Here is a 144,179-nt window from a genome sequence, read left to right on the forward strand (position 1 = left end):
AGAGTTGGGTTTCCTTGTCAAGTCACTATGAATCTCTTTCAAATTCTAGTTTAGTTCTTTGAGAAAGATAGACATCTCTACTATTTTGTCACAGCCAGGTGTGTAAGATGGAAACTAGCAATATACTGAAGTGAGAGTCCAGTCAATGTTACCACGTGACATTGTGAGGTTCTGGGGTCTGAGACTCAAGATCTGGATGTAGCTGGTAAAATCTGGAGAAAGATATTTCAGTTAAGAGCAGTAGTATGGTTCAAGGTTTAAAATGTGGTCTTTCAAGTCCAAAAGGACTCCAGCTCTACTTCTGCCACCTACAAATAGCGTGATCATGGGTGTGCAAGTTACAGTTTATCCTGAATTAATTTTTTTCATCTGTAATCAGAAACGATAAAGCTACCTCTCAAAGTCATTATGCTTTCACTGTGTGTTGAAATCAATTTTACCCCTCCTGAAATTCCCACTCATCTTGACATAACCCTCAAACATTTGTGTGACTTTCCCAGATACATCCCCCAAAACCCCAAAAGAAGCCATGCTGGCCTCTGACCTGCCTTCCTTTCAGAATCCTTTACCAAATAGGGAAAGTACCTGGTTCCTTTTGTCTCTGTATGATGGCGGCATTGTGGCCAAACCAGGCTCATTTTGCCCGGCACAGCAAGCTGAGATATCACGATGCTGATATTTGTGCAAAAAAGAGGGTTTACCTGCAAGGTGTGGTGTATTTATATGATAAAGAATATAGCATCAGGGCAGTCTGGGTGTAGGGAGCATGGGGAGCATGCAGGAAAGTGAAGAAATGCTCAGTAATCATCGTTCTGCACAGGTGCAGCTAAGCTACAGGCCTCTGCACGCTCAAAATGGAGGCGCTTAACACAATCTGAGGGTGGAGTTTTCGGTCCTCTGACATCAAAAGGTCACTGAGCTGACACACAAGCCACTCACACAGTTGGAGAGTCAGCAGTCTTAACCCGCTCAGCTCAAACTAGACACAGCTGACTTCAAGTTCTTAGAAAACAGCTCTGGTAAACATCTTATTAGACTACATGCCACTTCGAGGATACACAGGTCTTTTGTAGCAACAATTAAAACAACCTTGATTAGTGAAGGCAGGTCACAGGTGAAATGAATTTGATTAGTGATGACACAGGATTTCAGTATTTTCTCTCTCTCCATCCATCCCTAACCAACTAAAGATAATTTTGTCTTTACCTACTCAGATTTTCCTTTTTCCTTACTCCCTGAAAAAGAATTTAGTCTTTAGAAACCAAGTTACAAAATGCTTGGATGACCCTGGAAACATGGGGTGGAGAGAAACAGGCCCTGAGCTGTAGGCATCAAAAGGAGTTCAAAGGCAATTTGACAAGTAAGATGTTCTGGAGCATCTATCGTATGCTGGGAGAGGAGACAAAAGAGATTTAGAAGGCTTTAAGGAGTTATAATTTTTTCCCTATTAATATTTCTTAATTCTTTTGGAAAACAAAAAGTATAATTTGGCTTGACTTAAGTGTAATTAATTTTGGACTTTGTGGCTTTAAATGTGTTTCAGTACATAAACTGAGTCATACTGAGCCTCAATATGTATCTGGTTTACACTCCTATCTTCAGAGCCTAGGATAGTATATGACATATACTAGGTATTTCAACTTGTGGTTGAATCAACTAGAACCCTGGTGGGTAGGGAAAATACCTGAATACCATTTCTTGTTGTCTGAGCCATTCCATCATCACAGCCACAGTGATGTCACCATGGAGGGAGCCAAAATTTGCAGGGACAAGCTCAATAATAGATAACCTTAAGGGTATATTTTCAGCCCTCAGTTTTAGCCATCTTTCTAATACATGACAATGACTCCCTCACCCCCACTCCACTCCCACAGTTCATTTAAATGAAGACAATCCAATTCTCTCCTTGGACCCTGCTGCTGCTAAGCTGCTGCTAAGTCGCTTCAGTCGTGTCCGACTCTGCACGACCCCATAGACGGCAGCCCACCAGGCTCCCCCATCCCTGAGATTCTCCAGGCAAGAACGCTGGAGTGGGTTGCCATTTCCTTCTCCAATGCATGAAAGTGAAAAGTGAAAGTGAAGTCGCTTAGTTGCATTCGACTCCTCGAGACCCCATGGACTGCAGCCTACCAGGCTTTGGAGCCTGGAGCTGGGAAAAACACATGGGTCTCAGCCTGGGCTGGTTAGCTTGAATGAGTCAGTGGAAACCTGTCTGAGAGAGAGAAGGAAAGATTGGAGAAAGAGGGAGCAATAAAGAGGCCTGCAGTAAAGAGTATCCAGTGTGGTCTGACATCTCTTTCTTTAATAATAAAGGTCCACCTTGGCCGAAGCTGTTTTGAGATGACTTTCTCTTAGCTACAACCAAAGTAACCTTGATCTAGGCAATGACATCAGTGTCTTGAACCCAGTGCTTCAGTGCTGCTGGTTGTCCTTCTGTCAGTCTCATCCCCACAGCTCCGGGAAGCCTGGGGGATGCAGTGTCATGGGGGTCTTACAGGCCATCTGAATATCTTCTGCTGTAACTCGGTCCCTCTTGCCTGGTAGAGGAGAGAGGAGCGGAGAGCCGTTACTGCTTTAACCTCCCTTTGACACCAGTGAAAATAAAAACACCTTCTCAAAGAGCAAGCCAGCAGAAACAGGAGAAGCAGCAGAGTAATTCATTTTTCTAGGCAGCTAGCAGACACTTTTGGGGCCTGTTAAAGATAACCAGACACAAAAACAAGACAATTCTGCACTAGCTTTGTCCACAGGTAAACTGAACCCCAAAACAAAAAATACATGAAAAGAAAGCTTTCTGGGAAATCAATAAAAGAAGTCAGTGTTACCTGACTGCCATTTTTCTTTAAGTCAAGTGTACAGTCTGTATTTTTCTATCATGCTTTTATTCTTCAGTTCAATTCAGTCACTCAGTTGTGTCCGACTCTTTGCGACCCCATGAACGCAGCACACCAGGCTTCCCTGTCCATCACCAACTCCTGGAGCTTGCTCAAACATGTCCATCAAGTCAGTGATGCCATCCAACCATCTCATCTGCTGTCATCCCCTTCTCCTCCCACCTTCAATCTTTCCCAGCATCAGGGTCTTTTCCAATGAGTCAATTCTTCGCATCAGGTGGCGAAAGTATTGGAGCTTCAGCTTCAATCCTTCCAATGAACATTCAGGACTGATTTCCTTTAGAATTGACAGGTTTGATCTCCTTGCAGTCCAAGGGACTCTCAAGAGTCTTCTCCAACACCATGGTTCAAAAGCATCAATTCTTCAGCACTCAGCCTTCCTTATGTCCAACTCTCAAATCCATGCATGACTACTTACTTGAGATCAAAAGAAAACCACTCACTCACAACTCTCTAAACCCATGGTCAAGGTGATCCACCTTGAAGGTCTAAGGAGATGGTAACCCTTGGATAGACCCATAGTGAATGCTGTAGAGATCTCCTTATGGGAAAGCAAGTCTGAGATCAACAGCAGAGTCCTTCTCAGAAAGAAGAACCAGAGTGGGACTGTCAGTTGTAAAATCTTGATGTGACTGAATGCAAAGTTCTTACAAGATTTTTTAAATTGTAATGCAAGGTATTTAAAAAAAATTATTATTCTATAAAAATGTTGGGGAAAGAAAAAGATGAGGTTCTACTTAGTTATTTATGATCTTCTCTTGCATGGCCCTGGAGTTTCATAAACCAAAGGATCCAGGGCCACCCAGGGATGCCCCCACTCGCACCCCACCCCCCACCCCCGCCGTCCAAAGTTCTCTCGGCCCCTCCAGTCCCCTCAGAGACTCATGGCTTGAGTCATGTTCCCACCACAGGCTCTAGAAGATGATATCACACCCCTTCCTCTCTCCTCTGGGTATTTTGAAGCTTCTGCCAGCCAGTGTGTGTGTGTGGCCAAAGATGGTAACTGCTGAGTAGGTCTTCTCTGTTTAAAAAGAAATATTGACTGTCCTTTTGGTTGTGAAAGTTGAAACCAAGAAGAGTTTGAGTGAGAAGTTGGGAACAAAAGGAGGAGATTCCCAATTTCTCTCAGAATTTGTGGGAAGGAGGTAGGCTGGGGATGGTAGAAGGGGAAGAGGGGACTCAGGAGTGGAGACCAGTACCCTGGCAGGGGGCCTGGACTGAAAAGGCAAGTCAGCTAGTCTGAGACTCTCCTCTGTGGGACAGGAGGTGAGCTTGGGGAACAGAGATACATGGCCTGTGCCTGAATCACCTACCATTGTCTCCAAACCTTCAGTAAAACCAGTGACATGAAAAGGAAGGCCGTGTGAATGTTCTAGAACAAGCCAGGGGGCTACAATGGCAGACAGGGAGCAAGAAGGTGCCCAAAGGTGGTCAGGCAGAGGCCTGGACAGGGTTCTCTGTAAGAGTCAGCCTCCTCCCCGTCTCCTACCCTAGAGCTCCTGCCTTCTCCATGAGGGTCCTGGGTATCTGGGGATAACTGGGACACACAACTGTCTCCAGCACTCTGTGCTCTAATATCTTTCTTCCCTCAATATCTTCTCTGTTCTGGTGTCCATTTGCACATCTATGTCTTTATTTTCAAGGAAATGATACATTTCTTCTAAACACAAACTGGTCTCTGCTTTTTTTTTTTTAATTGAAGGATAATTGCTTTACAGAATTTCGTTGTTTTCTGTCAAACAACAAGAATCAGCCATAGGTATACAAATGTTCCCTCCCTCTTGAACCTCCCTCCCATCTCCCTCCCCATCCCACCCTCCTAGATTGTCACAGAGCCCCTGGTGGAGTTCCCTGAGTCACACATTTGCATTGGCTATCTGTTTTACATATGGTAATGTAAGCTCAACATTCAGAAAACGAAGATCATGGCATCTGGTCCCATCACTTCATGGGAAATAGATGGGGAAACAGTGGAAACAGCGTCAGACTTTATTTTCTGGGGCTCCAAAATCACTGCAGATGGTGACTGCAGCCATGAAATTAAAAGACGCTTACTCCTTGGAAGAAAAGTTATGACCGACCTAGAGAGCATATTCAAAAGCAGAGACATTACTTTGCCGACTAAGGTCCGTCTAGTCAAGGCTATGGTTTCTCCTGTGGTCATGTATGGATGTGAGAGTTGGACTGTGAAGAAGGCTGAGCACCAAAGAATTGATGCGTTTGAAGTGTGGTGTTGGAGGAGACTCTTGAGAGTCCCTTGGACTGCAAGGAGATCCAACCAGTCCATCCTAAAGGAGATCAGCCCTGAGATTTCTTTGGAAGGAATGATGCTAAAGCTGAAACTCCAATACTTTGGCCACCTCATGTGAAGAGTTGACTCATTGGAAAAGACTTTGATGCTGGGAGGGATTGGGGGCAGGAGGAGAAGGGGATGACAGAGGATGAGATGGCTGGATGGCATCATGGACTCGATGGATGTGAGTTTGAGTGAACTCTGGGAGATGGTGATGGACAGGGAGGCCTGGCGTGCTGTGATTCATGGGGTCGCAAAGAGTCGGACATGACTGAGCAACTGAACTGAACTGAATGTAAGTTTCCATATTACTCTTTCCATACATCTCACTCTTCTATCCTCCCCTCCCCCTGCCCTGTGTCCATAAGTCTTTTCTCTATATCTGTTCCTCCATTGCTGCCCTGAAGATAAATTCATCAATATCATCTTTCTAGATTCCATATATATGCATTAGTATATGATATTTATCTTTCTCTTTCTGACTTACTTCACTTTGTATAATAGGTTCTAGGTTTGTCCACCGCATTAGAACTGACTCAAATGCATTCCTTTTTATGATTGAATAATATTCCGCCACATATATATACCACAGCTTCCTTATCCATTCATCTGTCAAGGGACATTTAGGTTGCTTCTATGTTCTAGCTATTGTAAATAGTTCTGCTTTTAATTGTGATCTTTCTTTCTCTATTATCTCTCAAGATAAACAAAGCAGCTACCACCCAGTCCATCATTTCCCCAGAGGGAAGTGTCCTGGCCTGGACCCTAATAACAACCGTGAAACAAACACCAAGGAAGCACCTACTTGGGGCAGCCCCAAGCCAGGCTCTGGGCATGAAGTAGTTGAAGATACACTTCATGAGGCTGCCTGATAAATCACAGTTTTAACTTCCTCTTTGATCCAGAAGCTCTAGGCGAGGTGTACATAAGTGAGTACATGCACGCTCAGTCATGTCCAACTCTTTGTGACCCCATGGACTACAGCCCGCCAAGCTCCTCTGTCTATGCTATTTCTCAGGCAAGAACACTGGAGCAAGTTGCCATTTCCTTCTCCAGGGGATATTCCCAACCCAGGGATTGAACTCTCATCTCTTGTGTCTAGTGAATTGGCAGACTGTTCCCTACCAGCTGTGCCACCTTGAGAGTGTGTATTTATTTATTTATTTTTTTTAATTAAATTTTTTAAATTTAATTTTAAATTCTTTAATTCTTACATGTGTTCCCAAACATGAACCCCCCTCCCACCTCCCTCCCCATGTGTATTTAATAGGACAACATAAGGAAGTGAATTGATGCTTTTGAACTGTGGTGTTGGAGAAGACTCTTGAGAGTCCCTTGGACAGCTAGGATATCAAACCAGTTAATCTTAAAGGAAATCAGTCCTGAATACTCACTGGAAGGATTGATGCTGAAGCTCCAACACTTTGGCCACCTGATGCAAAGAATTGATTCATTGGAAAAGACACTGATGCTGGGAAAGGTTGAAGGTGGGAGGAGAAGGGGAAGACAGAGGATGAGATGGTTGGATGGCATCACCGACTTGATGGACATGAGTTTTAGCAAGCTCCAGAAGTTGGTGTGTGGACAGGGAAGGCTGGCATGCCGCAGTTCATAGGGTCGCAGAGTCGGACGTGACTGAGCAACTGAACTGAGCTGAAGGAAGTGAAAAGACACCTCTGTGGTTTCCTTTCCCAAAGTCCATAACCCAAATCTAATCATGAGAAAAACATTAGACAAACTGAGGGATATCCTACAAAATACCTGACCAGTTCCCTTCAAAAGTACCAAGGTCATGAAAAGCAAGGAAAGACTGGTAAAATCCTTAAAAAAAAAAAATCTGTAGTTAATAATATCAGATCAGTGTGACTTTCTTATTTTTGACAAATAACCATGGTTATATAAGATTTTAACATGATGGGAAGTTGGATTAAGGGTATGTGGGAACTCTCTGTACTATCTTTGCCACTTTTCTGTAACCTAAAATTATCACAAGAATTTTTAAAAATCAATAAGGCGAATGCATAAAAATGCATCAATAGTTAAGCAAATATTCAAGCTGGCATAATTCTATTTGTTTTTCCCCCTAATAATCAAGAAAACAGACTGAAATTAAAAAGACTACACACATAATCGCAAAATGTTAATAGATGCTAGCACAAGATAATAATAGGTAATTTTACTTTTGTTTCCTGCATTTCTCAATTTCCTTCCATGAATATATTTACTAACTTTGTAATAATTGTTCTAAAAGTTATTTGGAGAAAAAATGACCTACACTCTATGGACTCGAGAGGGCCCAGAGGCCAGAAGATACACCCATGGTAATTCTGTCTGGTGCTGAAAAGAAATGAGATGAAGCCCTGGAGAAAAGACAGAGAGCTTTCCAGGAAAGCACAGCATTGGAATGCAAAGCTTGTTCGGGCTCTGAAAGCACTGGGGGACACAAAAGCCTTCAGTACTTTTGGCAGTGAGTGTACTCCCTGCTTGAACAAGACAAGCATCGGCTGGGTCAGTTGCCTCTCTGGGTCCTCCCCGCTGACAGTCAGGCGGCAGGAAAGGTTTTCCAGGCTCAGGTGGCCTATTGCCAATCACTGAAAAGGAAACAACAGGAATGTGGTCTGGCTGCCTGGTGGGAAAGGAGAAATGCATAGGTGGGTGGCAGGCGGGATAAGAGGGCTCTGTTCACTGGGGACAGTGACATGTCAGGTCCCAAAGTAAAGCTTAGGCACTGTGGGAGGCATAAGAAGCATGACTGCCCTCACACAGCATTGAAAGGCTCACTGGTGAGTTTAGAAGAGACCATACTGAAGGGCATGTTCAGTCAACAAGGCACAGACAGGTTATCTTTCTCTTCCTCACTTTCCAAAGGTTTTGATGAAGCCATAGGATCAAGGGGAAACATTTACAACACTAGTCAATCTCTTACATTTAATTAACCAGGAAATGCAGAGATTTAATTTCCTGGCAGTCATCCAGAGACTTAAGAAAGGGGATTTGGCAAAATGCAGCAGTTTCTGCAGGATTCCATCTCATAATCTTTGTGAAAGTGATGTTGAGTCATTGCTTCGTTCACTTAAAATGCATTCATTCTTAAAACTAATGTTTACAGAGCATCTATTTTGTACTAGATTACAATACCAGCGTGCCCTCCTTGTGAAATGAAAAGTGTGGAAGTGTTAGTTGCTGTCGTGTCTGACTCTGTGCAACCCCATGGACTGTAGCCCGCCAAACTCCTCTGTCCGTGGAATTCTCCAGGCAAGAATACTGGAGTGGGTAGCCATTCCCTTCTTCAAAGAATCTTCCCAAACCAGGGATCAAACCCAGGTCTTCTGCATTGCAGGCAGATTCTTTACCATCTCAGCCACCATGGGGGAATAATGGAAAGAGGTAGACCAGAGGTGGGGGCCTGGAAGTAATAGAGCATTACAGCAAAAAGTGCTGAGCAAAACCAGCAGCATCGTATTTAATATGACACGGCCTCAGTTTTTCCAGATTTATTGCTCTTCTCTTAAAAGGAAAAAGAAAAAAAACCTATAGCAAATGAAGAGGTTTTTCAGGGTCAAAAGGAAAATTCAGATCTCACTGTAGCTTCAGGAAATTTCTCTAATTGCTATGGAATCATGGCCTAAGGGCAAAAATCAACTGACAGATGCTTTTTTTTAGCATAATGACTAGCTAGGAAGTTTCAAAGTGCATTTCAAAAGAGTTTAGGTGACAGAGCACCTGGAAGTTGTGAGACCTGGCATCTCTTCCCAGTTTCCTCTTTTACAATACATGGGTGACCACAGTACCTACCTCATGGGGTCGCTGCAAGGATGAAATAGGTTATATATGTGACTCATTCAGCACTTGTCTGGCACATAGTAAAACCACAAATGTTAGATATGAATTTAATACTGATGTACTATAACTTGTTGATATATTAAATTCCACTGCATAAATGAATTTTACCTAGTGAAAATATGACCATGTTCCAGGTATTCTTATCTCATTAAAAATATGTTATTAAATACTTTCTGAACATTTGAAAGTTCATACTCAGCACTTGTGCATTTGTTTATCTGCCAGCTGACAAATAGGATCATCTACCAAAGGTGTATAAAAACTTGGAAAAAACTTGAACCTGAATCCATTCTATCCGCTGACTTACAGTGTCATTGTGGGACACAGCTGTTGTCATTCAATGCAAATTTCAAGACTTTAGCAGTGTTCTTTGGATGTATTATGAGAGCCACTAGCGCCACTCTAGAGCCAATATATTGAGGGCCAAATATATTGGACAGAATATTTATAACTACTTTGAGTTTAAGAGAGAACGAGTTAGGATTCATAACGAGGCCATGAAAATTGCCCTGCTTTCCACCAACCTCTCTAAGAACTCAGTAAATTTGAAAAATCCTAGAACTAAAGGAAAACAGTGCAAATGCTTGGGCTGTCAGCGGTGAGACACAAGATTCTGCCAATACAGTAATGTAAAGTAAAATAAAGTAAAAAAAAGATTCTGTTGCGTAAAGGATCTTATCACCTATCTTATCAAGTGACTGGACACTTCTCAGAGTGAAAGGGGCCTTTTAAAATCATTCTAAGACAGCAGATATACACACAGGGCTTGTCCCTGGCAAACGGGGACGCGTGGCCGCCTTCTCCACAGGCAGCTGAGTCCTGGGATACGTCTCAGCAGCAGCAGTTCAGAGATCCAAGTGCATACACGTGCTGTCCATCCTCCTTCACATGGCCGGTGAGGGAAGGTGGGAGGCCGGCATATTTGCACCGATGGGACAGCTCAGAGGTGGGAAATGGGTGAGCAGATCCACACCCTCACAGCAACTGAAGAAACTGACTCTTTGGAACAAGCATTGAATTTTCCAAAAGAAACCAGAGTTTGGGAGTAAATATCAGAGGAGGCCTCCAAAGCCTTCTTCCCACAATAAACAAAATGATTTCATTCAGCCCATGAGCAGGTCTTTAAATGACTTTTTGTGCCAGGTGGCTCCTGAGAGCAACCTGAGGAAAATGGCTCCAGTTTTTGAGCTGGGTTTCTGTCAGCAAGTCGGAAACTCTGAAGGTAGCTCCTTACTTCTGGGCATGAGGTTGAGGTGATGAATCTCTGCCTGTTCTCTGAGCTCAGAACAGCACTGACTGGTGCTTAAGAAGGGCTGGGAGGGAGAAGCATTAAGACAAGTCCAGGGGTCACATTAAAAAGAGGCCCAAAAGCACTCAAGTGAAAGATCAGGGGACTTCCATGTGATGCTACAGTCATTGCAAGTGGGACAGCGCCTGCCAACTGCCCACACCCACTCACTTTCGTCTGGTCCTGCTCCATTTGTAAGTGGAGGGTAAATGGTTCTTACAATGTGCTTGGAAGGAAGAGGCTCCCTTGAGGCACCTACATTTTTTTTAGCTCCATCCTTGAAGAGACTCTCCCCCAGAGGGATTCCTGTGGGGGCTTCTGGGACTGGTTCTGTCAGCACTGAGCCTGCATCTCCTGGATGACTGGTGAATCCTGCATCCTCTGAGGTAGCCGATTCCCAGCTGTCACCTTAAGAGTCTCCTTCTCTTGAATGCTTTTTTCCTGAAAACCAGTTTTAAGTGATAGAAATTTGTGAGTTTGGTTTGGCCAGAAATTTCCACGTACAGTCAAAGAGCAGAGCACAGGCCACTTAGTTCTTAGAACCAGAAATTAGTTGGGATCCCCCTTAGCCAGGCCCACAGCTTCACCGGCTCTCTTCCGTCCCTGGTAGACATATGCTGCAAAGGAATGTGTTTGGAGGCAGAAGTTGCCTGGTCACCATGGTGATGAAGATGTGTCACTTGCATCATACAGGGTGTCCTATATATTTAGTAACAGCAATTAGAAAGGCTGCCGTTGCAGTCAGCTGGGGCACATAACTGGCTGGTCTGAGCGTCCTGAACAAGATGCAGTCCTTACAGAAGGGCCTCAGTGAGATTTTGGTGAGGTCTGAACACCTTCCGTGGCATAATCCAGTCTTTGTAACAAGCCTGATTTGGGAGAGGCAGCATGGCAGAGCAAGCCTGTGTGGCTAAGACACTAATGAAGATGGAAGGAAAATTGTAGATGCCAGAAATATTTAAACAATAGAATATTTTTCCGAATTCCAATTCCTGGAACCACATTAATGAGACAAAAGACTCCAATAACTACTGACTTTACAACCCAGGTTCCCATTTGTTCTTATAATAAGATGAAATATTATCTTAGCAGGGTGGGCATGCCTCAGGAAAATTCTCTCCCTGGGGCCTGAGACTCCCTTATACTGCTTGTTATTTAATGATTTTCTCCTTATTTTGAAAATAGCTGAGATTAATAATTATCTATGCTGGCTGGAGGGGGTGATGGGTAGTAATAATATTTTGATTATTTACTGTATGCCAGGAAATACATCAAATGTTCTACATTTATTTATTTTAAAAGTTGAGATCAATCAGCTTTTAAAGCATATCATTGCTATCAACCATTTTTATATTTAATGCATTCGCAAACGTTATACAACTACCACTTCTTTCTAGTTTCAAAACTTTTTAATCACCCTGGAAGAACCCTCTATACCATTAAGCAGTCATTCTTCTCTGTTGCCTCCTCCCCACCCTTACTGTCTCCTGGTAACCATCAATCTGTTTTACGTCTCTATGAATTTACCTATTCTGGATACATCTTTAAAAAGAAATCATATGATATGTAACATTTTTGTCTGGCTTCTTTCATTTAGTATAATGGTTTTGAGAGTTATTCAGTCATAGCAGATATCAGTACTGCCATCCTTTTTCAGACTAAATAGTATTCCACTGTGTGACTATACCACAATTTGTTTATCTACTTCTCCACGGGTGGCACATTAACTTATTTGATCTTCTCTACAACCACATGAGGGCTTTCTGTTCACTCTTTACAGAACAGGAAGCTGAGGCACAGAGAACTGGAATGACTTGCCCACAGTAATATCCAGAGAAAGAGGCAGCACAGGGATCGGAACCCAAGCGGCTGGCTCCCTTCAGTGCTCTGCTTCCCCGCAGAAAAGCTGCCTTGGGGGGCAGAAAATGAGACTATAAAGATACACGTAGAAAGCAAACAAACAAAAAGTGAGTGATGTTATAAATGTTATTTTTGTTCCTGAGTAGGAGGGGGAAAGCGAAAAAGAGAGGAAAGAAAAGAGAAGAGCGAGATGAGTCAGAAAGAGACAAGAAGCAGGAGTGCTATGGGTGCTGCAGCCAGTGAGAATTTCTTAGGACAAACATGGATTTCAAATGGTTGCAGCCAAAGTTCTCCTACATGCAATGATTCGCTTTCACCATTGTGTTCGTGGAACTAAGGAAATAGAAGAAAGAGTTGTGCCTCTAGTTTGGGTCAAAGGAGTGACACAAATGAACAGCCAGCTCCAAGATGCAGAGAGGAGAACAAAACTGGGCAAAGAAATTCAGTGGGAAGTTGATCATGAAAAAAATGTCAAGAATTCAGAAGCATCTTGCGAGGCTTTAGAATTCTATACTCAATGGGAAAAGGTTTGAATTAAGCTTTATAGATCCCGAGACTATAGTTGATATCAGGGTTATACTATATGAATTAAAAAGCTTCCCAGGTGGTGCAGTGGTAAAGAATCTGCCTGCCAATGCAGGAGATGCAAGAGAGGTGAGTTTGATCCGTGGGTAGGGAAGATCCCTTGAAGGAGGAAATGGTAACCCACTCCAGTATTCCTGCCTGGAAAATTCCATGGACAGAGGAGCCTGGTGGGCTACAATCCATGGGGTCACAAACAGCTGGACATGACTGAGCAGATACATAGATGAAGACCATATGAATTAAATATCCTATATCTTTCCAATGAGGTGTTTCCTGGCATAGCTTTTTGTGAAGTACTAATGAGATGACATCATGAGAAACACTGGGCTGGAAGAAGCACAAGCTGGAATCAAGATTGCCCGGAGAAATAGCAATAACCTCAGATATGCAGATGACACCACCCTTATGGCAGAAAGGGAAGAGGAACTAAAAAGCCTCTTGATGAAAGTGAAAGAGGAGAGTGAAAAGGTTGGCTTAAAGCTCAACATTCAGAAAACAAAGATCATGGCATCTGGTCCCATCACTTCATGGGAAATAGATGGGGAAACAGTGGAAACAGTGTCAGACTATTTTGGGGGGCTCCAAAATCACTGCAGATGGTGATTGAGGCCATGAAATTAAAAGACGCTTACTCCTTGGAAGGAAAGTTATGACCAACCTAGATAGCATATTGAAAAGCAGAGACATTACTTTGCCAACAAAGGTCCGTCTAGTCAAGGCTATGGTTTTTCTAGTGGTCATGTATGGATGTGAGAATTGGACTGTGAAGAAAGCTGAGCACCAAAGAATTGATGCTTTTGAACTGTGGTGTTGGAGAAGACTCTTGAGAGTCCCTTGGACTGCAAGGAGATCCAACCAGTCCATTCTGAAGGAGATCAGCCCTGAGTGATCTTTGGAAGGAATGATGCTAAAGCTGAAACTCCAGTACTTTGGCCACCTCATGCGAAGAGTTGACTCATTGGAAAAGACTCTGATGCTGGGAGGGATTGGGGGAAGGAGGAGAAGGGGATGTCAGAGGATGAGATGGCTGGATGGCATCATGGACTCGATGGATGTGAGTTTGAGTGAACTCCAGGAGATGGTGATGGACAGGGAGGCCCGGCGTGCTGTGATTCATGCGATCGCAAAGAGTCAGACACGACTGAGCGACTGAAATGAACTGAACTGAACTGAATGAGATGACACCTACTTTCTCATAAATACATCATATGCTGGGTAAAATGGAGGTGGTAGAAACTTAGCTGAGTCTGGAAGGAAGCTGTGGAACCAGAGTTGACAGAGAAAATCTCACAACTCGTATTGGAGAGGTCACCAAAATCCACAGAACTCAAAGAACCAAAGATTCAATCCATCAGTCACCAAAAGTCCAAACCAGTCACCAAAATGAGGTCCCAACTCAGCTCTCGGAAGGCAGAGTGTGAATCAGGGGTCTCTGAGTCCCCTGGAAAGCTCAACAGTGCAGGAGCAGGCCCTGGAACTCCCTGCAACAGACACTTGTATGCAAGCCAAGCCTTGGAGGACTGGCTATGTTCAAACAGTCAAGCAATAGTGAACGAATTATTCATCTGAGCCAAAACTAAGTCATAATCATTAATATTGCAATAGACTAACTCCTGGCTTGTTCACATGGACCATTAGCCATCCCTGTGTATGCTGTAAGAAACATCATCCTTCCAGATTGCCAAGGTCAAGACCAAAGCTACCTCAGCATTTTCTGCCTGAATGGGGGCTCTGAACAATACAAACCATTGACATTTATAGATAGTATCATATAACCCTCACTGGAGACAATGTTTGTAACATGACAGGATTTTTCATCTCTGCTCCTTCCTGTACTTTGATGGATATGTTAACTGAAAGAACTGGCTGAGAAAAGGAGATAGAAGGAGGACAGAAAAACAATCACCCATAAACGGGCTGACCAGCTACCAAGTAACCGAGAACCATCCGTCCTGTGTCAAGAATCCCTTATGCTTATTTCTAAACCACATGCCATGAATTAAGCAGAGCATTATTGATATCAACCCAGCAGTAACAGAACTCATGTTCTTAAACTTAACTTCCAAAAGAGGCACACACTATTCTTTTTTGTATATATACTTCCATATATTACATTTACTTAATATTTCCATTATAAAACTCTTAAAAGACATGGAAAACCATTAAATGTCAATTTATCAGCTGCTGCGTGGAACAACCACTTCTGACATGACCTGCTATAATAAAACAAGACCGTGTGGCCTTTTGGGAAAGATTCCTTTACTGACTACCTGGAAGTTGGCGGGGAAAAGGGAATGTGCAGACAGATGCTGTTTCCTTCCATGTCTGCATCTCCTCCCACCACGATTTGATATAAAATGTCCCAAGCCCTGAGATGAAATCCCATGATAGGATCCCATGGTAGGATCCAAGCTGGGACTTGTTTTCAAGTTCATGGTAGGAGCTTAATTTAGCAGCATCTTGAATCTGCTTGGGGTGTAGAACTGAAAGTTTACAAAATGGAGAAAACTCAGAGCTTATTACTTATTTGATTTCACTGTCTGGTTTGATCTTTGCTTCATTCCGTAAACAAGGAGATCTGGTACTGTCATCTCCCTTCTACAGAGAAAGTTACTGAAGCTTATAATGGTTATAGTGATTAGTTCAAGTTCACAGGCTAAATTCAGAACCATGATTTAAATCCAAGACTTGTGATTATAAGGCTACTGTTAATGTCCATGGCCCTTCTTCCTCATCATTTGCTATTGTCCCAAGTGAAAGTGTTAGTCACTCAGTCTTGCCTGATTCTTTGTGACTCCATGGATTGTAGCCTGCCAGGCTCCTCTGTCCATGGAATTCTCCAGGCAAGAATACTGGAGTGGGTAGCTATTTCCTTCTTCAGGGGATCTTCTTGAGCTAGGGATCAAACCCAGGGCTCCTGCACTGCAGGCAGACCCTTTGAAAGAGGGCTAAATGTGCCCTCCCCAGCATCAGATAGTGTCCATATTTTTTTTTTCCTGCTGCCCTGACCCTTTTTCTAATTGTGAATCCCTCTGAGTCTTTTTAAACTTATTTTTTAAATTATTTAAAATTGTAGTAAAATGCACATAACATGAAGTTTAACATCTTAACCATTTTAAGTGTACTTTCAGTGGTCTTAGGACTTCCCTTGTGGCTCAGCTGGTAAAGAATTTGCTTGCAATGCTGGAGACCTGGGTTCGATCTCTGGGTTGGGAAGATCCCCTGGAGAAGGGAAAGGTTTACCCACTGCAGTATTTTGGCCTGGAGAATCCAGGGACTGTATAGTCCATGGGTTTGCTAAGAATCAGACACCGCTGAGCGACTTTCACACTCACTCAGGAGTATTAAGTACATTCCCATGTTGGGCAAGAGCATACACTATTCTTAAGTGACCGATGGATTTTAAATAAAAACAACACAGAAATGCTGGGCTTTAGAGCTTGTCATCTCTCCTGTTCATAAAACAAATGTTGGAAATAATTGTTTTCAATATTCATAAGGCAAAACTCTCTGATGTGACCTGCCACTTCTGGTCAGTTCCAGTGACCTCTGGACTGGCCTCTGCCTCCAGGCGCCACTGCTCCAGTCCACCCCTCAACCTACTGGGTCCAGTCTCCACAGCCCTGTTGTGGGCATATTGGTCCCTGGACCAAAAACTTCAATGGATCCTCATGTTCTGTGGAATAATGTCTATGCTCATTAGTTCAGCATTCATAAATCTTTACAGTGCCTCCAACGTTTCTGCAGTGGCACTACTAATGGTATTGCTTCTATATCTTCTAGTGACCGTTGCCATGTATGAGTCCTTCATGTATGTGCTCAACACTAGTTAGAGACAGCCATTTCATTTACTCTTGTCATAAATTTTAAGAGTTGCAGGTGATGCTGAAGCCATTTTACAGGTCAAGAAATTGAGATGCAGCCAAGTCAGGCACTTTACTCATGACTTCATTTCTGGTTACATTCACTCTTGTTTAGCCTCTGGGATCATACCTTCCAACTCCTGTCATAAAATGGGGGTGGTCGTGTTTTTATCCACCATAGCACCCCCTCACTCTCAGAGGAGGCTCTAGCTCCCAGACTCACTGGGAGAGAAAAAAAAATTTAGCAGCCTGGAGCATATGTAAATTGGTAAAGGAATCTGTGTTGATAAATGGAAAGAAGTTACATATTCTGTGACTCAGCCATTCTACAACTAAGAATACCTCCTGAGGAAATCATCAGAGCCATGAGCGCACGTTTGTCCACAAGAATGCACACTGGAGCATTATTTGTATCAGTGAAAACAAACTTCAAGTCCAATAAGAAAGGGATGGTTAAGTTATATATAGTTTGTACACATATCCAGATTATAATAATTGTTAAGCTCTATTGAATGCTTACCAAATGCCACTCATCGCTTCAAGGGCTTTACTGGTGTTAACTCATTTAATCCATGTGATGGATTACAGAGCGATCCTTAAAATAAGACTGCACAGGAATACTTATGGATAAGGAATACTTATCTTTCTTGTTTCTGCTGTGCAGCTGCAGGATCTGACCAGAGATCGAACACACGCCCCCTGCAGTGGAAGCATAGAGTCTTAACCGCTGGACCACCAGGAAAGTCCCATTCATGATCTGCTGTTGAATGAAAGAAGCATATTACAAAATTATATTTTAAAAACTATAAGTTTATAGCAGTTTGGTTCATAATTGCCAAAATGTGGAAATAACCAAGATGCCCTACTGTAGATGAATGAGTAAATAAAGTATGGTACATCAAATAATGACATATTACTCAGTACTAAGAAGTAATGAGCTATGTATGCAGCCATGAAATGACATAGACGAAACTTCAGTGAATATTTCTAAGTGAAAGAAGCCCATCCGAAAAGGCTACATACTATATCATTCCAACTATATGACATTCTAAAAAAGGCAAAACTATAAAAATGGTAAAAAACATCAGTGATTGATTGCCAGAGGATATGGGGTTGGTGGGAAGGGATGCCAGGTGGAACGCAGAGGCTTTTAGGGCAATGAAAATACTATAAATGATACCATAATGATGGACACAGGTCACCATAGATTTGTCCAAACTTATTAAGTATTAAGACACCAAGAGTGAGCCATAATGTGAACAAACTATGGACTTCGGGGAATAACAGTACGTCAAAGTAAGCTCATCCATTATAACAAATGTCCCATTCTGGTGTGGGATGTTGATAACATGGGAAGCTATGCTTATGTTGGGGGCAGGGAGTATTTGGGTAATCTGCACCTTCCCCTCGTTTTTTCCATGACCCTTAAACAACTCTTTTAAATAGTCTTAAAAAAAAAAAAAAAGATACAGCTACATAGTGAAAGTAAAATGACACTAATGGGTCTAAAAATGGAATTACTGTTTTTATTGTCTTCTTTGCAATTTGGAGAATATCCCCCAAAATAATCATTTATTTCTTTTTTAAAAACTGGCTTTAAAATAAACACATTAAAACAAATACATAGTTAAGGTATTAGATGACATCTGAAGGCCTGATGGCCAGAGCATCAGGTGAGGTCACTGATAAACAAATGGGAGAGTGAGCCCAGCTGGCACCATGGCCAGGGAGCCAATGACCCTGGGGCTGACCACAGGGGCCCTCAGCAAAGTGACCCGGCCAGGGCCCCTCTCTGCTGTGGGCCCCTCCTACTGCCCTATTTGCTCAGAAGTTCTGCTGCTGTGAGGTGCTGGCGCTGGGTCAGGAGGGAAGAATCCAGTCACTCTGGCCAGCACTAAGCACAGAGTTCAGGGCCTGACATTCTCGGGACCAAGATCAAAGGTCTTATTCTAGCTGGGAGAGGGCTTCACTGACTTCTGCTGGTTTCGTGGACTCGGTTTCTCATGGTTCTCTGTCACAGAACTTCACTCCAGAAAGACCATTTTCTCCTAACTTTCCCCTGGACCCATCACACACTTTCCTTCTCCTGCACATTTTCCAAACTTTCCTGTCCTCAGCTCCAAAAATATCCTTCTTTGTTTCATGTCTATGGATGATACTGATGAAACATGGTAATACTGATGCAACTGCTCTAAACTTAGGTGTAATCACAGTAATAATAGCTACCATTTATTTAGCAGTTAGCATGCATTCTTTAAATACATTGAATCCCACTTAATCTTTGCAGCTCATCTATGGGCAGGTACCAGTGTCCTTCCTTACAGATATTGAAGACTCAGTGAGGTGAAGTAACATTTCAAAGGTCCCATCATCAAAAAATGATAGAAATAAACCTCAATTCCAGGTCTGTCTGTGTGACTCACAAAGTGTTTCCACACTTGTGACATTATTTGATCCTACCATAATCTTTGAGGGTAGCTGGGCAGGTACAGTCATCCCCATTTTACAGATGAGGAAACTGCCAGCAAATGGTCACGGGGGGTTGGGTCTATGAATTCAGGTTTCCTAAATAAACTGTGGAAAATTCTGAAAGAGATGGGAATACCAGACCACCTGACCTGCCTCTTGAGAAACCTATATGCTGGTCAGGAAGCAACAGTTAGAACTGGTCATGGAACAACAGACTGGTTCCAAATAGGAAAAGGAGTACGTCAAGGCTGTATATTGTCACCCTGCTTATTTAACTTCTATGCAGAGTACAACATGAGAAACGCTGGGCTGGAAGTAGCACAAGCTGGAATCAAGATTGCCGGGGAAAATAGCAATAGCCTCAGATATGCAGATGACATCACCCTTATGGCAGAAAGGGAAGAGGAACTAAAAAGCCTCTTGATGAAAGTGAAAGAGGAGAGTGAAAAAGTTGGCGTAAAGCTCAACATTCAGAAAACGAAGATCATGGTATCTGGTCCCTTCACTTCATGGCAAATAGATGGGGAAACAGAGGAAACAGTGTCAAACTTTATTTTGGGGGGCTCCAAAATCACTGCAGATGGTGATTGCAGCCATAAAATTAAAAGATGCTTACTCCTTGGAAGGAAAGTTATGACCAACCTAGACAGCATATTCAAAAGCAGAGACATTCCTTTCCCAACAAAGGTCTGTCTAGTCAAGGCTATGGTTTTTCCAGTGGTCATGTATGGATGTGAGAGTTGGACTGTGAAGAAAGCTGAGTGCTGTAGAATTGACGCTTTTGAAGTGTGGTGTTGGAGGAGACTCTTGAGAGTCCCTTGGACTGCAAGAAGACCCAACCAGTCCATTCTAAAGGAGATCAGTCCTGGGTGTTCATTGGAGGGACTGATGCTGAAGCTGAAACTCCAATGCTTTGGCCACCTCATGCGAAGATTTGACTCATTGGAAAAGACTCTGATGATGGGAGGGATTGGGGGCAGGAGGAGAAGGGGACGACCGAGGATGAGATGGCTGGATGGCATCACCGACTTGATGGACGTGAGTTTGGGTGAACTCTGGGAGTTGGTGATGGACACGGAGGCCTGGCATGCTGCGATTCATGGGGTCGCAAAGAGTCGGACACAACTGAGAGACTGAACTGACTGACTGACTGAAACTCTCTCAGGTGAAGAAAACATTGATTATGCTGATGGACTAGTCATGCTGCCTTATTCTGAACTCAGTTCAATCTAGGATTTAGATTTTCATTTATTCTCTGAAGTACAATTCTGAAATCATCAATCCTCAGGAGAGGCACCAGTGGAAAAGTCACCCTCTGGATGGAGTATCAGATATGTGTGCTTGATATGAATAAAAACAGTCTTTTGAAAAAGCACTGCCAACAAACCAGCATTAAGGAAGAGATGTGAAGTTAAATTTAAGGAGAAATGAACAATTATGCTAGAAGATGGGACAAACTGAGAAAGCAGCACTGGAACATATATATTACCATATGTAAACGTGTGTGTGTGTTAGTCACTCAGTTCAATCCAACTCTTTGTGAACCCATGGACTGTAGCCCACTAGGCTCCTCTGTCCATGGAATACTCTAGGCAAGAATACTGGAGTGGTCACCATTCTCTTCTCCAGGGTATCTTCCCAACCCACCATACGTAAAATAGATAGCTAATGGGAAGTTGCTGTATACCACAGGGAGCTCAACCTGGTGCTCTGCGACAACCTAGAGGGGTGGGATGGGGTGGGAGGTTGGAGGGAGGTTCAAGAGGGAAGGAACATATGTATACCTATGGCTGATTCAGTTGATATACGGCAGAAACCAATATAACATCGTAAACCAATTATCCTCCAATTCAAAATAAATCTTTGAAAAATAAACAAACAATTTAAATAAGTAAAACCCACTCAAGTCCTAAGAATGGGGAACAGAAATTTACCTATAGTACAGGTGTGCCTTTTGACCCCTATTATTTGGAACTAAAACCACACTTGTGAGGAGCCCTGCATTCCAGAGCAGATATGCTAATAAGCCAGGGGACTGTGATTATTTTGGGGTCTCAATAGTTTGTCCCCTACCCTGCCACTCGGGATCATCATACAAAATATTTGACCTATTTCTTCCTTACAAAACACTTCTTGGCCATGAATTTGTTGGCTGAACCCAGCGGTTCTCCTCTTCCCTACATCTCTGTACAAACATGTTTGGTTGTTTATTTGATCAGGGCGACTTATAGTCAATGTCCCAGAGGAAGCAATGGGTGGCCCAGGAGTGGGATGAACATTTAGGAAGCCCTCAACGCATGACTTCCATCTGATTTCACTTGTCCTCAGGACTGCAGTCTGAGTACACTCTGAGTGGCCCTGGGCTCAGCCAGGCCCCCATGACCTTTTTAAGGCTTGGCAGAGAGGAAGACTGATTGAAGAGTGTGGACCCAACTTGAGGAGCCGCATTGAAAAGATCACCAGAAATAGTTTCTTTACATACACGCTAATTTCTGCAATCCTTTCCTTAGCACAGGACAGGAGCTGAGCACAGCACATGTGTGCTTAGTCATGTCCCACTCTTTGCAACTCCATTGACTGTAGCCCACCAGACACCTCTGTCCGTGGAATTTTCCAGGCAAGAATACTGGAGTGGGTTGCCATTTCCTACTCTAGAGGATGTGGCATTTTTCTTGGGGATAGCATTTATGAGAGAGTGTATGAGTTGCCAGGGCCACTTGGATTTCTTTGGCTTTTTCATCTATCCAAATGTCTAGTTTTCCCGATTCTCTTTACCACAGGCGAGGGTCCTGAGACTGCACCTGGGCATTAGGGCCACAGCAGGAGGAGGCAGGAAGGTACAGTCCTCAGGCACACCCTGCTGGGGAAACACCTGTGGTCCCCAGAGCAGGACACGACTGGGTCTCCAGATCATTCAGTGGTTTGCAGGGCTGAAGCTCTTCTTCTGTGCCTGCGATCTGCAACAGTGAAGTTTATGACCCTGGGGTGATCTCTTCTGGCTCAAGAGGTCTGAAAAGCAAGTCAATTAGCTATGCGATGGAAAACAGCATTTTTTTTTTTCTGCCAAAGAGAGCTATTTCCAGTAGATTTCTATCTGGCCTATTCCCGCTTCTGCTGCTCTCTAATCAGATGACATTTTGCCACAGAGGTGTCGTTGTTGTGGTTTGCTGCTGCTGCTGCTAAGTCGCTTCAGTCGTGTCCGACTCTGTGCGACCCCATAGACGGCAGCCCACCAAGCTCCCCTGTCCCTGGGATTCTCCAGGCAAAAACACATTGCCTTCTCCAATGCATGAAAGTGAAAAGTGAAAGTGAAGTCACTCAGTCATATCCGACTCTTAGCGACTCCATGGACTGCAGCCTATCAGGCTCCTCCATCCATGGGATTTTCCAGGCAAGAGGACTGGAGTGGGGTGCCACTGCCTTCTCCGTCTGTTGTGGTTTAGTCACCTATTATTTGAATGGATGTGGCATTAATATTTTCCCATGTCAATAACAATGGTTCAAAAGTAGCATTTGTATCCAAGCAAAATATTACAATGTCTGGGGCTTCCCTGGTGGCCCAGTGGTGAAGATCCTTCACACGCGTAATGCAGGGGGCCCAGGTTCCTTCCCTGGCCAAGGAACTAGATCCCACCTGCCACAACTAAGACCTGGAGCAGGCAAAGGAATAAATAAATATTTTTTAAAAAATTATATTGTTTGATTGTATCATGATTGAAGTTTAATCATTTATTCCAGGAAGAGGCTGGGACTTCTGTGAGGGCACAGGCACTCGGTTCCTAACAGACCTCCCTGGATGAAGCCGTGTATCATTAGCATTGGTCTATGTCACCAGCGCTATAGGCAAATCCCGTCTCCCCAACTAAGACAATCCAGAGACAACTCCCATCACTTCAGGGTCAGCAGACAGGTGTTGCCTGGCTCTCAGTTTGGGTTCTTCTATAAAATACAAAGAGGCTGATAGGCTTTGGTCTACAGAAGGAGAGTTTTCCCAGTGGGGTGTGTTAAGAGTCTATGCTTTAAGTAGACCAGTTCACTTTTAATGTCAATCCTGAAAGAAATTAAATGGGAAGGTCCTGTTAGACATAGTGTTTATGGAAACCCAAGAAACTGATGGGTGAGCCCGCATGAATTCACCCAGGTGTCAGGGTCTGAGTGAGTCAACGCTGGACACTTAACATGAACAGAAGGGCAGACACAGGTCTAGAAAGCTCCCTGTGTGCCGAGCAGATGCCCTGAAGCCTCATGGCATTGTCTGTAGGTTGATGGCATCTGTGGCAGGACCCCCAAGGTTCAAGCCCATCGTTTTTGCCTGTCTCTCACCCTGTCGGATGGCCCCTGCAGAGTTGTCCCAGTCACCCTCCCAGCCTCGCGACCCAGGCATCGCTCCCAGTGCAGGTAGCCCTCTATTCATGTGTTTTCTTTACCTGTGGATTCCCTCTGTCCCCACATGCACCTCCCTTATCACTGTGAGACAGACCCTTGAATGAATGACACGTGCGGTGCCATTGTGTGGTCACACGTATTTTAGTTAATAGGAATAGTAGTGGGCTTGAGACCGTACTCTATTTCTTACGTTTCTCCCTCTGCCTTGTATTGTTGCTGTGTCTGTATGGTTTGTTGTTCCTCAGGCCTCTATCAGTTTGATGTCAAGAAAACCAAAACCACCAGATGAAAAATACACTTTTCATCAGTTCTGTCTGGTGCTGACTTGCTGAGATTCCAAGACCCTAGCAAATGTTATCCATTTTAGCTTTGGATTTCACTCACAAGGAATTAATCTCAAGAAGTAAATAATATCAGATTTCTCCTCACCTAATTTACTGTAAACCACCCTCTAAGACTGGAAGACATTTAAAGTCAGGTTTCTCCTTTAGGTCCCACAAAGACTCTGAGTGGAGCTGGGGGCATTACATAGCCCCAGAGGTCCGCTAGGGGTCCAGGTCAGGGCGGCTCCCACCTCTGGGCAGTGCTGTTGTCTCACCCCACAGCACATCCACTGGCCTTCTGTCTTCCTCTGGTAGGACCCTGAAAGGAAGGAGTCCCCAGGGCAACCCCATGATCTCTCTGCTGGGCCTGCTCAGGGCTTCCCACAAGGGCCCACCATGCCCTGCACCCAGCTCCCCCTCACAGGTGAGCACAAGGTGCTTCTTCCCAGACCCCGAGAGATAGAAGGCAGACTCAAGCCACTGTTGCCTTTTCAAATCTCCAAATTACTTGCATTCTACCCCTTTGCACTATGACAGGACATCAGCCTTAAAACCACAAATGTTTTCTGGATGTACGGAGAGATCAAGATCTTAAGAACAGCAAAGTCTGGTTCTCTTCCTGGAAAGAGAAACATAGCTTTCATTTCTTCCTAATTAGTCATAAGCCCACCCTGTCCCTACCCGACAAAGATGAACAGAAATACTTAAACAAAATATCCATGAAACTAAACAACCAAATTTCTCAACCTCTCACTCCGAATCCTGCTACACTGATATTTACTGAACACTTACTGCACTCTGGATGCTCTTCTGAGAGAAGCAAGCTCATTTAATCTGCTCAGCAACGCAGCAAGGAAGAAATAACAGTCTCTGTTCTCCAAATGATGAATAAGACTTAAAAAAAAATGTCAGGGAACTTGCTCAGGGTAAGGTAACAGAGTCAGGACTGGCACCGACCTGATGCTCACAGTTGAGATTTGTGTACATGCTTTGGGCTGAATGGACTTTTAAACTCTCTGCCTCTTAGAAAACTGCATACCAGCTGCTAAGCCTTCCTTTGTCTAATGGCAAGGATGACTTGCTGGACTGCTGTGCATTCTGCCAGCCCCGGCCCGGGCTCTGCCAGCTACAGAAATTCACCCCGTCGTGTCTTGTGCTGCCCTAGCTTCACCGCCTTCCTGGGACGAGCTGGGCCAGGCTCTTTCACAAAAAGTTGATAAGAAGTTCAGCCACAAGGAAACTGACCTCTAACTCATTCTCCCTCTTCTCACTTTCAGGAGGATTGTTTACATCTGGGAAAAACAAGACAGCAAAAGGAAGATCTTGTAGTTGGATGTCCAATAGTGGGTACCACAAACCCTCAAACACACATCCCAAAGAGAGGCTTCCACTTGCTGTGAGGTCTCCACTGGCCAAGTCTGACCTTCACTTTGTGGATTCTCCCTTCTTTTGAGGCCAAACAAGTCTGTTGCTCTGCCAGCCCACCCATGGCCCCTTAGTTATGTCAACTTGCAGAAGCAGGAAGCATCATTCATCTGCCGCATGTTTCCAGCTATGGAAAATTAATTCCAAAGGACAGACTCATGAATCTACTTGTAAAGGAGGGACACTGGCACATTTCTTCACTGTAGGAACACCCATGACTGTGTGCCAGCTACCTCGAACATGAGGAAATCGTTTCTCATCAATTGCACCTTTTAGCACAACAGTTTCTTAAGCTGTGGGTGCAAAAGAGATTGTCCCAGTCTGACAGATGGAGAAACTGAGGCAAAGAGAGGACGAAGGGCTTGTTTCTCATCAGAGCTAGAGAGCAGAACCTGTTTCATTTTTTTCCCCTCAGATTAAGTTTTTCCACCTGCTACTATAAGGACCCTCACCAAGTTTATGACTCTTAAAAAGCCTTTTATTTCTTAAAATCCAAAAATAATAATTAATAGCCCCAAGAACTTAGTGCCACTGCAGCTGCTGAGGCCAGGAACGGTTACTCGGTAGAAGGAGCCTGATGCTGGAGCAGTGCTGCCCCCTGGTGCCTACTGGGAGTATTCCCAGGTTTCCCTAGGTGGGGATCCTGGCGCCTACTTGCTCCCCACTTCATCTTCTCCAGAGAAGTGCGCAGGGCACTGGATGAGGGCAGATCATCCCCCATCCACACATCCATTCCTATAAATTCACCACTTGCTAGCCAATGTCAGCAGGCTTTTCAAGTGGCCAAAATAACCCTGTGAGGGCCCACTATGCGCTGCCACAACCCCTGAAGGAGCACATGAGTGTATGTCTAACTCCTTTTTCAGAGAGGTCCCCCATCCACCAAGAACATGGTAATGCCACTGGGGATGCCTAGTCCTGTGTCCACTCCGACCTGGCCAAGCTGATACTCCAAGTAGAGGTCAGTGTCTCCCCTTCCCCAGCCACCAGAAAGCTGATGTCCTGCTGTCCTGGACCACTACCAAAAACGGGCACCCCTAGGGTGATCACCCTACCCTGAGCCTAGCTTCTCCCTGGCCCAGTCCCATTCCTCCTAAGCATTTCCACTGGGCACTCGAGTTGCTCCACACCACATCACAAAGATAGCAAACTCCTCTGGTACAGGCTGAAGATTCCTTCCACCTCCTGCTCTCCCAGCTCTTCTCAGATCTGGCCTCTTTGTGATGCTCAGGTCCCCATGAGAATAAGCAAGAGAAAGAAGACCCACCATCAGGCAGACTGGGCAGGGCCAAATCAAGATACGTAGAGGTTGTAAACCCTTAAAGCCTAATGCTCCCCCCTTCCCACTCATCTATCCAATTCAAAAAAATAAATAAATAAAACTGTAAACATGCAACAAAATTTAGGATTCTGAAAAAAATCTTGGTTTCCCATGAAAAGTAATTTGATGGCTTTTTAAAAAATATCACTTCAAAATTTTCCCCTCCCCAACTTTTATAAGCAGAAGTTTGCCATACCTGTTGGGCAGAGCACACAGGGTTGGGGAGGGAGGGAAGTGAGGCAGAGTGTGGAGTCTCTGAAGTAAGAACGGGAGTGGGTGGAGACAGTGCTGGGATGGGGAGAGGGAACTTGAAATTTCAGAGGGACAGGGCATGAGGAGGGAGCTGCAGGAGAGGGGAAGGGCCCTAGAGATGAGGCGGCTATGGTAGCCCCAGTCATGGGGCCTAAGGAGGACAGAGGGGTCTCTGGGAGGCCACCAAGATCTCCTGCCCATTGTGCTAATCTGGGCTTTGAATGGGTTACACTGTGTTCAAGAACAGTCTTAGTCATTTTATGTCTTGGGGTAACTTGGAGCCAGTATGCTAAAGGTCCAGGTCGAGGTCAGTCCCCCTGGAAATCAAAGGGAGAAGAATGAAGTGGTGATGACTCACCAACTGGTGCTCCCAGGGAGATGAGATGCAAGGCTGCGGAAGGCACCTGATCATGGCTGCTGGCTGCTTAGAGACAGGCAGTCTGTCGTAATCTTGCGTGCTTTGCAATCTGTTCAAACCCTAGCCCTTCCATTTACATGACTCCAGACTCCAGTTAAGTTAACTTGAATGCTCCTGCTTCAGGGTGGTAGAATAGTAGAGAGGTAAATCCAATGTTTTTTTTCTCTTACCTAGCTTTTAAATTATAAAATACATATTTGTATATAATTAAAACTTCCATTGAAACCATTTTTAAGTGTACAGTTCAGTAACATGAATTACACTGACAATGTGCAGCCACCACTACCATTTTCAAAAAATTTCCATACTCCAAACCAAAACTCTGCACTCATTAAACAGTAACTCCCATATCCCCTCCCCCAAGGGCCCAATAACATCTGGCCTTCCTATCCTTATACTTTGCCTATTCTAGATATTTCATATAAATGGAATTACATTTGTCTTATTGTGTTTGGTGTCTTTTTTTTTTCATATAGCATGTTCATCCATATTGTAGCCTGTGTCAGAATTTCCTTCCTTTTCATGGTCGATGAATATAGTCCACTGTATGTGTTGATATACACCATGTTCTGTTTATCCTTACATCCATCCATGGACACTCAGGTTGCTTCCTTGTGGCTATCTGTGAATAATGCTGCTGTGAACACAAATGTTCACAGCCCTGCTTTTACCTCTTCTGGATATATACCCAGAAGTGGAATTTCTGGGTCAAGTGGTAATTCTATATTTAACATCTTAAGGAACCTTTTAAACCATTCATGCTTTGTTTGGTTGTAATATTTTGTTCGAGTCTGAGTTACTTTTGTAACATTCTTAAAACTCTTCCCATTAAATGAAAATAATAAAAGGTCTTGAAGTATTTCTGAAAACAATAGAAAATCCAACAATTGAGTGGTGTGGAATTCAGGGGTGCCGGGCGCTCTGGAAAGCCACCTCCTGGCACAGGTCTCAGCGTGCATGGGCATACTGCCACGTTCTGTCCCAACAGCCCCTATCCGCCACTGATGCTTGAATGGGAGAAAGAAGGCAGGGTCTGTGCCCACAGACCCTAGCCCCCAAGAGGGAAGAAGCTGCATCCACTCGGTGCTGCCTTGAGGAGCCAGGCCCTGTGCAGGTGTCTGCAGCTGCCAGGGGGCAGCAGGGAGCCTGCCTTCCACAGCACCGGCAAACCGTGCAGGGGCTACCACCTTCCACTGCTTTAATCTTCCAGGTGGCGGCGGGATTCCTGTGTTGGAAATCTTGCTGCAGGGTGGGAAAAATCGTGGCTGGCCGGGGCTCAGAGATCGGATGGAGAGAATGAGAATGAATGAATGAGTCCATCCCACGTGGCAGAGATAAGTGACACCTAGACTTAGGTGTCAACCTGGCCACTTGATCGCATCCAAGCAGTGTACATAATATGAACACAAAAAAATATATATTTGAAGATAAGGACACTCAAGCAGGTCCATGTAGCAAGGAACTGAGGCCTCCTGACATCAACTTGTCATTAACTTGACAAAGAGGATTTATGTTTTTAAGTTTGATTAAAAGCTCATTAAATTGTTTTAATTATTATTATGAGGATTTGTTTCTAGGAAATACACACTGAACAACTTAATACAAAGGGCACAGGGCTGCAAATGATTCAAAAATGGTTCAGAAAAAAGTATTTTTTGCCAAAAATGAAAATCAGCAGGAAAAAATTCCTTGAAAATCTAGAAATGGGGAAGAATTATTTGAGGCTCTGCTGGAGGTACCAATAGGGAGCCAACCCTGTAAGCGGGGAGCGCTGAGATGTGGGCTTTGGGTGCATTTATGACGCAAGGAGGAGGGACCATTGTAAACCCTGGCCCAGGGTGGGCAGCAAGGAAGGAGGGAGAGAGTTGAAGCCTCATGAGGGTCAAGGTTCAGGGGCTGCTTGGGTGTGGGTCAGGAGATTGTGGGCCAGGTGGAGCTCCCACAACAGCCAACACAGGCAAAGACGCAGAACTGGAGTGTGGGATATGCACGGGCTGACCACAAATGCCCAGGTTGGCTGAAGAATCTGTGACTCATTTACCCGCAATCCCTAGGAGAAGTCTGTGGGGGAGCAGCAGTGCTGTGTGGCTCACAGTTATCTCTGTGACCACAGCTCCGCCACCCAGCCTACTGGGTCTGCTGGAGATCTTCCCTTTTTCACACTTTGAGGCAGGGGGAGAACTCCTCCTCTCTTTTCTGATTCAAACTGTAAAGATGGAGTTAACTAAGGCCCTAGGTTGGGTCTACGGGGACATCTGATCTGAGCGGGGATGGGGCCAGTGGATAGAACATTTTACATGACGAATTACAGAAAATTTGACAGAGGCTTGTAAACCTAAAGGGACAGATTTGCTAGCTTTGTTCATGACACGTAAGCCTACAGAAACTCCCATATTTGGGCAAGATGTGTACAGAAATGTTCACAGCATTATTTGCAGAAGTGTTTATTAAAATATTTAAATAATTTTATTAAACTAAAATTTGAAAAAATATTTATTAAACAAAAGAAGATATAATGTAGCAGCGCCCTCCTGGCATTCAGCTTTTGTACAGCTGCCTCCCACACTGAACAGGGCTGAGCTGCATCAGCAATGGCATATTGCAGAAAGGGCATTATGGGACCTTCAAAGCTAGATCATAAAAGGCATCATGGCTTACACCTTGCTCTCTCTTGGATCATTTTTTCTGGGAAAAAAACCAGTCACCATGTCACAAGGATATGCAAGGAGCCCTATGGAGAAGTCCATGTGGTAAAGGACTGAGGCCTCCTGAAAATCCACTTACTAGTGATCCAACTAAGCCATCTTGAATGCCAGCCCTCCGGACATCTAAATGACAGTCTCCAGCCAGAACTACCCAACTAAACTAATCTCTGACCTGCAGAAACTAAGAAATGTTATTATTAAACTGTAGTAAACTATAAATGTTATCATTACTAAGGTTAGCAGGTAGTTATTGCTTTGTATACAGCAATGGATAACTAATAACATTAAATTTTACAATGAAATTTTTTTTTTGCTTTCCCTTCTTTTACTGAAGCACAGATTCACAATGTTGTGCTTGAAGTGATTAAATTTTATATATATTTCTGACTCTTTTCCCTTATAGCTTATCATAAGATATTCAATATAGTTCAATATAGCTATACAGTAGGTCCTTGTTATTTTATATATAGTGTGTATCCGTGAATCACAAACTCCTATTTCTCCCCATTCTTTCCCCCTTGGTAACCATAAATTTGCTATGAATCTGTTTTGTAAATATGTTCATTTGTATCATTTTTTTAAGATTCCACACAGAAATTATATATTTATCTTTCCCTGTATTGACTATGCCAAAGCCTTTGACTGTGTGGATCACAATAAACTGTGGAAAATTCTGAGAGATGAGAATACCAGACCACCTGACTTGCCTCTTGAGAAATCTGTATGCAGGTCAGGAAGCAACAGTTAGAACTGGACATGGAACAACAGACTGGTTCCAAATAGGAAAAGGAGTACATCAAAGCTGTATATTGTCACCCTGCTTATTTAACTTATATGCAGAGTACATCATGAGAAACGCTGGACTGGAAGAAACACAGCTGGAATCAAGATTGCCGGGAGAACTCTCAATAACCTCAGATATGCAGATGACACCACCCTTATGGCAGAAAGGGAAGAGGAACTCAAAAGCCTCTTGATGAAAGTGAAAGTAGAGAGTGAAAAAGTTGGCGTAAAGCTCAACATTCAGAAAGCGAAGATCATGGCATCCAGTCCCATCACTTCATGGCAAATAGATGGGGAAACAGTAGAAACAGTGTCAGACTCTATTTTGGGGGGCTCCAAAATAACTGCAGATGGTGATTGTAGCCATGAAATTAAAAGACGCTTACTCCTTGGAAGAAAAGTTATGATCAACCTAGACAGTATATTCAAAAGCAGAGACATTACTTTGCCAACTAAGGTTCGTCTAGTCAAGGCTATGGTTTTTCCTGTGGTCATGTATGGATGTGAGAGTTGGACTGTGAAGAAGGCTGAGCGCCGAAGAATTGATGCTTTTGAACTGTGGTGTTGGAGGAGACTATTGAGAGTCCCTTGGACTGCAAGGAGATCCAACCAATCCATTCTGAAGATCAGCCCTGGGATTTCTTTGGAAGGAATGATGCTAAAGCTGAAACTCCAGTACTTTGGCCACCTCATGTGAAGAGTTGACTCATTGGAAAAGACTCTGATGGGGAGGGATTGGGGGAGGAGGAGAAGGGGACGACAGAGGATGAGATGGCTGGATGGCATCACCGACTCAATGGACGTGAGTCTGAGTGAACTCTGGGAGTTGGTGATGGACAGGGAGGCCTGGCGTGCTGCGACTCATGGGGTCACAGAGTCAGACACGACTGAGCAACTGAACTAACTATGACTTACTTCACTTAGTATTGATTGTCTTCAGGTCCATCCACGTTGCTACAAAATGACATTATTTCATTCTTTTATGGCTAAGTAATATTCCATTGAATAAACATACACCACACTTCTTAATCCATTCTAGTATGCTTGTTTTTAATGGGGGGTTAAAATGGCCATGTCATAGAATTCTACTGATCTTTGAAATTTATGTGAAGTTCGTATCTGGCACATAGTTGGTGCTCAACAAACATTTGTTGCTTCACCTTTTGCTGATTTTTGTTCCCTTGCTTCAATTTCCAAGTGAGTTTTTTCTCCTTTGGTAAGTAGGAATTCTCCCCATTTGGAATAATGTCGAAATGCTCCCACTTGGTCGGAGAAGGCAATGGCACCCCACTCCAGTACTCTTGCCTGGAAAATCCCACAGATGGAGGAGCCTGGTAGGCTACAGTCCAAGGGATCGTGAAGAGTCAGACATGACTGAGCGACTTTGCTTTCACTTTTCACTTTCATGCATTGGAGAAGGTAATGGCAACCCACTCCAGTGTTCTTGCCTGGAGAATTCCAGGGATGGGGGAGCCTGGCAGGCTGCCGTCTGTGGGGTCGCACAGAGTCGGAGACAACTGAAGCGACTTAGCAGCAGCAGCTCCCACTTTGTAGGGCGAGTTCACTAGTCCTCATAGCACAAGTTAGAGAGAAAGCCCGTCTCCTCTTCTGGACATGGATTATACCTGGGCCAATCCCATCTGAATGAAGACACCACAGAAATGAGCTTGCCTCAGTGGCCTCTACCCCTCTTCCAAGTACGACTACAAGGGATGAGGCCTAATTAAGAACTAATGAAGTAGCAGTTTGGGAAAGAAAGTGAAAATTTGAGTTTCTTCTACCTGTACCCAGCAAACTAAAGGTCTAAGGAGAATTTTATTTTGGTATCTGAGAGAAAGAACTGTGTCCCATTAATTATTTTTTTGGTCTGAAAAGCAAACCACGTTAAGCTATAGATTTGTATAATCACAAGATTTATTCCTAGCAAAAAAAAAAAAAGAGAGCTCCCCCACTCCCAATCAGACAAAATATATGTTCTTCACTTCTAAATACCAAGGGGAGAAAACACATTAATTCCAGGGTGTGTGTCATGGCACCCATCACTTCACCTGCCATTTGCCAAGTTGCTTAAATAACCAGCTTACACAAAACAGAACTTTTCCGGGCCTGGAGCATACATTTAAATATGAAAGACTCCACCGTGAAATTCAAAAACAATGGAGCTAAATGAAGGGAAAAAAGTTGTAAGCCCCTGCTAGACCTAGTTCAGTACTCCACACTTGGATGAGCCAACTCATGGGGCCTCTGTGGTCTGCTGTTTCCTTGTAAACATACAGGGTGAGCCATTATTCCCTGCAACACACCTGTAAGCTAAGAAGGCCTCACTTTGAAGAGGAAGAGAAAAAAAACTAGACACTCGTTGGCAGAGTCTTACCATTTCCCCTAATTAGCCTCTCCCCTTCTGCCAAGTTCTCACGGATCCCTATTCTCAGAGGTGTCAACTACTACTCCCTGTCTCCATCCCAAAGGATTTCAGAAAGCCTGAATGGCATGAGGTTTCAGCAGGTCCACAAACACTGCATCTAAAACTGGGTCTGGGTGGCCAGTGTGGTTTCAGGCTGCCCTTTGAGAGCCTGGCACAGAACAAGGTCTCCTTTCACTTGACCCCCCTTTGCTAATACAATGCTGTTTGGCTGGGCCCAGCACCCCATGGGGTAAATGGTTCAGTCCAAGAATAGTCTTCATTCTTCCTGTGAAGCTTTGAAAGTCTTCTAAAGAACACAGGAAATTGTCAGTCCCTATTTTTTGTTGAAAATGGCTGACACTAAACCCTGAACATTCTATGGGTTAACCCCAAATCATGGGAACCAAGTTTGCTTGAAAACAGCAATATTTTCATCAGAGACGAGATACTGATAAACCAGCTCAGCATTACTTATTGAGGACGTATTTTTTAACTCTTGTTGCTAGTACTGTAGAAAACCTGCTGTTAACCAAAATCAGCCTATTTCTATGGTGTAACCTATTATTGAAACATACCTCATTTAGTAATTCCAAAAAGGCTGTGTGTGCAAAGAAGCATGTCTGGAGGCTTACCATGGCACCATGCAAACTTACCTAAAAGTAGGAAAAAACAAAATTCTTGGTTTGTCATGGCCCTGGCATCACCACATCCTTCAACATTCTGGGAGGGGAGGAAGGTGTTGAACAGTTTTTCAGTTCAATTGAATTTCTTAAAATTCAAGAAAAATCTCTCAAGGTTTAGGCACCTTTACTTGTGCAGTCACGATGTAATCTGCACTCAGATCTAGCAAGGGAGGTATGGGCCTTATTTTAGGGCTGAAGAAACAAATATTCAGAAACAAAAAGTAACATACCTAATTTATACAGATGGGATTTGAACCGAGGTGATTAGTCAGTGGGTTTAGTGTTTTCTGGCACACATCAGGTGGTCTTATGGCATAAGATTGAAGCACACAGGTCCTGCTGTTGCCAAGACCAGTTCACACTCCAACTTCACCAGTTACCACCTCTCCAATGGATAAGTCACTAACCACCTCCAAAGCTGTTTCCACATCTATGAAAAGGATGACACTGGTATCTATTAAGGATTAAATGAAGAGAATGTACACAAACTAGTTGACTGTCTGGGGTAGGGTAAATACCCTGAATGAAGCACACCAACTTTTGTTTTTATTTGCAAACTATTTATTAGAAAGGATTTCAATTTACCAGACAATAATTCTTCCTTTTACATCAAGTAGGATACCATGGCAGGACTTCCTTAGGGATTCAACAGTATAAGGATCTACATACTACTGACTACCATGTTAAACCAAGGGCTTCCAAAGTAGAATATATTAGATAATTTATTGGGGCTTGGGAAGCGCTAAACTTTTTTTTGAGTTTTAAAAATTGTTTCATAATGTTCATATTAACATACCGCTTGCTTGCTTTGCTTCAGTTGTGTTCAACCCTTTGTAACCTCATGGACTAAAGGCTGCCAGGCTCCTCTGTCTATGGGATTTCCCAGGCAAGAATACTAGAGTGGGTCGCTATTTCCTTCTCCAGGGGATCTTCCCTACCCAGGGATTAAATTCATGTCTCTTGTGTCTCCCGCATTGCCAGGTGGGTTCTTCACCACTAGCATCACCTGGGAAGCCCTAACATAGTGCTACCTATATATAATTTACTATATAGGTATAATCACACATACATGCTCAAAAATATTTTCACAAAGAAACAGTATCAGGTTTGGAGACAGTGATCTAAATGACTTGCTAACTCAACACTTTGCTACTGTTGCAGTCTTACATTCTTTCCACCTTTTTGCTCACCTACTACCCTGACCTCCACATTCCTAGGTCTTTTTCCAAGAGAATAAAAGGCATGAAAGGTGCAGAATATGTCAGAATATGTGGGTGGTGGTGTGACACTAAGCTAATGAGTCTGAGAAGCAGAAGTCTATATCTGCTTGGCTTTCAAAATTAGAACCTGAGCTCCACACACAGAAATAAGCCTCAGCTCCAATGTGAACTTGATAAAAACAATTAGCTCTCACTTCCACTAGGTGGCAGCACAACTCTGCCATGCGATGTGCACTTGGATTAGGGCGTCTCTGGTCTCACTTAAAGAGCGCAGTGGTTAGAGTTACTCCAATTTATAATGTCTCTCACAATGGAGACTAGGTATTGTCCATTTTGCTATTTACAAGCTAGCCTTTCCTTATGCTTCCTGAATGTTATATGTATTGTGAATAATCACATAGCAGTTCTCAAAACTCTACAGGCCATATAACAAAAAAGCCCTTGATAAGCTTGAAAAACGAAGCCAACCATCAAACGACCTGGTTGGTCAAGTTCTGTACAGGTCCTACATCAGATTCAGATAAACCTTCGCCATGATACAGACAAAAACTTCTGAAAGTTTTCACTAGGGTAATAGAATAAAGGTGACTTTACAAACTTATCACAATGCATATTGAATTTTTAAATAGCACCTATGAGAACTTGTTTCTAGAAGCAGTAGTACTTACCAGTTAGACAAGTGGTCAATATAAACTTTCTGATTTTGCAGTCATCAAATTCATTAAGTTATTTTTCCTAAAACCAAACTTTTCTGGTTGGGGCGTTAACCAAATCTCTATTAGAAGAACCAAACCAAACAAAAAAATATCTCTGTGTATTTACTTACAATTATTCCTGAATGTCTGATTCTGGTCTTGGAGTAACAGCCAATTAAAAAAAGAAAACCACACACAGCAGAAAGCACTGTATTTTCAAAGACAATCTTTAGTGATGGCCAACAAATAAATTGTTACTGCAGTAATCTTAAATCATGTTTTTAATGCCTCATAAGATCTGCTTTAAAAATAGTATCCCAGAATGAACTTACATGTGAAGTCAAGATTTTCTGTAAAGTGAATGATCTTCCTAACATGCTCTACATACACTTTATATATCTTTGAAAAGCAACAAGGCTCTTTTAAGCATCCTGTTTTATTTAAACCCTTCAGCTTCTAGTGTCAACAAAAATATTGGGTAATCATAATAATCAGTTACTTCCTTTTGACAGGATCATCAAAAGATACGGTGAAACTTTTTAAAGTAATAAACTGCATTGCATTAATCATTAAAATGTCACAAAGCATTTTGTTAAAATCTCTTATCATTTGACTTTAGTGAAAAGAAATTATACTACTCTCTTTTTCAGTTAAAAAATTTCAGTCCAAGGACTTGAGAGTTCACCTGGTAAGCTGAAATTTGTTCTCAGAGAAATGTGTTAATAGGAGACAGTAGTAAGTAGATAAGATACTATATTCTGTAAATTAGAAAATCAGCACAAGTGCATTCTAAATGAAACAAATAAGAGTTACAATCATGGAGAAGGCAAATTCAAATTGAAAAGTTTCTTCTCAAACACACTCCTATCAACTGCAGAATATTTAACACGCCACACTCAATTACATCACAACATTGTTTATTATGTGAATTTTTTACAATACAAACAAAAAAATACAGAAATGCAATAAATGAATACAGCTAAATGCAGAATGGTGACTTTTTTTTCTTTTCAAGAGGCCATGATTCCCATTTCTAGTAAAATAAAAGAGACTGCACATAGGTAGAAATAGGTTGGTTGTTAGCTTCACAATTTTGCCTAGAAATGATCTATAAATGCATTTTCCCCCCTGCTACTTACCATAAAGTGTAAAAAGGGAATTAAAGGAAAGTTTCTTTGTTGGTTCCTATCATATGAAAGATGCTATATTCTATTTTTTAGCAGGGCCAATATATGGAAAATACCTAAATTAAATGTTATTACAAAAATGAAGCAGTAATGAGATTCTGGCTAAAGAGGGTACTAAATGAAAATAATATATATTTAAAGAATTCAAAACAAACAAACAAAAAAAAAGGTTGTTATAAAAAAGCTCTAGGTGCATTGTAAGCATATAGGTTTTTTTTTTCCATGTGTATTTTTAAACAATGGAAGTGTCAAAAAATAGGGTCAACTGTGTTAGACTAAATTACATTATTGTATACGCTGCATTGAATGGAACCTCTGTATTATAATTATCATAAAGAAGCATAGTTTGCATCATATTATGGCAATTTATCCTCAATGAAACCTTTCAGAGTCCTTTTATTTTGGAATATCCTGTAAACAATCAAACCACCAGAACATGATTGTACAACAGTAAAATGTTTTCTTGCATTAAATTGAAGACATCTGTTTAATAAAAAAGGAAAAGAAAAATGTAGGAAAGGTACTTAGAGCTGTTAGTTTCTAAGTACACAACAACCCTAGACAATTCAAGGCATCTTAATCTCCATCAAGAACAAAAAAATAATAATAATTTTTGTCATGCTGTTAAATCCATCATTAAGGATAAAACCGGTGCAAATTGGTCAAACGGATCCAACAAACACTGATGTCCAAGCTGGCATATTGGCAACTAATACGTAACTGGTGGTCAACAGAGGGTTTAAAAGATCTTCCCTTTCTTCTTGTTCTTTTCCAAGGTTCTAAATGAGTAAACAAAAACAATTAAAATGAGTAACTATAAACCTAGAAAACATATGGTAGCAATAGCTAAACCAACTACAACTGTGTTGGATTTTCAACTGTGTTACATTTTTATTTTAAAATCAGAAGATTTAGAAGTTAACAATAAGGACAATGTTAATCTATAATATTTTCTTGGACAAATATTTGACAAAATTCCAAGACAAACAGTAAGAAATATGACAAAATCCCATTTTTTTATACAAAAACAACTGTTCCTAAATGAAATAGTACAAATCGAAAAAGGTCAACTGACATCAAGTAAGGTATCCTTTTCTCCTACAGCCATCTGCATTCTGAAATGCTTTTTTTCTCACAAATAAATCTTCGTCTTTCTTAAGGGAAAAGTTAATAGATGCATAGTGTTACTGAACAAATGTCTAAACTTGAAAATGTTTAGCAGTGAGGTTAAATTACAGAATCCTTACAGGGATGCAACTTTTCAGTTTTAAATGGGACTAATGAGGAAAAGAACACAAAAGTACAAAGACTACCCAATTTTTGAGTAAATTATGAGTAACTAATTAGCTGCATTAGAAACTAGGTATCTAAAACTTTATCTTAATGAAATAATCCAACACAATAAAAATATACCTCTAAATGTATAAAAGAGAACACTGTGGCAATGCTCTCTCTGTCTGTCAAGAATTACACACAACCATTATGTTTAATATTTGACAGGAAGCAGTAAACAACTAATTATGGTGAGTCAACTGAAGAGAATGTTATGAAGGTACTAAATTATAATTATGAAGATTATTAAGTCATAAAAATGTTTGCAGTGGAAAAAATACTATTATAATAGAGTGCATCAATCTATGTAAAATATTCATCCATGAAAATAATTTGTGCTTGGGATGTATGGTAATGGACAATGTCTTAAAATATTAATGTTTTTAAAATAAACAGGAAAATAATTCTTTAAAACTAATACACATATTTCTTGGGAATCTGATATTAGATACCTTGAAGAGTTCTGTTGTTCTAAAATACGTTGTTGGGCTTCCCAGTTTGCTTTCTCATCTTCAAACTGACGACGTTTTTCCTCTAATTCTTTGTGCTGTGCTTCCAAATTCTTTTTCATTTGCTCATGGCGCCGTTGGAGCTAGTTCAAAGCACAATACATAAAATAAAACTGAGAAATCAGAAATACATTTCATCCAGGCAGTCTAATGTTAAAAGCTGAGCATTCAGTTCTTATGCTATAAATTCAGAGTACCATGTGGAAAGCACTGTCTAAAAATCCTCTTTCTATAGGACTTACCACCCAAAATGCCAGGGACCAAAGAGAATAATCTTGGGAAACAAGGGGTTTAAAAAAAAAAAGTACAATAAGCTACAGTTGTGTAGCACTTTATAAGGGGCATACTCATATTTTCATCATCTCATTTTTCCTTACTCACAAACATGTAGGAAGTTGGGCAGAGAAGACACCACTGTTCCCACTCCTAGATGAGCAAACAGTTGTAGCTGCAGAGTTTATGTCACTTGTACAAAGTCATTAGCCAAAAGTGGCAGCACCAGGTCTGAACCTGTCTCATAATTTCAAGTTTAAGAAAGCGAGACAAGTGAAAAGAAAGCAAATAGGTAAGAATATAAGAGTTACAAGATGAGGAGATAAGGTCCCTGGATTCTTATAAAGCAGCAGTTCTCAAATGTCAGTCTTTGTATGAACCACCTAAACGCTTGTTAAAAATAAAGAATCCTGGACCTAACCAGACATACTGAATTAGAATTTCTGGGTTTTTAAGTCTAGAAATCCACATTTTCAATAAGCCCCCATCCCATGATTCTGAAACAGATGGTTCTTTCTATATTGAGAATTAATGCTGCAAAGAATGCTGGCTGAAAGATAAAAAACACACATGCAAAGTAACTGCAGAAACAAAGAGCTTATCTAGTCCATTTAGGCACTAGTCAATCCATTTCTGTGGAAAACAATCACAGCAAAATATTAATAAATAAATCTAACTATCTAACTACATCAAATAACTAACAACTATTTATTAAAAACTTTCAGATGTCCAGGAATTATGTTCCGTTAAAGACTGTATTACATCAATTAGTCAACATCTTGAATCTGGATTATAATTTTGCATACAATCTGTTTTCTTTGTTACTTCATAAACCCAAAAAAGTGACTTCATATTCATTTCTATTCCAAATATCTCATGCAGTTTCTACAAAATGAAACCATCTAAGATATATTAAAGCAAATATGAATCAAATTTGAAGTAACATCTTCCTGATGATAGCAAACACATTACTAAGAACATATCAGAAAATAGGAACACAGGGAAATGCCTTTAATTATTAAAGAGAAAATGCAAGGGAATTATATACACACAATCCAGCATAGTTACTTCTGAGAAAGAGAGGGATACAATAGGGGAGAGAAACAGAGCTGCCTCAAATGAACTGATGATGCCTTATTTTTTAAACTGGGCCATAGGGTTACAAGTGTTCATCATTCTTTCTCTGTACCTCTATCACATATACATTTTCTTTTGTGTTAACTGCCATGTAGGTTAAAAGTGCAGGTCACAATCCTTCCCTTTGTAGAAATTCTTAGGGTTAGATGTATTACACAGTTCAGAATTTTTCATATTTCTGAAAGCCAATTCTACTTAGAAAGGTCTATTTACTGTATTTACAAAACAACACCTGGGCTAAGGTAGCATCTATCACATTTTTTATTTTTGCAGCAAAGTATATAACTATTCACATCAAGTGGGGATAAAACTGTTCTGTTTCTGGCTTTGCAGTTTTCAGAGCTTTTAAAGATTCGAAATTATGGATACATGATTGTAGACTTGTCTAGGATTTAGAGCACAGTTAAGTGCATTCAAATAATGACTTACAGATATGCAGCACTGACCAAGTTAATTTATCGTTCATCTCATGTAAAAAATGGAAATGAGACAATAATATCCACCTTGTAGGGCTGTGGTATGGACTAAATAACATAATCTATGAAAGATGCTTAGTACTGTGTCTAATACACTGTGCTGCAGGATATTAGCAGCTATGCCCCACACAAATATATCTAGCACTTGAGAAAACATATTATACAAGGTTAAATAGACTTCATATTTATATCCTTATATCGCTTACAGAATTAGGGGAAACTTGGCCCACATCGCTTTACAGTTTCTTTCAATGCTAATAAAAGACTATTCTTCAAAGAGTAGCTAAGTATTACGAAACTCTGTTTTCACCATTCACAGTAATCATTAAAACTCTCAAAAGTTCTATAATTGCTTATGGAAATAAATGCTTAACATAATTGCTTATGACATTTACTCTTAGGAGGAGACCCTAAAATATGTCTTTTCAAATGTAAATTCAACTCCTTTTAGATTTTCATCGAAACCTAAGTGTGGAGATAATGCAGACTCTTGATTATTCCTATTTTTATTTACCTTCTGATAGGGATTCATGGCACCCCACTCCAGTACTCTTGCCTGGAAAATCCCATGGATGGAGGAGCCTGGTAGGCTGCAGTCCATGGGGTCACTAAGAGTCGGACACGACTGAGAGACTTCACTTTCACTTTTCACTTTCATGCATTGGAGAAGGAAATGGCAACCCACTCCAGTGTTCTTGCCTGGAGAATCCCAGGGACGGGAGAGCCTGGTGGGCTGCCGTCTATGGGGTCGCACAGAGTCAGACATGACTGAAGTGACTTAGCAGCAGTAGCAGGGATTCTCCAGATTACTTATTAATTGGTGAAGGGGTAGAGACTCAAATGGATAGATTAAATAAAAACCTAATTAATAAAAAAACTTAATCTCCTAAATGTCATCTTAATAACAAGTGCTCAGGATATTAGTTTTGCAGAGTTGGCAATCTTAAACCTGGAGAAGCTATTCTGTATCTGCACTGAATTAAACACATATTATAAATGTAACAGTAGTGGAAGTAAGTTTTTTTGTGATAAGAGATTACATGAAAAGCTCAGTAATTTAAGAGAAGTCTAATGTGGAATAGAAACACTTCCTCAAAACTATTGAATGCTCTGCATTCTGTCTACTCAATGGATTAGAGTACTTTTGTCGTAATATTAGAGTAGGACTTCCCTGGTGGCTCAGACAGTAAAGCGTCTGTCTACAATGTGGGAGACCTGGGTTCGATCCCTGAGTTGGGAAGATTCCCTGCAGAAGGAAATGGCAATCCACTCCAGTACCATTGCCTGGAAAATCCCATGGACAGAGGACCCTGGTAGGCTACAGTCCATGGGTAGCAAACATATATTTAGTCAAAGAAAGCTTATGTATTTTATGCAGTAATTAATTACAAAAGCAAAGAGACCAACTGTAATGATGTAACAAACTAAATCTGAGTCTTTTCTTAATATGTTTAAATACAAATATTATTATATTAGTAGATCCACATTTAACCACTGAATTTTATCATTAAAAGTAATTTTTAAAATATTTCATATTGTATGACTGATTCATGTTGATGAATGCCAGAAACACAACACTGTAAAGCAATTATCCTCCAATTAAAAAATTGTTTAAGTATTTCATATTAATGTCATCCTACATATTTAAAAGTAATTTTCAGCACAATGATAATAAATCTATGCTGAGAAAACATCATACTGAAATTGCTGATTTGTGTTTACCTATAGTTTCTTCTACTGTTCTTGGACATAAAGCCAAATTTACTCTATAGATTATTGTGTTAAGTGTGTTTTTTCCTCCATCTTTTATCACTTACAGGTGGATATGTCTTCATGATCTTTTTGATTAACAGAAACTAAATATATGCTTCAACATGTAGAGTGATTCTAAGGTTACAGCAGAACAGCTTGATGGAATGCTTTGTCACTACCCTACCTGATTTTTGCAACTGAATTACACTGACACTAGGGTCACATAAGGCCCAACTCATCTACAAAATCACATTCCTTCATTTCTTTTTGTCTGTAATTTATCACAGCATGCCCATAGTTTAATTAAGGTTCTTTCTTTCTCCATTCATATGCAAGTAAGTCTGGTCAATTATTACTATCCTAAAACTAGTTTTTATTCTTATATCTGCCCAAAACTCTTACTTTCTTATACCGACTATATGGAAAGGCTTAAAATTTCATTTCTCATAATTTGTTAACTATAGCTAATAAAATTTACTTTAGGTATTCTACTATGTCTTCCTACCAAGTATACTTGTATCTAAACAGATTATTAAAATATGTATTATTGTAAATCACACACCAGTAAGGTGATGCTTAAAATTCTCCAAGCCAGGCTTCAGCAATATGTGAACCGTGAACTTCCAGATTTCAAGCTGGTTTTAGAAAAGGCAGACAAACCAGAGATCAAATTGCCAACATCCACTGGATCATCGAAAAAGCAAGAGTTCCAGAAAAACATCTATTTCTGCTTTATTGACTATGCCAAAGCCTTTGACTATGTGGATCACAATAAACTGTGGAAAATTCTGAAAGAGATAGGAATACCAGACCACCTGACTTGCCTCTTGAGAAACCTGTATGCAGGTCAGGAAGCAACAGTTAGAACTGGACATGGAACAACAGACTGGTTCCAAATAGGAAAAGGAGTAGGTCAAGGCTGTATACTGTCACCCTGCTTATTTAACTTACATGCAGAGTACATCATGAGAAATGCTGAGCTGGAGGAAGCATAAGCTGGAATCAAGACTGCCGGGAAAAATATCAATAACCTTAGATATACAGATGACCCCACCCTTATGGCAGAAAGTGAAGAACTAAACAGCCTCTTGATGAGAGTGAAAAGAGGAGAGTGAAAAAGTTGGCTTAAAGCTCAACATTCAGAAAACGAAGATCATGACATCTGGTCCCATCTTCGTGGGAAATAGATGGGGAACAGTGGAAACAGTGGCTGACTTTATTTTCCTGTGCTCCAAAATCACTGCAGATGGTGACCATAGCAATGAAATTAAAAGACACTTACTCCTTGGAAGGAAAGTTGTGATCAACCGAGACAGCATATTAAAACGCAGAGACATTACTTTGCCAACAAAGGTCCGTCTCAAGGCTATGGTTTTTCCACTGGTCATGTATGGATGTGAGAGTTGGACCATAAAGAAAGCTAAGTGCCAAAGAATTGATGCTTTTGAACTGTGGTGTTGCAGAAGACTCTTGAGAGTCCCTTGGACTGCAAGGAGATCCAACCAGTCCATCCTAAAGGAGATCAGTCCTGGGTGTTCATTGGAAGGACTGATGCTAAAGCTGAAACTCCAATACTTTGGCCACCTGATGCGAAGAGCTGACTCATTTGAAAAGACCCTGATGCTGGGAAAGATTGAGGGCAGGAGGAGAAGGGGACGACAGAAGATGAGATGGTTGGACGGCATCACTGACTCAATGGACATGAGTTTGGGTAAACTCCAGGAGTTGGTGATGGACAGGGAGGCCTGGCATGCTGCGGTTCATGAGGTCGCAAACAGTCGGACACGACTGAGCGACTAAACTGATTGACTTCCCAGGTGGCTCAGAGGTAAGACTCTGCCTGCCAATGCAGGAGACAAGGAGACGTGGGTTCAATCCCTGGGTTGGGAAAGCTCCCTTGGAGGAGGAAATGGCAACTCAGTCCAACATTCTCGTCTGGGAAACTCCACAGACAGAGGAGCCTGGCAGGTTACAATCCTTAGGGTTGCAAAGAGTTCGACTGAACACACACAGACACATTAAATTTGCATATTACATGTGAAAAAATCGATAGAGCAGTTACATTATCTATCAATTTCATTTAAGACATTATTTTGAAAAGGAGTATTTTGTCAAAGGTGAAAATATATGGTTAATTACCTCAGCTTCAGAGTCCTTCAGTTTTTGAACTTTTTCTTTGACCTTCATCTCAAACACCTGTTCCATCTCCATCTCCATCTTCTTCATTTTAGCTACATGTTCCCTTCTTTCTTCTTCCATTTGTGCAAGAGGGCTCCTATTATGAACATTAAAGATAATCATTATATGTCTAAAAATGAAAAGTGTAATACAAAACTGAAAGTGATGAAAACAATGCTGTATGCCATTACTAAATTCTCTGCTTTCTGTTTTTTGAAAACAAGCTTCAAAAGAAGCTTTTAATTATTCTGACACCATCTTAAATAACACAGAACACAGGTTTGAAGTTTTATGTATGAACATATGAAAAAATTCTTCAGAAACTTTAAAAATGTATAAATATTTACAATCTAGAACTTCCTTCCATGAAGTTTCATCACTTGAAGTCTCCCTAAACCTAATGCATATCAAATCTAAAAAAAACACATGAAACAGACTGTATAAGGAAAATGGAAAAGACACATTCCCTAAATACATTCTCAAAAAGAAAAACTAGAAGAAAATTAATTTTTAAACAAAATTTTAATATGAAAAAATGGTATTGAGTTAATGGAGGAGGAGGATGGAGGGAGGCAGAAAAAGACAGTATCAGAAGCAAATGAATATCCTGACGTTTCTGAAATGCCAGAAAACATACATTAAAAAGTAGTTCACTCTATTAAAGTCCACAGACTCAAATCTCTGCACAATGTTTTCCAAGATTTTATGTTGAAAAATACTACAAATACGCTTTATGTGAAGGCTAGTATACTTATGGAGAAAAGAGTACGCAAAGTATCAGCAACCTACTACAGTCCCAGAGAAGAAAGAAAAGTGGGCTCTGTGGCCTTCGGAATCTCTAAAAACCTATTCCAATACACTGGGACAGCTTAAAAGAGGCAGGCTCTTTTCCGACTTTGTTGATTAAACACGTATATTGTGCTTCCACAAAAACAAGCTTTGACCATTTAATTACAACCCTAAATGAATAAAGTGGTTAAAAAAGTTAAATTATGGCTTAAAAACAAAATCAGGCTTTGTATTTCATCTATAACTTCAAGGCTAGTCACTTTAATCTTGATTTGACACACTCTGATTATAGTGACTTCTCTCCTTATGAGGCTGAATATTTCTGACCATTGTAGCACTATTCTTTCCTATCAAGGAAAACAAGAGACCGAGATGGAATGTATTAAATGAACAACAGGACAGAAAGAACACTGCCTACTGATTTTTCTTAGCAAAAAGGAAAAGACAAAATGTGATGTAGCATTGTGACCAAGAGGATTTGTTTTTGCAATTAGAGCAAGTTAGAACAAAATGTTACTTAACTAAAGGATATTTCATCAAAAGAATAAACCTGCAGTATGTTTTAATAATTAAACAATTAATCAGAAGTTCTGAAAATGAAAATAAACCAAACATTAACTTAGGAGAATCAACATTCAAAAAGCCAGGTAAACTGGAATAAATTTTAAAGTGTAAATATCATTATTTCACTAAAAGCTGATATATTTATGGCAGGTATTTTTAAGAGGAGCCTCAGATCTCTTGGGTCCTGAAATCACACAACAAACGTGTGTGTGTTTGTGTTGTGTGTTCATACAAGTGTTTTTTCTAGTAAGGGTTCAAAGCTTTTGTTTGATTTCTATAAAACTCACTTCTGCCATACTCCAAAACACTTTTAGGCTCTAGGAAAAAAATACTCATAAAAATGATTTTTGAATTGGCCATCTTAAATAACTGAATATGTTAAGCAACTTAAGATTATCCAACAACACTGCTGCAACTTGAAAATATATTGTAAACATTAAATAAATTAAGTAAACACCAGAATTTAAAAAAATAAATTAAAATTCAGATGGAATTGTGATTTTAAAGTTAAATACATATTCTTACTAATAATAACCTATCTATAAAATACTCTTTAATTTCATCCTTGGGAGGAACAAGCCAATCCATATAAATGTAAAGAATTTGTAGTATACTTTGTACATGAAAAGGCTACCTACCACCTTACCAAGAGTGGAACACTGTCACCTAAATTATTTAAATAACTCTTGGAGGAAAACAGAAGATTGTAGAGCTTTGATGTTTTAAAATTTGTTTTTAAATATTAAAAATCTTTACATACTAAAACTGCTTATGTCTTTGGAAAAACAAATGAAATGTCTTCAAGTGTGCCATATCTAAAAGAACAAAAAATACAGAGACTTATCAGCACACATAAATGGAGAAGAAAAAGGTAACCCTCTCCAGTATTCTTGCCTGGGAAATCTCATGGACAGAAGAGCCTGGAGGACTACAGTCCATGTGGTCACAGAAGTGGGACATAAGTGACTAAACAACAACAAAACACACTTAGAGTAAACCACAATAAAAACAGCAATTAAAAGCAAATCCACAGATTTTACAGTAAAGGGGCTCAGCTGGTAAAGAATCCACCTGCAATGCGGGAGACCTGAGTTCAATCCCTGGGTTGGGATGATCCCCTGGAGAAAGGAAAAAGGAAAGGATCCTACCCACTCCAGGATTGTGGCCTGGAGAATTCCACGGACTGTATAGTCTGTGGGGTCACAAAGAGTCAGACACAACTGAGCGACTTTCACTTCACGTTCCTAAAACAAAAGTTTATGGCCAAATTTGTTGAAGATAGTTAATTTCTTTTCCAAATTCTGTTAATAATCCCTATACCAAATCATTATGAAAGTAAATATGCTATGCAACTATCTTCTGACAGTCTGCTCAAGTTTCTAAACCTATTTACATATGCATACTTTCAAAGAGATGTTCAATATTTCACACTTGAGGTACTTTGTCTTTCAACCTTGTAAAAATACTTGCCTCCTAACCAAGAGTGATATTTCAGTATTATAAGAAAATGGTCACACATATAAAAAATTAATTTTTTGAAGACTCTTACCAGTCAAAATGATTTTGTAAACCTCTCTAATTGTTAAATTAATTAGCATCTCAATTCTAGTCATCTTTATTAAAGTGCTATTTAGAAAACAGTAATACAAAAATGTGTTTATAGTGCAGAAAACAGGAAAAAGGATAACTTTTTGTTATCAGTTTTTCAAATGAAACTTTATTAGATAGCTAGAAAAACCATTTAAATTATTTCATTGTCTGCCCACTTTTTAATGAAAATGCTTGTTGATACACATCAACAAGCTAAAGCTTATAAACTTAAACTTGTCAGAGAAATTCAACGTAACTCAATCAAAAAAATAAAAAGACCCGGTAAAAGACTTTTTAAAAAACAGGCCAACATAACCTGAACATCATATTAAATCCTCAAAGATGCAACTTAGCTTCTTTTGGGGATCTTTTCAAGGAGATCCTGAAAAATGACTTACCCTTTCCATGTGACCAATAGCAGAATCACAGCAAGGACCACATTTAAGGCTGACCTAAGACCCTACTGTGGTTATGTCATACAACCTACATTTTGGTTGTATAAATGTATAAATGCTGAAATGTATTACATTTTGAGCATAACGAAAAGAACCAAATTTCATTTAAATTATATGTGGTCTTTCCTGAAGAATTCATTAAGCAAGTACATTTACATACTTTTGCTTCTTAGTTTGGTGGTTTGGCAGGTCACTATGTATACAGACATGTAGCAATTTTCATACAGCATTATCCAAAAGAATTTCAGTTAAATTAAGGATTTCAAAGAGCAACAAAATTTTCCAAACATTTTGGGAAACAATAGTTACTAACATTTTGCCAAGTGAGAGTGTTAAAACTAAACATAAATAAAACAATACCATCATCATATTTTCACAAAAGGACACATGAATAAAAGATGTAACTGAAAAAAAGAGGGGGGGAATTTCAGAAAACTGTCTTTATGTATCTTTAGATCAATGAAAATTTTGTCATGTACCAAAAGTTATGAGGATTATCCTTTGAAAACCTGTATTTTCAGCCATTTCTATGAATTCAGTTACTGATAAAGATGGAGAAGGCTATAGAAAACAAAAATAAAATTAACATATGGGAAAAAGGTAACCACAACTTAACCATCTCAATAAAGCGAAACAAATACAGAAATAGAGTGAATCACAGAAGTTTTTTGGCTTCCCAGGGCATGTAAGTTATATTTATACTATACTTTATTAGATGTGCAATTGCATTATGTCTAAAACAATCAACGTATGAAAAAGTAAAAGTGTTAGTCACTCAGTTTTATCTGACTCCCTGTGACCCATGGACTGTAGCCCACCAGGCTCCTCTGTGGAATTCTCCAGACAAGAATACTGGAGTGGGTAGCCATTCCCTTCTCCAGGGGACCTTCCCAACACAGGGATCAAACCTAGGACTCCTGCACTGCACGCAGATTCTTTACCATCTGAACCACTAAGAAAGCCCATAAAGAACACTATTCCAATTTTCTATTGAGTAGCCAAGAGGAATTTGATGGCGAAGAAGTAATATGATTTTTTACTAAATAAATAATGCCATTCCTGGGAGGAATCGATGTATACTTACTTAGTAAGTTGCCCTTTATTCTTGTTGTTATCAACTCCATTATAAGTCACAGCTGCCAGTTTTCTGCTCCGGTAGTTCTCATAGTGTACATTATTAGTGACATCTTTCAAGTCCTGCATATGTGTTCTGTCATAAATAAAAGACACATAAGGAATGTGCTTCTATTAAAAAAGCTTTGGTGTAAATTCAAAATTTTAGCAAACAAAAAATTCAGACGAAACTTTTCAAGGAAGACAGCATTTATCTGTCTTCACTTACATGTAAGGGGGAGCAAGATACAATGAGCTAACTTGACATTAATGGAAATTTAAGTCCCAAATTAAAGTTTAGAAACCATAAATTCTCTCAAAACATTTACTAAACAATGACATTGCTAGAGAAGAGTATTTACCTTTATAGCATATATTTTATTTTACTAGAGAAGGAAAGGTAGATTAGTTCCTACTGAAGTTCACAAACCTAAAAGAAATTGCTTTCCTTAATATTTCCTTAATATTACTAATATTTGAGTTTTTATTCAGGTTAATATATAGGAATACATAGATTACACATCAAGTTGGATTCAAACTGGGAAATTTTAATTTGGAATAAATTCCTATTTATTCCAACTATCTGGTAAATGTGGTATTTTGGTTAATGAATGTCTGCTCATAGCAGACATTATCTATGATACATAAAATTAATATATAGGAGATACCTACACATGAGACAATTTTACCATTCCCTAGTGTTTCAAGATGCTAAGACTCCTGTGAGCTGCTCTACTGTATCCTTTACCAATGCAATGTTCTTGGATATACATGGTGTGGGAGTACTCTGTATCATTTTATCTTCCTTTTTCTCATCACTCGTTCCTGCACTTCTAATCCCCTATCTTTCATCTCCACCACTTTACCAAAACTCCCTTATGAGAGACAAACGTAAAGGTGTTATTCTGTTTTTATTCTGCCTGATAGCCAAGAAACATTTACTATTACTTTTCCCTTTTGTGATGGCCAATTACTATGATTCATCCTCGATTGGACATTTTTGTGCAGTTCTCTGATAGTTTACTCCTGTTTCTAACTAAGACTGGGTTTTCCACAAGCCTCATTGTCCTTTATACTCTGCCCCTTGATGAATATACACTTTCTATGGCCACTGGAATTATCTAAAGCTCTATCCCTCTCTACTTCTGTCAAGTCAGACAGTTTCTTACTCTGAGCATATCCAATGATTGGGACTGAATTTGTCACTGACTCTCAAACTTACTTCAGAGTTCTTCCAGTCTGCTTTGGGAGCTCTCCTGGCACTCTTGAAGTCAAGTCACTCTAACCCAAGACAACCTTCTCCTTGGCTGCCAGTCTTTCCTATGGTACCAGTAAATGTGACAGGTGACAGCATATAAACTCTTCAACTATACTATAAACATCCCCTTTTACAAAAAATGTGCCCATCACCTTTTGCACTCTTGCCACAGAGCATATAATGGGCCCTGCAAAAAACTGATTTGGGAGCTGAGATGTGATAAACATTGTTGATTTTCTAGGACACATTACTGTTTTCAATTTCTCTAAGTAGAGAATAATAAAAACAAATAACCGTGCCAGTATAAAACAATCTTTTTGTAATTTTAAATATATTACCTCATCAATGCATCATTAAAAAATCATTAAAGGACCTGAGGTAAAGTACTTAGTAGCTGAAATACAAGATATATAAGGTGGACTTATTAACTAGCTATTAAATTATTTTTGTTAATGTCATTAAACACTTTAGTTAATGAAAGATTTTTCCCTTTCACTAAAATAACCTTTTTTTAATGATTACTTGGTTCTGGTATTTTTCAGGTTATAAAAGTCTCTATTTCCACTTAAATACGTTTTATTTTACCCTTAAAAATCAACTCATTCTTCCACACTTAAAATAATTAGTATTTTCTCCACAGTTTCTTGAATTTATTTATCTTTTCCATTTCTGATTGCTGATACTATACCATTCTCTTCTCTCCTTTTGTTTTCCTTCTCTATTTGATTTTGGCACTCTCTACTGCCACATCCTGAAATTATTTTTATCAAATTTTCCTCTTTTCCATTGTCTTCCTTGCTTTGCCTGCAACAGTCAGTTTTCTAAATTAGCAAAATGACATATCTTTGAACTTGGGTCTTTCTTAGGAGCAACCACTACTCCTGACTTTAACCTGCAGGATTTCACTTACTTGGAAGTCACAGACATATGGAATATTGGTATTGATATTTCCTTCAAGTATTTACTAAATATCTACTAGGTGCCTTTATCATAAAGACATGAGCTACATAACATATACCTTACCTCTCCTCTGAACTTAGAAGGAAAAGCAGTAAAATATTCCTAAACTTATTTTCAAAGTATATTTATCAAGGATGTTTTACATGTTTCAAAGACTATAAATGAAAAATTATGTTAAGAGGCAAAGTAAACATCTAGCAAAAGTGTAAGTGAACATTTATGCCTTAGGAAAGAAAAAAAACAAGTGCGCTAAAACAAATTCAACAAATAAATGAAGTTTTTATTAAGCAAAACTGCATAACCATCTACCTCAAGAAGTTGAAGACAATATCTTCATTCTACTTGATAAAAATGTTAAGTAGGATCACTCCCAACCCCACAAATAAACATCTAATGACTCTATTTATCTTAATTCATCTTAAGGCAACTATTTTCATAAATCCTTCTCTATCTGGTTCTGCTCCAAGAAAATATACCACTTAATACTTACTTTGAATTTAATACATGTAAATGTTCTCATCATAGCATATATCTACTTATATATATTACATAAAAATTATGTAATATTACATAATTTTAGAATTTTTAATATTTCCACACATGTATGATTGTCTTATTGCTTTCCTGTAGGAATGGTCCATTTGCTTGTAATGCTTGTATACTACTGAGTCCCACTCATCAGAGGGGAGGCTGCATACCTTCAAATGTTCAAAGTCTGGCTAGTAACTAGCCTTCCTTTCTATAGTATTTTAGGTACATAGGGAATTATTGATTGCATATATAAATAAAACACGTAAGACAAAGTTAAAGATTATTATTGCTTCAAGCACTAGGTAAGTAGCATAGATTTAAAATTGAGGAAAATAATAAAATGATAGGGAATGCACTGGCAGTTAATATTTATGAAACATTCTTTACATATATAAAATCATCAGAGATTATTAGTTCTTCTGAAGTCACATTTTCAAAATGGAAGAGAAAGCAAAGAAATGGTAATAGAACCTGAAGCATTGTTTTCTCAAAACCAAGGGAGATGAACATCCTTTCATGTGCATTTGCTCTTCTCCCACTGTGTGAGGCCTGGCAACCGCTGTGGCTGAATTAACACCATCATCTACTTTCTATCATAGCATCTAGTCATGAGTTCTTTTGAGAAAAATCAATTACATGGCGATCTCAATTTCAAAATTCACTCTCATCTCATATTTCTTGAGGTAGCTGCTGCTGCTGCTGCTAAGTCACTTCAGTCGTGTCTGACTCTGTGTGACCCCACAGACGGCAGCCCACCAGGCTCCCCCGTCCCTGGGATTCTCCAGGCAAGAACACTGGAGTGGGTTGCCATTTCCTTCTCCAATGCATGAAAAGTAAAAAGTGAAAGGGAAGTCACTCAGTCGTATCCAACTCTTCGAGACCCCATGGACTGCTGCCTACCAGGCTCCTCCGTCCATGGGATTTTCCAGGCAAGAGTACTGGAGTGGGGTACCACTGCCTTCTCCTCTTGAGGTTATCAGTTTGACTCAAATTGTCCCCCTCACTTTTAACAATGATCTTGTTGCTGTTCCATGATTTCCAATTATCATCAATATTCCTATTACTTCTACATAGCTAAAGAAATTCTTGTATACTGGGAAAGTGCAGAGTAGTGTGAAACTGAAGAGACATCAACTTAAGATGGACATGTAAAACTGGAGGCTGAAAAGAATAGTATGTATTGAGGGTCTGGAGAAGCAAGCATGATGAGAGGAAAAAAAGAGCAAAAGGGTATGGAATAGCATAAAGAAGGAATTTATCTCTCCATGAAAACAATGAGGTTCATTTTGATCCTCTTTTTGTTCCCTATCTCTGGGTCTTTTCAACTTTTTTTCAGAATTTCCTCTCTGCTGTTAGTTTTCTAATTAAGGTCCTGGTTCCTCTAACCAGAATTAATCCTGTTTTCACATGATTTCCTTCTCCTTCATCAGATGTACAAGGTACAATTCAGGACTGATGTTTTTCCATCCTGGGAGGAAGATCAGTTTTTCAGTGTTTCAGTAACAAAAGTGCTCCACTCACCAGCTACTAAGCTGTGTATCTTTTAAATATTTGAAGTTCAGTTTCTGACCTAAAACTTAAGCCTTCTCTTCCAGTTTCCACAAGCTTTTCACATTAAAGAGAAGCAAAAGCCTGTTCCTTTCTACTTTCATACTTCTTTCAGTATTAAACCACAACACAAAGTACAATGATTGAAAGATCCACTTTCCTATGTATCCCTAGCCACACAGCCTATTTTGTATTTTTCCTCTAGAGTTCAAAACCTTGGCAAAATAATCCAAATTTGTCTCTAGGCAGTGCTTGCTTCAGTGCTAGAATGAAGATACCAGTTTAAATTAGCTAAATTTACAGAAGACAAAAAACTAAATCTGAGACTTATTTTATTTAGGGAAAGTAAAATCTGTGTTATTTTCATCACTTCTTACACTTACCTTATCAACATATTTCTTAGAATTGTAAAATCACAATGTTCACCGTTTTCAACTACAAAAAAAAAAAATCAGACCATATGTATTACTTCCACTAAACTCATTCTTTTCAAAGGAAATTGGGTGTTAACAATGAGAGAATATACAAAGTATTAAATACCTTAGGTCAATGTTTCATTCAGACTTTAACCCTATAAAATAGTACTTAATGTTGCGGGTCAAGGGTGGGTGAGGAATTAACTTTAGAAAAACTACAAGTTAACCAAAATGAAAACCTAAGCCAAGAAACTTTAATGTTCTTCTTTTTTTTAATGTATCACTAAAAGAATACTCTTGAAGGGGGATAACCTAAAACTAAAGATACAAAGCAATTTCCTCTGTGCAGATTTCTAAGGTCTATACCAGTTTTAAAGTCTCAGCTCAAAAACTGAAGGTTACACGGTGATGAAAAGAGCTGAGAGTGACCACAGTATCTCTAGTTGGGAAAGTCACTCGTAAGAACATTAACTTGGAAAATATCCTAAAAATTATGTATATTTTCAAAGTAGTATCAACAAATTATAATCATGACTCAATCTTCATTCCAAGTTACTATAACACTGAAGATTAAGTATTAGTATAAACCAGTATAATGAACACAAATTTCAGGAAATGTATCTAATGCCAAGAAGGCTTCAAAGAATTGACTCTATAACTAAGATTATATTGCTGTTTAAAACTCCTTTAAAAAATTAGTATAGAGGATCTCTTAATAACAAAATTTTTTGCTCTAAAGATATGATGCCAAGAAGTTGACTTCTGCCCTGAAGAAAGCAAAATGCAAATCTTTTAATTGGGCTTCTGACAGTTCTCATTCTTTAGGGTCCCAGACCCAACTGAGACTCAGATAGAAATGACAGGCCTTTTCTCCAAAATTGTTTTCAATTTCAGAAGGTTTATTAGATCCCTTGGGAGCAATCTGTGGGCCCCAGGTAAAGAACCCCTGCATTGTAAGTGTGTTTTCAAACAAGAAAACAGGAATAGGCTTAATGGTGGGGCAGAGGTGGGAGGATGAATACTGACAAGTGGCTTCTAAAGTACTATAATGTTAAGATTTAACACATACTTGCCTGACACAGCAGGACATAAGGTCTGAGAAATGTGAATGTATTTAATGAGATAAGATGAGACTCAATGAAACTGAATTCAGATCTTTGAAAATCTAGACTATATCAATGCAGCATGCATATTATACTACTTACTAAATACAAATTTTTTATAACATTTGTGAGATCTTATAGAAAGCCATTCACTGAAGAAAACCTTACCTTCTGCAACACCCCAAGGATACTGCCTTCCTCTGACCCTTTTTCCATTAACTTCAATGATAGTATTACTACCTACCACAGCAAGAGGTAAACGGTCCTATAAAACAAAGTATTCTTGTTCAAATACATCTCTGTAGTCCTCACAAATTCAAGAATAAAGAAGTTAACCTTACTCAACAGGTAAGCAAAAAACATTATTACCCCAATAGTTTTTGCATTCACTTTCATAGGTCATTCAATTAATATTTAGTAAATTGCCATTGTATGGCATTATTACCAATGTAAACAATAAACAAAATTATACGTTCACTAAAATTTAAGAATACTAAGGCATATACTGATCAGATTATTTGTCAAAGCATCATTCCAAAAAGAAGTGTTCCATACTGGAAAAATTTAAAAGGCTAAAAAATACATTGGCAGCTACAAGGAAAAAAATGAGACTTGTGGCTAGTTTGCCTACTTGATAATAAATCAACCTTAATAGCTCTAGAAGCAGACAATGTTATTAATATATCGTTTTTAAATCCAGGGTACTTAGGAAACCACTATAAGTTAAAAATACAGAAAATTATGTCCGAATAGATTTTTGATTGATTTTTATAAAAGAACAAAATAAAACATATGTTTGGCTCTTGAAGAATAAGCATAATAGTGCTTAAGAGCAAATCCTTTGTCTTCTCATTATGCTTCCCCTTTCATTCCCATTACCTGTTTGTTTCTAAGGGGGAAAATTATAAAATATGAAATCAGTTAATTGAAAACCATCTGAAAACAAGAACTGTTACTTATCTTTCTATTCCATATAATGCTTTATTATACTAACAGTCAAACAACAAAGTTAATCATAAAGGTGAACTAAACAATCAATAATCTCATTTATTTTGTCAAGTCAATTGTTTAAAAACATTTATATATGTATATGCCACATGGAAAGTGGGATTCTTAGTTCCCTGACCAAGGATTGAACTTGGGCCCCCTGCAGTGGAAGTACAGTCTTAACTGCTGGACCATCAGGAAGTCCCTATAAACACTGCTATTTCTAGTCTTTACAGCAGCTATTATAGTACTGCTAAGGCCCTAAAACATGTTAGTATATGTATGGGAATGAACCTACCTTTATCTTTTTAACAAGCTTATTTTCTTCTTCATCATCTGTCTCTGGGAATTCATATATTTTAATTTTATGTTCTTGGATTTCTTTCATTATCTAAGATGAAAGAGGAAGTTAGTAAAAGAGCACCACATATAATTTTAGACATTAGCTTTATTTTTATTATACTCTTCTTAAATTTCCTGAGTCTTTAGCTCCAGTTCCTTTACTGTTTTTCAACAATGCAAAATATAATTTAAAACCAAAATAGTATGCTGGTGTTTTTTTTTTTCAATAAAGTTTATATATAAGTACCATTCTCTAAATCCAATTGCTTCAGAAATGTTAACCTTATAAGGTTATAATACCCAAAGAGTTCTAAAAATGAAGTAAGAGTCCAGAAATGGCTTCACTAGTTGATTTCTATTCTAGTGGTTTTGGGTTATTTATTTATAATGACTGAGATACCTTTAGACAAATTCTTACCAACTATTTTATTCAGCTGAATCAACAGAGCTTAAACTCACCTAAAGTTTTTAGTAGAACTGAGCAAAGGTAAATAAAATTAAGTATAGCACTGGCTCTGGGAAAAAAAAATGTGTACTTATCAGGAAGTATCCTTGCATGTACATGTGCATACACATACATCAAGGAGCAACAGATAAAAGATCAGGCAAGCACACAGGGAGAAAACATGCCCTAGAAATTAAGAAGCTAATGAGTTTATAATAATAATCAATGAGAATACAGAAAAAAAGAAAGACAACTTACTAGTAACATCAGAAATGACCTCAAATTAATTTATTTTGTCCAAAATCACTCTAAATTCAAATAAGAATACAGACATCCAAATAGTGTTGAATACCTACCCTATTCAAACTTATAACAAACAAACTGATGGCTAATAAACCTAAACCTAGCTCCCTGCCTGTACTGGTAGCTTAATGCTACACTCACTACCAGGGTCCCCAGCAGCAGTAAAGGGACCTGAAATAAAATGTGCCACACGGCTACCAAAGCAGACAGAACCACCATGGAAATAAACAAGACCACATATCTTTTATAACTCGGTTATGCATCTATTTAGAAAAAAAAAAAAACCCAAGAATAAATGATGAGGTGTCAGATCATGCGTCAACCCAATGTTGGCCAAAAAGTTTATTCAGGTTTTTTTGTAAGCTTTCTGAACATACTTTTTGGCCAACCTGATACATGACTAGAAGAAAAAAGAAAGACTAGTAGCTAGCTCTAAGAGCAATGGCTTTTAGTCAGAGGTTGTATATTAAAATAGCCTGAGTAAGCATCTTCACAATAACAAATACAAAGCTGTATCTTAACCTACAAAACCAACTAGTAGAGCTATGGTCCAATAATTCATTTTGAAAAAGTTCTCTACATGATTCTGATAAACATCTCTGGTTAAACACTACCTGCCCCTGGCCCCCTGCTTTTTTTTAAAGAATAAATAAAGAAAAAGTAAACTGACAACCACTGCAAGTGACCAATTTAGTAGAGATCACTGCTTATTCATCTTTTTTATTTCTTCATTTTTAGTACAATTCCAAATTAAGATAAAATAGATATATTACTAATACTATATGACTAGTATCTGAACTTAGGAACAGCAAATTACAAAATAAAAATGGAGCTAATAAATGTAAAATAAAAAATTTCCTGGTAGAAATATCAGATACAGTAAAAATTATGTAGTAAAACATTCTAAAAATTTCTACAGATTTAACACAATTTCAAAGCAAATTTCCACAGGTTTTTGTTTTTCTAATAGTTTTCAAGTTATTCTAAAAGTCATACTGAAAAAGATGAAGAACCAAAGTACTTTGTTACAAACGACTAGAAGGACAGTGAGAGATAATAAACTCTAAAATCTACTTTAAAATATTATACAACTTAGCCTCAATTTAAAAGACATACAGTGCTAGATGCTCAGTTGTGTCCAACTCCTTGCAACCCCATGGACTGTAGCCTGCCAGGCTCCTCTGTCCATGGAATTCTCAAGAATACTGGAGTGGATAGTCATTCCCTTCTCGAGGGGATCTTCGTGACCCAGGGATCAAACCCACGTCTCCTGCACTGCAGGCAGATTCTTTACTATCTGAGCCACCAGGGAAGCTCTAAAAAGACATAACACTGCCCTAAAATTTAAAAATAGGCTACTAGAATAGGAAAGTAGTTCCAGAAACTGATCCTACATTTCATAAAATACAATATATAATAGAACAAACACACAACACTGAGGGAAAACTAAACCCTTGCTTTAAAATGTTCAGCTTTTCTGGAAAATTGAAAGTTAAAGAAATTATTAGACATCACCTTAATCCAAAAAAGTATAAAAAAAAATTATGACAACGTTAGCAAGGCATTGGATCAAACATACCTGTCATAAAAGGAATTTTGACTGTTTTATTGAGAAAGCACCATGACAAAATGGAGAGGGGGTAATACAATAATTATACCCTTTAAAAAGTAATCCTCTCCCCAGGAATTCAGTCTAGGAAAGTAATTTTATAAAGGGTATGGGGAGGGGCAGTGGCACAAGCTATACAGACAATCTAAAATGGGGCTTCCCTTGTGGCTCAGCTGGGAAAGAATCCGCCTGCAATGTGGGAGACTGCCTGTGGGGACGGGTGGTGGTGGAATCTAAACAGAAACATCTAAAATAGCCTTATTTAAATTGACGAAGGATACGGGGCATTATGGTTTCCCAGATGGTTCAGTGGCAGAGAATCCACCTGTCAACAGAGGAGGTAAAAGAGACAGAGATTCGATCCCTGGGTCAGAAGATCGCCTGAAGCAGGAAATGGCAACCCACTCCAGTATTCTTGCCTGGAAAATTTCACGGACCGAGGAGCCTGGTGGGCTACAGTCCACGGGATCACAAACAGTTGGACTGAAGGGCACTATGATAATACTTATGGGCTCCTAGGAGAAATAGTAAGGTAAGAGAAACCCAAGTAAGATGGTAGGTGTTGCAAGAAGGCATCAGAGGGCAGACACACTGAAACCATACTCACAGAAAACTAGTCAATCTAATCACACTAGGACCACAGCCTTGTCTAACTCAATGAAACCAAGCCATGCCCGGGGGGCAACCCAAGACGGGTCATGGTGGAGAGGTCTGACAGAATGTGGTCCACTGGAGAAGGGAATGGCAAACCACTTCAGGATTCTTGCCTTGAGAACCCCATGAACAGTATGAAAAGGCAAAATGATAGGATACTGAAAGAGGAACTCCCCAGGTCAGTAGGTGCCCAACACGCTACTGGAGATCAGTGGAGAAATAACTCCAGAAAGAATGAAGGGATGGAGCCAAAGGAAAAACAATAACCAACTGTGGATGTGACTGATGATAGAACAAGGTGCAATGCTGTAGAGCAATACTGCATAGGACCCTGGAATGTCAGGTCCATGAATCAAGGCAAATTGGAAGTGGTCAAACAAGAGATGGCAAGAGTGAACGTTGACATTCTAGGAATCAGTGAACTAAAATGGACTGGAATGGGTGAATTTAACTCAGATGATCATTATATCTACTACTGTGGGTAGGAATCCCTTAGAAGAAATGGAGTAGCCATCATGGTCAACAGAAGAGTCCGAAATGCAGTACTTGGATGCAATCTCAAAAATGACAGAATGATCTCTGTTCGTTTCCAAAGCAAACCATTCAATATCACAGTAATCCAAGTCTATGCCCCAGCCAGTTATGCTGAACAAGCTGAAATTGCATGGTTCTATGAAGACCTACAAGACCTTTTAGAACTAACACCCAAAAAAGATGTCTTTTTCATTATAAAGGACTGGAATGCAAAAGTAGGAAGTCAAGAAACACCTGGAGTAACAGGCAAATTTGGCCTTGGAATGTGGAATGAAGCAGGGCAAAGACTAATAGAGTTTTGCCAAGAAAATGCACTGGTCATAGCAAACACCCTCTTCCAACAACACAAGAGAAGACTCTACACATGGACATCACCAGATGGTCAAAACCGAAATCAGATTGATTATATTCTTTGCAGCCAAAGGTGGAGAAGCTCTACACAGTCAACAAAAACAAGACCAGGAGCTGACTATGGCTCAGATCATGAACTCCTTATTGCCAAATTCAGACTTAAATTGAAAAAAGTAGGGAAAACCACTAGATCATTCAGGTATGACCTAAATCAAATCCCTTATGATTATACAGTGGAAGTGAGAAATAGATTTAAGGGTCTAGATCTGATAGATAGAATGCCTGATGAACTATGGACAGAAGTTTGTGACACTGTACAGGAGACAGGGATCAAGACCATCCCCATGGAAAAGAAATGCAAAAAAGCAAAATGGCTGTCTGGGGAGGCCTTACAAATAGTTGTGAAAAGAAGAGAGGCGAAAAGCAAAGGAGAAAAGAAAAGATATAAGCATCTGAATGCAGAGTTCCAAAGAATAGCAAGAAGAGATAAGAAAGCTTTCTTCAGCAATCAGTGCAAAGAAATAGAGGAAAACAACAGAATGGGAAAGACTGGAGATCTCTTCAAGAAAATTAGAGATAGCAAGGGAACATTTCATGCAAAGATGGGCTCGATAAAGGACAGAAATAGTATAGACCTAACAGAAGCAGAAGATATTAAGAAGAGGTGGCAAGAATACACAGAAGAACTGTACAAAAACGATCTTCACAACCCAGATAATCACGGTGGTGTGATCACTCATCTACAGCCAGACATCCTGGAATGTGAAGTCAAGTGGGCCTTAGAAAGCATCACTACGAACAAAGTCTAGTGGAGGTGATGGAATTCCAGTTGAGCTGTTTCAAATCCTGAAAGATGATGCTGTGAAAGTGCTGCACTCAATATGTCAGCAAATTTGGAAAACTCAGCAGTGGCCACAGGACTGGAAAAGGTCAGTTTTCATTCCAATCCCAGAGAAAGGCAATGCCAAAGAATGCTCAAACTACCGCACAATTGCACTCATCTCACATGCTAGTAAAGTAATGCTCAAAATTCTCCAAGCTAGGCTTCAGCAATACGTGAACTGTGAACTCCCTGATGTTCAAGCTGGTTTTAGAAAAGGCAGAGGAACCAGAGATCAAATTGCCAACATCTGCTGGATCATGGAAAAAGCAAGAGAGTTCCAGAAAAACATCTATTTCTGCTTTATTGACTATGCCAAAGCCTTTGACTGTGTGGATCACAATAAACTTGGAAAATTCTGAAAGAGATGGGAATACCAGACCACCTGACCTGCCTCTTGAGAAATCTGTATGCAGGTCAGGAAGCAACAGTTAGAACTGGACATGGAACAACAGACTGGTTCCAAATAGGAAAAGGAGTGCGTCAAGGCTGTATATTGTCACCCTGCTTATTTAACTTCTATGCAGAGTACATCATGAGAAACGCTGGGCTGGAAGAAGCACAAGCTGGAATCAAGATTGCCGGGAGAATATCAGTAACCTCAGATACGCAGATGACACCACCCTTATGGCAGAAAGGGAAGAGGAACTAAAAAGCCTCTTGATGAAAGGGAAAGAGGAGAGTGAAAAAGTTGGCTTCAAGCTCAACATTCAGAAAATGAAGATCATGGCATCTGGTCCCATCACTTCATGGCAAATAGATGGGGAAACAGTGGAAACAGTGTTAGACTTTATTTTTGGGGGGCTCCAAAATCACTGCAGATGGTGACTGCAGCCATAAAAATAAAAGACGCTTACTCCTTGGAAGAAAAGTTATGACCAACCTAGATAGCATATTCAAAAGCAGAGACATTACTTTGCCAACAAAGGTCCATCTAGTCAAGGCTATGGTTTTTCCAGTAGTCATGTATGGATGTGAGAGTTGGACTGTGAAGAAGGCTGAGCGCTTTTGATGCTTTTGAACTGTGGTGTTGGAGAAGACTCTTGAGAGTCTCTTGGACTGCATGGAGATCCAACCAGTCCATTCTGAAGGAGATCAGCCCTGGGATTTCTTTGGAAGGAACGATGCTAAAGCTGAAACTCCAGTACTTTGGCCACCTCATGCAAAGAGTTGACTCATTGGAAAAGACTCTGATGCTGGGAGGGACTGGGGCAGGAGGAGAAGAGGACATCAGAGGATGAGGTGGCTGGACGGCATCACTGACTTGATGGACCTGAGTCTGAGTGAACTCCGGGAGCTGGTGATGGACAGGGAGGCCTGGCGTGCTGCGATTCATGGGGTCACAAAGTGTCGGACACGACTGAGCGACTGAACTGAACTGAGAAGAAAACTAAAGCAGGAGACTATTTTCAACAGTTATTTTTAATATAGTGTAAACAACCACACATACACAATAAAGTAGCAGGAGGAACACATTATAATGAAATTATGAAAAACTACAAATTACATGAATAATATTAGAATCCTAAGAATTCCCAAAGTCATTTTACTTACCTGTTTCTTAAACTGTTGGCATTCTTCTGGTGTGAGTGTGTCTGCTTTGGCAATAAGTGGAATGATATTCACTTTTTCATGCAAACGCTTCATAAACTCAATATCCAATGGTTTAAGTCTGAAATACACAATATTTAATATGACTGGATTGACCAATTTGGGAGAACAGACTTTTTACATTCCAATGCTAAAATTACATACATTGGAACTACTTCATTTCCTCATGAGAAACACTCTCTAAACATGTATATTGGGCCAGCAACAGTGAGGAAGAACAGGATTTGAAGAAGCACTGGAATGCCTAAGAAAGCTTTGACTCCTGCATTTTAACACCCTGGTCACAGCATGTGGGCCCGAAAGTAGAATCGGAAAATCCAGAAAGGCTCCTAATAAGCTTTCTTACAAGAGACTCTACTTATCACTCAAATTGGGAAATCTGTCTTGTTTGTAAATGAAAAATTATAGTCCTCTTTTACTTCTTGTTACCCAGTATATTTCTCAGAGAAGGGGCTCAGAAGAACATCTTCTTCATCATTCCTTTTATTCATTACACTCTAACTATTGCCTCCACTTGGCCACTATACTTTTAAGGTCACCAAATACTTTCAGGCTGCTAATATAATTAGTCAGCAGCAGCCAACTCAAACACTGTGTTTAATGGTATTTTTAATTTGCCCATTATGCAGCACTGACATTACTCTCTCACAAGCTGTTCACTTAATTTCCAGGAACCTCTTTGTAAGCTAGTCCCTTAAAAGGTACATGCCTCAGAATTCTCTATTAGGTCTTTTCTTCTCTACATTCTATGAGCTTAGCATTAACTACAACAACTTCTAATATCTTTTATGGCTTAATAACTCCCAAGTCTTTATACCTAGCCCAGATCTCATTGTTACGTTCCAGGCTTGTGTTCACCTGATGGAAATACTACTCAGACAATCCATTCTGGCACCTCAAAATCAAAAGTTCATCTGAACCCCCAAATACCCGCTCCCCTTCTATGCTTTCTATTTCAGTAAGTAACACTTCAATCCACCCAGTTACTCAAAGCTGAAACCCAGGACTCAGATTGGATAAACTTCCTCTATTTATCCATTCCAAAGATTCACCAGAACCTGCTGAACAAATAAAAATATTTATATATTTATCTCCTTTCCATTACTTTGGTTCAGGCCACCAAACTTCGATAATGACAAGAATCTGTCTGGTTTCCCTCAAAACCATGCACACTGCAGTCAGTATGATGTTTCTAAAATCCAATTCTGATCAAGTCATTCCCAGACTGAAAACCTTACTAAGCCAGATTCCTTGAGTGAGTGTGGCCTAAGAAGCCTGTGAAAACATAACCTCTTCAGCTGACCTCATTTCTCACCATCCCTTAGCATTTTTTGCTACTTCCGACTTCCGATATGCCAGCCTTTTTGAACTTCTCACAGTATCTTGAAATCACCATACTTTGGTCATATTGCCTTGGCCTGGAACAACTCCATTCCCATCCCCATTCTAGCTGGCTTGCCTAATTCCTATTTGTCCTTTAGGACCCAGCTTACTATTCTCATTTCCTCTGAGAATTCTTCTCCAACCTAAAACTAGAAGCCTAAAGGATCACAACACTGAATCTGTCATATAGTAACCACCTACTTGTGTATTTGTTCTTCCCATCTTCTCACTAGAAGATCCTTAACAGCAAAGGCCTTTGTCTCATTCATCTCTTCTGTAATATCTAGTACAGTTCCAACACTTGAGAAGGTGTTCAAATATGTGCTGACTAAAAAACTAAGCTGCTGTACTTTTCCTTACATCTTTGAATAACTATAAATGAAAATCAGCTATTCCTCACATGCAGAATACACTAGACTAAAAATTAATCTTTAACAAAATAAATGAAGGTAACAGCAGTATTTTGCATAGAAATACAGTATTCGTTCACTTTGATAAAACATGAGGAAAATGAATAAAGATCTAATTTTATTATAAATTTTACAGACTAATATTTTAAAATAAACAGAAAGCCCTTGTTTGAGTTCTCTTAGCATACTATAGTTTAATATATATACTGTTGGGTGTATTGGGGAATTGTCCAGATACTAATGGGAGAAGGCAATGGCAACCCACTCCAGTACTCTCTTGCCTGGGGGGTCCCATGGACAGAGGAGCCTGGTAGGGTGCAGTCCATGGGGTCGCTAGGAGTTGGACATGACTGAGCAACTTCACTTTCACTCTTCACTTTCATACATTGGAGAAGGAAATGGCAACCCACTCCAGTGTTCTTGCCTGGAGAATCCCAGGGACAGGAGAGCCTGGTGGGCTGCCGTCTATGGGTTTGCACAGAGTCGGACACGACTGAAGCGACTTAGCAGCAGCAGCAGAGACTAATGAGATACTCCTTTTTTACTGATGAATACTACTATACTTCTTTGTGGTAGTGACATGGTGACTGGCAGAAAGACAGGGTAAGAAGGCAGGAAGGCAGATATGGAGAAATGAGACAGCTTCAATTCTAATTCTCACCTTAAATCCTTTGAATTTTGATATTAGCATTCAGAGAACACTACAGAAAGAGTGTGTGGCTGGAATAACACCATATTTATCTATAATGAGCATCCTTATCTCACTAATGGTAACTGAAAAACCTTTTGATTTTGAGAAAATATTTAAGTTTTTGCCTGTTTTTCATCAATCATTACATAACAACACTAAATATAAAAGTCATGGCTCAATCAATCTCGGATTTGGGACTGCCCTGGTGTTTCAGTGGTTAAGAATCTGCCTGCCAATGCAGGGGACACATGTTTGATCCTTAGTTTGGGAAGACTCCACATGCTGTAGAACTAAGCCCCTGCGCCACAACTACTTAGCCCATGTACAGCAACTACTGAAGCCTGCACACCCTAGAGCCCATGCTCTGCAGGAGTAGGCACTGCAATAAGAAGGCCAAGCACCTCAACTAGAGTAGCCACTGCTCACCACAACTAGAGAAAGCCCACACGCAGCACTGAAGACCCAGCAGAGCCAAAAAATAAACAAATTTTAAGAGAGAAATATGGAGCACATAAAATAAACTTAACTATTCCACTATATATTTTTTAAAAAATCTCACATCTGTAAATTTTTAGAGTTTACCTTCCAGATTATATGGAGGACAAAGTTAAATTACTACGACTACCACCTCATTAAATTGGTGACAGAAAAGAATTCAGTCAATCTATAATTTTAATGAATCTTGCAAGGAGATCCAACCAGTCCATTCTGAAGGAGATTTCTTTGGAAGGAATGATGCTAAAGCTGAAACTCCAGTACTTTGGCCACCTCATGCGAAGAGTTGACTCATTGGAAAAGACTCTGATGCTGGGAGGGATTGGGAGCAGGGGGAGAAGGGGACAACAGAGGATGAGATGGCTGGATGGCATCACCGACTCAATGCACATGAGTTTGGGTGAACTCCGGGAGCTGGTGATGGACAGGGAGGCGTGGCATGATGCGATTCATGGGGTCAAAAAGAGTTGGACACGACTGAGTGACTGAACTGAACTGAATATAAAATACTAAATTGTCATCCAAGTTAACAAGATTTTATGCTTAAAGTAAAACAACATTTACCGAACGTTTATTATTTCAACTTTCCAAGAGAAAGATACTTGAAAATAGCCATGACAAGGAAATCAGGGAAGTCAACTTCTCAAACATAAAATGACAGGGCTGAAGAATATTAAACCAGTTTTTACAAAATTAAACTTCAGATATAACCTTTATAAAAGCCCTGATAAAACCCTCTGTCCTTTTAAACTAGAATACAAATTTTAAAAGCTTACAAAATGCCAACAGAAAACACTTTTATTTCACAACAGATTACATACTGGTTGATATTTTTCCTCTATCCATTTAATTTTATTTCAGATCATCTTTTCCAACAAATCTAATTTTTAAGTTTTTTTTTTTTTTTAAACACAAAGGAAACTCCTTTATAGAATTTCTAAAAGATAAACCCTTCCCTGGTGACTCAGACACTGAACAATCCACTTGCAATGCAGGAGACCCAGGTTTGATCCCTGGGTCAGGAAGATACCCTGGAGAAGGAAATGGAAATCCACTCCGTATTCTTGCCTGGGAAATCCCAGGGAGAGAGGAGCTATAGTTCATGGGGTCACAGAGTCGGACACAACTGAGAGATGAAACACCCACAAAGAGAAAAAACCATTTAATACCTCAAAGCCTACAGCAAAATAAGTAAAATGAATAGAGGGCAAATATTTATTAAACATATATAAAAATACATAAAAATATTTATTAAACATACATACGTATATACATTTCTAAAGGAAAAACAAAATCTCTATAAAACTGACATTTTTTTCAAAGTGGCAATCAAAATTCAAAAGGTTTGTAAAAACACTATTTAAAAATTCAAGTTCCAAGTCAGTTACCAACCACTGAACAAAGGAAATGAAGCAACAACAGCTGAAATCACAAATTAACCCTTTGTTCAGTGATGACACCTGGTGGGGTAAGGGACACAGAAAATACACTGGTGGACCAATCTACAATTACTCCAAAAACAGAACCTCTAAAAAGGGAATCCAGGCACTACCCAGGTAGAAAGGTCATAATTCCTCTACTATGCTGCCTGGAATTTCACTCTTTAGTGAGCATGGAATTTGGAACTCTCTACAGAAAATTCAATGTCATATTATGTCACTTAATCCACAGCAGCATATACCAGTGGCAAAACTTTGTTCCATTTCTAAAAATAGTTAAGCTGACAAACTACTCAAATGCACATTGTTATACTAAGAAATTAAAATCTGGAACTCTCATCCCTTGTGACAAACAAGAAATGGTCCCAAGCCACTACACATAATATCAAAATTTTTTCTTTAAAAAAAATTTTATTTCCCACGCAATTTTAAGGAATATATTTTCCCTCAGGGGATAAGAGAAATGTGATTCCATGAGAATTACTAAGTGTTGGAAAGAGTCCAAAAGATCTGAAATAATAAAAAGTGGATATAAACTGACAAATTTCTATTGACTTAACTATAGGTTGAGATTTTACTTTGCTGGCTTTCAGGAAAAAGTCCTAACAAGTTATATTAGAATGATAAATATATATATATATACACACACACACACATAAAAATTCAAGAAGAAACTAACAAGTTATCAGAAGAAAACTATACAGTATGGTATTGAGGTTTTGTTTTTTTTTTTAGCCTTTTAAGTCGCTAAGTCAATTTTGGGCTTTAGGCTTTAAATATATAATTTTCTGAGAATACTATAGAAGAATATTAGAAATGAAAAAGAAACAGCTGCACCACTACAATCAGACAGTGCAAAAATGGTAAACTATAAAATTAAGGCTTTCTGCTCAACCAAGATGGTGATAATGGGCACTAGCCTATCTAGGCAAAAGATGAAGAAGAAAGCAGAAAACAAAAGAGAAAGGTATGCTTTTTAAAGTGGGCTTCCCTGATAGCTCAGTTGGTAAAGAATCTGCCTGCAATGCAAGAGAATCCGGTTCAAATCCTGGGTCGGGATGATCTGCTGGAGAAGGAATAAGCTATCCACTTCAGTATTCCTGGGCTTCCCTTATGGCTCAGCTGGTAAGGAATCTGCCCACAATGCAGGAGACCTGGGTTTGATTCCTGGGTTGGGAAGATCCCCTGGAGAAGGGAAAAGGTACCCACTCCAGTATTGTGGCCTGGAAAATTCCATGGACTCTATAGTCCATAGGGTCAGGAAGAGTTGGACACGACTGAGCGACTTTCACTTTCTCTTGAAGGAACTGGTTTACACTACTGTAATTTTGGTGTTAGATGACAATGCTATTTAGTCTAATGCTATGAAACTGTCCAGTCCCTTTTGGTGGAGAGATGGTGGAATTACAATCATCAGGGGGCGGAGTTATGCTGAGTCATTTAACCAAAGACTAAAGAAGAGGGCTTCCCTGGTGGCTTGGATGGTAAAGCGTCTGCCTGAAATGTGGGAGACTCGGGTTCGATCCCTAGGTCAGGAATATCCCCTGGAGAAGGAAATGGCAGCCCATTCCAGTACTCTTGCCTGGAAAATCCCATGGACGGAGGAGCCTAGTAGGCTACAGTTCATGGGGTCGCAGTCAGTCAGTCCCGACTGAGCGACTTCACTTTCACTTTAAAGAAGAATAAGTACAAACATCTGCAGTTGACGATGACACGCATATCTCCTCAAAATGACAAAGAAACACAAACGACCAAAACAGGAGTACAGGCTGGCCATACAAACAAACAATCCGATCAGATACATGTCTAAATACTCAGATCTTAATTTTAACTCCTATTAAGTAGAAGGTTAGTACTGATGATAGGATACTTAAATAATTTGACTGTGACAGCTAAGGTCAAATAGAAGATTAGTGAAATAGATTTACTTAAGAAAGAAACAGCACATTAGAACCTTGGTATTTAAGTTTTTTGGCAATATTCTCTACCAGATGTATAATAAATAATATCTTTGGAGTTTCTTAGAATATGTCTAAGCTAATTGTTATGGCTGTTTCTCCTTATTTGATTGTTCAATCTGTGGCAGACTGGTCAACAAGAAAGCTAAATTAGCCACATTGAGACGCGAAACCATGATGAAAACAATATTCCTCTCCATGAAGCACAGTCTTACACATGAGAAACTAAGAAGTAAAATCATTTTCAGCGTGGCTAGGACTTACGTTTTTTATAAATCATTTTTATATGGAATTTGGAACTTCACAAGTTGTATAGTTAAACGTACTCCACAGAGATAAGGATTACTAACACATGCACCCAAAGATAAGTAAAAATAAAACAACGAAAAGGTTATCAGAAGTATTCAGGTACTTACCCATGTCCTGAAGGAGCAATGAAGTATAAACAACACTGCACTCTGTTATCAGGCATCTGACGTCTGTTCACTCTAGATTCTGCATTTAGGTAGTCCTCGAACTTACTATCAATGTAGTCAATAACAGGCTGCCAGCTGTAGAATGCAAATAAATAAAATAATTAAGTTGAGATTCCACTTATGAACGGTGCTTCCCAGATGCCTCAGTGGTGAAGAATCCACCAAGATCCCTGGGTCAGGAAGACCTTCTGGAGTAGAAAATGGCAGCCCACTCCAGTATTCCTGCCTGGGAAATCCTATGGACAGAGGAGCCTGGCAGACTGTCCATGGGGTCAACTAAAGAGTCAGACATAACTAAGTGATTAAATAACAAAAAACACACTTTATAACATGAAAAATTACATCCAAAGAGTTTTAGATTTCAAATGAAAAGATTAAACAACACAGAAGCCTCATGATGAATTTATTTAGGTATTTCAAAAGTTTAAGAAATTTACTTTAAAAATAATGCAGAACTCAAAGAAAAATAAAAATATTTTTATAAGCTCCTAATATCTTATTTCCAAAAAGAAAGTCATGGATGTTTTCTTCACTTACAACTTACAGAAAAACTGAAGGTCTAAAATCATATTTAAATTAGGGTGTGACAGAAAACAGATAAAATTAATAGCAGAGAATGAAAAGTTTCAAATTTCTTATAATAATGAGAATTCTTTTATCTCTGTTTTAGAGTCTATCTTCAAAATAATTCTATGAAAAGTGTTATCATCATTTTATAGAAAAGGAAATCAGTTCAAAGAAGTTAAGCAACAATGACAAGTGGCAAAGTTGATATATGAACCCAAGCCATATTACTTAAATTTTAGTAACCATAGGTGAGAAGATTTAAAATGTTAAAAAAGTCTAACCAGCCCTATTCCCAAATGCAATGGAAAGCAGTAGGGACAAACCCTTCTTACCAATTACTATTATCCACTGCATCTCCAAATCCTGGGGTATCGACTATTGTGAGCAGCAACTGAACACCACCTTCTTTGATTAAAACTTTGGATTGTTCCACCTGTAAGAGTCATTGTGTACAGATATTAATAACATACATTATATCTGTGGTTTCCTACAAGGTAAGATATAGGGAGACAAGTGTTAATCAAAACTAAATAGGAAGCTTTTTGTAAAGTAAATCTACCCACCCAGCCACTTTCTTTAGAATCAATTACTGTAGATGTTGAGTGTCCAGGTTACTTAAAAGTACATATATATAAATAATGGGTTTATGGCTCATAGTTGGTATAGAGAAGGAAAACAGGAACTGATAAAATATTATTAATTATTAAAGCCATTTAAAATTTAATAAATGCACATCTAATAATACAAATAAACAATGTGCTTGAATGATCAAGTAATTCACAGAGATCAAATACAATTTATCAGAAAGTACATTTAATCTACCATTTGCAGTAAATGTTTTCTGGATTATCTCCATCTACTTTGGTCCCAACCAATTACTCAAGTGAACTTATTTCCATTCCCAAATCTTTCTCAGCATGCCTATAATTATTTACACTTGTGTTTACGTCATGACTAAGAGCCAACTTTCTTCTCAAATGTGTTACTGTCCATTCAGGTCAAAGCGATCAGCAAAATCCAGGCATCAAAAAAAAATGCATCTGGTAGGGTAAAACCCTACTAACTGAGTAAAATCTTCAGTTCTCTTTAGAGTTTGTAAAAATGTTCTATTTAAGAAAAGGAATTGGACTTAATAACAGCAGTTCTTCCTACAATCTAAGATACTCTGTAACCCCAAATTCTGTTTTAGAATGTAAAAATCATTCATCTTGGGACATATGCTGCTCCTACTTAAAGCAAACATTCATTCAAACAGAAAAGCAGAATCATTCTCCCAGAAAAAGATAGGCTTTCATTTAATTTATATATAGTGTTTAGTAAGACTAGAGGTTCCAAGTATGCTGATAGGCTAACTTAAGAGGCACGAATTAAACTTTGAATGTTACATGCCATAGGATGGCACCAATTAAGTACTACTAGACTTAGAGAGGGAAATGTAATCACATGAAAAACAATTTCAACTATCTATGTTGATTAACAGAGTTGGGAAAGGAAAAGCAATTAATTTCTGGGTAGGAAAAGTTTGGTTTACCTTTACACGTTAAAAAATGGATAATGTCTTTCCATTACCCTCACATTTTCTTACAGATGCTAGCTGATGGATGAAGAGACTGAAGAGTTGAAACTAAGACTGCAGAGCTAAAAGTGTATAGCAGCGCTGCTCAACAGAACTTTCTGAGATGATGGAAATGGTTCTATATCTAAACTATCCAATACATACCAGCTGCTTGTCCATGAGGTTAACAAGTTCTTGAAATCTGACTAGAGCAACTGAGGAACTGAATGTTCAATTTTATTTAACTTAAACTGAAACCGCTACACTTGGCTTTGTTGCTGTTGTTGTTTAGTCACTAAGTCATGTCTGACTCTTTGCTGACCCCATGGACTATATATAGCCTGCCAGGCTCCTCTGTCCATGGGATTTTCCAAGCAAGAATATTGGAGTGGATTGCCATTTCCATCTCCAGGGGATCCTCCCAATCCACATGTGGCTTAGTGACTACTGAATTCGACAGTGAAGATTGATAGCAATCAGAAATTATTTTGTTAAAAGAGCATTATCAAAAAAGAAAGTTGCTGAAACTGAAATTTGGACATGCATATTCACAGAAATGCTTCCAATCTTTTAGACAAATAAGAGACAAAGTTCTTATCTTTTAGACCAATGGTTTTTAAACTGCTTTGACCCTAATGTAAACTGTCAGTGAAAATTTTAGATATCCCAAATGTAAGTACATTTATTTATCTACCAAACATATAAAATTGGTTATCTGAACATTAAATAGCAGGAAGTGTCAATTTCTCTGTAAATTAAAAAAAGCTAAACATCAATAGATACGGGCTCTAATATTTTCTGGTCACCTTCAGTAACAACGATGGTTGCACACAGCTTCGGAGAATACTGTTTCATACCACATAGCTAAGATAATACAGTCTGTCTGATATTGAGTTACTCTAATAATATAAGCGAGGCAAAATAACTGTGGAAATAATCAGACTCATCAGTGTAGATTACCAAAACTAAAAAAAATTGAGTGATATTACTTCATGTGGCTTAGAAATTCACATTCTATATATCTAGTAGTTGTCTATAGCTAAAAAAGGACAATCTGGTTATATGTCAATTATATTTCAATTTTTAAAAAAAGAACAATCTATTCAAATCTAACAGATCTCAATATATATCTCATTTGCCTCCATCTCCCTCATAAAAATAAGTTATCCATTTATGGTAACTGTCACTGAAGCAGAAATATCCAAAGTAACCATCCCTTCACCTAAAAATTCTCAAAAATTATTTTAAATGACACAGTATCATGTATTAGAACTGATGTAAAAATCTAACTGTTCTACATGAATCATCTCCTGATTTTACTCCAAACCATTTCTGGTTCTCTTATTACCAAACAAAGAACATTTCTACCTCCAGTACTGGGCTGTATACTAATCACACACCACAACAGCTTAAATTTTAAGATTTTTGCTCCTTTGTTTTTAAAAAAATTAGTTCAACAACTTGTTTATTGGAGCGATAATACAAATGAAGATCTGCTTTTCATATGAAAGTTTCTTTTCTTTTGGCCTATGAAATTCTGTGTATCCATACATGGCCAAATACAAAGAAGATGGGAACATATGGAAGAAATCCAGAAAACATAACTGTAAACTAGTGCCATTCACAGGATCCAACTGTATCCTATCATCTGGCTTTGCAAGTATCCTCATGGGATCCATGGTAAACAAATTAGTTCAAGTCCAGGAATTTCAAACTTTTCTTAAGAAATCTATTCCAAATGGCCACTTTCCCATGCACTTTACTTAAGCAGGTCACACCAGCATATTTTACAGCATCACTCAGAGTTCTCAAAGATTAAACACATAATTTAATACAAAAGGAATGAATGAATCAAGGGCACTTTCAAATGAGCTTTTCTCTGAAAAATAGAATTAAAGCCTATTATATTGTTTATGTATAATAATGAAGGGCTATTCTGGATTCCTAGATTCCAGAAACTCACACTTTTTCTAATATTTACAGTTTTTCAGCCTGAGAAAAAGTCAAACTTTCACTGTTCATAAAGCTTCACGTCTTCCATTTCTGAAAGACTATTAAACACATTACACTTTTCTAACTTAATGTTTGAGTCATTTTTTAAGATAAAGTATTATAACTATATTACCATTTGAGGAGAAGGCTAAAATTTTCTGTTAAGAGCATACCTCCACCTATACTTGCTCAGGAGATGGCATTACAGCCAAAGCTCTGCAGACTCAGCTAGTAGAAACTTGAACAGTCTGCAATACTCCACTTGGCTCAAACACAAAATCTATTCTAGATTATTTAATAACTCAAAAGACAAGCATCATCATATGTACTTCATTATGTTCAACAAGATACTTAGAGAGGCAAAGACCAACAGAATAGTTATGCTTAAAAACTACTTCCTTCTCACCAAGACTGAGAACGAACTGAGAAGAAACTTGATCCAAGCACTAATTCTGCCTTCTATTCTCCGAACCACTATATACCTCATTCCCCTCTCTCTTTACACTGAAATCTTAATTCCTATGTCCCTTTCATTTTCTATTAACAAACCCCTCCCAAAGCCTTTCTTTTCCTTTCTGGTGAAGATACTTTTCCATAAATTTCATAAACTTTAACTATGACAGGAATTTCCAGGTCATCTGATAGTCTTTTTATTTGCTCCTTCACCTCATGTCTCTTCTAGTATGACTCTTCCCAAGTTCTATCTTGGGGCTTCCCAGGTGGCTCAGCAGATAAAGAACTTGCCTGCAATGCAGGAGACTTTTGTGGGTTTAGTCCCTGGGTCAGGAAGATCCCCCGGAGGAAGGGAATGGCAACCCACTCCAGTCTTCCTGCCTGGAGAATCCCGTGAACAGAGAAGCCTGGTAGGCTACAGTCCACAGGGTCACAAAGAGCTGGACACGACTTAACTGTCTGAGCACACACATGCACACAAGCTCTACCTTACAATCTCTGCCACCATGCTCAGCAAAGTACTTGATCTTCACTGGAAGACAAAAACATTCCCAATTTGTTGTTGCTGTTTATTTTTAAATTTTTTTAAACTCAAGTACAGTTGACTTACAATGTTTCAGGTGCATGGCAAAGTATATAAATATACAATCCTTTTTATTTACATTCAAATGGATATATACATTCTTTTTCAGTTCTTTTTCCACTGTAAGTTATTACAAGATATTGAATATAGCTCCCTGTGCTATATAGTAGGTCCTTGTTGCTTATCTATTTTATATAATGTGGTTCAGTTAAGTTCAGTTGCTCAGTCGTGTCCAACTCTTTGCGACCCCATGAACTGCAGCACGCCAGGCCTCCCTGTCCATCACCAACTCCCGGAGTTCACTCAAACTTATGTCTATCTAGTCGGTGATGCTATCCAGCCATCTCATTCTCGGTCGTCCCCTTCTTCTCCTGCCCCCAAACCCTCCCAGCATCAGGGTCTTTTCCAGTAAGTCAACTCTTCGCATGAGGAGGCCAAAGTATTGGAGTTTCAGCTTCAGCATCAGTCCTTCCAAAGAAATCCCAGGGCTGATCTCCTTTAGGATGGACTGGTTGGATCTCCTTGCAATCCAAGGGACTCTCAAGAGTCTTTTCCAACACTACAGTTCAAAAGCATCAATTCTTTGGCGCTCAGCTTTCTTCACAGTCCAACTCTCACATCCATACATATAACATGGTATGTATCTATTAATCCCAAATTCCTAATTAATCCCTCCTCCTTTCCCCTTTGGTAACCATAAGTTTGTTTTCTCTGAGTCTGTTTCTGTTTTATAAATAAAATTCATTTGTATCTTTTTTTTTTTTTTTACATCTTTTTAAGAATTTTTATTTATTTGGTTATGTTAGGTCTTAGTTGCAGCACTCAGGATCTTTAGTTATAGTATGAGGGATCCAGTTTCCTGAAGTGAAGTCGCTCAGTCGTGTCTGACTCTTTGTGATCCCATGGACTGTAGCCTACCAGGCTCCTCTGTCTGTGAGATTCTCCAGGCAAGAGTACTGGAGTGGGTTGCCATTTCCTTCTCCATGTATCATGTTTTTAGATTTCACATATTAAGTGATATCATATGGTATTTGTCATTCTCCTGACTTACTTCACTTAGTGTAATATCTGCTGCTGAAAATGGCGGTTTCATTCTTTTTTGTGGCTGAGTAATATTCTACTATGCGCACACACACACACACCCCTTCTTTATCCATCTGTCAGTGGACATTTAAGTTACTTTCATGTCTTGATAATTGTACACAGTGCTGCCATGAACACTGGGGTGCATCTGTCCTTTTGAATTTGAGTTTTCTCCAGATATATGCTAAGGAATAGGACTGCTGGATGATATGATACCTGTTTTTAAAGGAAGCTCCATAGTGTTCTCCATAGTAGCTGCACCAATTCACATTCCCACCAACAGTGTAGGAGGGTTCTCAAGAGCATCCCCAATTTTTCTGAAGCTTTTTTGAATGTTCTCTCCTGTTTAGTGGAATAGATTTCTTTTTTCCCTGAGGCTAATTTCTCAATCTATGGTGGGGATTTGATCAATTTCCATTTCAAAGTCATCTCAACAACTATTTAGACTAGTTCCCCTGTATCTTCAATCTCTCATCTCTTAGGAACTGATTCTCCATAGGATATAAACATTTTCAGGTCTTTTTTAGAAATAAAAACCAAACCATTGTCTCTGTCCCCTACACTGGACCTCTAGGTATTCCCTCTCATCCCTTCCTTCATAGCTATTTCCATCTTCACTGACTCACAAAGTCACTTCCCAACTCACTGTCATCCTGCCCTCTATTCCTATGATTTCACTAAAATATACCTTGCCAAAGTCACCTCTATACCACCCTAGAGCAGCATCTTTCTCACTATATCATGACTTTTTGCTATATCCTTCACGTGACTGTGACAACCTTGAGAACTCTGTCCATCATCCTTGTAGCCCCCAAACCTGGTAAAAGACAAGTATTTAAATACCTGCTCTGTGTAAAACTGCCTCAAAAAAAATTATCAAAACTGGACCAACATTAACAGCGGAGTTTCCTAACTGGACTCTATAAAAGATGTTTCAAGGAGTCATAAGAAGTTATCTTAGGGATAGGATTCATTGCTTTCACTTCTCACCTCCAAAACTTTTGTTTCCATCTAATCTAAAATAGAAATTTACTGAACTTCATAAACCAAGAAAAAAGTTTTAAAGATGACCAACATAAGGCAGCCAACTAAAAATCTGGGAAAAATAAAAATAATAAGGACTTCCCTGGAGGTCCAGTGGCTAAGACTCCACACTCCTAATGTAAAAGGCCTGGGTTCAATCCCTGGCTAAGGAACTAGATCCCACATGCTCCAACTAAGACCTGGCAAAGCCAAATAAAAAAAAATAAAATTTTCAAAAAAAAAAAAAAAAATCTGAAAGAAAAAACAAATCTAGCACTGTCATTTCACAAAAGAAACTGAAATGGATTTAGTCTCAGAATAAAGGATGGTCTTTCCCTATGAAGGTTGCCAACTATCACCTTTCCCTAGGAGATAGCTGGCAAACTTTTGCTGAAATGAGATATGATATAAAAAATTTCAAATATAAGATCATAGAACTTGCTACCATGTATATAACATTGTATTAATAATATTTTTCTTGAAAATTGTTAATCTAATCATCTATGTTTGAGATGAGACTATGAAATAGCGCTTAAGTGTTCAAATTTTTTCTATAACTTTAATCAGTCTATTGGGAAAATATATATATGAATGAAAGTAAAAGTAACATGGTGCCATTTCATTCAATTAGAAATATTCTGGAAGAACTCAGGAAAAACAGTTCACTCTCTTACTTTCTTTCACAGAGATAGGATGAAATCAGTCCACAGCAGGCCAGAAACACAAGGAGTGGTCCACAAAGTATAGTACCCAGACTGGTAGTTGAATAGGTTGGAAACTTAAAAGAAATGCCAAATTCTTTGGTCTCTGCCTCAAATATGGGGAGGGGGACTTGACAGACTGAGCAAGGCTTCCAAGTGATTGTGAAGCACAGTGTACTCTGAAAAGACTAGTATAAAGAACTACAGGACCAGAATGTCAGCTTACATTCGGAAGTGCACAGCTTAGGTTTCTAAGGCCAAAGATAGGATGTTGGGAATTAATCTCAGAAGACTTCTATCTATTACTGAAAAGTTCACTCAGATCAGAACCACTGATACACTGGAAACTCCGAATCATTTGCCTGCTCAGAGTAGATAGTTTCTCCTTTCTCCCAAGACTGTGAATGTGAAGGAATTTCTTCTTTAAGATACAAACAAGCCTCTTGTAAATAAATAATGCTAGAAGAGATTATGAGATTGTGGTCTTTATAGAAGTTTCACTCCCTATTTGGCCACATCACAGGATGTTACTTCTCTTCTCTTTGACAGTTGGAAGTGTTCCAGAAAGCCTTCAGGTCAGGGAAATTGCAGACATTTGCTTTTTGAAACTCAGGATTGTATATTTTTCCTAGTCTAATATGTCTGGGCTAAGATGTAATACTTCTGATCACTCTTCACTGAGAGAATTTAAGAGCTCCCAAGAGCAGATCATCTGCTAGATTATTGAGCTTGGTGAAAAACCACTCAAATGTAAAAGAAAATTACACTCTATTCTCTAACAACTGAATGACTAGGAATAGGCCATGTTCTCTCCTAGGTAAGTGGAGAAAAGAGTTCAGACAACCTTCATCTTGTTTCCAGTGTATCAAGGAATACCTCCATGGTACACCAGGAAAGAGGACTTCTCTGGGATTTTAATAAGGATCAATCTAGCTCTCAAATGTTAAAGGTCTTACTTTTGGTAAAAGGAGGAGATTTAATAGTGGTACACAGGCCTTTGTCTTAAAAATGTTACTAGAGATAGCCTTAGTCTAATTATGCCTTTGTTTTCAAAAAAAGGGAGAGCTGGGAGAACATTTACAACAGAAGAGGACAGCTTTGAAGTGTTACCTTAAAAGAAGGTAAAGTGAATTTAAGACAGCATTATTCTGGAGACAGACCAATATAAATAGAATTCTGACAAATTGAGAGCTTCTCCCATCTTTTACCAGACACCAGCCTAGGAGAAACTACCTGCAATAACTGAATGTAAGGGACCGTTATCTCGGTAAGAAACGTCTGCAAATCTCAAGAAGTTAAAAATAGGACATATTGAGATGGTCAAAACACTTCATGAAATCTGAACAATTAAGGAGTATAAAAGACGTTCAATCTTATAAGAAATCAAAGGGAAAAAAATGAAATGTCTTTATGTATACACACAGGTGCATGTACACACACATACACAACAGAAATGAGTACTAATGTCCACCAAAAGATATATACAAGAACATTTATGTCAGTCAAAAACTGAAAACCCATATGCTTATCTACAATGAAGAGGACAGGCTGCGATATAGTCATATAGTAGAATATTATAAAACAATGAAAACAACTACAGCTATACAACATGAATAAATACCACACACATAATCCTCAGTGAAAGAAACCAGACTTAAGATATAATTAAATGAAATTCAAGAACAGACAAAATTAATCTATGGAGATGTCAGAAAGGTGTTTATTAAGTGGGAGTAGGTATAATATTGAGTGAGAGGAGACACAAGGAAGCCTTCCAGGTTCCTAGAAAAATACTGTATCTTAATCTGCGAAGTGGTTACTTGGATATATGAATTGCTGCTGCTGTTTAGTCACTAAGTTGTATCCAACTTTTTGCGACTCCATGGACTGTAGCCCGCCAGGCTCCTCTGTCCATGGGATTCCCCGGTAAGAATGCTGGAGTGGGTCATCATTTCCTTCTGCAGGGATCACACCCACATCTCCTACTTCAGCAGGCAGATTCTTTACCACTGGCCACCAGGGAAACCCAGATATATGAATACATATGTAACACCAAGTTCTATGCTTAAATTCGTGCCCTTTTAGTACAAACTACACACCAACTTAAAAATTAAATGCAAAAAAATTCTGCTTAAGACAAAAATAATCAACAAAATTTCAAAAAAGATCAAATTTAAAATTTCAAAGATTCTCAAATTTGAAATCATTCCACTTAATCTACGATAGTGTTTTATAAAATTTCACAGACCAAAAAAAAAAATAGAAACAAAACTTCAAAGATCCTCAAACAAATTTTAAAAAATTGTTTGTTCAGTCAGTCAACAAATAATGGATGCTAACATGTAACAGATGCCGTGCTAGAAACTTAGCTTGTAAGGGTGAATAAAAAGGAGTCCCTACCCTTACAGAGTTTATAGAGTGGTCAAGAAAGGCTTCATTAAGAAAGTAACTTTTAAGCAGAAAACTGATGAAAATTAGGTAGGAAGCAAGCCATGAGGATATTCCAAGGAAAACCACTGCAAGCAGAGAAACAAAGTGGAAGGCCCCTGGAGTGGAAGCGATCGGCCTGCTCAAAGGACAGCAAAGTGGTTGGTTTGGCCAAAGCAGGATAAGCCAGAAGTATAAGAACTAGGTTGAGGAGTGCGGGTCGGGGTGGGGAGGGGGAGAAGGGATGGGGGTAAAGCAAACTCTCCTTGTTTGAGCAAATACTTAGTTGCAAAGTATGTTAAACTAGATTTCCATGTGTTGAATTCCTTAGACTGCAAGTGCCAATACACTTCATCTGTTCAGACACTAGCAAAAATCACTGCACTGGGTGAATCAAAAGAGCTAAAAATACTGTCCACTTGCTTATTTTGTTTAAATAAAATAAAATAAAACATGGTAAGGTATGAAACTTTTATGATTATTTGGCTTCCATCATCCACCAAGAAGTTTACTGGAATTTCAAACCTAGTACATAATGGTCGGTCAATACCCTCCAGAGTCCAGCTTGAAAATTCAAATATAATAAGCAATAATGAACATCATGTGTATACCATTTAAAAGTAAAAACAAAACAACACTAACTATTCCTTACTAGCTAGCATCAGATAGGAGAAGGCAATGGCACCCCACTCCAGTACTCTTGCCTGGAAAATCCCATGGATGGAGGAGCCTGGTAGGCTGCAGTCCATGGGGTCACGAAGAGTCGGATACGACTGAGCAACTTCACTTTCATGCACTGGAGAAGGAAATGGCAACCCACTCCAGTGTTCTTGCCTAGAGAATCCCAGGGACGGGAGAGCCTGGTGGGCTGCCATCTATGGGGTCGCACAGATCATATGACTAACGTGACTTAGCAGCAGCATCAGATAGATCAGCCTTAAGATCAGCCTTTTTTACCTTATGACTTAAATTTCCATTTTTTAAAACTAAACTCATATATTACATAACTATGAAGAAATAACCTCACTGATCAATTCAGTTTGTCTAAACTGCCTAACTGGAAAATCTATCTCCATACATAAGATTTTTCAAGGAAAAGGCAATATAAATAAAAGAAAAATGACAATTTTTTGGACCAAAGATCATTAAAAAGTAGAGCTAATCCATTTATTAAGAACTCGCTAATCTACTAAGCTAACACTTACTAAGTTTCTAAACTATAGAGATAGCATAGTTTTATACAATGCAGACTAAACCATAGTGCTCAGATTTGTGTCCTAGTTCTGGTACGCTAACTACATGATATCAGGTATGTCATCATCTCTTCCAACATCTGTAAAATAGGGATGATAACACCATTTACCTGAAAAAGTTACTGCAATAATTAAATATATGTATCTAAGGTGTTTGGAATAGTACCTGGAAGATGTTAATGATTCACTAAGTGTCGTTTTATTATTATTGTCAACCTTGCGTTATGCCAAGTGCTAAAAACTACGAAAAGGACTCAGAAAATTCCCTCACCAGCACTAACAGCCAAGAACACCACCGGTAGATATATGACTATTAATATTTAACAGACATTTTACAATAAATATTCCTGAACTTAGGAATCTACACTGTGGGGTTTCCTTAACATTTCTATACAACTAGTTACTAATTCTGGATTTAAATACTTAAATTAAGAAAATTTAAAGTTGATCTTGTTGCTTAGGGTTAAATATCCAATATATCACAAAATAAATAAGCAATGTAGTATAGTATCAAGTTTTTAGAACACATTTTTTAACAGGTAATTTGAAATCTCAAACTCCATAAAGGATATTTTAAAAATTCCTGAAACAGAGAAAACTTTAAAGAAGAAACAAAAAATCCAGCTCTAGCATCACTGCCTCAATAAGACATGCTTCTGCTACAACTGTTCACTCCACTACTTTTCTGCTTATGTGCTGTGTATTACTGCATCAATCTACCAACAAATCTTTCAATCAATAGTTTAGAGCAGTGCTGCCTAACAAAAATGTATTGTGAACTACATAAATAATTTTTAAAATTTCAGTAGCCACTTTAGAAAGTAGCAACAGATGAAATTATTGAATTTTACTTAACCCAATATAACCAATTAATCATTATTACAAAATGTAATCAATAGAGAACTTTTAATAAAATAATGTTTTTTTTAAAAAAACAAACTAAGACTTCAAAATCTGGGGTATATTTTATACTTGCATCTTAACATAGACATCTCATATTTTAAGACCTCAACAGCCACGTGTGGCTACCAGCTATTGGCCTGGACAACATATCACTAGAACTATAGAGAGTCTAGCACTTTGCTAGCAGCATTAGCATCACCTTAGATTTGGTTAGAAATATTGAATCTCAGCTCACTTCAGACTTCCTAGAACAGGAACTAAGTGTAACAAGCTCCTCAGATGATCTGAATGCACATTAAAGATTGAGAAGTACTAAATTAGACCACACACAGCTAAAAGTATTAACAAACTGTTACTGTCATTTAACTATCACATGGTATCATGCCGTTCACTAAAAGAAATACTAATGGCTTTGACATAAGTCATGTTTTCTGTACCCTGTCCAACAGAATTTTCTGCAATGGTGGAAATAATCTGCACTGCTCCAAATGGTAGCTACTTGCCACATATTACTACGTGAAATATACCCAGTACAATTGAAAAACAGAATTTTTTGCTTCAATGACTTGTAACTCTTTAAACTTAAATAGCTACATATGGCAAGTAGTTACCATACTGCAGCATAATTCTGAAAGTTATCATTTACTATATCACAGCATAATCTCTAGGAGGATCCTTAAGACAAATTCATAAGGTTCTAAATCAAGAAAGTCCCTCTAATTACATGCACTTCTCAATCACTCACACTCTCTTTTTCAACAACAACCATGTTTACTAACACTTTACACTGGCTAAGGTCAAATTTGAAATCTACCTATATATAAATATAAGTCACAGAATATGTTTTGAGGGGAAGTACAGGTGGCTCAGTAATAAAGAATCCACCTGCCAATGCAGGAGACACAGGTTGGATCTCCAGGTCAGGAAGATCCCTTGGCATAAGAAATGGCAACCCGCTCCAGTATTATTGCCTGGGAAATCCCATGGATAGAGGAGCCTGGCAGGCTACCATCTATGGGGTTTCCAGAGCTGGACATGACTTAAGAGACTTAAAAAACAATAACACAGAGAACATATTAAGAGATCTTAACCAAGTTTGTAACAAAGCAGATGGACTGTATAACAAAGTATCTTTAAAAAATAATTTATAGAATGTGTTTTGTATCTGTTAATATTACCCCATCTTATCATCAATTAACAATACACATACCTGTACAGTCTTTTTTATTCTATGGGAAGGACCTGGATACTCTGGAGAATACAAATCTGTGAGGAATAATGAGTTGATTAATGTTGACTTTCCCAGTCCAGATTCACCTAAAAGAAACAGAGGGGGAAATCTGTTAAAATTCAGTCAACTTATCAAGCTTAAATATTCAACCAGTGTTATAATCAAACTTGCTTTCATCCAATTACTTCTTGGAGGACAAGGAAGTGACATTACAAAATATACTATAAAGACTCCCTATTACAATAAGTTCTTAGCCCTAATTTTCTTACCTATCAAGTCAGACCTGTATTTAAAAAGGATTTTTGGCTTCATAATTCTACAATCTCTGTTTTTTAAAAGTAATGTAAAAAAACAGAAGTAATGTATCTGATACAGTAGTCACCAGTTTTTTTAAAAAACAGTGATATATTCCTAGAGATCAAAGTCATGAAGGAAACATCCCACTTGGATTATATATTGCTGCTTCAGTGCAATAAAGCATAAAAGAAGTATAAATGCTTTTTACAATTAATGAATGACCAAGGCAAGAAATCAGGTAAGTACAAAAAAGTAGTACTTTTGTACTTTTACTTTTACTTTTTTGTCTGCTGACAAAAAAAGAAGAAAAATTAATCACAATGTATTTTAAAAGCAAACCACAAAAAAACAAACCCACTTCTAATTTACCCATATACCAATCAATTTAAGTATACTCTATAAATTAGATTCCAAAAAGTCATACTTTTCATACTTCTATATACTTTTTATAAAAATGCTTCTGTTTAAACTGAGAAAGGAGGGAGGTAAGACAATTTCCACTAAGATTCACATACTCTTCTCTATCCCTTCATGTCAAGTCTAAGAGACCATACCAAATGTACAGCTAATTTTTACTAAAACATCAACAACTTTAGAATACATGTAATACAAAGTCAAAATAAATTAACAATCATTTAATAATTATCAATTAACATGGCACCAGTTGTTAGTAGTTCAGTTAGTTTAATAGGCATCTTTATCCAATATAACTGATATGACAAGTTTTTTATGAATACTATCACTCTTTCATATGGTAGGGGAAGGATTAAACTTTCCCTCTAATTTTCAACTGTGGCTAGCATTCACTAACAAAAATAAAGTTTTCACCTGGAGGGAAACAGCTAGTTTTAAAATATGTGAATCATAAAAAGTAAAGATTTTGTCAAAATATCAGAGTGGATACCAAGGAATCAAAAGTGTAACGTGATTGGTGGTTCATTCTTAACTAACTAAAATTTTTATGATAGAAGACTAGGAATTGTTAATTTTGTTACAGATGGTAACATTTACAGTGATAACATAATATGAGATTTCCACAGTATTTCTGTCATATTCCTGAGAACAGATTTTAATTGAATGATCAGTAATTTAGCTGACATACACTGACCTGCCTCTTTAGAAATCTGTATGCAGGTCAGGAAGCAACAGTTAGAACTGGACATGGAACAACAGACTGGTTCCAAATAGGAAAAGGAGTACCTCAAGGCTGTATATTGTCACCCTGCTTATTTAACTTATATGCAGAGTACATCATGAGAAACGCTGGACTGGAAGAAACACAAGCTGGAATCAAGATTGCCGGGAGAAATATCAATAACCTCAGATATGCAGATGACACCACCCTTATGGCAGAAAGGGAAGAGGAACTAAAAAGCCTCTTGATGAAAGTGAAAGAGGAGACTGAAAAAGTTGGCTTAAAGCTCAACATTCAGAAAATGAAGGTCATGGCATCCGGTCTCATCACTTCATGGCAAATAGATGGGGAAACAGTGGAAACAGACTTTATTTTTTGGGGCTCCAAAATCACTACAGATGGTGACTGCAGCCATGAAATTAAAAGATGATTACTCCTTGGAAGGAAAGTTATGACCAACCTAGATAGCACATTCAAAAGCAGAGACATTACTTTGCCAACTAAGGTCCGTCTAGTCAAGGCTATGGTTTTTCCAGTGGTCATGTAGGGATGTGAGAGTTGGACTGTGAAGAAGGCTGAGAGCCAAAGAATTGATGCTTTCGAACTGTGGTGTTGGAGAAGACTCTTGAGAGTCCCTTGGACTGCAAGGAGATCCAACCAGTCCATTGTGAAGGAGATCAGCCCTGGGATTTCTTTGGAAGGAATGATGCTAAAGCTGAAACTCCAGTACTTTGGCCACCTGATGCGAAGAGTTGACTCACTCGAAAAGACTCTGATGCTGAGAGGGATTGGGGGCAGGAGAAGGGGATGACAGAGGATGAGATGGCTGGATGGCATCACGGACTTGATGGACGTGAGTCTGAGTGAACTCCGGGAAATGGTGATGGACAGGGAGGCCTGGCGTGCTGCAATTCACGGGGTCGCAAAGAGTCGGACACGACTGAGCGACTGAACTGAACTGAACTGAACTGACTAGGAGTTATGGACTAAGCTAATGATATGAAAATGAAAATGACTACTTCAATTCTCAAAGGCATTTCTAGGGTAATACACACTACTAATTACAATTTAATTTAGTAAGTGTTTCAGTAGTACACATTTAGTGCGCCATGTAAAGAGTCAAGGAAGTTATTATTTGGGCTTAATGAAGAAAACCTCTTCATATCATCCACTTACTTGAGAGTTCTGGGCAGAGTAAGAACAGAGCCCCAAAATCTAAAGCTTTCTCCCTTTTAAATATTAATCTATTAGTTTCAACCATTAATAAATTTGGAGGCTATTCAAAGTTTTTACAAACACTGTTTATCAAAATACATGTAAATGTAACCACTGAAACGCTATACACCTCTGCAAGTACGTTTCGTTTCCAAACTAATTTTTTCCCACACTTTTATCTCCTTTTAGTCACTTTTTTCCTATGGCAGCCCCAAACTACAATTTTATTAATTTTTTTTAACCTGTGTTAATAAAAAGATAATTTCTCCTATTCATATGCCACTTAACTCTGTAACAGTTAAATATTAGTTTTTAAACCCTTCAAACTTATTTCAGCTCTTTCTCTTCCACTTTCTTCCTGAAAATTCAGTCCAGAAATCATTATCTGAGGCTGATGATACCAGGTGAACATGCTAGAGGGAAGGCACAGTGGCCCAGGGTAGGCTAATAGGCGTTTACAAGATAAAGACCGCTTCCCAAAGAGTCTGGGAGAAGGCCTGAACTCAAAAACGATGAAGAAGGCATGAAGAGTGGCTTGCCACAGGGTGTCACAGCACTTGAAAGGGGTGAGTAGCGATACTCCACCACAGGGAGGAAAAGAAAAGCCTGGACAGAAGATTAGTTTCATACAGGAAAACTGATCAAATAAGTAAGCACAGTTAAAAAATTATGAATCATTATATTGTATACCTATAACTTATATTGTACAGAAACTATAATTCAATTTTTTTTTAAAGTAAACATATGCTGTGATAATGAACTGAAACTGGAAATACCACTGTAAACATGATGATTTTCAACAAATATAATAGATGGAGATACACTATGGATACAAAAGTATTTGTTTTTGTTTCCATATATATGTGGGGCTTTTCTGGTGGCTCAGACAGTAAAGAATCTGACTGCAATGCAGAAGACCGAGTTCAATCCCTGGGTTGGGAAGATCCCCTGCAGAAAGGAATGGCTATCCACTCCAGTATACTTGGCTGGAGAATTCCATGGACAGAGGAGCTTGGCAGGCTACAGATCATGGTGTTGCAAAGAGCTGGACACAAATGAGAGACTAACACTTTCACTGTCTATACGTATGTATACAAACATACATTTGCTATTTTCTGATTCTGATGGTATATTAATGGCTATGCAGTGGAAAATCCTTGAGGAAGAGAAATACACAAGTATTTAACGGGCAATGAGGCATTGTGCATTCCAAATGTTACAGAGGGCAAAAACCTGCATACTGTACTTGTAATTTTTGTCTTTACAAATGTTACAAAATTAATTAAAACATTATCTCAGCACAAGAATCACAATAAATCAGTGTCACACACTTCCAATTATGCAGAATACTTTGTACCTACAGTTCTCAATTTTTAGGTGAATTAACAACCTCTCTGAAAACCCAAATACACAATCTCTCCCCAGAAAATAAATGATAAAAATCTCAATTGTATTTCAGGAAGCTCAGTCAGTGAACCCATTTAGAGCCCCCTCATGCTCAGTTGTGTCTGACACTTTTCGACCCTACGGATTGTAGCCCACCAGGCTCCTCTGTCCATGGGATTCTCCAGGCAAGAACACTCTAGTGAGTTGCTATTTCCTCCTCCAGGGGATCTTTCTGACCCAGAAATCAAACCTACATCTCCTGCGTCTCCTGCATTGCAGGCCGATTCTTCACTGCTGAGCCACCGGGAAAGCCCTAGTCATCCCTATTTTCCCCTTAAAAAGTCAGCACCATAATCTTTAGTATCTTTGTTGTTGTTAAGTAACTCTCTGCCACCCATGGTCTGCAGCATGCAAGGCGTCCCTGTCCTTCACTACCTTCTGGAATTTGCTCAAACGCATGTCCATTGAGTCGATAATGCAATCCAACTATCTCATCCTCTGTCTCCCCTTTCTCCTTCTGCGCTTAACCTTTCCCAACATCAGGGTCTTCCAGTGAATCAGTTCTTCACATCAGGTGGCCAAAGTATTGGAGTTTCAGCTTCACCATCAGTCCTTAGGATGGACTGGTTGGATCTCCTTGCAGTCCAGGAGACTCTCAAGACTCTTCTCCAACACCACAGTTCAAAAGCATCAATTCTTCGGTGCTCAGAATTTTTTACGGTCCAGCTCTCACATCCATACATGACTACTGGAAAAACCATAGTTTTGACTAGATGGACCTTTGTCGGCAAAGTGTTATTTCTGCTTTTTAATATATGCTGTCTAGGTTTCTCATAGCTTTTCTTCCAAGGAGCAAGCGTCTTTTAATTTCACGGCTGCAGTCACCATCTGCAGTGAATTTGGAGCTCAAGAAAATAAGTCTGTAACTTTTTCCATTTTTTCCTTATTTGCCATGATGTGATAGGACCAGAGGTCATAATCTTAGTTTTCTGAATGTTGAGTTTTAAGCGGCTTTTTCACTCTCTTTCATCTTCATCAAGAGGCTCTTTAGCTCCTCTTCACTTTCTGCCATTAGGGTGATATTATCTGTATATCTGAGGTTACTGATATTTCTCCCGGCAATCTGGATTCAAGCTGAGCTTCATCCAGCTAGCACTTCTTATGTTGTACTTTGCATATAAGTCAAATAGGCAAGATGACAATATACAACCTTGATGTATTCCTTTCCCAATTTGGAACCAGTTGGTTGTTCCATGTCTGGTTCTAAGTGGTGCTTCTTAACCAACATACAGGTTTCTCAGGAGGCAGGTAAGGTGGATAATATCACTTTAATGATTCATGGTGTAGTTAACTTGGACTTTTGTTCTTCTCTACTATATTCCCTTACAGTGTTTTCACCTATCTTTACATTTTCCCATTAAGCATCTGTAACAGTTAGAGCATACATGGAATGGGGATATCCTCAACATACCATAAATCTCCTAAAATTCAGGAAAAATATATTTTATCTTTGAAAAAAATATTTAGTAGCACAAACTTTTAAGAAAATAATTTGCTAATGTTTCTAGAGCCACAAAATATTCAAACACTTTGCTGCAAAAATCCAACTTCAGGGACTATAAACAGTGATACTGCCCTCTGCTCCCAATACATATACACAAGTCCTATGTGTTTAAAGATCTCCACTGCCCTGTCATTTGTAACAAGGGTAAAAACAAATTTAAAGTCCACTAATGGAGAAATAAGCTATAAAAACTATCATATATTCTGTCACAAATTAGAATACAATGTAGTCATTAAACATCTCAGTTAAAATGTTGACCAAAATTTCCATTCTCTAAAATTTTTACTGCAGCATTATTACAAAATTAAATACACAAATCATTCAAAAGTCAAATGAGAGTCTAAAATTTGATACAGCCACAGTTGGAAATATGCAGCTGTTAAAAGTGAAAGATTGAGGATAAACATAGCAAAATGTTAATGATAATTATCTCTTGCTGGTAAGTCATTTCATTTCTTTAGTATTTCTTAATTTTCACAAGTTTCAAGTATCATTATGGAAAAGTCTCCTTTCTGAGAGGTGCATCTTACTGAGGCCCTAAACAGATCCCACCATGTTTACTTCCTTCCTAGAAAATAATACAATATAATTATTTTACATATTGTTTACTTATATGTCTATCTCCCTAAATAAGCATAAACTCCAGTGATCTTCTCATAGAAGAAACAACATAATTACTGTAATTTATAACTGTAATAATGTAATATAGTATTTATATAGGAAGAACTAGAATGAATTAAACCAAAGGGTTGAGTAAGAGAACCAACCAAGCACATATATCTTTAAGCTTGTAATAAATGGTTTTAGGAAGACTAATTAACCATTTAAAAAATAAGGTAAAATAAACATCAAATTCCTGTCTCACATCAAAAAAATTCACATGGATATAAATTGCAAAATAAAGAAAGTAAACCTTAGTCTATATACTTATATACAGTGCAATCCCTAATAAGACTGAATCAAGCAGGCAGGTATCAAAGACAAAAGCCAAAAGAAAAAAAGACTACACGGACAATATAAAAATCAGGTTAATATATAACATGACACAAGAAAAATTCTGACAGAGTCAATGCCCAACCACAACCACAACAACAATACCCTTAGAGCATCTATACAAGGAAAAAAAGGAATATAGCTTTTAAAATTAAACCAGAATATATGATTTATAAAACCAAAGATAAACAGAAATAATTAAAAAGCTAACTAGCAACAATACTATGTAGAATGAAAATAAGATACCAATTTTTAGGTATTAAATTGGCAAAGAAACACTGTAATATCCACTGATGGTAGTATGCTATCAACACCTGGTTAGTGTGCAAAGTGGTATACAATCTATCTTAGGTCAATTCGGTATTAATATTAAAACCCTTAAAACAACTCATAAGCTTTCATAAAAAAATACCAATTCAAACTTACAAAGCTTACTCCTAAAGAAGTAAATAAAAATGCAAGGACAGATATAACTACAACCATGTTTACTCTAACTATATTGATACTGGACAACAAGGCAAATTTTGGTATACCCAACCTACAAAAGCCAATGAAATCTGCATCTCAATCATAGCTAGATTATCAAAAAATATCTATTATTAAAAGATGATCATAATTTACTGCTAAGTTTATAAGACAATCACAGACATTACAGATACATACAAACAGAAACACTGTATGTTTCTATGCTTAAGAGTTACCACTGGATGACAGATTATGGTAATATTTATTTTCATTTTGCTTTTCTGCTTTTCCCAATTTCTACAATGAAACACATTAACTTTATTACAAAAGCACTTTTTAAAATATGTAGCTGAAACTCCTAGAAGGAATACAAAAATCTAAATAGTAGGTAAGTTTTTTCCCCGTAAACTTTCTCTGCTTTGGCTAAATTAGTTCTCTGAAATAAAATTCATATAACAAAAATGCACTATTTTAAAGTGTACAACTCAGTGGTTTTTCTGTATTCACAATGTTGTGCAATCATCACTGGTTAAATTACTTTTATTACTAAAAGCAAAATAAAAATACAGAGCTCAGGGCAGAAAATTCTGAAGTATTAAAGCATTTCAAGTAGTCAACATATCTTAATGTCAGAATTAAGCATAATTCCACTGAATGCCCAATAACCTAGATACAAAATGGCCAATACTACTTTTCAATTTCTTCAACTAACTAACTACATTAATATAAACACCAACAAGAAGGTGGGGGAAAATTATCTATGACAGTCATTGTTTATTCTGTCACTCATTAAATACCCCCTAAACTTTACTAATAAGTCATACATAAAATACACATTATGATAAACTCTGAATCCCCAAAATGGCTAAACCACCATATTCTACTGCTAAGCTCCTTTTGCCAACAAAAAGGCCAGTGCTACTAAAGACATTTGATATAGATCAACTAAATTATGACAATTAAAAAAAACCTCTGCTATAAAAATTTTGCAAAGCTTAGTCTTATAGAAATGATTAAGCTGAATTTTATCTTCAAAAAATCCAAAATAACAGATTTAATGCCACTTGCTTTTCAAAATATTTTCTGGTCAGATAAAGCAATCTACCTTAGTTCTACCTCTTTGAAAGACTCTAGTAAAATCAGGAATTTACAATTAACATTTTATTCTCAGAGCATGCTTCTTTTTAAGTGAAATCACTCAGTCATGTCCAACTCTTTGCTACCCCATGGATTGCAACATTTCAGGCTCCTTCATCCATGGGATTTTCCAGGCAAGAGTACTGGAGTGGGTTGCCACTTCCATCTCAGAGCCTAGGCAAGTCTAATTAAGAAGCACACAAAGAACTGTCAAGTTCCGAGCCCAAACAGGTTTGACGCTTTGCTACATTAAAGACCTAACTGTCTTCACTATTTAATATTGCTGACATTGGGTTTTAAACTAAATTTTCAAATAAAGATTCAAAATCAAGAATTCCAATCTCATCCCAGAGGCAAGCACAGTCTTTAAAATCTACGTTAGCCTACCCTTCCAGCCTTATTTCCAACTATTACAAAGTGAACTCTTCAGGGTAGGATCCTAAAATCAATGTACAATGCCAATTAATCTTAAATCTCCCTCTGCTCCTCCATATCATCCATAAAGCACAATTACATATAACCTGACAACTTGTTTTCTTCCTGCACTGAAACAGATACCTTTTTCTTGAGCACTTAAGAAGTAACTAGTTTATATTAAGGCACCTAGACTAACTGAGCAAAGTGAGAGCCATACACTATGAAAGTATGTGGAAGCTGGAATGACTAGGGGAATAGAAAACACCTCTCCCACTTGATGCAGACCCTAGGACAGAAACTACTCATTTCAGTAGAATGGCAGGAAAAAACTGCTTGCACTATTTAAGTTATCTACAATTCTCATTTCTTTTTCTCTCTGTCCCTCTCGTCTCTTTAATTTTTTTAGGGAAAACAGAATATCTAGTTGAAATCATACAAGTTCAAAGCATAATGGATGCACTATATCCAGTATTTCCAAATGAGCCTCTGCATCTTGCCTAGAGAATCCCGTGGACAGAGGAGCCTGGTGGGCTGCTGTCCATAGGGTTGCATAGAGTCGGACATGACTGAAACAACTTCAGCAGCAGCAGCAGCATAGTGCTTAAGAACACACCAGACAGAGATAGACTGGGTTTGGTTCTGGCATCTGATAGCAGTGTGACCATGAGCAAGTAACGAATATCTCCATGCCTCAGTTTTTGCATCTTTAAAGTGGAGAAAACAATAATACTTATATAATACGATTACTGTTAAGGACTGTATGAGTTACAGAAATAAAGTGTCAATACTTTATGTACTTGAAATATTGCCTGACATATAGGTGCTGATTTTTGTTGGCTATTGTTTTTCCAACTGGACTGCCCACTCAATGTCTATCCCAATTCTATTCTTCAAAAATCTGCCCTAATACCTCTTCCTCAAATAAAGCAGTAATAATGTCCAACCACGGATAAGCTCTCCTATACCTTTAAACATCTGTTCTTAATTTCTATATGACTCTACTAACTTGTATTTACTTCCTGAAAATGTTATCTTTTTATGTATATTTTATATCATTATGTAAATTATAAGCGCCTTTAGGCAAGAAAATACAGGAATACCAATAGGCCTCTTTTATACAAAAAAGTCTCTCAGGTAAATAATAAATATTGCTTATGAAGCAAGGTTACTGGATAAAGGTTTCCCAAAAAAGGGTGAAGAGATTAAGAAATTAACTGTTAAATATAGATTCTCAGTTTGTATCAATGTATAAATCTCAAACCAAAAACTGTTTTAAGAGTCGAAGTTGCTCTGAGCATAAATCACAAAAATGAGGACTCAGTTTATAAGGAATAGCTTGTAGTCTCTAAGTCAAGAATGTTACAGAAAGATTAGCTTTAGCTTTCTATGATATATACACAGTGCTGTCAGATATGGCCTGCAGTCTGAAAAACAATGTATAAAATACTTAAAAGGTGACTTTTATGTGTCACACATTGCAACTATGTACATGAAAAGATTCAGACCTTGTACTCAAGTCTACACAAAGACAGTTAATTAAACAGTAAGGTATGGGGAGGAGGACAGAATAATAATATTGATACCCATTCTCTTTTATTCTCATTTTAAGTCTTATCAAACAAAAAAAACAAGCTATAGTTGACAAAAGGTCTAACCAAAAAAACTAGTAAGAATCAGCATCTTGTTCCCATGGTGGTAACACTGATTAAATATATCTATGAGGGCATGTATTAGTTAAGTGGAAAAAATACAACACTAACAATACATAGTTGCAACATGTACAGTGGTTACTAACTACTACTACTAAGTCACTTTAGTCGTGTCCGACTCTGTGAGACCCCACAGATGGCAGCCCACCAGGCTCCCATGTCCCTGGGATTCTCCAGGCAAGAACACTGGAGTGGGTTGCCATTTCCTTCTCCAATGCATGAAAGTGAAAAGTGAAAGTGAAGTCGCTCAGTCGTATCCGACCCTCAGCGACCCCATGGACTGCAGCCTACCAGGCTCCTCCGTCCATGGGATTTTCCAGGCAAGAGTACTAGAGTAGGGTGCCACTGCGTGCTAAATATAAAATGTTTAAGTGTTAAATGTGGCAACAACAACAAAAAAATTAGTAAGTTACATTCAGAGATTCCATATTTCCTCTAAAAGTCAAGATCAGCTGATTATTATATATCTTTCACCTGGAAAAATGTCACAGCAATTTCAAACCAAATATCTGGCCTTGACTCCCAGACATTACTAAGCAGACACTCAAAAAGTCACTCTTTAAGTTTTAATAACATAAATTTTTTGAAAACTGTTATGGTTCTCCTAATGGACCTAGGAGGTTTTTTTACAAATTAAAAAATGATCTTTTATTTGTCTACAGTTTGTCACTTAAGATCACTAACATTACACAGTAAATGTAAATATAAGATGCAGTATTTCTTCACATATAATGATTTATGTTACCAACCTATGAAAAGGTGTGTCCTGCATATTTTATTCACCTATCTAGACCCACACCTCTGCTCTACAGCAGCAATTTGCAAGCCAGGTATACCATACTTTTTATTCAGCCAGAGGCAGACAAGTATCAAGTTTGCAGATTTTGTACCATGTTTTTGTGCGTGTGTGTGTACCACATTTTAACTATGAATTATTACAATGCAGATACTTCCAAACAGCCACAAACTGACCCGCAGGCAAAATATTCTGGTCAGTTGATAAAATATTCTTACCTTCAGTGAAGGAGTATTTCATACCTAATTCAATAACCTAATTCAGCACCAAAATAAAATACCAGGTATAGAATATAATTAGCAGAATTTAATGCACAATACATAAAGATCCAGCATCAACTCAATTTTCTTTGTCAAGGATAGTTAATCCAATAATTCTGCCTTCCATCTTCTTAAACAGAGAAATATAATAAATTGCATCAAATTGAGGAGCCAAGTTATAAAGTCAGCCTATATGAGGTGAAAATAGTACAAAGTCATTTAAGATTAAGACTGTCATTTAAGAAAACTAGTCTTACACATGGTAAAGTGTCTTTTCATATATGATGATGTTACTAAACTACAGTTAAAATAACCCCTGACAATCTCTTAAAATCGATTACAGGCAGGGAAAGGTGTTCACAGGATGAAACACACGCAAGAGAAAAATAAGAGTGAACCAAAGAAGGAGAGTCATATTTCACTTATTCCAGAGCTTACACTCAATGAATAAACTCCCAGGGCAATCACTGCATGATTATGATCCTCTACCCCATCCTTCTTTTTCAGATTTAGAGAACATATATAAGTTAAACACTTGGATGATATGGCTTCAATGCACTACATGAGCCAAAGAATAAAACTATCCTGGAGTAATAAGTAACCACCAGATGCTATTTCCTTTTGTAGCATCAACTGAGGAGAACTTCTCCAGTTTTCTGTTCCACTAGCCACCTCCCACTGCTTTTCAACTTCTACTTCCTTTCCCCGCAGTTTTCAAAACTGCACCACCTACAAAAAAACAGGCAAGAAAATACTTAAATCCCACTATGCTACCAAGTTAAATTTTAAAGTGTATCTGCTTAACAAAAAACATATAACATTGATTGCTGCAGTTATTTGGGCTATTGTTTTCTTAAAACATTCAGAGTTCATTAAACAGTTTGAAACTTGGATCAAAATTCAACTTTAGTGAGAAATTATATCTTACCCACAACCATAAGTGTGAATTCAAAACCTCTCTTCACTGATTTTCTGTATACTTGATTTGGGAGATTTGCAAATCCCACATAGCCTTCAAGATTCTTCTGTTGCTGAGAAAAGTAAAAGAGGCTCAATTATTAATAAGTCAACAAAATGCTTCTATCATACATTTTAAATTCTCTTCATTAACCTATTTTTAGAAAATCATACAAACTCTTACTCCTGGTAAATCAAACTGATTTTATAGTATTACCAATAAAAGTATTAGTTAATCGAAGAAATGGACAAAATAAATTGAGCACAAGTTGATTAACAGTAGTCAACTATAAAAGTCAATGAGATTGTCAGATGACACCACTGACTCAATGGACATGAGTCTGAGCAAGCTCCAGGAGTCAGTGATGAACAGGGAAGCCTGGTGTGCTGCAGTCCATGGGATTGCAAAGAGTCAGACATAACTAAGCAACTGAACTGAACTTAACTGAGTCAATTATAAAAACCCAAGGGAATAAAATAAAAATTAAAAAAACCTGCCTCAGAGCAAAGATTTCAATTTATAGTAAGTTACTGAGATTCTGATCAAGCAACTAAAAAAAACAACAAAGGATTTTTCACAATAAAAAAATTCAAATCCCCTTAAGATTATATTCAGTTCAGTCACTCAGTCATGTTCAACTCTTTGCAACCCCATGGACTGCAGCATGCCAGGCTTTCCTGTTATACTATATATTAGATTATATAATTAATTATATATTTTATATTAACAATGTTATATAACATATATTCCCTGTTGTATTATATATATAATCTTATATAAGATTATATTAAGGACTCTTTTAATTATTCCCTTTGCTCATACTAAAAACCACAGGCAGGAGTTTCTTGAAATTCACCTTCTTATTTATGAAATAAAATCAAAATGTGGAGTTTAAAATTTTTCATAAACTCTTAAAAGCTCTCATGATCAATGTCAACCAGTAAACATTATCTTTCAAACTCTTATACTAGGTCCAATAATGTCACCTCAATGTTTTTACTGGACATCAAATTTATCCTGGTTTTAAAGTAAACTTTAATTTCGTTTTCTGTATAGCTTTTGATTCTTTGATGAACACACCAATAATTTCATGAGTAATTCATACAAAACTACTTCTAAATTGGCACAGAAAATCAGTGTGACTTTCAACTTACCCATTGGTGAGAAATACTGTCCATAGTTCAGACCATCTGAGTGAGTAGAGTCTTACTGATTAATTTACTTAGAGGTAGGTCTTATTCACCATTAAAACATAATGCCATTCATCATTTAAAAAGAGATACACATTTCTCTTAAAGGTTTTTGCCACATTTAAATTCTCATCCAAAAACACTCATATGGGATCAAAGTAATAATTCAATACATTTGGATTTAACAAAGAACAGCACCCTGCATTCCTCACTAGTATCACATATATAACTAAATATTCCATCCATAATCTTTTACCTTTTTTTAAAATTCATATAAATTAATTTTAAGACATGTTGAACAGATAAGTAAGCCAATTAAATTAGAGGCTAATTTTAAATATACTAGTTAGGACACTGAACAGAATATTTTAAAGTCAAATATTTGAAAGCCTACTATGTGCAGAGCTAAGACTATGTATTAAATTTAAAGCTTCCTTGATTCATATTTCATCCAATTGTAACTGAAATTTAACTTAGACCAGAAAAAAGCCTCTGTATTAATTATGTAGTATACTCACAGCTACTTTGTAAAGAACATATTTCCATCATTCCAGTGTTCCAGATTCCAACAGAACAGATCCACAGAGGAACAGTAAACGAGGAATTCCAAGAATCATTCATGGCACATTCAGTCCAAACAGGGCAGAGAAATCCATTGGAACACAGTAAAATGAAGAGAAAGGGAAAATGAAAGTTACTTACATGTAACTTAACAAATTAAAGGTAAATTACAAATATACTGAAAGTAGACTTTTTTCTACTCACATCAAGGAAATATTTTTTGTTGGATACAAGGCCCAGTGAGTCCATTGTAGCAGCTTTCCTGATAAAACATAGCATCAAAGACCTCCTGTCTTTTCATAAAGGACAATCACTATGCCTTGCACCTGAAGTCTTACAAGAAATGATGAAAAAAGTGTAAAGTATGAAATTTCAAGAAGATATACAGGGACCAACTTTAAATTCCAAGAAGAAAAAAAAATGTAAATTTCATACAATTTTGCTTTGTCAGTCACTGGATTAAGACAGACCAGATCAGATAAATGCCAATATTTTCGCTAGGATCTTTATACAGTATTACTATATTTCAAGTAATTAAACTAAAGTTCAAAATTGGAAGAAATGCAAACTGGGATATAGGAAAGGAAGCTAAAAACAAGCTAAAGACAAATGGAAAGATGAAGTAAATGTGACCTATGAAAACTGAAAGGCAACAAACAGAACACAGAGAAGAAAATAAGACTATCTTTGGACAAAATGTCCATAAAAAGGATGTCTTTTTTCTATATTGAACAAATCTATGAGTTATATCACAACCTAGAAAAGACAATGATTATTCAAATGTCACCTCCACAGAGAGGACTGCTCTGAATACCCTAACTAAAACTACAACCTACTCCTCATCTCAGCACTTTGTTGCTTTATGTTTTTTTTTCCCTTTAGCACCTATCACCATCTAACATACACACAAATCTTGTTTATGATGATCTCCACCCACTCTACCTCCAACTAGAACGTAAACTCCATCAAGGTACAGATTAAAGGAATTACAGAAGTTGTGACATCAAAAAGAGGAAGCCATCTGACCATCTGAGAGAACTGAAGAAGTTTCCGAGAAAATATTTTAGGTTACATATTCAAGAAACCCACCATACAAAAGGTGTAAGAAAAATGTCTCAGTCTACCCCTGTGTCTTATTCATTGCTTTATCCTCAAGTCACAGAAAAGTCTTAGGGACAACTGGGAGACTGAAGTAAGAAAACAGGGAAAAGCATTCTAGGGCAAAGCGGTGGGCCCTAAAGCGGAGGTGAACCTGGTACTTTCAAGAACAAAAAGAAAGCATATGAACTCCACAGAAGTAAGGTAGCAGACCAGGGGACAAGTGATAGAAAATAGGTCAGGGAGGCAGGCAGGGGCCAGATAATGTGGGACCCAGTCAGAGCAGGAAATTTGAGTGTTATTTTAGGCATGATGGGAAGCCACTGGAGGGTTTTACACAGAAAAGTGACCTGACCTGATTTGTGTTTTAAAGATAGTTCTTACTGCTAAGAGAAGAAATGGAAATAAGAAAACTGCTAAGAAGCCTACTACAATAGTTTAAGAAAGAAAGGGTATACTGAATTTAGATGGTGTCAATGTAAGGAGAAAGATTCAGAACAGGTTTTGAAGGAAGAATTGTCAGGACACTTCTGGTGCATTACATGTGATCAGTAAAAGAGACAAAAGATACTCTCACTACTTGATTTGAACAACTCAATGGCTAGTGATAGCTCCACAGAAAGAGGGAACAAAGACGAGGAAAAGAGTGAGTGGTGAGGGCCAAAATCACCAAAATCAAAAAAAGCTTTGAATGTGTTGAAGACTCTATTACATATTCAAGAAGAAATGGTCATAAGCAGTTAAACATATGAATTCAGAAATTCCAGGGTTGATTGTTGCTGAAAATACAGATTTAGGAAAAATAAGCATATAGATAGTACTGAGAGAGGATTATACTCTCAAAGAGAGATTACAGATGAAAGGGGTTCTAGGCAGTTTCCTGGGGCTTCCCTGCTGGCTTAAGAATCCGCCTGCAATGCAAGAGACCAGAGGGTTCGATCCCAGGGCTGGGAAGATCCCCCTGGGGGAGGACATGGCAACCCACTCCAGTATTCTTGCCTGGAGAATCTCCATGGAAAGTGGAGCCTAGTGGGCTATAGTCCATGGGGTCGCAAAGAGTCAGATACTTTGCTGAGCGACTAAGCACAGCACAGCACACAGACAGTTTCCTGGAGCACTCCAACACTGAAATGTTAGGCAGAAAAAGTAAGAAAGATCAGTCAGTGAGGAGGAAAAGAAAACTAGAAGGGCTAAAGGTTACTCAACTGTGTAAAATGCTACTAAAAAGTCAAATGAAAAATACCAGAGATGTGACCATAAAATCTGGAAATAAGATTACTGGTAATTCTACACAAGAGCAGTCTCAGTAACCCAGGAAGAAGACTGACTAGTTTGAGAGTAGATAATTCTCTGTATATGTTAACTAACATAATTTTTAAAATAATTACATGTTATAAATTATTTTAAAATTAAGCATGTCATTTGCCAGTTTCCCCATATGACTGAATTCCCAGGGGAAGAAAATCATGTCATATTCATCCCTACATTCCTAACAGAGTGCTGATACACAGGAGTTGTTTAAAAAAAATAAACAAAAATACACTTTCAGGAAAATTTCTCCTGAGAAAGAAACTGTGTCTAAACACAAAAGACAGATTTAGGGAATATACTAAAATATAACATTGGCTGACTAAAACACATAAACTTTTCACATTTCATAAGAATCCTGCCTTCCCCAAATTCTAAAATCAACCACAGTCTGTAATTCAAAAGATTTAACCACCCACTGATTCTTTTTCTGGGCAAATATAATGCTCACAGTGCCAGTGTGAAATATAATCTCTGGATAAAGAAACATTATTTATAGACCCGAGTGACGTAACTGTGACACTTGTAAGCATGCAAATGTAGATAAAAGTATATTCACCCAGGCTTCACCCAAAATACCTTAAAAGTATTACTTGATTTCAATCATCAGTTACGTAAGAAGAAACAGTTATCAAATCATCTTTTCTAAAAGCACATGTTAAATCTTTCAGTAACTAAAAGATATGGCAAATCTCTACGTCAAATTCACATTTAAGAAAATCAAACTACAATTCCATTGCTTGCTATTTCACTACCTGTGGGAAAACCAACTTAAATACAATACCCAGTAATTGCAGTCATTAACTTACTTAAACTTACTTCTAGAAATCAATTAGATTCAAAGAACAAGATGCCTCAAAATGATTTCAATAACAGATTATTGGAACTCAAGATTTGTTTATATTCTCTACCATTTGTTCTTATTTCAAAGTAAAGTTATCAAAACCTTGGCATCTGAAAACCCATTATCATTTTTAACATCTGAATATTAATATTTATAAATTAACATATATTTTCCAAAGGAGAAAACAGCACCTTATTCTGAAAATTGCTAAATATGCTTTTGGGGAACAACAAAACTGAGTTGTAATAGGAATTTGAGGGAAAATTAAAACATTTTTATAGGATCTACTATAAACCTTCAACTCTCTTCATCACTCACATAGAGCCAGACATCCTGGAATGCAAAGTCAAGTGGGCCTTAGGAAGAGTCATGATGAACAAAGCTAGTGGAGGTGATGGAATTCCAATTGAGCTATTTCAAATCCTAAAAGATGATGCTGTGAAAGTGCTGCACTCAACAGTCCAGCAAATTTGGAAAACTCAGCAGTGGCCACAGGACTGGAAAAGGTCAGTTTTCATTTCAATCCCAAGGAAGGGCAATGCCAAAGAATATTCAAACTACCATGCAATTGCTCATCTCACATACTAGCAAAGTAATGCTCAAAATTCTCCAAGCCAGGCTTCAACAGTATGTGAACTGTCAACTTCCAGATGATCAAGCTGGATTTAAAAAAGGCAGAGGAATCAAGAGATCCCAACATCTGTTGGATCATAGAAAAAGCAAGAGAATTCCAGAAAAACATCTGCTTTATTGATTACACCAAAGCCTTTGACTGTGTAGAAGACAACAACTGTGGAAAATTCTTCAAGAGATGGGAATACCATAACCACCTTACCTGCCTGAGAAATCTGTATGCAGGTCAAGAAGCAACAGTTAGAATCAGACATGAAACAACAGACTGGTTCCAAATTGGGAAAGGAGTACGTCAAGGCTGTATACTGGCATCTTGCTTATTTAACTTATATGCAGAGAACACCATGCAAAATGCCGGGCTGGATGAAGCACAAGCTGGAATCAAGACTGCCGGGAGAAATATCAATAAACTCAGATACACAAATACCACCACCCTTATGGCAGAAAAGTGAAGAGGAAGGAACTAAAGAGTCTCTTGATGAAAGTGAAAGAGGAGAGTGAAAAAGCTGTCCTAAAACTAAACATTTAAAAAACTAAGGTCGTGGCATCCAGTCTCATCACTCCATGGCAAACACATGGGAAAACAATGGAAACAGTGACAGACTTTATTTTCTTGGGCTCCAAAATCACTGCAGATGGTGACTGCAGCCATGAAATTAAAAGACACTTGCTCCTTGGAAGAAAAGTTATGACTTGCCTAGACAGCATATTAAAAAGCAGAGACATTACTTTGTCCACAAAGGTCCGTCTAGTCAAAGCTATGGTTTTTCCTGTAGTCATGTATGGTTGTGAGAGTTGGACTATAAAGAAAGCTGAACACCGAATAATTGGTGCTTTTGTTCTGTGGTGTTGGAGAAGACTCTTGAGAGTCCCTTGGATAGCAAGGAGATCCAACCAGTTCATCCTCAATGTTCTCTGGAAGGACAGATGGTGAAGCTCAAATTCCAATACTTTGGCCACCTGATGTGAAGAACTGACTCACTGGAAAAGACCCTGATTCTGGGAAAGATTGAATGCAGGAGGAGAAGGGGGCAACAGAGGATGAGATGGTTGGACGGCATCACGGACATGAGTCTGAGCAAGCCCCAGGAGCTGGTGACGGGCAGGGAAGCCTGGTATGCTGCAGTCCATGGGGTCGCAGAGTTGGACACGACTGAGCGACTGAACTGAACTCACCAACTTTACAAAAGAGATAGATATTCAGCCCCAAATTACCTAATATGACCAAGGTTCTATTTCTCCACTTAGTAACTACAATAATAAAAAAGGGAAAAAAAATCCCACTATAAAGATTCAAGGAAGGTTTACATCAGTAACTTAAAATTCCAAAGGTATATTTGGTCTTTTCTATATAATTCAAATTCAAGCTGTATCAACTTTGAATTTTAAAACATAGATAAACTGCAAGCTTTCTCCTAAAGTTTATGTAATTCTAAACACAAAAACAACCACTCAATACAAAAGACAAAGGTACATAAATTTAGTTGTCTACTTATTAACTCTAACAGAAGCCTTATATCATACACATAGACGAAACTATCTAGCACTTGAAATCCCTACCATCTCTTGCATAACTCAAGGGGAAAGTTACAGAACTTCACTACTGAAAAGTCTTAAGTATTTTAAATATAACTGGTGCAAAAGTACCTAGATTCTAGATTTAATATAACAACACTACTAAGATGTTACAGGATCACATAAGTGTTTCCTAAATATTAGCTTTACTGTCCCCTCCTCAATTTTCTTAAAGGTCGTACGTTAGTTTGCATGCCCCTAGCTCCTCCCTTTTTACTGAGATGAACAACTGTGTACAAACAGAACCAACTTTCACTTTCTTCATCTTATTCTGGATGCTTGGTTACTCTACCTAAAAGATTTAATATCTGTATGAATACATGTAAGAGGTAACTTTAAAATTTTAATAAAATTTTTTCTTTGCTCTGAACTTGGAATTTAAATTTCTTCTTACAGAATTACTGGCCACACTCATTTAACATAGCTACTGGATTCACATAATGTATGTATCACAAATTAGGGATATAGAAGCTAATGAAAACAAGGTCCCTGCTTATGAAACTAAGAATCTGAGGTCAGAGAAGTTAGAAGGCAATTCTATTAATACAGGGATAAACACTATAATGGAAGCAAGCACAGGAAGACAGCTATGAGAACAAAAACGACAGGTGCTTTCTCCCATCCTGTTGTCAGAATCTTCAGATTCTAAAGGACTAGCAGACCTTAGTCTGATGAGAAATATAGGTAGGTGCTGCACAATATGGACAAGCAAATTGGCAACTGTAAAGGCCCAAAAGCAAGAGAAGAAAGTACAGATCTTTTTGGTAACTAGAAATAGTTCAGTACACCTCATAATCAAGGTCTAGGAGATGCAGAATAGGAAGTCAAGCAAAATCCAGATCACAAAGGACTTTGTAGGCCACAGTAAAGAATTCAGACGAGGCATCATCTTGAAAACTTATGAAGAGTATTAAAGAATTTTAAGCAGAAAACTGCACTATCACATTAATTCACAAGCCAAGTCACATTCATATTTTAGAAAATTACAACTAATAATATTGAGGAGATACTGGTAGCAATTTCAAGATCTGCTGCAGTAGCCCAAGGAAGAAATTAGGACCTGAATCACGACAGAAGTAGCAAGGATTAAGAGAAATTAAGTTAGAACACTACTGTTCATTACAGTAGCCACTAGCTCCATGTGGCTACTGACCACTTGAAATTTAGCAAGTCTGAATTGGGATATGCTCTGGCTCCACTGGTAAAGAATCCACCTGCAATGCGGGAGGCCTGGGTTCGATTCCTGGGTTGGGAAGATCCCCTGGAGAAGGGAACAGCTACCTACTCCAATATTCTGGCCTAGAAATTCCATGGACTGTATAGTCCACGAAGCTGCAAAGAGTCGGACACAACTGAGCCACTTTCACACACATACTAAGCATAAAATACAAACCAGGTTTTTTTATATATACTTATTTTTATTTATTTATTTGATTGTGCCGGGTCTTAGTTGAAGCATGTAGGATCTAGTTCCCTAACAAGGGATCGAACCCTGGGCCCCCTGCTCTGGGAGCATGGAGCCTTAGCCACTGGACCAGCAGGGAAGTCCCACAAATCAGGTTTTAAAGACTTATTATGAAAAAAAAAAAGAATAAAATATCAATTTTTATACTGATTACTTATTGAAATAAAATTTTAGCTATATTGGGCTATATAAAAATGATACTAAAATTAAATTCATTCTTTTCAACTTTTTAACATGCCTGCATGCAAAGTCACTTCAGTCATGTCCAACTCTGTGCGACCCTATGGACTATAGCCTGCCAGGTTCCTCTGTCTATGGGATTCTCTAGGCAAGAATATTGCAGTGGCTTGCCATTTACTTCTCCAGGGGATCTTCCCGCCCCAGGGATTGAACCCACGTCTCCTGCACTGCAGACAGATTATTTACCATCTGAGCCACTAGGGAAGCCTAGGCTACCAGAAAAGCTTAAATTACATATGTGACTTACATCAACTTCTAATGAACAATGCTGGGTTAGATATTAATGAGCTGAAGTGACAAGTCTCTGTAACTTGTGGGGGGAACAGCAAGACATAAATTCTAAATTTATGAATTTAGACTGAGCTGGATTAATGGTGGTTCCAGTCACTAAAAGCAAAATTCACTTCAGTTTAAGGTGCTAAAAAATGGGCTTTAGGAAAACAAATATCTAGTAGGCAGCTATATATATATAAGTTAGAAGTTCTAGAAATGTCTAGGTTAGGCAGATACTAACATTTTAAGGCAGATATTAACATTTTAAGTCATCAACATTTAAATGGTATAAAGGCCATGGGTTATGAATCCAAATACAGTATTCAAAGTAGGAAGCAGGCCACAACCAACAACAAAATCCCAACTCTATGACCTACACAACCTAGGAAAAGGTGAAAAAAGAAGAATGAGGAAAACAGTTTTTAGAAGCAGTTCAAGGAGGTCAACTGTAGTGGCTTCCTTCAAGAAGTGGTCAACTGTACCACAGGCTCTGGAATGGTCAATACAGAGATAGAAAAGAATCTATTTAACATTATCAGGGACCACTGTCAGAGCAGTGGACTGATAAGGGAAAGACGGATGGGGGCATAATGGAAATAAATAAGTAGTAAGTAACTGCAGACAGTGAGCATAAACAAGTCAATTTTTTCTGAATGCTTATCTGTGAACAGAAGAGCAACAGAGTAGAATTTGGAGAACAACAAAGGGTTAAGGCAGGGTTTTAGGAATTTAAAAAAAAAGGATGGTTGCATGCTTAAATGCTGCGAGTTTGGGGTCAGTAGATGCAAGTTATTACATATAGAATGGATAAACAAGGTCCTAGTATATAGCACAGAGAACTATGTTCAATACCCTGAGATAAACCACAATGGAAAGGAATATTAAAAAGAAAGCATATGTGTATATAAATGAGTCACTGCTGTACAGCAGAAATTACACAACATTGTAAATCTACTATACTTCAACAAATAAATTTTTTTAATAAAAAAAAAAGCATTACCTAGACAAGTGGCTAAAGAAAGGAAGGTAAACTAGGATACAGATAACATTTTGGAGTGAAAGACAGGATTTTCTTTAAATATCAGAGAGAAAAATCATTTGCTAATCCTAAAGGGACTTACCAGGGAATTTTAAGAGATAGAGATTTGAATCTGCTGCTGCTGCTGCTAAGTCGCTTCAGTCGTGTCCAACTCTGTGCGACCCCATAGATGGCAGCCCACCAGGCTCCCCCGTCCATGGGATTCTCCAGGCAAGAACACTAGAGTGGGTTGCCATTTCCTTCTCCAATGCATGAAAGTGAAAAGTGAAAGTGAAGTCGCTCAGTCGTGTCCGACCCTCAACGACACCATGGACTGCAGCCTACCAGGCTCCTCTGCCCATGGGATTTTCCAGGCAAGAGTACTGCAGTGGGGTGCCATTGCCTTCTCCAAAAGATTTGAATCAGCAACCATCAAAACAAAAAGGGCTAGGAATACACAGCAGGCATCCAAGCAATTCTGTCCACTAGTTTAGGATAAATCTGTGATGGACAGGGAAGCCTAGCATGCTGCAGTCCATGGGGTCACAAAAAATTGGACACCACTGAGTGACTGAACTGAACCATGTGATCTTTTACTCCAGTAGCAATCTGTAATTGAATGTAACCAAGACTGTTATCTGAAGCTGTTATCTTGCAGAAACGGCACACAAAAACTACAAGGCATCATGAGAGCTGACAAGTATGGTTGAAGTGAATCACTGAACAAAATGGAGGGGGTCAAGGATCCAAGGGAGGAAGTAAGGAAATGAGACAGCTAAGAGAATGTGAAGCTGTAGACAGAAAAAGCCATATACTTAAGTCTTCAGAGGTGGGACAGAAGTTCCAGATGATGACCACATGGAGCCATTAAAATGATGGCTTAACAATAATCCCAGATGTGTAAGTTAAATTATTGAACAAGTTTTATATATGGTCACTAAATATGCCCTAGAATAATAACAAGGCTTGGAGTAGAAAGAAAAATTGTTTGGTGCCATCTTTAACAAATAAAGAGAAAACAGGGATACGGTATCTGACAAATTTAAGAAGAGTGAGAAAATACTGTTATTAAATAGCATAAGCTTTAAAGAAGCAGGGCTTTTTTAAAAGGAAGAATGGTCTACAATCTAGACAACTACTGATAGAAATATAAGATGAATTACCTATGTAATAAATATTACAACAGACACATGAGTAAAAAGGTGAAATTAACATTTTATTTCACCCAATGTATATATAATATCAACATCTCAACATTCAGTCAATATAAAAAGTTATTATGACTCACTTTACATTATTAATTTTTCTATATGCTTTTGCTTTGTAATAATCTTTGAAATATAGCACACCTTATTTAGGACTAGCTACATTTCAAGTGCTCAAGAGCCACATGTTGGTAGTGATTACCCTACTCGATATAGAAATGGAAATTTCATAGATATAGAACATTTTCATAATTACCAAAAGATCTACTGGAGAGCACTAAATTAAATGAACAGTAGTACCCAGTAGTGTGAGGATGCGGGAAAACAGGCACTTTCACACATTACTGGTGAAATATAAATGAAACCACTTCCCTACAGATCAACTTGGCCACATGCATTGAAAACTTAAGTCTTCATGCTCTCACACTCAATAAATTTCACTTCCACAAATGTATACCTTATAGATTTATAAAGTTTAGATAAAACAACATTCAACAAAGCACTGTTAAGGATAATGAAAAATCATAAAAACCAAAGTTTCAAAAACAAGTGGAACAAATATTATGTTACTCCCATGTGTTAAAACACCATGCAGAAATTAGAACTTTTAGAAGAAAGACAGACAAATACCAATATCCTGAATGGAAGAACTATTATTAGACAGCTGGCATAGTAATATTTACTTTTAAAGATTCTCTTATGTGTACACTGGAAAACAAAAGGATATACAGTGGAGTGACATTAAAGAAATCAACAGAGTAAAGAAAATTCTCTCCTTCATTAAAAGTAGTAAGAGGCAAAATTATCAAAATCAATTTCTTCTGAACTCTGGAAATGAACAAAAGGCTTACAGCAATTCAAAGAACACTTACTCAAGAAAAAGGGCTGGATGTCAGTAAAAACAGCAGTTCTTGTTGCATTTTAACTTGCCCATTCGTATCTTCCCTCACCTGTTTTACAGTAGCCTTGAAAACCAACAGCATGCAATCATGGCAAAAATCAGCACCCAGTCAGCAACTGGAAGAGAATAGGCTTCTTCAAAGCTCCATTCCCCAAAAAGATTATTTGACCTGTCTGACTCCTTGCAAGACCCCACAACCAACCAATAGGATAATTAAAGACTTCAGTGACAAAACAAGACAAAGAAAACAGACTTCACAGAATTAGTTCCTCAAAAGTCTCTAAACAACAAAAAACAATAATAAATCCTGGGGTGGAGGAAAAAGGGGAGATGGACAATTTGACCACAGCTGTCACGCTGTTTTGCTTAAAATGCCCAGTTTTCAACAAAAAATTATGAGATTAAAAAAAAAAACCCCAAGAAAGTACAAAAGTATAACCCACATTCATGGGGAGAAAAAAGCAATCAACAGAAGCTAACTCTGAGAAAACTCAAACACAGGCAAAGACTTTAATCTGCTATTTTGAATACATTGAAATAACTAAAGGAAATCATTTCTAAAAAACTAAAAGAAAGTATAAGAACTACATTCACCAAATAGAGATGATTAATAAACAGAAAGAAATTATTTAAAAGAACCAAATAAAAATCCTCAAGTTGAAAAGTGGAGGGCTACCTTGGTGGCCCAGTGGTAAAGAAAATGCCTGCCAATGCAGGGGACACAAGTTGGATCCCTGGTCTGGGAAGATCCCACATGGCACAAAGCAAATAAGCTGGTGTGTCAGAACTCCTCAGTCTGTGCTTCAGAGACTGGGAACTGCAAATACTGAGCCCACATGTGGCAACTATTGAAGCCAATGCACCCTAGAGCCCATGCCCCACAAGAAGAGAAGCCACCACAATGGGAAACCTGCACACCACAGGGGGAGAAAAGCCCCCACTCTCCAAAACTAGAGAAAGGCTCACAGCAACATAGATCTAGCACAAGCAAAAATAAAGAAAAAAATTATTTTTAAAAAGTAGAATAACTGAAATGAAATTTCACTATAGAGAAAGAGGTTCAAAAACTGATACGAGCTAGCAAAATAAGATCGTCAAATAATATTTACCAGGCTAAGGAACAGAACTAATAAGAGAGGGAATAAAAAACTACACAGCCAGAAAGTGTGGAACAAAATCAAGCATACCAACATACACATATGGGAGTCCATGAAGTACTGGAAAAAAGGACATACGGAAAAAGACAAGAAGAAAAAGAGGCAAAAAGTATATTTGAAGAAACGATGGCAGACAACATCCCGAATCTGAAGAAAAACATGTCAACACAATAAAAGCTCAGCAACTTCAAACAGAGAAAAAGCAGAGATCCACAGCTAGACTCATCACAATCAAATTGCCAAAAAATAGACAAAGAATCAGGAAAGCAGCAAGAGACTTAAATGACTCTATATAGGTGACTCAATATGAATAATGACAAACATCTCATCAGAAACCACACAGGCCAGAAAGTAGATGGATGACATATTGAAGACACTAAAACAAAAAGAATGTCAACCAAGAATTCAGTATCTACCAAAGGCATCTTTCAAAAATAAAGCTGAACCTAAGACATTCTCTGATAAGCAAAAATTGAAAATTCCTCACAATCAGATAGAAACACTACATAATAAGTAAACACAAAAGACAGTACAAATGTAATTTTTATTTGCAACTCTCCTATCTGATTTAAAGGCACACTTTACACAGCAATTACCCTTATGGCAGAAAGTGAAGAGGAACTAAAGATCCTCTTCATGAAATTGAAAGAGGAGCGTGAAAAAGTTGGCTTAAAACTAAACACTCAGAAAACTAAGATCATGGCATCAAGTCCTATCACTTCATGTCAAATAGATGGGGAAATAATGGAAACAGTGACATACTATATTTTCTTGGGCTCCAAAATCACTGCAGATGGTGACTACAGCCATGAAATTAAAAGATGCCTGCTCCTGGGAAGAAAAGCGATGACCAACCTAGACAGTGTATTAAAAAGCAGAGACATTACTTTGTCAGCAAAGATCCATCTAGTCAAGGCTATGGTTTTTCCAGTAGTCATGTACGGATGTGAGAGTTGGACCATAAAGAGAGCTGAGTGCCGAAGAATTGATGCTTCTGAACTGTGGTGCTGGAGAAGATTCTTGAGAGTCCCTTGGACTGCAAGGAGATCAAACCAGTCAATCCTAAAGGAAATCAGTCCTGAACAGTCATTAGAAGGACTGATGCTGAAGCTGGAGTTCCAATACTTTGGCTACCTGATGCGAAGAACTGACTCATTGGAAAAGACCCTGATGCTGGGAAAGAGTGAAGGCGGGAGGAGAAGGGAACAACGGAGGATGAGACGGTTGGACGGCATCACCAACTCGAAGGACATGAGTCTGAGCAAGCTCTTGGAGTTGGTAATGGGACAGGGAAACCGGGCGTGCTGCAGAACATGGAGTCACAAAGAGTCGGACACAACTGAGTGACTGAAATTACAAAGCAATAATTATTAAATTTTGTTTTGGGGTTTATAAACCAGAAAGAAGTAATTTGTATGACACTAGGAGCACAAAGGAGGTAAAAGGAAATGAAAAGTACAGGAGCAAAACTACTGTATTTTACTGAAACTAAGCTGGTAGTAACCCAAATTATAATGTTATAAGTTATTAAAGGTAATCTCCAGAGCAATAAATGAAAAGATAAATAACCTAACTAAAAATTGGGCACAGCACTTCAATAAACATTGCCCCACAGAAGATGGGCTTCCCTGATGGCTCAGATGGTAAAGAATCTGCCTACAATTTGGGACACCAGGGTTCGATCCCCGGGTCATGAAGATCTCATGGAGAAGGGAATGGGAACCCACTCCAGTATTCTTGCTTACAGAATCCCATGGACAGAGGAACATGGCAGGCTACAGTCCATGGAGCCACAGAGTCAGACACGACTGAGCAACTAACACTTTGGTTTTTCCACCAAAGATATACAAATAGCCAACAGGCACATATAAAGATGTTGAGCATCATTAGCCATTGTGTGCTTGCATGCTAAATCACTTCAGTCACATTCAACTCTGCCTGCCAAGCTCCTCTGTCCATGGGATTCTTTGGGCAAGAATACTACACTGTCAGGCAGATTCTTTAGCACTGAGCCACCAGGGAAGCCTTACTGTATAAATAACACATAATTTTGTTTACAGATTCACAATGTTTTCATATGGACTTATGTTTACTCTTTTGGATATATATACGTAGGGATGTAATTGCTGCATCTTAGGGTAACTTTGTGAGAAACTGCCAAACTGTTTGCTGAAGCAGCTGTGACATTTACATTCCTCCCAGTAATGTGAGAGGGGTTCAGTTTCTGCACATCCATGTTCACACTTGTTATTAGTCTGTCCCTTTAAACTATCACTGTTGGAGTGATAGTATCACTGTTGTTTTCACTTGCAATTCTCTAATGGCTAACGGGGCTTCCCAGGTGGTGCTGGTGGTAAAGAACCCACCTGCCAATGAAAGAGATGTTAAGAGACACTGGCTCAATCCCTGGGGCTGTAAGATCCCCTGGAGGAGGAAATGGCGACCCACTCCGGTATTCGTGTCTGGAAAATTCCATAGACAAGTCAGCCTGGTAAGCTGCAGTCCTTAGGGTCTCAAAGAGTCAAACATGACTGACCACATATGTACATGAACAGCCACGCAATGAAATATTTATTAATAAAAAGGTATGAAGTACTGATGGATGCTACAATATGGTCGAACCTTAAAACATCATGGTAAGTCAAAGAAACTAATTACAAAAAAATATTCTATGATTTCATTTATATGAAATGCTCAGAATAGGAAATTCTATAGAGATGGGAAGTAGATTAGCTGTTGTCAAGACCTGGGAATAGGAGGGAGCGGGAGTAACTGTTAATATACACGGTTTCATTGGGGTTGATGAAAATGTCCTCAAATAAGACATAACGATGGCTGCACTACTCTGTTAATATACTAAAAATCACAGAATTGTTCAATTTAAAGGGATGAATTTTACAGCATGTGAATTGTATCTTAACAAAGCTGTCAGAGAATCAAGTATGTAGTGTCTATAATACACTACTTTTCATATATTGGGTTGGCCAAAAAGTTTGTTTGCATTTTCCTGTAACAGCTTACAGAAAAACCCAAAAGAACTTTTTGGCCAACTCAATATAATTTTTATATCTATTTTCCTACATGTATCTTCTTATCTGTGAAGATGATAGGAAGAAATTAAAAACTAAGAAAGAAACTATTAAGATTGGTCACCCAAACAGATGGGTGGTTAAATGGTAGAAAATGAAAATGAGACGGGTAAAAGTGTAAAAGAGATAAGACATGGAAGGGACATTTCCAGACATACTGTTTTACAGAACTGACGATTAATACCACAGTAATGTTTTACCTAGAGTTGGACATCACAGAGTGTCAAGTCAAGTGGGCCTTAAGAACGTTTCTACAAACAAAGCTAGTGGAAGTGACAGAATTCCAAAAGAGCTATTTAAAATCCTAAAAGATGATGCTGTTAAAGGGCTGCACTCAATATGTCAGCAAATTTGGAAAACTCAGCAATGGCCAAAGGAATGGCAAAGCCAGTTTTCACTCCAATCCTAAAGAAACGCAGTGCCAAATAATATTCAAACTACCATACAGTTTAGTTCAGTCGCTCAGTTGTGTCCGACTCTTTGCGACCCCATGGACTGCGACATGCCAGGTTTCCCTGTCTATCACCAACTCCTGGAGCTTACTCAAACTCATGTCCATAGAGCCAGTGATGCCATCCAACTGTCTCATCTTCTGTCATCCCCTTCTCCTCCTGCCTTCAATCGTTCCCAGCTTCAGGGTCTTTACCACAAGTTACTTCTTCATATCAAGTGGCCATAATATTGGAGCTTCAGCTTCAGCATCAGTCCTTCCAATGAACATTCAGGAGTGAATGCCTTTAGGATGGACTGGTTGGATCTCCTTGCAGTCCAAGGGACTCTCAAGAGTCTTCTTCAACACCACAGTTCAAAACCATCAATTCTTCAGCACTCAGCTTTCTTTACAGTCCAACTCTCACATCCATACATGACTACTGGAAAAGCCATAGCTTTGACTAGATGGACCTTTGTTGGCAAAGTAATGTCTCTGTTTTTCAATATGCTGTCTAGGTTGGTCATAGCTTGTCTTCCAAGGAGTAAGCGTCTTTTAATTTCATGGCTGCAATCACCATCTGCAGTGATTCTGGAGTCCAAAAAATAAAATAAAATCAGTCAGTTTCCATTATTTCCCCATCTATTTACCATGAAAGTGATGGGACTGGATGCCATGATCTTAGTTTTCTGGAATGTTGAGTTTTAAGCCAACTTTTTCACTTTCCTCTTTCACTTTCATCAACAGGCTCTTTAGTTCTTCTTCGCTTTCTGCCATAAGGGTGGTGTCACCTGCATATCCGAGGTTATTGATATTTCTCCCGGCAATCTAGATTCCAGCTTGTGCTTCCTCCAGCCCAGCATTTCTCATGGTGTACTCTGCATGTAAGTTAAATAAGCAGAGTGACAGTATACAGCCTTGACATACTCCTTTCCCAATTTGGAATCAGTCTGTTGTTCCATGTACAGTTCTAACTGTTGCTTCTTGACTTGCATACAAATTTCTCAGGAGGCAAGTCACATGGTCTGGTATGCCCATCTCTTTAAGAATTTTCCAGCTTGCAGATGTTTTTCTGGAACTCTCTTGCTTTTTCCATGATCCAACAGATGTTGGCAATTTGATCTCTGGTTCCTCTGCCTTTTCTAAAACCAACTTGAACATCTGAAGTTCACAGTCCACATACTGTTGAAGCCTGGCTTGGAGAATTTTGAGCATTACTTTGCTAGTGTGTAAGACGAGTGCAACTGTGCGGTAGTTTGAGCATTCTTTGGCATTGCCTTTCTTTGGGATTGGAATAAAAACTGACCTTTTCCAGTTCTGAGTCCCCTGCTGAGTTTTCCAAATTTGCTGGCATATTGAGTGCAGCACTTTCACAGCATCATCTTTTAGGATTTTAAATAGCTCAACTGGAATTCCATCACCTCCAGTGGCTTTGTTCACAGTAATGCTTTAAGGCCCACTTGACTTCACATTCCAGATGTCTGCCTCTAGGTAAGTGATCACACCATCGTCATTATCTGGGTCATGAAGATCTTTTTTGTACAGTTCTCTGTGTATTCCTGCCACCTCTTCTTAATATCTTTTGCTTCTGTTAGGTCCATACCATTTCTGTCCTTTTATTGTGCCCATCTTTGCATGAAATCTTCCCTAGGTAACTCTAATTTTCTTGAAGAGATCTCTAGTCTTTCCCATTCTATTGTTTTCCTCTATTTCTGTCGTTCTAAGACCAGTTCTAACTATTGTGAGAACTACAAATACAACTCACTGCTGAACAACCATCAACAGGAGAATGCTGGATCCCACCAAAAAAAGATACCCCACGTCCAAGGGCAAAGGAGAAGCCCCAGCAAGATGGTAGGAGGGAGTACATAAAGGCTGTATATTGTCATCCTGCTTATTTAACTTATATGCAGAGTACATCATCTAAAATGCTTGGCTGGGTGAATCACAAGCTGGAATCAAGATTGCTGGGAGAAATATCAACAACCTCAGATATGCACAGGCTGCCGCTGCTGCTGCAAAGTCGCTTCAGTCGTGTCCGACTCTGTGCGACCAATAGACGGCAGCCCACCAGGCTCCCCCGTCCCAGGATTCTCCAGGCAAGAACACTGGAGTGGGTTGCCATTGCCTTCTCCAATGCATGAAAGTGAAAAGTGAAAGTGAAGTCACTCAGTTGTGTCCGACTCTTAGAGGCCTCACAGACTGCAGCCTACCAGGCTCCTCCATTCATGGGATTTTCCATGCAAGAGTACTGAAGTGGGGTGCTATTGCTTTCTCCGCAGATATGCACGTAATACCACTAATGATAGGAACCAAAGAGGAACTAAAGAGCCTCTTGATGAAGGTGAAAGAGGAGAGTGAAAATGCTAACTTAAAACTCAATATTCAAAAAATGAAGATCATCTGGTCCTATCATTTCTTGGCAAATGTGTATGTGCTAAGTCACTTCAGTCATGTCTGACTCTTTGCAACCCCATGAACTGTAGTAGCCCCGCAAGGCTTCCCTGTCAGTGGGATTCTCCAGGCAAGAATACTGGAGTGGGTTACCATTTCCTTCTCCAGGGTATCTTCTTGACCCATGGATCAAACCCTTATCACTTATGTCTCCTGCACTGGCAGGCAAGTTCTTTACCAATAGCACCTCCTGGGAAGCCACAGATGGGGCAAAAATGGAGTAACAGTGACAGACTTTATTTTCTTGGCCTCCAAAATCACTGCAGATGGTGACTGCAGCGATGAAATTAAAAGACACTTGCTCCTTGGAAGTAAAGCTACGACAAACCTAGACAGCGCATAAAAAAGAAGAGATGTAATACTTGGCCAACAAAGGTTCATACAGTCAAAGCTATGGTTTTTCCATAGCTTTATTCCATGTGTGGATATGAGTGCTGGACCATAAAGAAGGCTGAGCATCTAAGAACTGATGCTTTCAAATTGTGGTGCTGGAGAAAACTCTTCAGAGTCCCTTGGACAGCAAGGATATCAAAGTAGTCAATTCTAAAGGAAATCAACCTTGAATGTTCATTGGATGGACTGAGGCTTAGCTGAAGCTCCAATACTTTGGCCACCTGATGCAAAGAGCTGATCACTGGAAAAGACCCTGATGCTGGGAAAGACTAAAGGCAAAAGGAGAAGGGGGCAGCAGAAGACAAGATAGTTAGATAGCCTCACCAACTGAACAGACATGAATTTAATCAAACTGCCAGACATAGTGGAGGACAGAGAAGCCTGGTGAGCTACAGTTCATGGGGTCACAAAGACTCAGACATGAGCTAGCAACTGAACAACATTTCGTATATCCCAATGAAAAAAAGAACCAAAACCTGCCAGAATGTGAGAAGGACTCAAAATGGATAAGAAGCAGTAACAAAACTATATTTCAAATGAGTAACATAACAGCAATGAACAAAACAGGTAAGAACAGAACATTGGACACCAGTATGGTGCCTATACAGTATGAGACTAAAGACAAAAAGAGGTGTACACAATACCACACTCTAGGAAGTAAATATATTTACAATAGTAATTCTGAAATTACATTTACATGTACACCAGCACTGAACAAATAATAAATAAATTGTAGATAAGAGCCAAGTTTTCCATTGTTGGAAAAAGGAGTTACAAATAAGGAAAAAAGAAAGGCTAGACTGAATCTGGTGTCAGTAGATTAAAACTGGTTTATCAGTATGAATTCATGGTTTTAGTATATATAAACAAATATATATACACAGAGATAGGTCAAAAAATACAAGTTCTTAGATCTATTTGTTCAAAACACCTAGAAGTAGGAGCAACTAGCACTTTTAGAGCTGAGACCTTGGCTTCTAAACACTATTCTGAGATAAAAGGAACCCGAACTCCTTGAAAAATGATCAATTCCAGGCCTGAGGAGGAAAAATAAAAGACAAACCAGAAAATAAAGAAGTGCTCCAAAACAAATGATGAGGCATGTTGAAAGATGAATACGAGCTAACAGCAAAGAGCTTCCAATAGTCAGATTCAGGATAATCTGCGCAATAAACAATGACAAATTAATATTTATGTGTCCTACAGTATTAATAAATAACTGAATGAATGAATGTGTGAGACAGAACAATTATTTCTTATAAAAGAATTCCATGGGTTCATCCCTGGTCAGGGAACTAAGATCCTGCAAACCATGCAGAGCAGCCAAAATAACCCCAGAAAATCATTACTAAGGAAAGCAGTACAGCAATATTTGTGGCAGATAAGAATTATTGATAGTAGATAAAGATATGATGAGAAGTAAGTTATTTGCATAACTCAACAAAGAACTAGTATCTAAAATATACAACACATTAGACAATACAACTTAAAAATGGACCAAATATTTCAACAGACCATCAAAGACATATAGATGGCAAACAAGCACATGATAAGATCCTCAACATCATTCAATTCAGTTCAGTCGCCCAGTCATGTCCGACTCTTTGCGACCCCATGAGTCACAGCACGCCAGGCCTCCCTGTCCATCACCAACTCCCGGAGTTCACTCAGACTCATGTCCATCAAGTTGGTAATGCCATCCAGCCATCTCATCCTCTGTCGTCCCCTTCTCCTCCTGCCTCCAATCCCTCCCAGCATCAGAGTCTTTTCCAATGAGTCAACTCTTCGCATCAGGTGGCCAAAGTATTGGAGTTTCAGCTTTAGCCATCATTCCTTCCAAAAAACACCCAGGACTGATCTTTATAATGGACTGGTTGGATCTCCTTGCAGTCCAAGGCACTCTCAAGAGTCTTCTCCAACACCACAGTTCAAAAGCATCAATTCTTCGGCGCTCAGCTTTCTTCACAGTCCAACTCTCACATCCATACATGACCATGGAAAGACCATAGCCTTGATTAGACGGACCTTTGTTGGCAAAGTAATGTCTTTGCTTTTGAATATGCTATCTAGGTTGGTCATAACTTTCCTTCCAAGGAGTAAGCATCTTTTAATTTCATGGCTGCAATCACCATCTGCAGTGATTTTGGAGCCCAGAAAAATAAAGTCGGCCATTGTTTCCATTGTTTCCCCATCTATTTCCCATGAAGTGATGGGACCAGATGCTACGATCTTCATTTTCTGTATGTTGAGCTATAAGCCAACTTTTTCACTCTCCTCTTTCACTTTCATCAAGAGGCTTTTTAGTTCGTCTTTCCTTTCTGCCATAAGGGTGGTGTCATCTGCATATCTGAGGTTACTGAGATTTCTCCTGGCAATCCTGATTCCAGCTTGTGCTTCTTCCAGTCCAGCATTTCTTATGATGTACTCTGCATATAAGTTAAATAAGCAGGGTGACAATATACAGCCTTGACGTACTCCTTTTCCTATTTGGAACCAGTCTGTTGTTCCATGTCCAATTCTAACTGTTGTTTCCTGACCAGCATATAGGTTTCTCAAGAGGCAAGTCAGGTGGTCTGGTATTTCCATCTCTTTCAGAATTTTACACAGTTTGTTGTGGTCCACACAATCAAAGGCTTTGGCATAGTCAGTAAAGCAGAAATAGACGTTTTTCTGGAACTCTCTTGCTTTTTGATGATCCAGTGGATGTTGGCAATTTGATCTCTGGTTCCTCTGCCTTTTTTAAAACCAGCTTGAACATCAGGAAGTTCACGGTTCACATATTGCTGAAGCCTGGCCTGGAGAATTTTAAGTATTACTTTACTAGCGTGTGAGATGAGTGCAATTGTGCGGTAGTTTGAGCATTCTTTGGCATTGCCTTTCTTTGGGATTGGAATGAAAACTGACCTTTTCCAGTCCCGTGGCCACTGCCGAGTTTTCCAATTTGCTGGCATATGAGTGCAGCACTTTCACAGCATCATCCTTCAGGATCTGAAATTGCTCCACTGGAATTCTATCACCTCCAGTAGCTTTCTTCCTAGTGATGCTTTCTGAGGCCCACTTGACTTCACATTCCAGGATGTCTTGCTCTAGGTGAGTGATCACACCATTGTGGTCGTGAAGATCTTTTCTGTATAGTTCTTCTGTGTATTCTTGCCATCTCTTCTTAATATTTCCTGCTTCTGTAGGTCCATACCATTTCTGTCCTTTATCGAGCCCATCTTTGCATGAAATGTTCCCTTGGTATCTCCAATTTTCTTAAAGAGATCTCTAGTCTTTCCCATTCTGTTTTTTTCCTCTATTTCTTTGCACTGACTGCTGAGGAAGGCTTTCTTATCTCTTCTTGCTATGCTTTGGAATTCTGCATTCAGGTGCTTCTATCTTTCCTTTCTCCTTTGCTTTTAGCTTCTCTTCTTTTCACAACTATTTGTAAGGCCTCCTCAGACAGCAATTTTGCTTTTTTGCATTTCTTTTCCATGGGGATGGTCTTGATCCCTGTCTCCTGCACAATGTCACAAACCTCCGTCCATAGTTCTTCAGGCACTCTATCTATCAGATCTAGTCCCTTAACTCTTATTTCTCACTTCCACTGTATAATCATAAGGGATTTGATTTAGGTCATACCTGAATGATCTAGTGGTTTTCCCTACTTTCTTCAATTTAAGTCTGAATTTGGCAATAAGGAGTTCATGATCTGAGCCACAGTCAGCTGCTTGTCTTGTTTTTGCTGACTGTATAGAGCTTCTCCATCTTTGACTGCAAAGAATATAATCAATCTGATTTCGGTTTTGACCATCTGGTGATGTCCATGTGTAGAGTCTTCTCTTGTCTTGTTGGAAGAGGGTGTTTGCTATGACCAGTGCATTCTCTCGGCAAAACTCTATTAGCCTTTGCCCTGCTTCATTCCGTATTCCAAGGGCAAATTTGCCTGTTACTCCAGGTGTCTCTTGACTTCCTACTTTTGCATTCCAATCCCCTGTAATGAAAAGGACATCTTTTTTGGCTAAAAGGCCTTGTAGGTCTTCATAGAACCGTTCAACTTCAGCTTCTTCAGCGTTACAGGTTGGGGCATAGACCTGGATTACTGTGATACTGAATGGTTTGCCTTGGAAACAAACAGAGATCATTCTGTCGTTTTCGAGATTGCATCCAACCACTGCATTTCAGACTCTTCTGTTGACCATGATGGCTACTCCATTTCTTCTAAGGGATTCCTGCCCACAGTAGTAGATATAATGGTCATCTGAGTTAAATTCACCCATTCCAGTCCATTTTAATTAGCTGATTCCTAAAACGTCGACATTCACTCTCACCATCTCCTGTTTGACCACTTCCAATTTGCCTTGATTCACAGACCTAACATTCCAAGTTCCTATGCAATATTGCTCTTTACAGCATGAGACCTTTCTTCTATCACCAGTCACATACACAACTGGGTATTGTTTTAGCTTTGGCTCCATCCCTTCATTCTTTCTGGAGCTATTTCTCCACTGATCTCCAGTAGCATCTTGGGCACCTACCGACCTGGGGAATTCCTCTTTCAGTATCCTATCATTTTGCCTTTTCATACATTGGGTTCTCAAGCCAAGAATACTGAAGTGGTTTGTCATTTCCTTCTCCAGTGGAAGACATTACTCATTAGTAAAATGACAATTATAATCACAATGTTTTATCCACTAGTTATTCCACTAGAATGGCTAAAATTAGTAAGAGTGGCCATCCCAGGAGTTAGTATGTGAAACTACTAAAAATTTTTACAAACTCTTGATGGGAACATAAATGTTAACATTTATGTTACAAAATGGTTTAGCAATTTCTTAAGAAGGTACATGTACACCTACCTATAACTTAGGCTAACTATTTACCCAAGAGAAGAGTAACCATGCACCACTATCAAAATTTTTTAAGCTGGCAAAGAAAAAAGCCAAAAAGAAGATACATACAAATTTTAACACTGGTTATATTTTGCTAACTGGATTTGGGGGTAATTCACTTTTATATTATTTCTATTTTCCAAAGTTATTATTAAGAAACCTAAAGCATTTTCATTAAAAAAAAAAAAAAACAGAAAGCAAATGAAGTCATTCACAAGTTAATGTGGGTTTTTCTTCTTTATCAATCAGATCTTTTCCATTTCTGACATATTCATTAGACTGCAAAGAAAGAAATTATACGAGGTAATTCAGACAAGATTTCAATCATGATGTGAACGGGGCAAGGCAGAGAAATAAAATCTGGAGGACTAATAAAATAAGATGAATTAATAGCTGATTAGTTGTATATCAACTTCAGAAAAATTATATACCACAAGACTCCATCCTTAATTAAGCCCAGATGCTGGGAAAGATTGAAGGCAGGAGGAGAAGGGGACAACAGAGGATGAGATGGTTGGATGGCATCACCAACTCACGAGTTTGAGTAAACTCCAGGAGTTGGTGATGGACAGGGAGGCCTGCCATGCTGTAGTCCATGGAGTCACAGAGAGTCGGACACAACTGAGCAACTGAACTGGACATTATTTAATATTGTGATGAAAACAAAAGATATACTTTAAGTATACACATGATAAAAGCTGAAAAAGTTAATAAATACTTTATATGACACATTCAGAACCCAAATGAAATCTGCTACAGAAATATATGGATCCAATTGTGCCCTTTTTCCTCAAACCACAATCTAAAGGATAAAGTTTCAGTTAAGGACACAACTATAAAATGGGACTGCAAATGAGGAGGAGGGACACATTTCACCCACTCAATCAAGTACGTCTAATTTAAAAAAAAAAAAAAACAAAACAATCCTGAAGAAGCAAGATAAAACACTGGCAGCACAAGGGGAAAAGGTAGAGACATCTGAGTTGACACTATACTCTCTATGTCAGTATAAGAATTAAGGTTTCCCTAAAAGGTAACTTAACTTTATGCCTCATTAACAGATTTATATAGCACGTAGGTCACAAAAGATAGATTCAATCTGCAATTTTAAGATCACAAGATATTCATTTCAGTCCTGGTATTAGCAGGGTTATGTACCAAATGAAGTTCAAAGGGGAGTAAAATTGGCATGGTTTGTGCCAAATTCCGAAGCAGCCTTCTTGCTAAGGCTGCTGGACACAGACTCTGTGATGCTGTACCCTTTGAGGATTTAAACTCATTGAAAAGCAAACAAATAAAAGTATGGATTTGTTCTCTTGTGTTTCTGCTAACCACACACACACACACACACACACACACACACACACACACACACAAAAACAACATTCTACTCAAGAGCAGTACAATACATAGTAATGCCAGAGATCAGTAAAGGGCTCAGAAAAGCATGCTACCTATCACAACACTGCAACTAACTACGCCCCCCACAATATTTGTAATATTAGCATAAACAGTAACTGAAAATATATTTTTTACAAATTGACAATGCTGTTACCTACTAGGAGAGTAGTCTTCAAGGAGTTTAAGTTAGGGAAAGGATCAAAGATGGGAAAAGCTTCCCAGAATGAGTAGTTTTGAGGTGGGCCTTCGTTAATGGATGGATATGACTTCAAGATAGGTAAGAACAGCATAAGCAAAGAAAGAATACAAAACATGATTTGATCTAAATAGAAGGAAAAAGCCAAGCAAAGAGACCGTAAAATGACTACCCAAGTTTTTAATTAAAAAATATATAAGATAATCATACATCAATAAGAGTCCCCCTTCACCTCAAGTTTTGCTTTCCAAGGTTTCAGCTACCAGCTGTTAACTGTGCTCTGAAAATATTAAATGGAAAATTCCAGAAATAAGCAATTCATCAGTTTTAAATTGCGTGTTGTTCTGAATAGCATGATGACATCTCACACCTTCCTGTGCTGTCCTGCTCTGTCCAGCCTATGATGTGATTCATCCCTCTGTTCTGTATATCCTGCCCATTGGTCACTTAGCCTTCTCAGTACAACCAGATCACCCGTTATGATATTGCAATGCTTGTGTTCAAGTAACCCTCACTTCATAATTTTACTTAATAATGGCCCCAAAGAACAAGAGTTGGAATTCTGGCAATTTGCATATATGAAAGAGAAGCTATAAAGTACTTCCCATAAACGAAAAGTGAAGGTCTTGATTTAATAAGGAAAAAGAAATTGTACCTTAAAAAGGAATCTTCTATCCATGAAATTGAAAAAGAGGAAAAAAAATTTATGCTACGTTTGCTGATACACTTCAAACTGCAAAGTTACAGCAACAGTGCCTGATAAATGGAAAAGGAAAAGTCATAGTGCAAGATAAATGGAAAAGTCAGGATGGAAAAGGCATTAAATCTATGGGTGGAAGACACGAACATAAAACATGTTACAAATGATGGCAACAGGTCACACCAGAAAGCATGCAGCCTGTATGACAACTTTAGCAAGCAAGGGATCCCCTAAAACAACACCAAGCCATTTACTCCAATATGAAATGGTTACATAGACTCAAGAATAGATTTCAACTGAAAAATGTAAAAATTGTTGGAGAGGCTGAGTCTGCCAATGAAGAAGCCACTGCCACATTTCTGGCAGAGTTGAACTTGAGAGAGAGACCACATTTTTATAACCACCTTTATTACAGTATATTGTTACAACTGTTCTGCTTTATTATTAGCTATTGTTGTCCATCTCTTACTGTGTCTAATTTACAAGTTTAACTTTATCCTAAGTATGTATGTATAGAAAAAAACAGTACAGACAGGGTTTAGTAATCAACCTATTGTAGAACTTTAAATATCTATTTATAATATAGCCTTCTAAGGTCCTTGTTTAAAAAAAAAAAAAAAAAAACTTATTTCCTAGGCCCTACTAGAACATTCTAATTCCCTACTTCTAGGCTTAGGACCTAGGTATTTGTTTTTATCAAGCTTCCCAGATGTTTCTGATTATAGCCAGGTTTGGAAATCATTTAACTGCAAGATAACAGTCCAGAGGCCTCGATAATAGCTGTTGTCTATTACACATCCACTGTAACAACTGTCGTTTATTGTGCTTATTGTATCTGAAGTGCCAAATATTTCAAGTATTTCATATATATCTTATGATAACCTCATAAATACGTTGTCCCAGTCTAAGGCTCAGAAAGGTTATGTAGCTTACCCATCCAGAGTATAGCTCCAAGTTAGAGCAGATACTAGATTTCAGATTTCTAGCTATATTTTTACAGTGGTCCACACAAAATCACTGCAGATGGTGATTGCAGCCATGAAATTAAAAGACACTTAGTCCTTGGAAGAAAAGTTATGACCAACCTAGATAGCATATTCAAAAGCAGAGACATTACTTTGCCGACTAAGGTCCTTCTAGTCAAGGCTATGGTTTTTCCTGTGGTCATGTATGGATGTGAAGAAGGCTGAGCACCGAAGAATTGATGCTTTTGAACTGTGGTGTTGGAGAAGACTCTTGAGAGTCCCTTGGACTGCAAGGAGATCCAACCAGTCCATTCTGAAGGAGATCAACCTGGGATTTCTTTGGAAGGAATGATGCTAAAGCTGAAACTCCAGTACTTTGGCCACCTCATGCAAAGAGTTGACTCATTGGAAAAGACTCTGATGCGGGGAGGGATTGGGGGCAGGAGGAGAAGGGGACAACAGAGGATGAGATGGCTGGATGGCATCACTGACTCGATGGACGTGAGTCTGAGTGAACTCTGGGAGTGGGTGATGGACAGGGAGGCCTGGCGTGCTGCGATTCATGGGGTTGCAAAGAGTCGGACACGACTGAGTGACTGAACTGAACTGAACTGAACACCCTTATCTATGGAGGATACATTACAAGGTCCCCAGTGGATGCTTGAACTGTGGTGCTGGAGAAGACTCTTGAGAGTTCCCTGGATTGCAAGATCAAACCAGTCAATCCTAAAGGAAATCAATCGCTGAGTGGTTCCTATTGGAAGGACTGTTGCTGAAGCTGAAGCTCCAATACTTTGGCCACTTGATGCGAATAGTCAACTCTGGAAAAGACCCTGATACTGGGAAAGATTGAAGGCAAAAGGAGAAAGGGGTGGCAGAAGATGAGATGGTTAGACAGCACCACCAACTCAATGGACATGAATTTGAGCAAACTCTGGGAGGTAGAGGACAGAGGAGCCTGGTGTGCTACACAGTCCATGAGGTTGCAGAGTTGGGCACAACTTAAAGACTAAAAAACAATAACTTACCAGATAAGTCATTCTAGTTATTTTGTAGGCTCACACCTGAATTAAGCAACTGGTTAAGTAACTCTTACTTTTCTATACTAGATCAACTTTTATATTCTAATACAAAACATGACAGGATTGACTACAGTTCTAAGATTGGGGCTTCCCTGGTGGCTCAGTTAACAAAGAATCTGCCTGCAATGCAGGAGACCCAGGTTTGACTCCTGGGTAGGGAAGATGCCCTAGAAAAGGAAATGGCAACAATTTCATTCTTTCATGCCAAGTTCTCATGTTTACTCAATTTGCCCTTCTCAGCAATCAGAAAACAGACTACAAGTTGTACTCAGAGCAAATCTGGTTTTGCAAATTGTATTATACAATGAGTATGTATCTTGGTTTCCTTAGTTGTTTTCTATTTGCACATTATTTTATACATCCATAAAACAAAAATCATTTCTACTTAAATGTCTTCCCTTTTCACTCAGCTGTCAGAATACATTGTACAAAATATAGCTGGGAATTAACTTCCCAGAATACTTCTCGCTGGCATCCATCTTGGCTGAGCAATGGGAGGGCCACCAGGAAGGACTCTTGAGTCAGAATGACTGGCCAAAGACAATCTGGAAACTAATTCCATCACCATAAAACCTGAGACTGACAGCCAGGAAGCAGAGCAGTTCTCCTGGGGTTCTTTACCCTTCTGCTCTCCACCTGGGCGCCCTTTTCCAGCAAAGTCTCTTGCTTTGTCAGCACGTGTGTCCTCGGACCATTCATTTCCGAGTGTTAGACAAGAGCCCACTCTTAGGGCCCGGAAGGGGTTCCCTTTCCTGCAACAAAAGCACTAGCTAAGGCAGAAATGAAATACAAGCTGTAAATTCAGAGCTGCCTCTAGGGAACTACGGCATTGTGTTTCCAAACCTGACACTGCTTCCATCTTGCTGTCATGCCTGACCTGTTAGTCACCATATCTGGGCTGCCATGTTGTTGTTGACCAAAAACAGAATGTAGCTGGGAATTAAAATGGAAATCTAACCCAATACTTAACAGAGAGCAGAACTTCAATAAAGAAATGAACCAGGAAATAATGACTGAGCAGCTAAAACACAAAGATTATTAACAGCAAGCTGAACAGCTACAAACTTCAAGGACAGGAGAAGTTAGGTACATTCCTGAGAGCACAAAAATGTGAAAAACTATGTATAATTTAAAAACAAAAATGACTCTCATATTGCATTATTTAACAGTCCCATATATAAGTCATAGCACAAAACCAAATATTCCTGACAGTGATTTTAACAAGTTCAGTATATTCTTATGAAAGTAGAGAAGCTAACTGGATTATACATAACAAATGCCTTTCTCCAATAATATGAAAAATATAAATTAAAAACAAGTTTAAGATACTAGACTAACAAATGCCCTAGGAAAATAATTGGGGAAGGCAGAGGAGGCTTAACGATAACTCTTTTCATACTATTTATAGTTCTAAAATAATGAAACTGAACATCTTGAAATAATAAAATGGCTAGACAATTAGAATATCAATATTAGAAACACCATATACATACTTAAAATAACCTATATATAGATTAATACACCAGGGTTGAGAACCACTAACCACTAATATACCACTAATCACAACCATGAAAAAAAGTATGTAATTAAGAAAACAAATCAAACTTCAGTGATTGAAATATTAATAATTTAGTGGCTTTTTTCCCCTCTTGGTTAATGTATTTAATCACCAAAGAACTAAATATACCTATTAAACTTTTTAAAATTAAAAATGGTTTAAAATGTTGATGCTTTAAGACTAGTTACTGAAAAAAATTTTCCTTGTATAGACCCAAAAACATGTAACAAATGAGGTAGTACCCTAGTCATTATAATAGAATAACCAGAAAGCACTAAGATTGCTATGAAGATTTTGCCTCCTCTTGCACAAATAATTACCTCACTCAAAATATTTCTAGTATTTTCGAAAACTGATTGACAATATATACCAAAATCTTCCTCAAAAAAGGAAGAACTATGATTATAATCTGAATGAACAATTTAAACATATAAGAATAAAAAAAGTCACTCATATAAAGAAATACTAGCTGTCTGAAACAGCTACTGCTTTGAAAGTACCAGTAAAAATTTTTAATAACTAGACATTTTAGTACTATTTAAGAAATTATTAACCTCAGTCTGTCTAGCTGTGAAGAACACATAAGTTTCACAAAAATCACTTTATTCTAATTTCCTTCAAGTTTGCTCTCCAAACTAAAACTACCAAGTCTTATAAAAATATAAAAAAATTTATTCATCAAACTAGAGTATGGCTTTTCTTCAATATAGACATTCAATTACTAAACATAAAAATTCAAAGCACAAATGAATAAATTTACAAAAACCTTAAAATGTTTATTTTCCATCCTAGATGTCTCTCCTAGCATTATTGAGACTCTACTATGCTCATTTAGCTGTCCCACAGGCCTCTCAATTTCATGTTTTAAATTACCTATTCAAGAAATGATACCTACTCCTCTCTATCCAAGGGACTCGCAAGAGTTTTCTCCAGCATCACAATTTAGAAGCACCAATTCTTCGGTGCACAGACTTCCTTATGGTCCAACTCTTACATCCACACAGGACTACTAGAAAAACCCCAACTTCGACAATATGGACCTTTGTCAATAAAGTAATATCTCTGCTTTTTAATATGCTGTGTCTAGGTTTGTCATAGTTTTTCTTCCAAGGAGCAAGAGTCTTTTAATTTCATGGCTGCAGTCACCACCCACAATGATTTTGGAGCCCAAGAAAATAAAGTCTGTCACTGTTTCCACTTTCCCCCCCATCTATTTATTTGCCATGAAGTGATGGGACCAGATGCCATGATCTCAGTTTTTTGAATTATGAATTTTAAGCCAGGTTTTCACTCTCCTTTTTCACTTTCATCATGAGGCTCTTTTGTTCCTCTTCACTTTCTGCCATTAGAGGGGTATCATCTGCATATCTGAGGTTGTTGATATTTCTCCTGGCAATCTTGATTCCAGCCAGGCATTTTGCACAATGTACTCTGCATGCAAGTTAAATAAGCAGGGTGACAACACACAGACTTGACATACCCATTTCCCAATTTTGAACTAATCTGTCATTCTATAACTGGTTTTAACTGTTGCTTATTAACCCGCAAATAGGTTTCTTGGGAGACAGGTAAGGTGGTCTGCTATTCCCATCTCTTAAGAATTTTAAAGTATCCACACAAAGAATTCAGCATAATCAATGAAGCAAAAGCAGATGTTTTTCTGGAATTCCCTTGCTTTTCTAAGACCCAATGAATGTTGGCAATTTGATCTCTGGTTCCTTTGCCTTTTCTAAACCCAGCTTGTACATCTGGAATTTCTCCATTCAGGTACTGCTGAATACTAGCTTGAAGGATTTTGAGAATTACCTTGCTAGCATGTGAAATGAGCACTAGCTACCTAGGTGATTCTGATTTCTAAGTTTGAGAAATACCAAGTGGCAGGAGTTCCAGGAGGAAGAATTATGAACCAGATGTTTAACAAAGACTTTTTTTCTTCTCCATCTGCTATAATCTTTCAAGGGTTCTTCATCACCTAGTATGGTGGTTCTCAAACTGGATCTCCCAGGTGACATTTGGCAATGTCTGGAGACATTTTTTTTCATTGTCATCACTGGGGAGGATGAACTGCTACTGGTATCTAGTTAGTAGAGGCCAGGGATGCTGGTCAACATTGTACAATGCACAAGACAGTCCACTCCTTCCAAATTAAAAACGCCAAACTGCACTCTTGCACAGCCTGAGAAACACTGATCTGAGCCCCATCTCAAATGAAGCTATCAAAAGTACTTAGTTGTGGCCCCAGAGGTAAACAAAACAATAGAATTAACAAATCTTCAGTAAAGTCAATTTTTAATCCCACACTGGTGAGGAAGGAGGAGGGGATTATCTTTATATTGTATATGGGTCTTCCCTGGTGGCTCAGATGGTAATGAGTCTGCTTGCAATGCAGGAGACTCAGGTTCAATCTCTGGTTTTGGAAGATCCCCTGGAGAAGAAAAATGGCAACCCACTCCAGTATCCTGCATGGAGAATCCCACGGACAGAGGAGCCTGGCGCAAAACAGTTAACGGAGTCACAAAAGAGCTGGACACGTCTGAGCGAGTTTCATTTGTATACAAGTCAAACAAATACAGATAAAATGCAAATGTCACAGAAATATCTAAAATAAATGTCACATAAATACCTAAAATACACTTCAGAATAAAGTACGCAAGATTAGGCTTTACTCCCAACCTCAGAGGATACTTATGTACTCTCCTCAATCTGCAAAGTACTTCTGAAATTAAAAAACATTGCTTAAAATAAAATACACAAACTTCAGGACAGGCATGACCTCATCTTTAAATTACTGCCACTAAGATTTTTAGGTCTATTTGTTACTGCACCATGGTTTAACCCAGAACTATTCGAAGTATAGTCTATAGAGGAACCAGTCTGATTGTTCAATGGTTTACACCAGAGAAGTACAAATGTAGAACACAGAAATGAAAATTTTTATACCAGAATAACTTTATGTCTAGTGGATCTTTAAAAATCGGGGCTTGTATTTTTGCCTCTTAAAATTTCATCTGCATTAGTAAAAATAACTTGCAATAACTTGTACTTTACAATTGTGTCAGTCAATAGTGAATTGGAAATTAAAAAAAATAAAAAAACACTGTTTGAGCAGCAGTAACCTCAACCTATCATTGACTGATACATCTAGTAAGTGGCAAAGCCAGGATTTGACTGCATGTCTGTCTGACACCAAAGTCTTTTTTCTTAGTCCTTATACTATATTTGTTATTATTAATACTTTGAACTCAAATCCCTATCTGTAATCCCTATCTCTGTAGAGACACACTGCACCAAGTATGAATTACAAGGACCTTTTGTGTGTCTCACCTAAGGCCTTCAACGCTGAATGCTAACCAAGCTGCCTTTTTGGTCCCTTTTACCCAAGCTCATGCTCAAAATCTGGCTCTCCACATCTTCCATAATGCAAAAGGACAAGACCAAAAACATTTTTTTCTCCTCAAAGTCAAGAGCAGAGACATTTAATGATATAATACTATCTTCTTTTGCAACCCACCCTGCTTTCTATATAACTGTGGGAGATGACCTCCTCTCAAGGAAAAGTAGATCTCAGATCTTTCTAACCACACCAGCTACATAAAGTACACAATAAATGAATCAGAAATAAGACAATTTCATTTAGTCTTACATCCTCACACTAAGACCTCTATCATAAAGTTTAAAGATCTTCAACTTCACCAATCCATACTGCACATCTCCCTAAGTGTTTTTACAAACTTTTTTGATCACAATTCTCAATCAAAAAAAAAAAAGTTGTATCTCAACACAATATACAATACTTACACAACAAAATTTACCACTCCAAATTTTTACAATGTACTGCTATTTTTTATTTCTTTATTACTTTGTCAAGTATTGGTAGAAATCCACAAAACTGATTTCAACATCTACTTGTCTCAACTCACAGTCTGCAAAACACTGCTGTAGAGACCAAATGTAGGTCTACATTTAACAGTGTGCTCTCATCTGGCAAGCCTAACCTATAATCACACTACCTTAAAATTCTACTCCTCAAAAACACATTTTTTATACATCAGTTTCATTGTGCAATAGATCTTGTCATTTAGAGTCCAAACTCTGTACAGAAAAATAAAAGTTTTGTCTCAAAATTTAGTAAAATGTATAAATGTTAAATTAAGTTTCTACTTCTAATCAACAACTGAAGCTAATAGTTTTAAGCTAATAGTTTACTAGCTTAAAATGTGAAACATGCTCTCAGCTGATAATTTAATTAGATAACAACACTCTATTGGCAAATACAAGAATAGAGTCTATAGTGAATACATATACCATCAATTTATCACAAGTCTGAAACTAACTTAACCCACTATCTTCACACCAAGTGGTCTACTCATCTGACCACTCCCTATTATTGAGATCTTGGAAAGCTAACTCTTCCTCCTTATCATTTTTTGTTGCTGTTTAGTCACTAATCCATGTCCAACTCTTTTGCAACCCCATGGACTGTAGCCCGCCAGGCTCCTCTTTCCATGGGATTTCCCAGGCAAGAATATTGGAGTGGATTGCCATTTCCTTCTCCTGGGGATATTCCTGACCCTGGGATCGAACCCTCCTCTTCCCTATCTCAGGAAGATTCTTTACCATGTGAATTGTCATTTTTAACCCTCTACAACTGCTCTAAGGTCTTTCAGGGGTCCTATCTTGTCTCAGAACAGCTCAGAAGTCCTGACATGTAGTTATTTAAGATTATTTCTTTGGGAAAATATGCAAATCCAAAGAATCAATTATATAACAAAGTTTTGAAACAAGCTATCGGTAACTGATATGTATCTGATACATAAATTACCTTTTCTGTAGTTATATATCGAATATCTCGAAATCAAAATCAGAAACCAGACACTTTTACTTTACACAATTTTAATAGTTTCTGCAAATTAAAATCTACTTGCCATAAACACACAATAAATTTTTCAGTTATGAGCTTCAATTCTGTGAACCTAAGAGCACGTTATATTTTTAATAACTGTATTGAGAAAACCTGGCTCCGTCATGCTGTCCAAACACAGAAGGACACAATGCTACCATACAACCATCTACGGAGCTTCCACATTTATTTCATAGTTCCACTCAACCCAATCTCCTCTAGCCCCACCCACTGAACAGCTGGGCGGGATGAAAGATTGTTTCCTGCCCCCGTTTCCCCCTCCTCCCTGCTCCTTCCCCTGCTATTTGGAGGAATAAGAGATACAAGAAACATTAACTAGATTCGTAATTGTTTATACACTGCTAAGGCAGTATCCTTCAGTCTATCAGGATTTCATAAACTTCATCTCTACCTGTGCACCTAATGCCAAAAAACTTCCCTTCTAAACTTGCTTATAAACAAGTTTTTATAAAGGGTAGGGAACTGACTTTACTCATCACCTTAATAAATACATAAAATGCTTTAGAATCTAGATTACCTGTTGATTTCGATTCCCAAGGGTACTCAGAAAAATATCCTTCCATTTCATTAAAGTAACAACACCAAGGGAAACCACAGTTGAACTAGAACAATAAAGTCGCAAGAATAAACTAATTCAGTATCTAAACAAACACCTGGACCTCACAACCCAGATATGAAACAGTGTACTCTCAAAATGTAACTCAGCAAATGGAAATGTGTTAGAAAAATTTCAGTTGCTAGTTCCTACTATATACACAGTATGAAATGGAACTCAGGAGTGGAAAATGTGAATGAAATGGCCTCGTTCTTTTTCCAATACGTGGAGGAGAAAAGGAAATGAACGGGCTTCTTAAGGGAAGAAATGAAAATACTTAAGTATTTTCAAAACTTAATTTCCTTAAACATCGTCAGTCCGTATCTCCAACTCCCTCCCTTTTCCAAAGACCCTTCCCAGCCCTTCGGCTCCTCCGGAGGGCGCCCTTACTAAACGTTCTCTTTCCCCTTTTCTTAAAAATTAAGCCCAAACCAGGCTCCTCATCCTCCTTATTCAAGCTCTGCCCGCCATCCACCGGCCTCCGGGGCCGCGCCTGGGGAAAGGAAGCCCCAGAGCCGGGGCGGGGGAGCAAGGAGGCGACACGGTCGCAGGAGCCGCTGCAGCCGCCGCCGCCGCCTGCACCACAGCTTCAGCCCGGTGCATCCCTCTTCCTCCCTCCCCGCCGCCGCCCTCCCGGGGCCGGCCCACACAGCACCCTCACCCGGACGCGCACACACATTCCCACCCTCCTCGCCAGGCCCACTCCCCCACGAGGGGAGCTCCGCCGCGGGAGTTGCGGCCGCCGACGCGAAGAAGCAGGGCCGCGGAGCCGGAGGCCCGGCAAAGGAGACCCTGCTCGGGGTCCGGCGGCGGAGGCCGCGGCTCACGTCTCTCCACTCCCCGGGCCCGCCCGCCGCGGCACAGGAAATGCCGCCGCCTCGGTTCTCCACACATTCAATTCAAACTGTCACTGCCGCCGTCTCCCCTCCCCCCGGGTCCGCCGCCACCGCCGCGCCCCGGGCCCGCCGTCGCCCCCCACCTCACCTGCTTTCGCCCCAGCGCCGCGCCTCGCCTCAGGGCGTTTCCCCCACCACCACCCGATCGGGGGGCCGCAGGGCCCCCCAGAGTCCCGAGCCGCCGACCCGAGTCGCAACGGCCCAAAGCTGAGACTCACCCATGGTGCTGCTGTTGACGCTCCTCTCCTCAGCAGCAGCGGATCTCGCACTGACCGACATCCCCTCCCCCCTCCGCGACCAGCCCGGGTGCAGCGCAGCCCGCCGATTCTCCAAAGCCGCCTACGCCGATTCCGCGGCGTAGCCGCCCGGAGTCGCTGCTCCGCTTACGCAGGCAACAGCGGGCGGACTCCTCCACTGGTTCTCGCCGGACTCCCGCTCCCTCCTCCGCCCCTCCGCCCCCTCAGACGAGGCTTCCGGGCCGAGCGGAGGCTGGCTTCGATCTCGCGAGATTACTTCATCGCTGCCCCGCCGACTTGCTCGTTTTTCGAGCATGACTTCATTGGCGTCAGCGCTCTTTTGCTGCTCGGGTTTAGCCGCCATGTTAACATTGGCAGGATCTGGCACCTCCGGGGTCATGGATAGTCAGGCTTCTGTGCGTGTTTCTTCAACACCGCCGCTAAGATTAACGCCTTACGTTTGTGGGTGAAAAGCCTGGGGACGCTGAGAGGGAGTGGCCCGTGGGGTGCGAGGGTGTGGTTTTGCCCTAATCAAAGATGGCTGCCGTTTGTGCAGCCCCGCGCGTTTTCACGTCAGGTTTCGGAGCTGGAGGAGCCTCTGGGTTGGTCTCTGCGCTTACTTACGAAATTGGCGTAAGGCAAAGAGGTGCCACTAAAAGAGGCCAGACTGGGAGGCAACGCTTTGGGTAGGGGTCGCCTGTATGCCTTGGCTCCAGGTTTACTGGCCTGGCAGTAATGTGAATGCAAGTGGAGAGATACTTCGAGGCGGGTGTCTATACCCCCATCCGTCCCCGGTTCCTCAGTTTCCTTCATGTTCGGAATGAAAAGTGAGGTTAGGCCCTGGTTACCTCGACATTGCCCTCGCGCTGTCACTTTCCAGTGGCCTGGCACAGCGAAGAGGTCCGCTGCTGCAGCTTCCACTGCGGACTCTTCACGATCACACTTGTATTGGCTCAGCCTGTTGGGGCCCGGTTTTGTTTGTCCTCGTGGTCCTCACACCATAGTTGAGGAAATGAATGGACACACGTGAAACTATTGGGTATCAGTTAAAAAAATAAGGGTTAAAGTGTGTGGTCTACTGTTAATTAGCAGTGAATGTTGCTCAGTCGTTGGCGCCTTCCCCAGCTATTTTCTAGTGAAAGTAGCCTCCTTTTGCTCAGAACAACACGTGATCTTTTGTACCTTTCATAAAAATTAATCGCTGTCTTCATTGTATAGTTCATGCACACGTATTTTGTTTCCTGTTAAACTTCATGTTATGGAATTGTATGCATATGTAATTATCATGAGCTAACACAAAAATGTTCATAGCATTCTTAGTGCAACAATTTAAATATTAACTTACAGGAGAATGGATGAACAAGTGACATTATTGGACAAACTGAAATACATAGAATGCTAAAAAACGGAAATTAATAAACGAAAGCTACTAGTATTAATTTAGAGTTCATTAATATAATATTAAGGAAAATAACTTACAGAAAGATGTATACGGTGTATCATAAATAAAAATTTAAGAAACTGTGAAGATCATATAAGGAAATTATAGATACCAAATTCAGAATAGCGATTAGTTCCAGAGAGGAGGAGAAGAGAACGTGATAGGTTTCACTTCATAGGATGTTTTTTCTACCAAAAATAATTTGCGGAAAATGTGGCAAAACCTTAAAGGTGGGTGAAGGATACACGGATATTAAATTGTAATTATTTTCTGTACTCTTTTCTATAGTTGAAATGTTTCCAAGTAATTTAATAAAAATTTTATCTAAGAAAACAGCTCATTTTGTATCTTGATACTGTTTCTTAAGTATCCATTTATACTAAATTGCTTATATATATAAAGTGTGTTACAACTTGCCTGGTCAACCAATAGTGTTGAATTTCTGAAACTTCACAGGAGTGCTTTATTAGAAAAACTTTGTTAAATTTCTTCTGTGGAGAAGGCAGTGCAGCAGATAATTTAAATGTGTGACTTATGGAGTCAAACTGCTTGGGTTCACATCCCATCTCTACCATTTACTAGCCAAATGCCTGAGAGGGCAAGTTGCTTAAATTTTCTGTGATCCAATTTCCTCACCTATAAATGGGAATAATCCTTGTCTAATTGAGTTTTTGTGAGAGATGTGCTCAGTCCATAGTACAGTATATGCTTAATAAATTACCTACAAATGGATTATTTTAAAATATAAAATTATGCTGAATACTGTTATTGTTTAATAAAATCTTTTATAAAGAAGAAAGTCTCCCATCTCTATCGAGCGGATCTCTTAATAGATGTGAAAGAGGTGAATTTTGTTATTTTGCTCTCTGAAAATGGATAAATTATTAATATAAATAATATTAATAAGTTATTTGCCTGGGTTTGTTCATACTCTCCTACAAATTCCATCACACACAATAATTTCCTTACCACTTTCCGCTGAAAATTAAAGGGAAGATTATAGGCAGTGAGATGATGACATCTTTTGGAACTTTCTCTCTGAGGAGTTCTAATAGTAAATGATAATATAATGTGTATGTGTACATGCACCTGTGTGTTAGAAATTATATGGGGAAGGAGGGAATGGAGAGAGAAAATTATAGTATTAGTTTCATGATCTCTACTGCACTGTCTGCAGTATTATATTTGTAAAGAAAATTTAGTCTAGACCTTAACCTTCTGACTCTGAAATAGTCTTTTAAAAACAAAGAACTGGAACTTCCCTGTGATAAAGAGGATAAGAATCCACCTGCCAATGCAGGGGACAAAGGTTCGTTCCCTGGTCCAGGAAGATTCCTCATGCTTCAGAGCAACTAAAGCCCATGTGCCACAACTGCCAAGCCCACACGATGCAGCCACTGAAGCCCCTGTACCTGGAGCCTGTGCTTGCAGCAAGAACAGCCACACCAGTGACAAGCCGTGAACTCCAACAAAGAGTAACCTCTGCTTACCACAGCTAGAGAAAGCCTGTGAGCAGCGAAGACCCAGGATAACCAAAAAAAAAAGCAAAACTATAGGTTTGCCAACGTAAAAAAAAATAAAAACCAAAAACTCATCTGAAATTTGGATAGACTATGTAAATTGTTCTCACTGCATATTTACAATGTCCAGTCTCAGCTTTGCCAAGCAATGCTTGTTTCCCTAGTTAGCACTCTTTTCCACAACAGCCGCTTCAGATTTGCTCCATTGTTTTCAAACCATCACCCTCATTTACTCTCAGCAAAAAGTAGAACCCGTCAGAAAGGAACTCCAAGAACCTCTTGCCCCCACATTCATAAGACTACATGTGTCTACATCCACCTTTCAGATATCACAATGGATCAGGTGCCCCTCCCCATCTGAGATACATATTTCTACATATTCCTTGTATTCCATCTCTTTAGCTTATTCTTTGGATTGTCTCTTCCTACCTTCCCAGGAACTTCGCTCAATGGATTATTTATTTACTTAGTAAACTTCTGGGTTCTGTCCCTATGACTCCACTGAAATTCTCAACAAGGTCATGAACAACCTTTTCATTCAACCAAGTGGACCCTTTTTAATGAATTTTTGCTTGAACATTTGACACTATTGCCTACGGCCTGCTGTACTTATGTCTCTTGATTTATGAAACCGCACATTCCTAGCTTTCACCCTGGATCTCTGGCTTCTCTATTTTATCTTCTAGGATCTTCATCTTCTGCCTGTCACTTATGTGTCCATACACCTCAGAGTTATATCTTAGTCAGTTTATTCCTATCTCACTTTTTATACTCTCCTTGGGTGAGCTCATTCACTTCCATGGCTCAGTGACCATGTATATGCTGATAACTCCTTCTAAGAATATATTTCTAGTCCAGTTCTCTCTCACTACAATTCTGCACACCTGACTGTGCTCAAAATATATGTCATGATGTTCCAAGATATCTCAAAACAGTATATCTGAAATTAAACCCTTCATTTTCATTATATGTGCTTTTATGTTCCCAGTCTCTAAATGATATCATCATCAAACTAACTGCCTAAGCTAGAAATGTGGGTATTAGATTCAACCTCTCCCTCTCTCTCACCTCCTACAGCCATCACAAAGTCCTGGCAGTTTTCCTTTCTCGTATATCTCTAATTTCTCTATTTCTCTCCATCTCCACTGCTACTGGCATAGTGGCAAAGAACCTGCCTGCCAGTGCAGGAGATGTAAGAGATGCAGATTCAATCCTTGGGATGGGAAGAACTCCTCATGTAGGAAATGGCAACCTGCTCCAGTATTCTTGCTTGGAAAATTCCATGGACAGAGGAGCCTGGCAGGCTATAGTCCATGGTGTCAAAAGAGTGACAGCAACATACCCACACAGTTTGAACACAACTGAGCATACCAACACACACATTCTACCAGGACTATTATTCCAGCTTGACCAATATAATTAATACCTCCTGCAACAGTCTTATCTGCCTGTTACCCTGTTCTACTCCAATTTATTCTTCATATTGTACCCAGAGTGACCTTTCTAAACTTTAACTATGTCAGTCCCCTGTTTGAAATCCTCAAATTATCCTTCAGGAAACTTATGTGATACATTTTCTTATTAATGGCCAAACTACCATGCCTTTCTCTAAACTCTAGCAAGTCTTGCTTCTCACTATCTTTGGGCTACTTTACTCTCCCTTTTATACTTGGATTGCTTACCAAGCTTTCTCCTTTAAGCATCATCATTGTTTCTAAAAGCCTTCCTTGATGTACCAAGATTGGACAAGCTACCCTCTTATCCCCATTTTTGTTGTTGTTCACTCTCTAACGGAGAAGGCAATGGCACCCCACTCCAGTACTCTTGCCTAGAAAATCCCAGGGATGGCGGAGCCTGGTGGGCTGCCGTCTATGGGGTCTCACAGAGTCGGACACAACTGCAGCGACTTAGCAGCAGCAGCAGCAGTCTCTAAAGTTGTGTTTGATCTTTGTGCCCTATGGACTGTAGCATGGCAGACTGCCCTGGTCTTCACTATCTCCCAGAATTTGCTTAAACTTATGTCCATTGAACTGATGATGCCATCCAACTATCTCATCCTCTGTCACCCTCTTCTCCTCCTGCCCTCAATCTTTCCCAGCATCAGGGTCTTTTCCAATGAGCTGTCTCTTTGCATTAGGTGGCCAAAGTATTGGAGCTTCAGCAATAGTCCTTCCAATGAATATTCATGGTTGATTTTCTTTAGGATTGACTGGTTTGATCTTCTTACTGTCCAAGGGACACTCAAGTGTCTTCTCTGGAACTACAGTTTGAAAGCATCAATTTTTCAGTCCTCAGCCTTATTTAAGGTCCAACTCTCACATCCATATATGTCTAGTGGAAAAACCATAGCTTTGACTATATGGACTTTTGTCAGCAAAGTGATCTCTCTGGTTTTTAATATGCTTTCTAGGTTGGTCATAGCTTTTCTTCCAACAGGCAAGAGTCTTTTAATTTCATGACTGCAGTCATTGTCCGAAGTGATTTTGGAGCCCAAGAAAATAAAGTCTGTCACTGTTTCCATTTTTTCCCCATCTATTTGCCATGAAGTGATGGAACCAGATGCCATGATTTTCATTTTTTGAATGTTGAGTTTTAAGACAGCTTTTTCACTCTCTTCTTTCACCTTCATCAAGAGGCACTTTAGTTCCTCTTCGCTTTCTGCCATTAGGGTGGTATCATCTGAATATCTGATGTTATTGATATTTCTCCTGGCCATATTGATTCCAGCTTGTGATTAACCCAGACTGGCATTTGGCATACATAGAAGTTAAATGAACAGGGTGATAGTAGACAGCCTTGTTGTACTCCTTTCCCAGTTTTGAACCTGTCTGTTGCTCCCAGCCCAGTCCTAACTGCTGCTCCTTGACCCGCATGCAGCTTTCCCAAGAGACAGACAGGGTGGTCTGGCACTCTCATCTCCTTAAGAATTTCCGCAGTCTGTTTGACTGTGATCCACTCAAGGAAGTAGAAGTAGATGTTTTTCTGGAACTTGCTTGCTTGCTCCATGATCCAATGAGTGTTGACAATTTGATCTCTGGTTCCTCAGCCTCTTTGAAACCCACTTTGTACATCTAGAAGTTCTTGATTCATGTACTGCTAAAGTCTAGCTTGAAGGATTTTGAGCATAACCTTGCTAGCATGTGAAATGAGTGCAATTTTATGGTAGTTTGAACATTCTTTGGCATTGTGCTTCTTTGGGATTGAAATGAAAACTGACTTTTTCCAGTTCCATGAGGCTACTTTTGAATTTCCCAAATTTGTCGACATATTGTGTGAAACACTTTAACATTATCATCTTTTAGTATTTTAAATAGCCCAGATGGGCCAAAAAATTACGTAGGCTAATTATCTGGATATACATAACTGAATATAATTTTTAGGTGAATGTGCTTTGTAAACTATGGAATGTTATATGAATTTAATTGTTTTGGTAATTATCTGTGATAAATATGGACCAACCTCCTAGCTTTGGTATTAGAACCAGGACTACCTATCACAATCTGATAGCTGACTTGAAGATAAGAATTTTTATAGCTGTTCATTTCATATCACTCAAATTTAATCAATAAAACAGTGTGAAATAGATATTACCCTTATTTTTTAAATGAGGAAACCAATGTTCAGAAAGGTAAAGTGATTTACTTAAGGTCTCAGAATTTGGAAGAGCCTGAGACAACTTTCAAATACTTCGTGGCTTTCCAATACACAAGACCTCATATGAAGAAACTTGTTCTTCTGTTGTCCTGAACCCTATTCTCATTTGTTAGACATTCGGTCTGGTGAAAGGGTAAGAAGGCATTTTATTTGCTTGTGTTTTTTATAATTTTCAGGTACTTCTACCTTTAATGCAAGAAGAAAGACATATGAATGATATTAGGTCTGTCCAAAGATTTTCCTGAAGGACCAACTCAAAAAGTGACAGTATGGGGCTTCCCTGGTGGCTCAGTGATAAAGAATCCGCCCACCAACGCAGGACTCAAGTTCAACTCCTGATCCAAGAAGATCCCACATGCTTGAGCCTGTGCTCTGCAACAGAAGAAACCACTGCAATAAGAAGCCTGCGCAACGCAGTGAAGAGTAGCCCCCGCTCACTCCAACAAGAGAAAAGCCTGCAGAGCAACAAAGAGCTAGTGCAGCCAAAGGTAAAGAAATTTTAAAAATTATTTTAAAAAAGAAAGAGTATGAGATGGCACTTCTTATAGAACAAGTTTTTCCTGTTTACTACACTGCCCAAACTTAGCAGACATAGGCAGGCTGGGTTGTAGGAGTGGAGCTTGAAATTTCAGATGTGTATTTTATGAAGTGGGTCAGACACTCTGTAATATTTGTTTGTTGACAGTAATGTCCAAATACCCAAAAAGCCCTTGAGTACTTTTCTTTCCTCCTTTGAAGAAAAGTGGAAGAGCACTGAAAAGTGATAAGCCTGGCATGGTACAGTCCAGAGTCTGGGGTTGCAAAGAGTCGGACATGACTGAACGGCTGAAGTGAACTGAGAAATGATATGTAAAATAAAGTCATTAACTGACTAAAACTTTTTTCTTGTGAAAATTAAAAGCATAACTTACAAAGGCTGAAGCTAGTTTAGTTTCATATTATTAATGAATATGGGAATATATTTTGTTCAAGTCAAATTTTGAATATGAAGCCTTGTAATTCAAGGTATTTCTCAAAAGGAATATTCTACCACCTACAAAATCTCTTTTAAGTGTAATGAAATACAAACACAGGGAATCAAGGTGAGTATGCTTTAAATATTTTTGTATTTAAATTTTAAATATTTGAAAAACAATAGTTTTAGTGTTAAATTCATGATTAAAAAGCATAGTTATTAGAGGAAAGTTCTGTTGAGGTCAAATAATGTAACTAAAATGATTGATTGTTAACGTTTTGCAAATAAAGCAGAATGGATATTGACATGCTCTTTTATAGATTAAAAATCTACACAGTACAGGAAGTCAAGTGACACTTGCAAGGTTATACAAGGAGTGAACAGAAATTAGAAAAAAATAAAGCCTCATACTTCCTCTTTCTTTGTAAAGAACAAACTTTACCTCACAGAGGAAGAGGAGCCAAAAGACATAGCAGTGATAACAAAACAAAAATAAGATAAAATAGAATGAGAGAATCATGTAACTTGAAGACCAGAGATTTAAAAAACAGCAAACACCTCTCATTCCTAAATTCTTTACCTTAGAAGGAGGAGTTTTTCTTTTTCCCGCCAGCCAAGGAGGGAGTGGGGGAGAAAGCAGCACAGAAATAGGATGTCCGGATCCAGGCTGCCCCAGGAGGACTGATTCACCTTGACTTATCGCTGGTGCCTCAGAGAATTTTCAAATTCCAGGGCTCTCCTGGAAATTTGCTTCTAATGTTGATGAGAGTCCCACTTTCCTCTTAGGACTCCATGGTCCTGATAACAGATCTGCAGCACTGTTGCCCCTGGGACTGAGGGAAAAGAGGAAGCCATCTACCTTGAGGTTTTCTTGCCAGTCATCACCTTGTTGTGAACCATCCAATCTGATTACACGGTAGGAATACCACTGAGCACAATATTGGAGAAAAATCCAAAGTACATTAAAAAATCTATTATAAGTGGAAAATGCCATTGTTGCCAACTCCCTTTGGCATTTCCTACCCCTGAATCATAAACTGACTGAAATAGGAAATAGGAACACATGGTTTTATGGGAAACCAGCTGCCTTCAACAACCAGACTTAATATATTGACTTTGGCAATGATTGAATGCCTCCTGCTATATAAGAGGTTTGTGAAAGTGAATTGAATAGTACTTAAGTAAGTTTGTGTGGATGGAATGTGTTACATTAGAACAACGCTGTCACTTTAAGCAGTAGGAACTTATCCTCTCAAAATCACTTTTCCTAGTAGACCTCTGAGTGACTGACTGTTTCCTGAAGGTGCACCTCTGAGATCTCACATCCAGGAAAACAGGAAATTCAGAGAGGAAGAGAATGCCTGTGCCAGACTAATGTGCTTGCTTTATGTGAAGCAATCGCATTGGATTGCCATGGAGATTTACTGGTGGAGGACAAATGCTTAGTTAAAACAGTCTGTCATTACTTCCTTCATGAGGTTTCCAAGAACCAAACAACTCTTTCTTATACTAAACTTTCAATCATTTGATGTTCATTTTATCCTATTTTAGATATGTGTCTGATAAAAAAAAAAAGATCAAATATTAATGTTTGTGATTTTTACCACAGGTATCATTCAGTTCATGGAAGGAATTATGATTAAGATTTATTTATAGGTTTTAGTTGATACTCTTTTTTCTTTGATTAGCTTTTAGAAATTTGGCAATAAATGATAAATCTTGCCAGTCAACCACTAAAAACAGATAAACAGGTTTTATGAAACAAAAATAATGGCCATCATTAGCATCCAAAATAGCAGCAACACAGCAGTAAACACAAATGCTTAATTATAGGTATTTCCCCCAAGAGTTCTTATTTCAAAAGGCTATATTTGTGTCTTAATAGAATCTAGTATCTTAAGAACTGGAAGAATCCTAACTACATCTGCTGCTGCTGCTAAGTTGCTTCAGTCGTGTCCGACTCTGTGCGACCCCTTAGATGGCAGCCCACCAGGCTCCCCTGTCCCTGGGATTCTCCAAGCAAGAACACTGCAGTGGGTTGCCATTGCCTTCTCCAATGCTGCTGCTGCTGCTAAGTCGCTTCAGTCATGTCTGACTCTGTGTGACCCCATAGACGGCAGCCCACCAGGCCCCCCCCATCCCTGGGATTCTCTAGGCAAGAATACTGGAGTAGGTTGCCATTTCCTTCTCCAATGCATGAAAGTGAAAAGTGAAAGTGAAGTCTCTCAGTCGTGTCTGACTCTTAGCGACCCCATGGACTGCAGCCTACCAGGCTCCTCCGCCCATGGGATTTTCCAGGCAAGAGTACTGGAGTGGGTTGCCATTGCCTTCTCCCCTAACTACATCAGCCACCTACAAATTCAGGAACTTCCTCAAGTATTATTTTTTTCGTGTTATATATCAGGCCACAACACCAACTACTGAAACTATAAATGTTAGAATCTGCATTTAAATGAAGCAGATGTATTGCAGATGATATTATATTTTTTACAGCCTATAGTTCACATATGGCATGAGTGTAACTCTTTTCCTTTTCAAATTTATAATACACAAATGAGTAAACTCTTCTGAAATCCTTCTTTCTGATAAAAGCATTCATTTAGTTGTTTATTACTTCAAAATATGTTTTTGGTTTGAGCTCAGTGTCCATGACATTTAAATGCTGTCAGTGAGCATCAGACAATTAAAATGTTTTATCTTGTAAAATGTAGCTGCTTTTACAAATCTGTGAGCAAACATGACCATGAATTACTTTTGCTATGAGACTGCAGACCCTGAAGATGGACTAAAACTTAGCTATCTTTTCATCTTATGTAAATCTAGCATAATGCCTTGCATATAGTAGACACCCCAAATTTTTGGAAAATACGAAAACATTTTGGAAATAATTGCATATGTTTTTAGGATTCGCATGTGTCTTAGGAAACTGAATAGAGTAGAAAAAGCAACACCAAAAAAGGGTTAAAAAAAAAAAAGAAACTTGAAAATGTTGTAAATAGGAAGAGATTACTGTCTCATCCTCATGTTTGCTCTTTATCCTCAATTTCTATTACACACAAACACATTGAGGAAAAAGTCATGCAAAAAACAAAACCAAAAAACACTTTCCTACACAATTCCCCCCTCCTCCCAGATTTGACAAGGTGGAGACTTTTCTGGGTTTGTTTTTTTTTTTTAGCCTCACCATGAGATTTCTGAGTTTGTCTGTTTTCTTTTGGCATCCTTCTGACATTCAAATGAAAAGCTTAGCCGACTCTGCTATTGGTAAAGTTGAGCAGAGAAAAAGAGGTCCACCTTTCCTTCTATCTCAGTCCTGATCAGTTCTGAATAGAGGCAGGCCTGACTCTTTGCTTCCTAAGATATACTAACCTGTTGAAGAAAAGTAAGGTCAAGCTCCCCAAACCTACAGTTCAGTGTGGTGTATAAGCAACCGACATGTACTCTTGGAAAAAAAAAAGAAGAGAATGAAGAGATCACAGAAGTAAAAGCCTCTTTTTCAGTCACAGGCAGGTACTCTCTCTCGTCCTTTCCTTTAGTGCCTAACATGCAGCAGTCTCGAGCGAAGCAATCTCTCACTTTATAAGTAAAAGGAATTGCTGAAGGAAGAAAGAAATATTAGGAGATCTAGAGACCAATTATTCCAGCTACTGTGGCTGTGTAACTCTGGGTGAGTCACTCTTCTTCAGGAAATTGAAACTATGTCAAATATGTGAGAGTTACTGAAGTTGGCTGCAGAGGAGAATGTGGATCCTCGGGTGATTTCAAGTTTCCTCCCTACTTCTTTCTCTGAGAAGCACACACA

At 38.8% G+C, this 144,179-nt stretch overlaps 1 protein-coding gene across 1 annotated transcript; it reads right to left on the reverse strand.

Annotated features, from left to right (window-relative positions):
- Positions 1–36,688: 36,688 nt before the first annotated feature.
- On the reverse strand, positions 36,689–97,279 carry SEPTIN7 (septin 7). Its single transcript, XM_068972988.1, has 13 exons — positions 97,261–97,279; positions 95,523–95,625; positions 83,200–83,306; positions 70,349–70,449; positions 69,390–69,524; positions 62,541–62,658; positions 56,167–56,259; positions 55,050–55,146; positions 53,746–53,797; positions 49,037–49,162; positions 44,516–44,651; positions 38,682–38,821; positions 36,689–37,676 (listed from the first exon to the last, which is right to left on the reverse strand). The coding sequence occupies exons 2-13, from the start codon at positions 95,530–95,532 to the stop codon at positions 37,637–37,639; spliced, it is 1,155 nt and encodes a 384-aa protein (XP_068829089.1). The 5' UTR covers positions 95,533–95,625; positions 97,261–97,279; the 3' UTR covers positions 36,689–37,636.
- Positions 97,280–144,179: the final 46,900 nt, after the last annotated feature.

The sequence above is a fragment of the Capricornis sumatraensis genome, chromosome 5 (genome assembly GCF_032405125.1).
Source record: "Capricornis sumatraensis isolate serow.1 chromosome 5, serow.2, whole genome shotgun sequence".
In the NCBI taxonomy this organism is placed as follows: Eukaryota; Metazoa; Chordata; class Mammalia; order Artiodactyla; family Bovidae; genus Capricornis; species Capricornis sumatraensis.

Coding starts and splice junctions, on each gene's coding strand:
- SEPTIN7 (XM_068972988.1), bottom strand. Junction 69,525..70,348: donor GCAGTGGATAATAGTAATTG/GTAAGAAGGGTT, acceptor TGCATTCTACAG/CTGGCAGCCTGTTATTGACT. Junction 56,260..62,540: donor GCCAACAGTTTAAGAAACAG/GTAAGTAAAATG, acceptor CTTTCATCTTAG/ATAATGAAAGAAATCCAAGA.